Here is a 144179-nt window from a genome sequence, read left to right as displayed (position 1 = left end):
TGTTCATATCTACTTTACTGAGAGTAAAAAGGAGTGCAAAAGGCACACTACAGGGCGCTCAAACACAAGTTAATGCAATAGCGAAACCATAAAAAACACAAGCTGTCGGCGTTGTGCGAAAAACGTAGTGCGTCCCAGCTAAAGAAGGACAATGTGTAACGTCGCAAGTGAGAGATCAAATCCCGGAGGGCGGGGCCAAAAAGAGACAAGGCGGCAACAGGGAGGGACTAAGAAGCCTCCTTTACAATCAGAATCCAGCGTTTTGCATCCAAGATGACGCGAACCAATTAAAAAGATAGGCGGGGCTACAACTCCATCTCTGAGAGCTTTGGAATCTGTATTAATTCCAAGAAGCTCTCGTATGACGAGAGCAGCGCATGCACGCTGCTTTCGTCAGCCGAGACCTAAAAAGCGCAGGATGAACTGGTGTGAAGTGCTTTTCTGCAAACAGCGGAGAGATAAAAGACCTTTTTAAGCTTTTGTAGAATGTGCAAAACATAATAAAGTGCAGCGTGTCCCTGGCTGAGTGATTATTACAGCTTCATGGGCTCGAGGTATAACAGTAGGAGCTGCCACGACTCGCTGCTAATAAATGATGTATTAAATTTAAACGAAAACAGATCAAATGAAACCGATGATAATGAGACATGTTGTACATAACGTACGGGTCAAGTGAAAGCATGATCTGAAGAGGTAAATAAGCTCTCATTGTAACTCTATCCTTGGCCAATAAAGCTCCTTCGTTGGCCCTAAAGTCCTCAAAAGATTTCTCAGTACAGTGGTAGTCCTCTGCAATGAAAGTTTCAGGGTGATTATTCATCTCAGGGTGGCCTAAAGTGGTAAAATCAACCCTCACGTAACTCATCCAGGGGATACTGGCACCCCGATCAAGGGCCAGGCAGTCTTCTAAGATGTAGCGCTTCAAATGCCTGGCGGGACGAAACCCACACCCAGATCCAGAAGAGTAAGGGTCGAGCCATCAGTCTGTCCTCAAGGCACCCAATCCCTAGTTCCTCACAGAGGATGTAATCTGGGGAGGGAAAGTGGATTTCTTAAAAATGTATTTTCAAGGACTTGCTGCAAAGACAAAGTTTACTCCCAGATATCTCTGCCATATGGAGCTCTTGCAACACATTTGCTCTATAAATATCGATCAAAGCCTTGATGGACCGATGGCCCAGCCTAGGGGCAAAATCACAAACATACGCAATGCTTCCAGAGAGCAAATGTTCTTGAGCCGATACCAAGAGGGAGCAGGATACAGAGGAGTCAAAAAGACCTCCCAAATTGGGAAATACGTGCACTCGGCTAAGGTGATTGACTTTCACACAAGATGATGTAGTCCTGGTGGTCCGGGGGCCTAAGACCATAAAATGGTAGTTTCTAAAATTAGTGTTTAAATAAAGACTGTCTATAATTGTCCTGAACCAGTTGAATAAAACATCTAACCCCAAAGCAGTTTGTGAAATTAGGACAGCATTGTCTGCATATAGCAGTAATGGAATTGAGTAAGAACCAGCTTAGGGCAGGTCTTCAATCAGTGATTTTTTCCAGGCTAGGGATGTATAACGTGAACAAGAATGGAGTCAAGATACAACCATGGCGATCTCCCTGGTGCTGACAAATTATGCAGGAAACAAACTATCTGAGGGGCAGCCCCGACGTAGTACAGTACTAAAACTGTGCTTAATCAGAATTCAACAATATTCTCAGATGCTTTGAAAAAGCAATTTTACATGCTTAACAGCATATCACCAATTCACAATAATGAACTTTTACAAAGTAAACATTAGGCAATGAGAGAGCTGATGATTTTGGGGTCCCCTCTAACCTAGGGGGAGCACCAAGCAGATGCCTTGAACACAAAGAGCATAAACAAAAAGCACATTTTGTTGAACTTCAGTGGTGATCCCATCATTTTAGGACCACCCCAAGCACAGTTATTGGCAAAAATACAATCCCAACCAAAGGCCCTGCAAAGCATTATGGGACGAGATAAGCAGTGGGCAGTGAATATTATAGTATCCAATATCAAAATAATTCTACAAAGAGCTGCAGTTCATCTAGTTGTTACTAGATGTCCCTCACGAGTCAAATGCAAAGCATTGAAATTATTCTTACATCAAGCTGGAGTTCCACAAGTCATTACTAGATGTCCCTCACGAGTCAAATGCAAAACCATTAAAACCCTTTCATCAAGCATTTGCATTTGACTCGTGAGGGACATCTAGTAACCACCAGTTGAACTGCAACTCTTTGTAGAATTCTTTTGATATTGTATACTCTATATTGTTCACTGCCCACTGCTAATCTCATCCCATAATGCTTTGCAGGGCCTTTGGTTGGGAATGCTTTTTTGTCAATAACTGCGTTTGGGTTTGTCCTAAGAGGATGGGACCACAACTAAATCGTTCAATAAGATGTGCTTTTTTGTTTTCAAGGCATCTGTTTGGAACTCTCCCTAGGTTAGGGAGGATCTCAAAATCATCACATCTCCCACTGCGTGCTAATTTTTCAGTTTCACCATTGTGAAAGTATTATATGCACTTTAGCATATAAAGATAGAGATATTTATTTTATCATATCTGGCCCTGTACAGAAAGCTATTTGCTATTATTTTGCAAATTATTCACAGTACAGACAAGTACACTGTGTCATCAGCTATGCTATGTGGACCAAAGCTCCTCCCTATTAACCTTGTCAAAAGCTGTGCTAAGGTCCATAAATGCAACAGTCAAAGCCCTTTTTAGGTCGTGACTGGCGAAAGCACTGCAAGTACCTTTTGGAATCAATTCTGCAAGGGCTTACATGCATGCGTCTGAAATGGACAAAGATGGCTGCTCTCACCCTTTGTCCATTGCAAACAGCATGCGCGTGTCCGTAGGGACTGTGGACAGTCCCACGCCATCATAGCAACGAAAATGCCGATTTGCGTGTGCTCTTAATTAGGTTGGCCTTCGTAAGATCGCTGTCACGATCGCGTTCAATTTCACGGCCAGCTTGTGGGCATGTGCTTGTTGCTGGGGTGGTGGTGTCTCACCTGGCTTCTGTTTTTCTGCTGGGACCACCTCCGGGGGAGGGGGCCAGGCTGTGGCACTTCCTGGCGGGATTGGCAACGTCTGTATGCAGTCAGCTGCTGTTGACTGGTCTTTGGGCCCTGCGGTGCGCATGCTCATCAAGCGGCTGGTACCAGGGGAGGCGGCCAGTGCCTCCGAGCTCTTTAGATTGCTTTTCTGCCCTGAAGATACGCCCTAAGGTTGAGAACATAAGTTGGAGCTTCCATAAACCAGATCTATGAATGTGAGTCACTTTTCAACTTATTTGCCAAAGGCACTAAAACAGCGCACGAAAAAGAACTCAGCAGTATTCCCAAAACGTGCCTGTTGTATGAAGAACGCGGCCAATTTGAATGGTCGTGACCGTGCAAAGCTCTTGTGATGGCTGCCCACGGCACAACAGCAGTGGAAGGGTAACAGCAAATAAATGCCATACCGCACAATCCTTTAACAAAAACATAAAAGCCACGCTGAGCCCAAGGAATGGCAGGAATTTTATTAGCACATGTAATCTAGTTCTGTAACACACACGCCACGTTTTTGCGCGTGTCTTTGCATTCAAGGAGAACCTACCTCGGCAGCACCTGTGCTCCTTGCATTCTGCCCTATTGTTGAGTGATGATGCTTGCTTCTGCGAGGGAAGGGGTGATGGGTGCTTGGTTGACAGCTCGTAATAAAGGAATCCAACTTACAGACAGGTCGCGAAGAGAACGGGCCACAGCAGTACAAGGCTCTCCTGCTCCACGCTTACATCTGCCAAACCCTTGTTCCTTGATATTCCGGTGGGGCCAGGAAGGGCACTTCTCTCGAGCTTTCAGAAGAGACTAGGACCCCGGGGCCCCGGTAACTTGCTCCACTACACGAAGGTCTTAACGTCACCTACATAACAAACTGAAAACTGTGCAGGACCAGCCGTGCTTCATTTGTAAAAATGATAATTAGTGCACAAGATTTTTTTCTGAGGGAAACGTCACTAGCGAATGCTTGGGGGTTGCCAATATATTCTGATTCCATTTCATGCCTCTTTCTTCCACCACCTGAGGTTCCGTAAGAATCGTCATGATGTTTTAGGCATGATCGAATATGGGCAAGGTTGGTATCTATGAACCGTAAATGACGAGTTTAGTAAGTGTACGCGTTTTCGCTACACTACTTGGCAGGGTTCGCCTTATTTACGCGTTTCTTCATCTGAACCCTCGGGTTCCATTTTAGATACGGCATCCATTTTGTTTCTTGCCCTCATGTAGTTAACTAGCAGGCAACTGTCCGCGTCATGACCCTTAGTTCCCAAGCCTTACGGAAGACGCATATTCCTTTCATGCGTCTTTTATGACCAGGGGAATGACACTGCAAAGGCAGATGGCTCCGCTCGAGGGTAATCTTGCCGTGCCGGTCTATTGTTTCAGCCGTGCATGTGCTAGGATCGAATCCTTTGATCCTGTGATCATGCTTCCAATATTACCCTCACACTCTTTTTTCTACTGTCGTCTGGCTTCCTTGCAGCTGTTCTTGTCTCCTTTTTTCTCCTTTTTTCTTTGCTTGTTTACAACTAGAATGGAATGTGCCTAACGGTGAGAAGATGTGCTTTTACAGTTGGGAACCGGCAATGTTACTGTAATTACGTTCCGGGTTTCAAAAAGCCCTTTTTAAGTTTATTGTGGGAACTAAGTTGTAACCTTTTGTTCGTATGCTGTACACTGACGAAAATGTGTATAAAAGGAGCGATCCACATTTGCAATTTGAAGCAGACTCTCAGAACCTACACTCTGTTGTACTTCTTGTGACTTTTGCCTCAGTAATAAACGCTGATCTTTGACGCCGAAGGAAGTGTCCCGTGTCTCTGTCACTTGTGCGCCAGAACAGGTAACCCACGAAGGTTTCAGGTGTTGTTCCCTGGCACCGCTGGGCCTTAAATAGTCCAGTCCTTCAGTTGGCGCCCATTGTGGGGCGACATCAGCGGTACCGGTCCAAAGCCTGACGATTGTGAGGAACTTCGTGTGAAATCTCCGAGGGAAGGTGCACCCCGCTTCATCGATCCTGTTGTCTAAATAAGTGGTCCGAAGATTTTTCCCGCGAAGATTCCCGCCTCCTGACGGCTGCGACAGACCGATGCCCTGACTGTCGACCTGTTTTCGGCGCCTGGCGTAGTTCTTTCGTACGGCGAGACGATAGACGGGCCTTCCTGGTGACGCCATTGTACTCTCAGTTAAGTATTTGTGGGTCGCTCCCAGTATGCTTGGTTGTTGTTGAAGCTTAGTTGTCTGCATGGTTCCATTGCATTTGTGGTTCTTAGTGGTTGGTTCTTAGTTGTTATTTGACAGTTGCAATTGCCAAAAACCGAGGGTTTTGTCTTTCACGAAGATTTAGCGCTTCGATAACCCTTGAAGTTTGATACTTGGTTAGTGAGCAAGATGCCTAGCCGTAGTGGTTTCTTTGGCTTCTTTAAATGTTATAACATTGATTCCCGGTTGGAGGACTCGTGTCCGATACCTCCAGTTGGAACTCCAATTTATGAGCTCTATAGTCGACATGGTGTAGGCCCTATTATATATAATGAATATTGGGTTTGTTACACGAAAAACGATGGTGACTTTAGTTGGCCACCACATGGAAGTTTTGAAATTACAATTTTAGATAATCTTGAAGCTAAATTGTTTAAAAAGAAAGCTAGGCCCGCTATGTTTGATTCCTTTCAGTTATGGCCTAAAGAGGCCAAGCAGAAAGAAATCAAACAGCTTAAGAAAAATAAAAAAGAAGGTATCCTTACGATGATGCAAGGTGCAGAACAGTACCAGCGAGATAAAGCAGAAAAAGAAATAGAAGTTTCTACTAGACTGCATCACATGAGGATAGATAAATGTTACCCGGTTTTATCAACCAGTCTTGATAAGAAAGAAGAGGACTCGAAGGAGGATCCTCTGTTAGCGTATTTGATGAAATCGCCACCTCCTTATGCACAGGGTGCTACAGCCCCTGTAGTTCCTCCTGTAGTTCCTCCTGTCGTTCCAGCGGCTGCTGGTCAGCCTGTGGTTGGTCCTGCGTTTGTCCCACCACCTGGTCCTATTCCTACTGCTCCTTTGCCTATACCTCCTCAGTCCATTGTTCCTGTTACCTCAGCTGTCCCGGCTACCTCTGCTGTCCCTACGTTCACTTCTAATGTTGTTGCTCCTGTTCTTCTTTCTCCTTCTGTTCGTAATCGTATCCCTAATACTGTCGCTACTCTTTACTCCCCATATCTGGATCGTTATTTCGATCCAATGTCTCTGAAACTCCTCACAGGCGAAGTCAAATCCCTGGTGGAAGGGAGAGTGCCACGTTGGTAACTATGGCGCGTAGATGGATAAGACACCCTGCTAACTACCCTCCGCGCATGGTCTTTGATACATTCTCTCAGTTTAATGAGCCCACTCAGAGAATCGTGTTTGAAGAAATGTGTAACTTTTTGAGAGAAGAATGGTATAATGATGATTTAGATAATGTACCGCCCGATATGACTGAACTTCAGAGTCAATTTTCGAACGGTATGATTGTAGGTGGAGATGTACGACGTGCGCTAGAGCGATTGTTAGCCTTTAGATCCACAGTGCCTTCTCGTGTGTCATTTGATGATGACACCGATAATACGAAAACGAACTCTGGTCAGTATCCTATGAGAGAGGTTCCGCCAGTATGGATGCCAGGTGATGCTAATGCTAATCCTGTGATTCTTCCATACTTCCAAAGAGTTTGGATACACCTCCCATGGAAGCGATCAGAAGTTTTGCAGGTGAAACAATCCTTGCCTGATCCACGCAAGAATCCGGCAGGTTATTATAAGGAGTTATCCCAACTGGTGGATGCTTCTATTATGAACCTTGCTGACATCGACATGCTGTTTGGAAATGTCGTACCACAACCGCTTTGGGCAAAAATTCGCCAAGAGAATCATTTAGTTGAGTTAGGTGGTGACTGGGCTACACTAGTAGCGGCTGATGGACGACAAATTGGTGGGGCTAAGCCCGAGCAGTTAATTTTGGATCTACCTCAGAAAATCATTACACTTATGAAAACACTCATGCCGGCGATGAAGGTGAATTGGGATAAATTATCGGCTTGCAAGCAAAAGAAAGACGAGAGTGTCTCCGATTTCTTTACTAGATTCGAGGAGGCATTTGTCGATCATAGTGGTCAGGACATGAGCACCGAAGGAGGCCAACGGTTATTTGTTGACAAGTTTGTGTTAAATTTGTTGCCTGAGCTATGCAACAAATTGAAGAATTCGGAAAGTGCATGGGCTGTTTCAACCACTGCACAGATATTAGCTACGGCTCAATATTATGAGAATAGGGAAAAGGAAGAAAGTGATCGTTCAGACAAGAAAACGAAGGAGCTCAAAACAAAGGTTTTGTTGCAGCAGGCATATCCTCCACGTTCAAATCAAAATGATTTACAACAGCAGTATCGACCACGAGCCCAGTCCACTAGGATGCAGTCGCGCTCTGACTCCTCTGACTTTAGATCTACGCTTGGGTATAATCAGTGTGCATATTGTAGGAGAGAGGGCCATATAAAATTCGATTGTCCCGCTTTACGTGATCGTTATAATAATGTTTCGGCTCGGGGAGGTCGTGGTGGTCCTCAACTAGCCTCTCGAGGTAGAGGTCGAGGTTTCGTTCAAAATCATGAGCGCTCTACTGTTTCATCGGACACAAATAATTGTTTCGACCAGCGAAATGTGGGGTCCGATAAATCTGCACAGTACCATGTGGACGATTATTACGTTGAGCATGAGATTGTTGCAGACGACCGTTACTAGGACAGCCATTGACAAAGAGAGGGAGTAGTGTCAGTTCCGGTTGATCAGAGAGGGCCTTACATCGCGGTTGCCACATCTGGCGTAGTTGAGCCTTTTCTGTTGGACACTGGTGCAGCAAAAAGTTCCATCATGCATTCCAAACTCCCTGGCGCACCTTTGTCTGGCTTAACGAATGTTTCCATTGGATTCTCTGGCGCCCCTGTTAGCAATCCTGTCTCTAGTCCTTTGTCCCTTGCGATTGGTCCTCGTGAGCTGGAGGCTGCATTGATTCTATCCACCGGGTGTGGTGATAATCTTTTGGGTCTGGATTTGTTAAAACGGTTATATGCGACTTTGTATTGCTCTCCTGAAGGAGTGGAGCTTACGTTAGGTCAGAGGGTTATCTCTCCTATGTACCTATCAATGGATAAGTTCCCACCGGAATTGAGTTCTCTTCCTGCGTCTTTATGGGCAACAGGTCCCAATGATGTGGGCCTGTTAAACATTCCACCCTATGTGGTCCAGTTGAAAACGAATGTTCGATTACCGCGTGTACCTCAGTATCGTATCTCTCTTGATGGTGAGCGAGCGCTCTTAGCGATCGTTTATGACCTAATTAAGAAGGATGTCATTGAAGAAACTCGGGGAAATGTGTGTAATAGTCCTGTGTTACCCATTTTGAAACGAACAGATCCATCTAAGCCTCCTGTGTACCGTTTTATAATCGATTTGAGAGAAGTGAATAAAATCGTGATCCCACAGTTTCCTGTGGTGCCTGATATCACAGCCTTGCTGACCCTGATTCCAGCTTCTGCCTCCTGGTTCACGGTGATCGACCTAAAGAATGCTTTCTTTAGTATTCCGATCGCTGAGGAAAGCAGAGACCTATTCGGATTCTCATTAGGAGGTCGCAGTTTTAGATTTAAACGTGCACCACAGGGCTATTGTGAGAGTCCATCGATCTACAGTCAAGCCCTTAAAAGTCAACTTGACGCATTCGTGTTGCCGACGGGTGCGGCTTTGATTCAGTATGTTGACGACCTGTTGGTAGCTGCTGATACAGAAATTATTTGCAGAACTGCTACAGTATCGTTGTTGCAACATTTATGTGACTTACATCACAAAGTGTCACCTTCTAAGCTGCAATATTGTTGTCAAGAAGTAACCTACTTAGGTCACTTATTGTCAAAAGAAGGGAGAAGGTTGACCCCAGAAAGAATAGCAGCGATTGCTCGAATGACTGTGCCAAAAACTCAGAGAGATGTACGTGCCTTTCTAGGTATTACATCATACTGCAGACAATGGATTCCGAATTTTTCATTATTGGCGAAACCATTGTTAGCTCTTACGTGCAAGGATGTTCCGACTCCTTTGCCTTGGACTGAAGAGTGTCAGAAAGGTTTTTCTGAATTACGTGATGCGTTGTGTTCGGCTCCTGTGTTAGGCACTCCTGATTACAGTAAGCCGTTTACACTATACGTTCACGAGAGGGATGGTTGTGCGTTGAGTGTCTTGACGCAACAATTTGGCGACGAACAACGTCCATGTGCATATTTCTCTTCGACGTTAGACCCAGTGGCTAGAGCATTGCCAAGTTGTTTAAGAGCAACAGCGGCAGCTGCGGTGTCTATTCGACAGTCCACAGGTCTAGTCATGGATAATATGCTTACGGTGATGGTCCCACATGCAGTCGACACTCTTTTGAACCTGACAAAAACTCAGCACCTGACGAGTGCAAGGTTGTCTGGCTATGAGTTGACACTTTTGGCAAGTCATATTAGGATAAAACGTTGCAATGTGTTGAACCCAGCAACGTGGTTGCCGATCAGCATGGAATCAGGTGATGTAGCACCACATGATTGCTACTTAAGAACTGAAGAAGAGACGAAAGGTCGTATTGACCTGAAAAACACTCCATTGGTAGATCCCGATGGTACTTTGTATGTTGATGGTTCATGCTTTAAGTTGCCGAATGGTGATGTAACGACTGCGTATGCTGTAGTGACATTGAGTACGATTGTGGAAACTGCGAGATTGAGTCAGAATTCGGCTCAGGCAGCTGAATTGATTGCATTGACAAGAGCGTGTGTGTTATCTAGAGGAAAGCGGGTGAATGTGTTTACCGATAGTCAGTATGCATTTGGCGTAGCGCATAGTTTTGGTCGATTGTGGAGAGAAAGAGGATTCTTTACGTCGCATGGCAAGAAGATTCAGCATGGACAGCTTGTGAATGACCTTTTAGATGCACTTACATTGCCTAAGCAGGTGGCCATAATTAAATGTAGTGCGCATCGGAAAGTGACAGATGATGTGGGCCGTGGTAATGCGTTTGCGGATGAGACCGCTAAGGAGACAGCCAGAGATCTGACAAATCGAATGTATGTTACGAGCTCAGTGAGATGGCCAGCGGAGACTAGCATGTGTGAAGACACAGTTGAAAGTGTGAAGGAAATACAGAACGAGGCCACTGAGATGGAAAAGACTCAGTGGAAAGAAAGCACGGGGAAGTTAGACGGGAATGGATGTTGGGTTGACTTGTCAGAAAAACAGAGATGGATGTTACCGGATGCATATGTGCTTGCTGTTGTTACAATGGCTCATGGCACAGCACATATTAGCGCGAAAGGCATATGCAAGTTGTTGTCTCCTGTATGGAAGAATGATGGGATTACTAAGTGTGCGGAGAGAGTGGTTAAGAGCTGCATGTTATGTTTGATGTATAATCCTGGTAAGGGCACCCCCACTCCACCTGGCCACTTTGCTCCCCCTACATGTCCCTTTGAAGTTATCCAATTGGATTTCATCCATATGGAGAGATGCAATAATCTGAAATATGTTCTAGTTGTGGTTTGTGCGTTCTCTAGATGGATTGAAGCCTACCCTCTTAAGGATAATACTGACCTGTCAACAGCAAAAATCCTGCTCAAAGAATATTTCCCTTGGTATGGAATGCCACGGATTGTATGGTCAGATAACGGAAGTGAGTTTGTGGGAAGTGTGATGAAGAGTGTGTGTCGTGGCCTAGGCATAGTCCAAAAATTTCATAGCGCTAATCATCCTCAGTCGGCAGGTTTGGTGGAAGGATATAATGGCACCCTGAAACTGAAACTTGCCAAAATCCAGGCAACGACTGGCTTATCGTGGCCAGATGCTTTGCCTTTAGCTCTCTTATTGACCAGGGCAACCGTGCACTCTCGAGTAGGGCTTAGCCCATATGAGATTGTGTTCGGCCGTCCTGCGAATATTTGGGGAGTTCCGAGGCCTAAGGAGTTTAACAGAATTGAATATCCAATGTTGATTGACTATCTTTATGATCTGACTGCTAAATTGAGTTTGATTCATCAACAGGTCTCTGAAGCTTTACCGGCACAAACTGAGGGACCTGGTCATCGGCTCCAACCAGGTGACTGGGTATTTACCCGGAATTTCGGATGAAAATTAAATCTTGAGCCGAGGTTCGTGGGCCCCCACCAGGTGTTACTGGCAACAAGGACGGCGGTTCGACTGGAAGGTAGAAAGCATTGGGTGCATGCCACCCATACCAAGAAAGTTCCATTTCCTTTGCCAGCAGATGCATGGATCAAGAAAGGAGTTGCCTCGACAGAGACCAGTACGGTCCCGGGTTTTTTACCATTCAGTGATGCACAGCTTGTAGAGACCAATTTAGTGCAATCAGACATCCCTGTTGAATCGATCGAAACTTTACCTCCGTCACCACTAGTGGAGAGTTCAAGTCCTGGATTATTACCTGAGCAATCGAACACTGCTTTGCCATCTGAACCGTTGTTTGAAGAACAGACTCGACCCGGGAGATGTCGATATTTTCTTCGATCACGCAATAAATACTAATAAAATCCTTTTTATTATTTTTTGATTTTACATTACCCCCTCACAGTTGCCTTGAATATTGTGGACATTTTATATTGTGTGTACCCTTTTCTTTTCGTGCAGCTAAGAGACTTATATTAAATTGAATGCTCAATTCATTTAAAACCTATCATCTGGGTTGGCCGTAGGGCCGTGCGGGTACTTCCTTCTGTTTAGCAGGTTATTGACACTAGGTCGATTTCTTTTGTCGATTTCTGGGAACTCCTGGGAATTGATAATCGCTACTCAGAACGAAGTGCGTCAAGAACGTCACGGACGGTTTTTAGAGGATGGAATTTACTATGCTGTCGAAAAGAGAGGAAATGTCGGCGCAAAGATCTAAGTTGCATAAGGTGTTTCGTACAAAATGTTTTTTGTTTCAGATTTTTATGTTGTTCCTAACTGTTTCTATGCTACTGGTGGGTGGAGTATATTTTGGGATTCAATTATTATTGCCTTCCATTTCGCCTACTCCTCCTTCACATGATTTGAATTTTGCCTCCACTATTTCTCCACATTCTTTTCATCTTCTGCCTCAACATGAACAAGTCAGACGTGCGGAATTTATGAATAATTCCTTTGTTCAACTCCTGCATCAGCATCAGTTGGTGATGAATACTACCAACTGTTGGGTGTGTGGGTTAATGCCACATACCATGGATAAGGGTATTCCGTATTTGGTTCTTCCTTATAGCTCCCAAGGGTCGACTCGGGCATTCCAAACTATGTTCCGTAGTGCACTAGATTCCTACCCCCATCGAGAACCACGCTCAGTAAACCTTGGTCCTGGCCCGTACCATAAGTCTTTGGCGATAGCTATTGCTGATTTAGATAGAGACATTTTTGATGCATCGCTTATCCCAGAGGAGGAGGTGCGAGCATATAAGGATCTGAGTGAGATTGAGTATAGTATCGCAGTGGGTGATAGACAGCTTAAGAGCTCGTCTCCGATTTGGATCGTACCTCACCTTGGTCACTTCTGTCTGCAAGGTCTTGGTCATAATCCGAGAGCTCAGTTTGGGAAGAGTGCTTGTACTGAGACGTATGTCTTACCGATGCTCTCTTCCCCTGTCTTTCTGACTGCCAAGGGTACTTATTTTGTGTGTTACGATCGTGCTTATACATGGTTGCCTCGTGATTTCTCAGGCACCTGTTATATCGCGAATCTTCTACCACCGACTTTCACTGTCGCCTCAGACTATCACAAGACTAGAGTTGTGAGAGGCGTTATCAGTAGAGAGGATACTGCTGGTCAAGAGGCAGGAGACTTCTTTAAGGGTTTCCTACCATTTTGGGGTCCTATGGTTAATAGTAGGAACTTGAGACAGCTGACTCGTGTGGTTGAATCGACAGCTAATATCACTGCAAGCGCCCTTGGTAACCTGACAGCAGAGCTTCAAGCGGATAGACTTATGACGCTACAGAACCGTATGGTTCTAGGCGTTGTACTAGCAGATAGAGGTGGTGTGTGCAAGGTCATCCATTCGAGTTGTTGCATTTTTTATACCTGATAATGCTCCAACTGTCTATCAAGCCATCTCAAAGTTGCATGAAATCTCAGAGTCCATACACGTGGACGAGGGAGATTGGACGCTTCTAGGATGGTTGTGGGGCCTGATGTCGACCTGGGGTTGGAAGATTCTGATGATTATAGGGATTGTTGTGATGTTTCTGTTCACGTGTTGTCTTTGTGTGCAGTGTGGTCCTGCCTTATGTGGCCTTTGTGCTACTACGTGTATAAGAAGGCCATCTGTTACCAAAGAGGCATTGATGGATAGGATAATGTTCCAGCAACACCTGAATGATCTGATGAATATTGAAATCGATTCTGATTTCGACTAGTGCTTGCCTACATGAGGGCAAAAGGAGCGTCTGAGGTTCCGTAAGAATCGTCATGATGTTTTAGGCATGATCGAATATGGGCATGGTTGGTATCTATGAACCGTAAATGACGAGTTTAGTAAGTGTACGTGTTTTCGCTACACTACTTGGCAGGGTTCGCCTTATTTACGCGTTTCTTCATCTGAACCCTCAGGTTCCATTTTAGATACTGCATCCATTTTGTTTCTTGCCCTCACGTAGTTAACTAGCAGGCAAATGTCCGCGTCATGACCCTTAGTTCCCAAGCCTTACGGAAGACGCATATTCCTTTCATGCGTCTTTTATGACCAGGGGAAGGACACTGCAAAGGCAGATGGCTCCGCTCGAGGGTAATCTTGCCGTGCCGGTCTATTGTTTCAGCCGTGCATGTGCTAGGATCGAATCCTTTGATCCTGTGATCATGCTTCCAATATTACCCTCACACTCTTTTTTCTACTGTCGTCTGGCTTCCTTGCAGCTGTTCTTGTCTCCTTTTTTCTTTGCTCGTTTACAACTAGAATGGAATGTGCCTAACGGTGAGAAGATGTGCTTTTACAGTTGGGAACCGGCAATGTTACTGTAATTACGTTCCCGGGTTTCAAAAAGCCCTTTTTAAGTTTATTGTGGGAACTAAGTTGTAACCTTTTGTTCGTATGCTGTACACTGACGAAAATGTGTATAAAAGGAGCTATCCACATTTGCAATTTGAAGCAGACTCTCAGAACCTACACTCTGTTGTACTTCTTGTGACTTTTGCCTCCCTGCAGTAATAAACGCTGATCTTTGACGCCGAAGGAAGTGTCCCGTGTCTCTGTCACTTGTGCGCCAGAACAGGTAACCCACGAAGGTTTCAGGTGTTGTCCCCTGGCACCGCTGGGCCTTAAATAGTCCAGTCCTTCACACCTTCCACATCCTGTGATTGTCTTTCATCAAACCCTTGTAGGTCCAGCGATTCTGGCCAAATCAAACTCAAACCTGCTTCCCCAGGCCAAAGCGGGCAGCTCTGCCATTATGCCACATCTCCCTTAAAAACCCATACAACGTTCTAACTGGCGATTGGTACCTTAAACACCAAAGCAATCTTGTGTGCCCGTGTAAGTGAAAAAAAGAAAGTGCTTGTGAGAAACTTAATAAAAGGCGAGACCTATTGCATTTTTAATGCTTGTTTATAGTCTATTTGGCAGTAAGTGAATACAGATTAAGGCCCCAGTCGATGGCGCCTAAGCAAGCCCTGACGGAATCATACTGTGTATCCGATAAGGCGTTCTGTTCTATGGCCCAATGAACTAATCTGTTCATTAAGGTGTGACCCACAGTCTTGGCTGTGGAACTAATCGGGGATACGGGCCTGTAACCGGCCAGATGCGTTGAGGTGCCTGCCTTACAGGGGAGTAACTCCTCTACTCCAAGGGAGATTCTTCAGTTGTCCAGCAAAGCGTAGATCATCGAAGGATACCTGGTTTCTGTAGCAGAGTTTAGTCCAGGTAATATCCAAAGTCCTGTAGCCAAGGATTCCTACTTTATACCCAAGGAAGGGGTGGGAAAAAATCTGGGGACCCACCTATGGGAGAGTCAGGACAGTGGGGCGGCTACACCCAGGTACTTCGTCCAGTTTCGCACCATAGCAGGAACAAATGGCTCCTGCAACCGGTTTGAGCTGAATATATCAGCTCAAAATGTGCCCCCAGTGCAGACATCAAAGCACTCTCAGAGTGCATACACCCAGCCACAAAACACTAAAGCCTGTCTTGGAGGTGGTCACACTTCCCTGTGACTGGAAACCTATTGTCCAGGCCTCCCCTGCCGGAGTTTTATCCAGCAGCAGGAGGCCAGACTCGTGTCTGTGGCTGCAGCATCCATTTTGTGATGCCCAGGTCGAGAAAGCTTGTACCGGGTAGCCCGGTTGGTCGAATTTGTTCCTCTAGGAGGGTGGAATCATATCTCCCCTGCCAGTTACTGGTGTGGAGGTATGATTCCAAGGAGTTTGACACCAAACATATATATTTTTTTTATTCAATCAAAAATATGATCATTTACAAAATGTAAAAACAAACGTATTATAAAACCTTGAAAAAATGTAACATACAATTTTTCATAAGAATTATAAAAAGATCGAACATTAACAGCACCAGAAAAATATGTATGAAATACATGGTTCCATTCGCAGGAACTATGTTAATATGCATCAGCCAGACATATTTCCTAGAACACTTTTACGCAGTTTTGTCCTTCTCCGCCATGCATACAACAAGAATCTTGATATTGAAAAAACAAGCCATTTTGTGGTATCAGATCTAAAAATTTGCAATGCTTCGCTGGGGCATGTAAACAACAATAAACGACAGGCTGGAGCTATCCAGGTTTTCCTATAGTCAGCGTAGGTGGGACAGCAAAAAAGAAAGTGATCAAGGGACTCTAATTGAGTATAGCATGTCGTACAAAAGGGTGTTACAGCTGCTTTTCCCCAAGCGCTTTCTTCTCGAGTTTAGAGGTACAGCCCCACGTCTACATTTAATATACAGGGCTTTTGCCTGTGGGGGTTCAATGTCGTCCATGAATGGTTCAAAGCTATACCTACCTTTGAAATTTAGAAAACTTGGAGTTAGTTTGACACCAAACATGACATCGTTCTGTGCAGCCGTTTTAAAGTTAACATTTACCGCAAAGTTATGATGCACTTAAATATGTATGGTCCGGCTGCATCACAGAACAGCCTCAGAGAATAGATTCTGAAGGCTGCAGAAGGGCTCAGCTCATGCATGGGCACCCTCTCACACAAAACCAAGCACTCTGCCTTCAGGACTGATAAGACCCGCCATAGGAGTGACTGATAGGTTAATATGTGTCAGTGATTAAAGGTAGATATAGGTAACCTATATCTAAGTAAGGGGTGCACGCACCACCTTACCCAGGCTGCAGTATCAGTCCTGTGGTGTCATTTTGGAAGGCTTCCCAGGGGTGGCATAATACAAGCTTCAGCCCCTGGTAGGCCTCTGGGGTACCTATGCCCTTAGTACCTAAGGTTCCATATACTAGGGACTCACAAGGGTAACCCAGTAACCAATCTGGAGTGTACCTAGAGTAGATGGAATCAATTTAGAGATGAAGCAGCCAGGCTGGGGTCCCGGATAGCAGGGCCCCCGCCAGACTAAAGTCGAGAAACAGTGAAACACCAGCAAAAAGTGGGGGTAACCACAGGAAGCAGATCCTAGTCTCCTACAAAGGCTGGCACATGGCACTGTTTTGTGCCTCACCCGTGTAGTCTGGCACAGGGCACTGTATGCCCTTGTTTCACTGGCGTAGGTGTGGCACAGGGCCCTGTGTGCCCTTGTTTCACTCGCGTGGGTATGGCACAGGGCCCTGTGTGCCCTTGTTTCACCCGCATAGGTGTGGCACCGGGACCTGTGTGCCCTTGTTTCACCCGCGTAGGTGTGGCACAGAGCCCTGTGTGCCCTTGTTTCACCTGTGTAGGTGTGGCACAGGGCCCTGTGTGCCCTTGTCTCACCTGTGTAGGCTGGCACAGGGCCCTGTGTGCCCTTGTTTCACCCGCATAGGTGTGGCACAGGGCCCTGTGTGCCCTTGTTTCACCCGCGTAGGTGTGGCACAGGGCCCTGTGTGCCCTTGTTTCACCCGCGTAGGTGTGGCACAGGGCCCTGTGTGCCCTTGTCTCACCCGCGTAGGTGTGGCACAGGGCCCTGTGTGCCCTTGTTTCACCCGCGTAGGTGTGGCACAGGGCCCTGTGTGCCCTTGTCTCACCCGCGTAGGTGTGGCACAGGGCCCTGTGTGCCCTTGTTTCACTCGCGTGGGTATGGCACAGGGCCCTGTGTGCCCTTGTTTCACTTGCGTAGGTGTGGCACAGGGCCCTGTGTGCCCTTGTCTCACCTGTGTAGACTGGCACAGGGCCCTGTGTGCCCTTGTTTCACCCGCATAGGTGTGGCACAGGGCCCTGTGTGTCCTTGTCTCATATAGACGGGCAGGGCATGTGCCATCCACTAAGGTGAGATGAGAAGCCAGGGGCATGTTAAGAGTCTCAGATGATGACCAGGGGCCCTGGGGGCCCATAAGACACAGAGGGCCCCAGTAATATTGAGCTACAACTTGCCAGGGTGGGGCCCCTCACCCTCTGTGATAAACCTCTCAGGAATGAGGAAGCAAGTAGCGCGGAATTTCCAAAGAGCAGCGCTGTCTCGGGGCCCCCGGGCTTCGAAGCGCCCGAACCGGTCGAGCGGCTTCAGGGGGAGGGAGGGGCCCGTCCGACCGGTCACTGCGAGGCACTCTGAGGGGCCTCGAACCCCGCACTGCAGGCAGAGGGCGAGGGGAGGAGTGAGGGAGAGCTGCTGCTGCAGGGGGCGCTGGGCTTCGAGACGCTGAGCATAGAGGCGCTGGGCATCGAGGCGCATCGAAGCACAGACTGTGCTGCTGATAAGGTAAGGGGCCCTTCTTTCCTTCCTGCAGACAGAGGCGCTGAACTGGCTCCAGGCGCTTCGAGGCGCTGAGCTGGCTTCGAGGCACGGGGTCTAGTGCACAGGTGGATGTGGGAGTGGAGGGGGGTCGTGTGTGTGGGGGTCATGGGGTGGGGTGTTGGGGGGTCGAGGAGAGTAGTTCCCTGTAGCTCCTGCAGACAGAGGCGCTGCGCTGGCTTCGAGGCGCTTCGAGGCGCGGGGTTTACTGCTGACCAGGCCCCGCCCATCCAAACATGACCTTTGACCCTCGCAGTCGGTACAAACCGTGAGATATTCTTTCCTTTGCCAGGTCTTGCCTTGTCGCGGTTCCAACAGACCGAAGCCCCCATTTATTGCAGTTTTAAGAGAGTGAAAGGCCCGAACAAGACACTGAATAGAACTGTGAATAAAGTCAGTGTTTTCATTTATGATATTACTTTTCTGTCTGTATTTACTTTATTTACTGCTCAGGAATCCTTCGCATCTCTAGGAGACATTTATAAGCGTTTTCTATTTCTATTTGTTGTTTGAAGTTTATACTGATGAGGATGAATCTCCGGCTTCGGGTGAAAATTCCGGCTTCGGGTGGGTTTTGCTTAATATTGCCCAGGCTGGGGCATCAAAACACTGCTGGTGCCGGTGGACACTGGCCAGGAGGTGACCCCAGGCAGGGGTCATGAAGCAGCCTCGAGAGCACGCTTCAAAGTGCACTCTTTCATGGATATTGTTGTGAGTGTGCACTGAGGGGGGAGGCGAGGTGCTGGCTTTAGGTGACTGTCGCTATTTTTGTTCTGGCTGAGACATAAAAGAAATCAATGTCTGAAGAAAATGTCCCCCTGGCCCGGTTCATATCTGAGGTGGGCTGCAGGTGGCGAGGTGTGGCCAGGGTGCAGCAGGTGCAGTGGCACCGGAGCCCTGAGCGTCCTTCTGAACCCCGGTCTGTGGTGAGCTGCAGGTGGGTGGGGTGTGGCCAGGGTGCAGCAGGTGCAGTGGCACCGGAGCCCTGAGCGTCCTTCTGAACCCCGGTCTGAGGTGAGCTGCAGGTGGCGAGGTGTGGACAGGGCGTTACCTGCCAATGATGCAGCAGGTGCAGTAGCACCGGGGTCCTGAGCGTCCTTCTGAACCCCGGTCTGAGGTGAGCTGCAGGTGGCGGGGTGTGGCCAGGGTGTTTCCTGCCAATGATGCAGCAGGTGCAGTAGCACCGGGGTTCTGAGCGTCCTTCTGAACCCCGGTCTGAGGTGAGCTGCAGGTGGGTGGGGTGTGGCCAGGGTGCAGCAGGTGCAGTGGCACCAGGGCCCTGAGCGTCCTTCTGAACCCCGGTCTGAGGTGAGCTGCAGGTGGCGGGGTATGGCCAGGGTGTTTCCTGTCAGTGATGCAGCAGGTGCAGTGGCACCGGGGCCCTGAGCGTCCGTCTGAACCCCGGTCTGAGGTGAGCTGCAGGTGGCGGGGTGTGGCCAGGGTGCAGCAGGTGCAGTGGCACCGGGGCCCTGAGCTTCCTTCTGAACCCCGGTCTGAGGTGAGCTGCAGTGGGGCGGGTGTGGCCAGGGTGCAGCAGGTGCAGTGGCACCGGGGCCCTGAGCTTCCTTCTGAACCCCGTTCTGAGGTGAGCTGCAGGTGGGTGGGGTGTGGCCAGGGTGCAGCAGGTGCAGTGGCACCGGGGCCCTGAGCTTCCTTCTGAACCCCGGTCTGAGGTGAGCTGCAGTGGGGCGGGTGTGGCCAGGGTGTTACCTGCCAATGATGCAGCAGGTGCAGTGGCACCGGGGCCCTGAGCTTCCTTCTGAACCCCGGTCTGAGGTGAGCTGCAGGTGGGCAGGGTGTGGCCAGGGTGCAGCAGGTGCAGTGGCACCGGGGCCCTGAGCTTCCTTCTGAACCCCGGTCTGAGGTGAGCTGCAGGTGGGCGGGGTGTGGCCAGGGCGTTACCTGCCAATGATGCAGCAGGTGCAGTGGCACTGGGGCCCTGAGCGTCCTTCTGAACCCGGGTCTGAGGTGAGCTGCAGGTGGGTGGGGTGTGGCCAGGGTGCAGCAGGTGCAGTGGCATCGGGGCCCTGAGCTTCCTTCTGAACCCCGGTCTGAGGTGAGCTGCAGTGGGGCGGGTGTGGCCAGGGCGTTACCTGCCAATGATGCAGCAGGTGCAGTGGCACCGGGGCCCTGAGCTTCCTTCTGAACCCGGGTCTGAGGTGAGCTGCAGTTGGGCGGGGTGTGGCCAGGGCGTTACCTGCCAATGATGCAGCAGGTGCAGTGGCACCGGGGCCCTGAGCGTCCTTCTGAACCCCGGTCTGAGGTGAGCTGCAGGTGGCGGGGTGTGGCCAGGGTGCAGCAGGTGCAGTGGCACCGGAGCCCTGAGCGTCCTTCTGAACCCCGGTCTGAGGTGAGCTGCAGGTGGGTGGGGTATGGCCAGGGTGCAGCAGGTGCAGTGGCACCGGGGCCCTGAGCGTCCTTCTGAACCCTGGTCTGAGGTGAGCTACAGGTGGGCGGGGTGTGGCCAGGGTGTTACCTGCCAATGATGCAGCAGATGCAGTGGCTCCGGGGCCCTGAGCGTCCTTCTGAACCCTGGTCTGAGGTGAGCTACAGGTGGGCGGGGTGTGGCCAGGGTGCAGCAGGTGCAGTGGCACCGGGGCCCTGAGCTTCCTTCTGAACCCCGGTCTGAGGTGAGCTGCAGTGGGGCGGGTGTGGCCAGGGTGCAGCAGGTGCAGTGGCACCGGGGCCCTGAGCTTCCTTCTGAACCCCGGTCTGAGGTGAGCTGCAGGTGGGTGGGGTGTGGCCAGGGTGCAGCAGGTGCAGTGGCACCGGGGCCCTGAGCTTCCTTCTGAACCCCGGTCTGAGGTGAGCTGCAGTGGGGCGGGTGTGGCTAGGGTGTTACCTGCCAATGATGCAGCAGGTGCAGTGGCACCGGGGCCCTGAGCTTCCTTCTGAACCCCGGTCTGAGGTGAGCTGCAGGTGGGTGGGGTGTGGCCAGGGTGCAGCAGGTGCAGTGGCACCGGGGCCCTGAGCTTCCTTCTGAACCCCGGTCTGAGGTGAGCTGCAGGTGGGCGGGGTGTGGCCAGGGCGTTACCTGCCAATGATGCAGCAGGTGCAGTGGCACCGGGGCCCTGAGCGTCCTTCTGAACCCGGGTCTGAGGTGAGCTGCAGTTGGGCGGGGTGTGGCCAGGGCGTTACCTGCCAATGATGCAGCAGGTGCAGTGGCACCGGAGCCCTGAGCGTCCTTCTGAACCCCGGTCTGAGGTGAGCTGCAGGTGGGTGGGGTGTGGCCAGGGTGCAGCAGGTGCAGTGGCACCGGGGCACTGAGCGTCCTTCTGAACCCCGGTCTGAGGTGAGCTGCAGGTGGGCGGGGTGTGGCCAGGGCGTTACCTGCCAATGATGCAGCAGGTGCAGTGGCACCGGGGCCCTGAGCGTCCTTATGAACCCGGGTCTGAGGTGAGCTGCAGTTGGGCGGGGTGTGGCCAGGGTGTTTCCTGTCAATGATGCAGCAGGTGCAGTGGCACCGGAGCCCTGAGCGTCCTTCTGAACCCCGGTCTGAGGTGAGCTGCAGTTGGGCGGGGTGTGGCCAGGGTGTTTCCTGTCAATGATGCAGCAGGTGCAGTGGCACCGGAGCCCTGAGCGTCCGTCTGAACCCCGGTCTGAGGTGAGCTGCAGTGGGGCGGGTGTGGCCAGGGTGTTACCTGCCAATGATGCAGCAGGTGCAGTGGCACCGGGGCCCTGAGCTTCCTTCTGAACCCCGGTCTGAGGTGAGCTGCAGGTGGCGGGGTGTGGCCAGGGCGTTATCTGCCAGTAATGCAGCAGGTGCAGTGGCACCGGGGCCCTGAGCGTCCTTCTGAACCCCGGTCTGAGGTGAGCTGCAGGTGGCGGGGTGTGGCCAGGGCGTTATCTGCCAGTAATGCAGCAGGTGCAGTGGCACCGGGGCCCTGAGCTTCCTTCTGAACCCCGGTCTGAGGTGAGCTGCAGTTGGGCGGGGTGTGGCCAGGGCGTTACCTGCCAATGATGCAGCAGGTGCAGTGGCACCGGAGCCCTGAGCGTCCTTCTGAACCCCGGTCTGAGGTGAGCTGCAGGTGGGTGGGGTGTGGCCAGGGTGCAGCAGGTGCAGTGGCACCGGGGCCCTGAGCGTCCTTCTGAACCCCGGTCTGAGGTGAGCTGCAGGTGGGTGGGGTGTGGCCAGGGTGCAGCAGGTGCTGTGGCACCGGGGCCCTGAGCTTCCTTCTGAACCCCGGTCTGAGGTGAGCTGCAGGTGGATGGGGTGTGGACAGGGCGTTACCTGCCAATGATGCAGCAGGTGCAGTGGCACCGGAGCCCTGAGCGTCCTTCTGAACACAGGTCTGAGGTGAGCTGCAGGTGGGCGGGGTGTGGCCAGGGTGCAGCAGGTGCAGTGGCACCGGGGCCCTGAGCGTCCTTCTGAACCCCGGTCTGAGGTGAGCTGCAGGTGGATGGGGTGTGGACAGGGTGTTACCTGCCAGTGATGCAGCAGGTGCAGTGGCACCGGGGCCCTGAGCGTCCTTCTGAACCCCGGTCTGAGGTGAGCTGCAGGTGGATGGGGTGTGGACAGGGTGTTACCTGCCAGTGATGCAGCAGGTGCAGTGGCACCGGGGCCCTGAGCGTCCTTCTGAACCCCGGTCTGAGGTGAGCTGCAGGTGGGCGGGGTGTGGCCAGGGCGTTATCTGCCAGTGATGCAGCAGGTGCAGTGGCACCGGAGCCCTGAGCTTCCTTCTGAACCCTGGTCTGAGGTGAGCTGCAGGTGGCGAGGTGTGGCCAGGGTGTTACCTGCCAATGATGCAGCAGGTGCAGTGGCACCGGAGCCCTGAGCGTCCTTCTGAACACCGGTCTGAGGTGAGCTGCAGGTGGGCGGGGTGTGGCCAGGGCGTTACCTGCCAGTGATGCAGCAGGTGCAGTGGCACCAGGGCCTTGAGCTTCCTTCTGAACCCCGGTCTGAGGTGAGCTGCAGGTGGGCGGGGTGTGGCCAGGGCGTTACCTGCCAGTGATGCAGCAGGTGCAGTGGCACCAGGGCCCTGAGCGTCTTTCTGAACCCCGGTCTGAGGTGAGCTGCAGGTGGGCGGGGTGTGGCCAGGGTGTTTCCTGTCAATGATGCAGCAGGTGCAGTGGCACCAGGGCCTTGAGCTTCCTACTGAACCCCGGTCTGAGGTGAGCTGCAGGTGGATGGGGTGTGGACAGGGCGTTTCCTGTCAGTGATGCAGCAGGTGCAGTGGCACCGGGGCCCTGAGCGTCCTTCTGAACACCGGTCTGAGGTGGGCTGCAGGTGGGCGGGGTGTGGCCAGGGTGCAGCAGGTGCAGTGGCACCAGGGCCCTGAGCGTCCTTCTGAACCCCGGTCTGAGGTGAGCTGCAGGTGGGCGGGGTGTGGACAGGGTGTTACCTGTCAATGATGCAGCAGGTGCAGTGGCACCGGAGCCCTGAGCGTCCTTCTGAACCCCGGTCTGAGGTGAGCTGCAGGTGGGCGGGGTGTGGCCAGGGCGTTACCTGCCAATGGTGCAGCAGGTGCAGTGGCACCGGAGCCCTGAGCTTCCTTCTGAACCCCGGTCATGCCTCCTTCTGTGTGGGGTTCTGGGAGTGCTCATGTGTTTTAGTCTGTGTATGAGGCGCGCAGTGGTGTCCTGTAGGATGCGGCGTACATTGTACTATCCCGATAGTCTCCGTGCGTCCCTATTGGACGAGGAGCCACAGAGGCATGGCCATTATCTAAGAATAAATGTGGAATTACAAAGCCTGCTCGGGGGTGTGTGCCTGTCTGTTCTCTGTGGAACTACAATGCCTGCTCGAGGATGAGTGCCTGTCTGTTCTCTGTGGAATGACAATGCCTGCTCGAGGGTGTGTGCCTGTCTGTTCTCTGTGGAATGACAATGCCTGCTCAGAGGTGTGTGCCTGTCTGTTCTCTGTGGAATGACAATGCCTGCTCGGGGGTGGGTGCCTGTCTGTTCTCTGTGGAATGACAATGCCTGCTCAGAGGTGTGTGCCTGTCTGTTCTCTGTGGAATGACAATGCCTGCTCGGGGGTGGGTGCCTGTCTGTGTTCTGTGGAATGACAATGCCTGCTCAGAGGTGTGTGCCTGTCTGTTCTCTGTGGAATTACAATGCCGGCTCGAGGGTGTGCCTGTCTGTTCTCTGTGAAATGACAATGCCTGCTCGGGGGTGGGTGCCTGTCTGTGTTCTGTGGAATGACAATGCCTGCTCAGAGGTGTGTGCCTGTCTGTTCTCTGTGGAATTACAATGCCTGCTCGAGGGTGTGTGCCTGTCTGTTCTCTGTGGAATGACAATGCCGGCTCGAGGGTGTGCCTGTCTGTTCTCTGTGAAATGACAATGCCTGCTCGGGGGTGGGTGCCTGTCTGTGTTCTGAGGAATGACAATGCCTGCTCAGAGGTGTGTGCCTGTCTGTTCTCTGTGGAATGACAATGCCTGCTCGAGGGTGCATGCCTGTCTGTTCTCTGTGGATTAACAATGCCTGCTCGAGGGTGCGTGCCTGTCTGTTCTCTGTGGAATGACAATGCCTGCTCGAGGGTGTGTGCCTGTCTGTGTTCTGAGGAATGACAATGCCTGCTCAGAGGTGTGTGCCTGTCTGTTCTCTGTGGAATGACAATGCCTGCTCGAGGGTGCGTGCCTGTCTGTTCTCTGTGGAATAACAATGCCTGCTCGAGGGTGCGTGCCTGTCTGTTCTCTGTGGAATGACAATGCCTGCTCGAGGGTGTGTGCCTGTCTGTGTTCTGAGGAATGACAATGCCTGCTCAGAGGTGTGTGCCTGTCTGTTCTCTGTGGAATGACAATGCCTGCTCGAGGGTGCGTGCCTGTCTGTTCTCTGTGGAATAACAATGCCTGCTCGGGGGTGTGTGCCTGTCTGTTCTCTGTGGAACTACAATGCCTGCTCGAGGATGAGTACCTGTCTGTTCTCTGTGGAATGACAATGCCTGCTCGAGGGTGTGTGCCTGTCTGTTCTCTGTGGAATGACAATGCCTGCTCAGAGGTGTGTGCCTGTCTGTTCTCTGTGGAATGACAATGCCTGCTCGGGGGTGGGTGCCTGTCTGTTCTCTGTGGAATGACAATGCCTGCTCAGAGGTGTGTGCCTGTCTGTTCTCTGTGGAATGACAATGCCTGCTCGGGGGTGGGTGCCTGTCTGTGTTCTGTGGAATGACAATGCCTGCTCAGAGGTGTGTGCCTGTCTGTTCTCTGTGGAATTACAATGCCGGCTCGAGGGTGTGTGCCTGTCTGTTCTCTGTGGAATGACAATGCCGGCTCGAGGGTGTGCCTGTCTGTTCTCTGTGAAATGACAATGCCTGCTCGGGGGTGGGTGCCTGTCTGTGTTCTGAGGAATGACAATGCCTGCTCAGAGGTGTGTGCCTGTCTGTTCTCCGTGGAATGACAATGCCTGCTCGAGGGTGCGTGCCTGTCTGTTCTCTGTGGAATAACAATGCCTGCTCGAGGGTGCGTGCCTGTCTGTTCTCTGTGGAATGACAATGCCTGCTCGAGGGTGTGTGCCTGTCTGTGTTCTGAGGAATGACAATGCCTGCTCAGAGGTGTGTGCCTGTCTGTTCTCTGTGGAATGACAATGCCTGCTCGAGGGTGCGTGCCTGTCTGTTCTCTGTGGAATAACAATGCCTGCTCGAGGGTGCGTGCCTGTCTGTTCTCTGTGGAATGACAATGCCTGCTCGAGGGTGTGTGCCTATCTGCTCTCTGCCAGGGGCTGTGGTAACACAAATAACATGTTTATCTCATTATAGATATTGTTCTGGGCTGAATTTATTCTCCCCACTATTCAAATGTGTGCCTTATATATTCTGATTTCTCGTTGCAGTTCATTGCACCTTCATAGGTTACAGTCGTAGCCTTTGGAAGTATGTCATTTTTCTGCTGCGATATTTTCTACAAAATTATAGATTTGCGCATTTGCCACATAATCCATTCCTTGCTGCATAATCTGTAGTTTAAAAAGAAATTGTAACTCAAATGGTCACCTTACTGGCGCTTATTGCTATTCTTGGGTGGAAACGTGTAACATTTTTGAGACAATTTTCATCTGATCTTCTTGGTCACATTTCCTGAAGAGCGTTTGTTTTCTTTTTCATTGATTACACTTTATCCGTCCCGAACCGGAGAGTACAGCCCGACTGCGGACGTAAAGACGACACTCGTAAATTATCTCTGGGAATACCAAAAGTCATAAAGTTAAACTTGTCTCAGATTGCCTTTGTGAATCGGGCCCCCTGACTCCAAATGAAACAATAAAAATTAAATTTATTTCAGTAGAAATCATTCATTAATCCATTTCTGTTCCAGGGTGCTAAAATTGGAATGTAAACAAACTTTATTCCATACTCGAAGCAGAAGAGATAGGACGATTCGAGAGATGTCCTGCATCACTCATCCTTACGGTGCCCGCATTTTCAAATTATGAAGGGAAGATTGGCACATCCTAAAGGCTCCTCCTCTGCCGGTGGGCGCTGTACCAGACAAACTCCCAGTAGTTTATCGAAGGGGTGTGACCCTCAAGAACTCGTGATACTTTAGTTATGTGAAAGGCACAAGTTCACTCAATACTAAAGCTGTTAGATCCCGACAAATCCTGATGGGTTTTATGTACGGGAAACTGCAGTGTACGTCATATGGGACGTAATAGGATCAGGGAATTCTGTTACAACGCAAACAAGGGCTCTGCCATTAATACCGGCATAAACTGTAACAATAATTTTACTGCATGTGATTTAGGGTGTATCCTCAGAAGATTTATGCAGGAAACAGTAAACGTCCACTTAAAACTCAAATCCAAGACCATATAAGGGCGATAAAACATCGTGATGAGAGATATCCAGAGGCAATGAATATTTCGACTGTTCTTTCTGAAAGCTCCGAGAGTTGGTTTCTGCCTTGGAGCAGATCAAACACAATGAAAGAGAAGGTAATAGGGAAACTTTACTGAGACAAGCTGAGGCGAAATGGATCCGCCGACTCAGAACTGTGGCCGTGGGCCTCAATGCAAATGAAGAAACACAGCAATTCTTATAACATTCACCTGGGGAGATAAGCTGCAGAGGTTAGAAAAGTAACAGAAACATACACGGACACATTCATTGTCCGGATCCTTTTATTGGTCCGTTTGAACTGCAGTGTAGTTTATATTGCGTCAAATGTTTGGGTTATTCTGAGAAATTGCTCCTTCCCTATATGTGTTAATCCATTTGAGATAATTTAGCCTTCGTGTACTGATGATACTTATGCACATGAATCAGATAGGGAGCACATATTTTCTAAAACTATTGATATATTTTGTACTTTGCAACACAAAGTTTTCTCAGTGTTTTGTCTTTGAATCTGATAACTATGATTCAGGGCATTTGAGCTTTATTTAAATATCAGTTTTACGGCCTGTCAGTATTAAACATGTATATATATGGTAGATAGGTGATCAATTTGATAAATACATGGAAATATGAAATCATAGATGCACTCTCATGGACACAAACGGGTCTTTATCCTATGTGTTTGCATAAAGATTTTCTTCTTTCAAATATGGCAATGGGGGCTGAAAGGATAGTCCTAAACTTTTTTTTTAGATAATTTTCTGCTTGTGTACATAAAAAAATTCCATTCAATTATGGCAGAGAAAGTCAAGAGATACCCCCCTTTTAAATCTATATAATTTTCCGTACAGACGTCAGAGGATTTCCTGTTATCTGTTTATAAAAACACATTTTAAAGTGTTGGGGCGTTTATACATCATACGGATGCTACACAGAACGCTAAACAATTCAGTTTCATCAACTTTTATTCGATTATAAAAATGAATAATCATAAAAAGTACATTTGAAAAGTATTACACACAAAAAAGATTTAAGAAAAATGAAATCGTATAAAAATGAAATCACTGTACAGAGGAACGTTTTGAGAGAGTGGAATCAATTTGCAAGTTAACAAAAATACTTTTTTAACTAAGAATATTACGGCGTGCAATTATAACTGCTTTAAGAAAAGTCACTATGAGTTTGGCTTCATGTGGGGATGTTGGAGATTGTAAATAGGAAAGAGCTGGATAGGATTGTCTGAGACCACTGGACCGGAGAGTAGGAATGATCCACGTTTTCCTTGCTGATTTATAATAATTACAGAAAAGGACAACATGAATCGTGGATTGTAAGGAAACTCCGTCACAGGGGCATCTCATCAAATTGCAGGACCAGTTCTGTGTTTCCGGAAATGTAACCAAACGAAAAAAAACATCAAAACGTAGTCTCGTGAGTAAGAACTTTTCATAGTTCGATAAAAAGAATGTCAAGTAGGGCTGGATTACTTTTCCTGTCTGTAGTAAGCAGATCTTTTCGTTTCTTGGTTTGATAATCTCTGCCTGGTTTCGAAGGTCTCTCAGATGGGCCACGGCCATTTGCTTTAGTTGTTTTCTTGAGAGATCTTCGACTGAAGGTGGTTCGAGGAAATATTGTTCACAATCCAGATCTTTCAAGAAGTTGTGTATGTATTTTAGCCACGGGATCTTCCGCCAGTTTGTTAAACCTAGACAGTCAGTAATAAGGGAGCGGGTTAGGTGACTTTCAGGATTGCACCATATTCGATGCCACAGTAAGATGGGCTGGCATCGGATGGTATCAATGATGTATTCCATACCAAGCTCCCGGTGTGAGGCTAGTATCGGGGAACTTTGGGGAAGTGCAAGAATATACTTGATAAAGGCGTTTTCGGTGGTCTGGAGCTGGTCAATGCGACCATACCCCCAAATTCCAGCTCCATAGGTAGCCACACTGTGACATTTAGCGTAATATATGGCTAACAGTTCAGATGGGGCAGGTTTGCCCAGTTTCCTCGAGAAGGATGTTAATGCTGAGGTTGCTCGGCGGAAATGGAGGTTTCTCGCTTCCACTGCCTTATGCCAGTTCATTTTGTCATCCACTAGAATGCCCAGATATGGATACACCGGAGTTTTATCTAGTCTGTTGTTATTAATCAAAATGGGTTTAGAAACTTTTGTCCTAGGGCCAATATTCATTGTGAACGTCTTTTTGATATTGATTTTTAGGCCAAGAGAGTCCATGAATGTTACATACTTGTTAAGCTGCAGCTGAAGTTCGTTTAAGGTCCGTGCTAGGATAACTGAGTCATCAGCATATAAGAGGGTAGGTATCGGGCGATGGTTAATCTGTGGTAAGTCCTGGCTCCCTCCCAGCATCGCCTGTTCAAGCCCGTTTGTGTAGAGGTTGAACAGGAAGGGAGCCAGTACACAGCCCTGTCTTACTCCTCTCGTTATCTGGAACGGGCGTGACAATTCGCCACTAGTGCCAAATCGTACGCGGCCTTCTGCGTTGGTGTATAGTTCTCTTAAAAAGGTTAGTATTGGGGGATCCACGCCAAGATCAGCTAGGATTTGCCAGAGCTTCGCATGCTGGACACAGTCAAATGCCGCGCTTAGGTCTACGTAAACGAGGAAGATGTTACCTCCTTTAGCACGAACATATTTATCAACCAGGAGGACAAGGTTGAGGGCCTGTTCCACGGTCCCAAGCCCCTTCTGGAAACCATATTGCAGGTCAGTTATGATATTGTTCGCCTGGGCCCAAGATTGTAGTCGGTCCAGGAGTAAACGACCTGCAATTTTACCCGTGGAGTCCAGGAGGGAAATAGGTCTATAGCAAGTGGGATCGTTTCGGTCACCTTTTTTGAAAATAGGTAATAATGTTGAGGTTGACCATGAGTGGAGAAGGCCTGTGGATGCTACAGCTGACATGACCCGTGTAATTATTTTTGACCAATAGTCTACGTCGTATAAAAACAGATCCATTGGAATTCCGTCCGGGCCAGGGGCCTTGCCAGTTTTTGAGGCCTTAATTGCCTTTATGGTTTCATTAAGGGAGAAATGTATGTTGATAGGATAGATAGTGTTTTTCTCCAATTCAACTTCTTGAGTATAATTGTTTGGTGTGGCATCTGTTGGTGTTCCGAAGATTTTTGAGAAGTGGGAAACCCAGTCCTCCTCAGTTATTGCCACATCAAAATCGTCAGGATCGTTGCTGTTGGCCAAGAAGGGTGATCTTATGGTCTGCCAGAATGCGGTGCTATCTTTCCTTTGAGCACTGTCATGTAAACGTAGCCAGAGGTCTCGTTTGATCTGTTTTTTGCGGTCTTGTCGGACGGTGTTGTAGTGTTTCCTCAGTTGGGAAACTTCCTGGGGATCTCTCGGCTGCTTGCGTAGGGCTTCTTTGAGAGATGTGAGAGCCTTCCGGCAGGAGGTATCGAACCATCTCTCAGAAGGGAGCTTGGGCTTATTTCTTAATTTGACGAATAGCTCATCCCTGACTGCTTTTTGTATGTTTTGGAAGGAGGAAACTATTATTTCAGGTGGTGTCTCCAGAGACATACATTTAGATAACCAGTGGTGTGTTTTCTCGAGAATCCTCTGTGTCATCTCTTCTGGGTCTGTTTTTGCCCATTTAATTGTGTACCCATTCAGTTTATTCATAGAGATCAGGTGTTGATCGAGGGAACCGGACTTGGCGGGGTGTGGCCCTGCTTGTTTCATGTTGATTACCACACTGAGCGGATAGTGATCACTTATTGGATTTGATCCAATCTCATAGTTGGTTAGTTGCCCTTTATAAAAATTCGAGGCCATTATATAGTCAATGATTGTGGAACAGCCTCGCCCGTGAAAAGTGGGTGAATAGTCCTGCTGCGGATCAACTAGTTCATTGGCAAAATCCAAGTCTAGGGAGAAAAGGATTTCGTTTAATTTGTTGCCGCATGGCGAATGTGCAAAGTGTGGTATCGGATTCCCTAGATCATTTAGAAGCCCACAGATCCCATTTTTGTGTTTTGGGCACAGTGTGAGGTTGAAGTCTCCACCCCAGATAAAGTAAGTTGAGGTTTTGTTATTGTCACATTGAAGTGACGTTAGAAATGCGACTATTTCTTCTAGATATAGGCAGCATTCCAGGGTGCTTGAGTTATTGTAATAATTGATAATTATATGGTTGTTTCCTTTGGATGCTGTTGGTTGCGTAATTTGAATGATTTGGAAAGTGGGTGACTCCTTTAGTAGTTTCACTCTGAAAGGGAGGGTGTTGGCAATATAGGTCGTAAGCCCCCCCTTTGGTCTACCCATGTTTCCTGGTATTGCTTGGGTAAAAACAGTTTTATAGCCCGCCAGATGCAATGGAGTTGTGCACCAGGTTTCTTGCAGACACAGAATTTGGTGTTGCTTTGCTGTGTCAAGCCACGAAGAGGATGTTATTTTTGTGGTTAAGCCTGCAATGTTCCAGTATACGATGGAAACGCTCAAGTTTTCAGATTCCATCAAAGCATGGGGAGGATTAGACTGATTATTGTCAACTTCGACTACTGGTAATTGTCGTGAGCTGACCCGCGAGGGTCCAACTAGAACCTTAGGGGCTACAGTTGGTTGGTAACACAGTCCGGAAGTACTCTCATCTTCTGGTAGAAAGGTGGTATAGGTGGCTTTTTTAGGGATCTTAAAGGGAGTGTTTGACAATTCCTGGGATAGATTTTTGTGGTTGTCAGGAGGGGGCTCTGGGAGTACTAAATGTTGTGTGGAGTTGACTGGTTGCGATATAGTGACAGATCTTATGTGTCTGGGTTCGTCCCTGGGTGGTCAATCGACCATCTCAAGACAATCAAAACGGTTTTGCAATGGAAGTCCCTGCCAGCCTTCGTAGGTTTGACAGGGTCTTTCTTGCCAGTAATGCCTCGGCTGTTCTCTCAGCCGTTCTCTCGGCCCGTTCCTACCTGAATAATCGTGTGAATACTCCGTATGATTCCATGGCTCTTGATTCCATGGTTCTGTGGGGAACTGATGCCAGGACCAAGGTGGGGTATTGCGATTCTGTCTCACTGGAGGATAGAAATAGGAGAGATGCCGAGCATCAATCCCCCCTTTTTTTTCCAGTGAGGGCCAGGCGCAGATAAAGTCCACTACAGAGGGATCTTTGCATGTTACTACAATGCAATCTCCGCGGATTGATTTTGTAGTTTTGCCTACCCAGGCTACCCTACGGGCTGTGGAGATCCCTCCAGAAAGATGGGATTCGAGAGGTCTATTGATACTTAGCCACTGCATGACCTTATTTTTAAGTGACCATGCAGTTTCAAGAGTATCGCCAGTGAGTTCTGGTACGCCTGTCAGAACTATTGTGTAGGGAGTGGCCTCCGGCGGCAGGTGAGCAGGGCGTCTAATTGCTGATGTTTTTTTAACGATGTTCTTGGGAGACAGCTGGGAGGCCGCTGGTTTCGGTGGAGAAGATACTAGCTTTTTGTCCGGGTGGAATTTGCTGGTGTCTTTATTTATCACTGGACCTGGGGTAACTACAATGGTCGTTGCGGTGTTATCTAGTTGCTGGTTAGATACAGCAGAGGTTTTATTCCGCTGAGTTTGGGGCATTTTGGGTGGTGGGTTCTGAATTGGAACGTTTTGTTTGAGGCTTTTTTGGGCTAAGGATACTGTGTTAGAAAGTTCAACTACTTTGTGAGATTGTACTTGAGGTTGTTTTTTTGGTTGCTGCGGTGGGTTCCGTTGACCCCTTGTTTCAATGCGCGTATTAGTGTCAAGAAGAGTGGCAGAAATTATATTTAGCTGTGCTTCTATGTTCCTGATGCTAAGTTGAATGGGTTTCAAATATTGAAATAGGAGGTCTTTAGTCGTGGTAAGAACTTGCGAGGTGACTTTGCATGTTCTGCATAAGTTGTCAGAGGTCTCATTTGAGATTGCCAGGTGGGGTATGTTGGTTACGCAGGGGAGTAAAATGCTTTGCGGCGTTGTGATGCTCGAGTGGATTATAACATGGTCAGAAGCCTGAGTTGTGATTGCAGCTTTTTCGGCAGTTGATATATTTCGTTTGGGAATAGCTCCTTCTCTGTCACCTTGCTGGAGCAGGTTGGCGTTTGTCTGGGGGTCCTCCTGGATTTGACAAATCGCCAGGTCAGGGGTTGCTTCCAAATCGTCCGAGTTAAATGAAGGGTCTGACTCGGACTGTGTCACAGAGAGATTTACTATGGATGGTACTGTATTTATATCTGGTGTTAGTAGGGTCACGGGGAGGGAACAATTATGAGAATTGGGATGAATAGGAGAGGTGGCGTTTGCAATGGCGCCTAAAGAGGAACGTTTTGCATTCGCGTTCATGAGATCTAACGACACTCTCTTTTCCATCAGGGCAATACTCTGATTTATTACCTCGTGAGTCCGTGAGATGAACAGGTCAATAGGACCCGTTATTTGGGCTACCTCCTGCGCGTGTTTGGATTTGGTCTTAGTGGTGCTCCTGGTTTTTGGTGGCATGATGTTAACTTGCTGTAGGTTCGGTGGTGAAGGGGGGGTGGCCCGGTCCGGTCTCTATCGGGCACTAACGGGCAACAACGGGCCCGCCCTTTGCCCGGGCTTCGCCCGGGGCTTTGTCCCGCGCGCGTCCCGCGGTGCGCGGTCCAGGTAGCTCTTTTATGGTGTGTGGAGTTATGGGGGCGGGGCACTGTGAGGGGGCGCGGCTCTCACGGGAAGAGGACCAGCTGGAGATGGTGTTTGCTGGTCCTCGCAGTCCCTGGGCCGGCGCCTCTCCCTCCTCTGCGGCCTCGCGGTGGTCGGTGTTTCTCTGCAGCGCTGGGACACAGATCAGCTACTCCTGTAGCAGGGACAACAGGTACTTGGCTTCTGTCTTTGGCGATGGGAGTTCAATCCACGAGAACGCTAAACAAGAACAATGGTTGACAAAGGCCTCACAGAGCAGAGGGGATTTACAAATTAGAACAAGGACCGAATGTTTTAATATCCTTAGAGCCCTCTGAGGCGGGCTCTACTGGCCATTAAATGCCCACTTCGGCTCGGGCCTTTAACGCTGCAGCGGGACTTTAATGACCAGTAGATCCTGCTACGGTGGATTCTAAGGCTATCGAAAACATGGCGTTGTGATATTTGGTCGATTGCAAGCCATTTATTCTATATCGGTGTTTAGACTCTCGCCTGTGCTGCTTGGTACCAGTATCATTTCTAGGATGATGGGAGGCAGGTTGTCTGTCTTTTTTAACGATTAATTTTTTCTTTGGAAAAGTTAGAGGGTTTCTTCTTTATTGTGCGCAGGGGCACGTCTCGAGTAGGGAGGTGTGTGTGTAATATTTGCTCTGTGTGTGGCAGGTTGGGGGGACAGCATGGCTTGTTGTTGAGCACGTTGTACTGTTTTGAAACCATGCTGTGTATGTGCAATAGTGTACACTGTGCTTTTTTGGGAGCACCTGATTTTCGTGTTCTTTAATATCTGCTCATTTAAGAGCGAATTGCTCAAAAACTTACATTGGTTTTCGGGATATTGGGTTTATTGTCTGAGCGATGGGAGAAATGGTTTTTGATGGAATTCGAGTGCATGTTTTCTGTGGTTATAATATATGAGCGTTTCATATGGATCTAAAGGGACATGTTTAGTGTTGTGACTACGAAAGGGAATCACATCTAGTAAGGCATTGGGGCCGGATTGTGGTGTCATGATTATCTTCTATTCCATTTGTTTTAGGACCGTAAAGATCATTCCCTACATATTCCTGGAGGATCGCAACCGACAACAGACATTCGCAAATGGAATTGCATTAGGTAATTACCCTTTCTAATTAATTGCTTATTATACAGAAGTTTGGATATATTTAGCTTTTTGATCTGGAATGAGGGTTGATGGGGTGAGTTTAGAATGGGACAGAAATGAATTAATAAATGATTTCTACTGAAATAAATTACATTTTTATTGTTTGTTTAGCTGTCACTATTTTTAATATACATGGGTTGGCACATTAGAAATCTTTCATGCTCATGGGTTGGTAGTAGGAGAAGGTAACTTTAGTTGACCATTAGATAAGTCTAACCATGTTGATGATTTCACGTCGCTGTCACTAATATTGTATTCTGTAAATGTAAACTGCTGTCCATGTCTTTGGATGTTTTCAATTCAGTGTCATGTGTTTACACAATCATTGGACATCATCAAAAGTGATCTGTAAGGTCTGGTTTGTAAGATGTTTTTGTTTGCATGTTGGTTTTAATTGTAAATATTATATAATTTTGTAGCCCTGCAGCAGCCCCAAAAGGGACGAAACGTGGCGTGGCCGGGCAAGATGGCCGAGCAGACGTGACTTGCTTCGGCTCCCGGTCCGCGCGGCGCTCAGCGGGATTTTCCTGGCGTAAATCGGCATGACAAACATCGCTATGCAGAGACCCGGATTGCGGAACCCCTGAGACAGCTAGCGGTGGCGTTTGGGCGACCCTCGGGGCACCGGGCGCTCTGTTTTGCGCCTCTCCTGCTCGGCGCCGAGCTCTGGGCATAAGATGGCGGCTGACGCGTGATCTGGCGCGACTACCGGGAGCGCCTACCGCCGGCCGCAGCGGCACAGGAGGAGAACAGTGAGTCTGCGGGGCTGCCGGAGACCTGGGGGCTAATACTGACGGCCGTTCGACGGCCCAGCAACGACTGGCTGGCCTTGTGTTCCCCGGGGACGCCTCTCCTGATGCCTGACCTCAAGATGGCGGCGGTTGAGACACCCTGAACAGGCGCCGACCTCATTGAGCTCTACAGCTTCCCTGCAGTCCAGACCATGGCCCAAATGGACGAGTCTAGTGAAGGTATGCTGCTTCTGGTGACACCCGGGTTCCGGCAGCACTGATAGGTGGCAAGGCGGGTTATCGCGATTCTCGCTGGAGGTGCCTGTGCAGTACGTAGACTCAAGGGGGCCACTGCCGGCCTGAGTTGGGATTTGCACGCCTAGAGGCCTGGCCGCCTGGGACACTGGCGAGGTGGTGTGGCGATACCGTCTGGTGCCGAGGGTAGCGAGACTGCCGGAGAACGCTGCACCGCTGCTGAAGGACTATCTGCTACGGTCCTATATCCCTGGCACCACGCTGACGATTACGAGAGCTCTATCCGGCCAGCTTGGAAGAGACGGGGAGGTGTAGTTCTACTCCTTATGCCTCCGAAGAAGGGCACGAACAAAAGGACTGGCAGGGTATCGGACTTTTTCACTTCTGTTGATGCCAGACCGGCTCTCCTGAGCAGACAGCAATGGCTCTCTCCAAGGCGGACCTCCAGTCCATGTTTAAGGACTTTAAGTCGGAGCTGCGTAAAGACCTGAGCCAAAACATAAATTCTTCCATTGACCAACTGCGTTCGGATATCTCGGAGCGCATGGCCACGCTTCAAAACAATGTAGACTCTGTGGGTACGCGAGTGCTTGATTTAGAAACTCACCATCAAACACACAAGCATGCGTTGGTTGAATGCCAGGACGACATCCGATGCTTGAAGGAACAACTCCAGCAAATGCAACTGAAGACCGAGGACTTGGAAAACCGCGCTCGGCGGGAAAATATCCACCTCAAAGACCTGGAGGAGGGCGCGGAAGGGCCTGACCTTGAGGCGTTCATTGAGGGCCTTTTTGCGGAGATTCTGCATCCCACGGTGCTCAAAATTAAGCTCGACAGGGTACACAGAGTGGGCCCCCCTCCGAGAGGCGAACGACGGAAACCTCGGGATATCCTGGTGAAGTTCCACTCGTACAAAGTGAAAGAAAAAGTCTTGCAAGCGGCAAGGGCCAAGGACTCCGTCTCCTTCCAGAACTTCACATGTTCCGTGTTTCAAGACATCGCACCATCTACTCTGGCGAGAAGACAAACTTTGCGCCCTGTCACATCTAAGCTCCAGGAAGACGGAATTAAATATAGGTGGACCTACCCCTTTGGCCTGAGCTTTGAACTGCACAACAAACGTCATCACATCACCACCCTAGGAGAAGGCCTGCATCTACTGGGTTTACCAGTGGAGGAGGGAGACCCCTCATCGGGCGTATCAGAGACCCCTTTGGGAGGTACGGCCTCCACCTCGCCCTGGTCGCAGAACACAAACAAGAAAAACCGCTGAAGAAGAGGACGGGTGAGCACCTTTCCTAACTTGTGGGGAGGTCGCAAAGATCCTGGTTGGCCCCCTCTTGCTATGGGGGATGGTTCTACGCTGACCTGGCTAACCAAGGACACTACCGTTCGCATGGATGACTAACGCTGCGATGTCTGGGACGCACTGTGAGTGACTTTAAGTTCCATTGCCTCTTTTCTGATGCCGCTGAAGTGTTGCGCGGACTGGGTCCCAGGACCCGTAGTCCCCACCAGTCAATGCGTGGGGTGTTTTACCCCCCGCGGCGATCAAACGAGTACTCTAAATTCTTGGTTTGTTTGTTTACACTGTTAATAGGTTTGGGGGGTGGGGAGGGGGGGATGGTGGTGGCTGCCTACTTTTGTTGGATGATACTTCAGAGCGGATTGGTGGGAAGAGGACAGGGGTGGTGAGAAGCAGCGGAGATTTAAGCTGCGGCACGGGGGAGGATGCTAACATAGTAATGTGGTTGACACCTGGACGACTCCCATGGGGAGGATTGTGGGTGAACATTGAGGTGTATGTGAGTGGGCAATTGAATAGCCTGTCCCATATAGAAGCCCTAGGTTCTATACTGCAATGCCCATCACACTAGGTACCTGGAACGTCAAAGGGCTCAACTCTCCTCAGAAGCGGCAGAAGGTCTGGAAGTACATCCTAGACCATCACATAGATATAATAGCACTCCAAGAAACCCACCTAATGAAATCTGAGGACTTCCGGCTGAAACATAAACAGTACCCACTTATTTATAAATCCTCGGCCTCTATCAAACATAGGGGGGTGGCACTTCTATTTCGAACGTCCACTCAGTTCCAACCTCTGGGTATATTAAATGATAAAGATTAGCGATGGCTGATGGCCAAAGGGCGGTTGAAGGGGAAGTTATGCACCTTTGTGGCGCTTTATGCCCCCCAACAGCGGGCAGAAAGGCTTCCTACAAACACTCCTGGGCAAGGTGACGGATTTCGCTGAGGGCCCTCTATTTCTTTTGGGAGATTTTAACCTGGTCTGGCGCCTTTCACTTGACAGCACACATTCCCACCGCTCTGGCTTGGGCTCTTTCCCCACTGACATTCAGAGGCTAATACAAGACATGGGCCTTTTGGACACATGGCGCGCCCTTTACCCGCACACCAGGGACTATTCCTTCTTCTCCCACGTCCACCATTCTTACTCTCGGCTAGACTACATCTTCGCCAACCAGTCCTTGCAGGGCAGTCTTCAGGAAGCTAAGATGTTCCCCATCTCGGTATCCGATCACTGCTTATACTCAGCATGCCTGTCCTAGCTTGGCAATGCCCCTTCACCGGCCCGGTGGTACTTCCCGGCATCCCTGGCTCGGGACTCATGTACCCTCTTGCGGGAAACTATTAGGGACTTTTACGAGAATAATAATCCGGAGGATACCTCTGAATATATTACATGGGACACCTTTAAGGCTGTGATGCAGGGTAAGTGTATAGCGCTTAACTCAGCCCTGAATAAGCAGCGGGCAAAAGACAGGGAACTTTTGGAGGAGGAACTAGAAGCGGTTGAACGTGCTCACAAAACTTACACCCACCAGACAAACACTTCGCAACCTCACGGCAATCAGGGGCAAGCTGCGGGCTATCTATAATAATCGAGCTGAGTTCACTCTCCTTAAACTGCGTAACCTATCCTACACCCAAAGCAATAAAATAGGGAAACACCTGGCGAGGCAGCTGAGAGATAAAAGGGAGCGTGAGTACATAGGTGGTATTCAAAATCCCTCGGGGTGCTTATTCATAGGGACGAGGACAAAGCAGAACTGTTTGGGGACTTTTACAGGACCTTGTACTCAGCAGACGCTCTAGACCCTAGCACGCAGCAAGATTTCCTTAAAAATCTACCCATCCCACAGGTCTCCCCGGCCTGGAATGACAAACTAACAGCCCCGATCACATTAGAAGAGGTGCTCTCCGCTATTAAGGCTCTGAAAACCCACAAGGCGCCGGGCACTAAGTCATAAGTCATAAGTCAAAAGCTTTTGTATAGCGCGCAGTTCACCAAAAGGTCTCAAGGCGCTTGGCAAAAGAAAGAGGCAGCATCCTTGTTAGTACGGTAGAAGAGGGGGGGAATTAATTAGGGAAGAGCCATGTTTTCAGGCTCTTACGAAAAGCCAAGTGGTCAGATAGAGATAAGAGATGAGGGGGCAGCTTGTTCCAAAGTTGAGGGGCAATGAAGGAAAAGGACCGACATCCATTTCTCGAAGTCCGGACCCGGGGCTGGACTAGGAGGGATTTGGAGCTGGATCTCAAAGCTCTAGAAGGTTTATACCAGACCAGTTTCTTCGCCAAATAAGAGGGCCCGGTGCCGTGGAGGAGTTTGTGGGTTAAACTCAGAATTTTGAAATGGCTCCTAAGGCGTACAGACAGCCAGTGCAGCTTTTTAAGGTTGGGTAAGGTGGGAGACCTGGGAGGTAACCCTAACACCAGTCTTGCGGCGGCATTCTGGAGGGTTTGAAGTTTGGACAACAGAGACTCATTGATGGTGGCGAACATTGCATTGCATTGCATTGCACTGATGGTTACACCGCAATTTGTTATAAAACATTTGCAGCCGACCTCAGTCACCACTTAGTGCGGCTATTTAACCAGATGGCCGCCGACGGAGACACGACTGGCTCTATGGCTGAAGCTGTGATCTCCGTAATCCATAAGGCGGGGAAAGATCCCATGCGTTGCACCTCCTATAGGCCCATCGCCCTTCTAAATATCAACGCCAAGTTGTACTCCTCTATTCTAGCGAAACGACTGAACGGCCTCATGCCACTACTTAGCCATCCAGATGAATCAGGCTTCATTGTGGGACGCCAAACACAAGACAACACCCGGCGCATTATGCATTTAATTGAGAAGGCCAACAAATTTAAAATCCCTGCTATCCTGGTTGGACAAGACACGGAAAAAGCCTTCGATCGCGTTGACTGGAAGTTCCTTCTTGCTACACTCAGGGCATTTGGCTTTTCCCCTAAATTCATAAACATGCTTCAAGCTACTTATAGGCACCCACGGTCTAGGGTCTCGGTAAATGGCGCTCAGTCTGATCCCTTTTATCATTCCCGAGGTACTAGGCAGGGGTGCCCCTTGTCCCCCTTACTGTTTGCTCTCAGTATAGAACCTTTGGCCATAGCCATCAGAGAGCATCCAGGAATTGAGGGTCTCCCTTTCACAGGTGAGTCCCATAAGGTATCCCTCTTCGCGGACGATGTCCTCTTGTCCCTGTCCAACCCGACAGCATCTCTCCCGCACCTACACAAGGAGCTGGATCGCTATGAAACTGCGGCTGGCTTCAAAGTCAACCTGGATAAATCCTACATACTCAATCTCACTCTTTCCCCGGCAGAGGCCTGTCAACTTAAAGCACTGACACCCATGGCGTGGGCGCCCTCCTCTATCCAATACCTGGGAGTGCAGCTTACCCCGAAGGTGGAAAGGTTCTACGCAGGCAATTTTCCTTCTATTCTAGCTCGCATCCAAGCAGAGCTTACGAGATGGAAGCCGCTCTTTCTCTCCTGTCTGGGTCGTATTCATGCCATAAAGATGACCCTCCTTCCCAAATTATTGTACTTGTTCCAATCGCTGCCCATAGAGCTGGACAAGGATTTCTTTAGACGCGTGAAAGCAATGATCTTGCACTTTATATGGCAGGGAGGTCGTGCACGATTCTCCTTCCATATGCTTCGTCATCCTCAGAGAGAGGGGGGAGCTGGTCTCCCTGACATGCAACTCTATTACAAGGCAGCCCAACTCAGAATCCTTATCGAATGGTCACCGAAAGAATCTGAGAAACACTGGCTCCATATGGACCGCAGTGTAGCAGGAAGAACGATCTGGGACCTCATCTGGCGCGCGAAACAAGACAGACCTAAGAACGCCTATCTTAGTACCCCGACTCGTACCACCCTAAAAGTCTGGGACTCGGTGGCGACACTGGAGGACTGGTCTTCCTTTCCCTCGCCCTTCACTCCTATCCACTTTAATTTGGCCTTTCCCCCAGCGCTCCAAGAAGGACCCTTTGACGCCTGGAGGGAGGGGGGCTGTCTGGCTTTGACCCATTTGTTCCATAATTATGATCCCCTCACATTTGAAAACTGTAAAAGAGACTATGGGATAGGGGACTCTGAACGCTTCCACTATACTCAGATGCTACATTGGGCACTAGGTCCCCAGGTGCGACATGGGGCAACCCGACCCCTCACTAAGTTTGAGTCCTTCCTTGTTAAATCCTCGACCGTGAAGGGTGCCATTTCCTTCCTATATAAACTCCTACTATCCTCAACACCTTCTCCCGTCCATGATACATGACAATGTGGGAGGGGATGGCCCGGCGGGACATCACAGATGATGAGTGGGCACATCTATGGTCCGACATTTTTAAATTCAATCAATCCGCGGACCTGCGGGAGGCGCACTTGAAAACGATGATGGATTGGTATTTATATCCATCTAAGCTGGCTCGAATCTTCCCAGGGACATCGTATAGGTGCTGGCGAGGGTGCGGGTTTCTGGGAGACTTTCGGCAAATTTGGTGAGACTGTCCCTCTATCAGACCTTTTTGGGAAGAAATCCTAGCTCAGGTGAAAGATTTATTGGGGTACCCCATACCGACATCCATGGCTGAGACACTTTTGGGGATTCGAGATCCCATGCTAGAACACCAAACCAGGGCGGACAAGCGAATCATGTGGCTCGGCATAGGGGCAGCTAAGATCACTATAGCGGCGGCGTGGAAGAAGAGAGAGGCGCCGGCCATGTCCTTGTGGCATTCCCGTCTCTGGAGGCTACTCAGTTTGGAGCGCATGTCAGATATATTCCGAGAGGACTTTAAGAACTTTGAGCTCAGGTGGGGACCGTTGGTCTCCTTTCTCTCCCGGGGTTTGCCCTCGGCAGTATGTCCCCCCTCAGTACGGGCCCTACATCTTTTCCAACTCTAGGTAAACTCCACCTTAGCGACACTAGGCTGGGTGACAGCCACCACCAGGGGGGGGGGAGGGAGGAGGGTTTTGGGGGGCAGGGAAGGGAGGGAGTTCTGTTTAACTGTTTTACCTCATGGTTTGCTTCCAATGCTGACTTTTTTTCTCCGAGCCCCAGGGGGTGATCCCTACTTACCTACGAACAATAGTCTTTTTCCACTGACGGACTGGTATGGAGCACTGACTCTTCCTGAAGGACGCCAGAGCCAAGTGAGCACCCACTGACAATCTCGCTGAGAAGGGTTTGTTGGAGTACCCATCACATTCAGAATCTGTAACCTGTACATAGAGCTGTGCATTGGGACCGGGGTACGTAAACTTAGGTATTTGGGCTCCTCCTTCGTTCGTATCTTGGCTTTGACTAAGATCTCCCCTGCGAGGGAACATGGGCGGATTGTGCCATGAGATGTTTACAAAAAACCTAATAAAACCTTCTTTGACAAAAAGGGACGAAACACGTTGGCTATGGCCACCATCAAGAGTGTATTTATCAGAAAATCATCATTAAAGGAGCGAACAATAACGTGATTGACTTATTGTATAAAATGAAAGCATGGATGCTTGATCCATAGTAACGATACAGTCATATTATTTTGAAATGCTTCCTTCTTTCTCGGCCCTACTGCAGCATGAACATTCACCCCAGACTGGCAGGCCAGACCCTCTATGAACAGGGGCTCAAGCAAGGCCAGGCTGGTGGTGGGGGTCAGGGGGGGCAGCTTGAGTCTGAGCAGACCCATCCACTTATGCACTCACACCGATGAAACAACAACGCGATGGGGGATTACTAGAGCTGATCCCATCCTCTGATAATCACTCGTGCCCACAGATGACCCCCAAACCGAAACCAGCCAGATACAGCTCAGCCGTGATCTTCCTCCATGGGGAACAGTCCAAGCTACAACCACCAGGACACATCCCTATACACAGGGACACAAGCCCCCCAAACTGGCCTCCACCTATCGAGGCCTCAACAACGAGGTAAAGCTGGTTCTTGGGGTACAATGAGGCCGGTACCCTCTTCTGTTCATGCCCGCTGCACTCAGGGCATAGCTCTGAGGAAAACATAAAAGCGATGGCTGGATTTCTTGACTTAAAGTCACCCACTGGTACTTACTCTGGGCTGCAATTTAGCCTATAACATTTGACCCACTAGACCACCTCAGACAGGGACCAGACATATGCAAATCACCCGTGGTCCTGATCCAAAAGGAATAGTTGAGCCCGAACTGTCAGACCAGGGCCCCTCTGGCACAAGCAACCCCAGATCAGTTTTGCCATACTTAGGCCTTGTCAGTTGGGTACAGCCTGAGTCCCCCACTTTTGAGGGGTTATACCCATGTCTCGTATAGCGTGCTCACTCTTGTGCCCCAACATTTGAGAGGTTCACCCTGTGTCTTGCACAGCCAGTCCAGTGTGCTTCCCCCCCCTTCCAGCGGGTTTTTTTGTGTCTCAAAGGTACGTCCAGTCTTCTTCTGAAGAGCCCTCCAAGACGTCACTCTGTGTCTCGTACGTTCGATCAGTTACTTCTCCCCCATCTTTTGAGGGGTCTTGCAGTGTGTCCTATTACCCGTCTGCTCCTCTGCCTCTGCCTTTGAGGGGTCTCCCAGCGTGTGTCGTATAACCCGTCTGCTCCTCTGCCCCAGCCTTTGAGGGGTCTCTGCATGTGTCATATAACCCGTCTGCCCCTCTTCCCCCAGCCTTTGAGGGGTCTCTGTGTGTGTCGCATAACCCGTCTGCTCCTCTGCCTCCAGCCTTTGAGGGGTCTCTGTGTGTGTCGCATAACCCGTCTGCTCCTCTGCCTCCAGCCTTTGAGGGGTCTCTGTGTGTGTCGCATAACCCGTCTGCTCCTCTGCCCCAGCCTTTGAGGGGTCTCCCAGTGTGTCATATAACCCGTCTGCTCCTCTGCCCCAGCGTTTGAGGGGTCTCTGCGTGTGTCATATAACCCGTCTGCTCCTCTGCCCCAGCCTTTGAGGGGTCTCCCAGTGTGTCGCATAACCCGTCTGCTCCTCTGCCTCCAGCCTTTGAGGGGTCTCCCAGTGTGTCATATAACCCGTCTGCCCCTCTTCCCCCAGCCTTTGAGGGGTCTCTGCGTGTGTCATATAACCTGTCTGCCCCTCTTCCCCCAGCCTTTGAGGGGTCTCTGCGTGTGTCATATAACCTGTCTGCCCCTCTTCCCCCAGCCTTTGAGGGGTCTCTGCGTGTGTCATATAACCCGTCTGCTCCTCTGCCTCCAGCCTTTGAGGGGTCTCCCAGTGTGTCATATAACCCGTCTGCCCCTCTTCCCCCAGCCTTTGAGGGGTCTCTGCGTGTGTCATATAACCTGTCTGCCCCTCTTCCCCCAGCCTTTGAGGGGTCTCTGTGTGTGTCGTATAACCTGTCTGCCCCTCTTCCCCCAGCCTTTGAGGGGTCTCTGTGTGTGTCGTATAACCTGTCTGCTCCTCTGCCCCAGCCTTTGAGGGGTCTTCCAGTGTGTCGTATAATCCGTCTGCTCCTCTGCCCCAGCCTTTGAGGGGTCTCTGCGTGTGTTGTATAACCCGTCTGCTGCTCTGCTCGCAGCCTTTGAGGGGTCTTCGTGTGTGTCGTATAACCTGAGCTTCTCCTCTGCCCCCAGCCTTTGAGGGGTCTCCCAGTGTGTGTCACATAGCCTGTCTGCTCCTCTGCCCCAGCCTTTGAGGGGTCTCCCAGTGTGTGTCACATAGCCTGTCTGCTCCTCTGCCCCAGCCTTTGAGGGGTCTCTGCGTGTGTCATATAACCTGTCTGCCCCTCTTCCCCCAGCCTTTGAGGGGTCTCTGCGTGTGTCATATAACCCGTCTGCCCCTCTTCCCCCAGCCTTTGAGGGGTCTCTGTGTGTGTCGCATAACCCGTCTGCTCCTCTGCCTCCAGCCTTTGAGGGGTCTCTGTGTGTGTCGCATAACCCGTCTGCTCCTCTGCCCCAGCCTTTGAGGGGTCTCCCAGTGTGTCATATAACCCGTCTGCTCCTCTGCCCCAGCGTTTGAGGGGTCTCTGCGTGTGTCATATAACCCGTCTGCTCCTCTGCCCCAGCCTTTGAGGGGTCTCCCAGTGTGTGTCACATAGCCTGTCTGCTCCTCTGCCCCAGCCTTTGAGGGGTCTCTGTGTGTGTCGCATAACCCGTCTGCTCCTCTGCCTCCAGCCTTTGAGGGGTCTCCCAGTGTGTCATATAACCCGTCTGCCCCTCTTCCCCCAGCCTTTGAGGGGTCTCTGCGTGTGTCATATAACCTGTCTGCCCCTCTTCCCCCAGCCTTTGAGGGGTCTCTGCGTGTGTCATATAACCTGTCTGCCCCTCTTCCCCCAGCCTTTGAGGGGTCTCTGCGTGTGTCATATAACCCGTCTGCTCCTCTGCCCCAGCCTTTGAGGGGTCTCCCAGTGTGTCATATAACCCGTCTGCCCCTCTTCCCCCAGCCTTTGAGGGGTCTCTGTGTGTGTCGTATAACCTGTCTGCTCCTCTGCCCCAGCCTTTGAGGGGTCTCTGCGTGTGTTGTATAACCCGTCTGCTGCTCTGCTCGCAGCCTTTGAGGGGTCTTCCAGTGTGTCGTATAATCCGTCTGCTGCTCTGCCCCCACCTTTGAGGGGTCTTCGTGTGTGTCGTATAACCTGAGCTTCTCCTCTGCCCCCAGCCTTTGAGGGGTCTCCCAGTGTGTGTCACATAGCCTGTCTGCTCCTCTGCCCCAGCCTTTGAGGGGTCTCCCAGTGTGTGTCACATAGCCTGTCTGCTCCTCTGCCCCAGCCTTTGAGGGGTCTCCCAGTGTGTGTCACATAGCCTGTCTGCTCCTCTGCCTCTGCCTTTGAGGGGTCTCTGCGTGTGTCATATAACCTGTCTGCCCCTCTTCCCCCAGCCTTTGAGGGGTCTCTGCGTGTGTCATATAACCTGTCTGCCCCTCTTCCCCCAGCCTTTGAGGGGTCTCTGCGTGTGTCATATAACCTGTCTGCCCCTCTTCCCCCAGCCTTTGAGGGGTCTCTGTGTGTGTCGTATAACCTGTCTGCTCCTCTGCCCCAGCCTTTGAGGGGTCTCCCAGTGTGTCGCATAACCCGTCTGCTCCTCTGCCCCAGCCTTTGAGGGGTCTCCCAGTGTGTCATATAACCTGTCTGCTCCTCTGCCCCAGCCTTTGAGGGGTCTCTGCGTGTGTCATATAACCCGTCTGCTCCTCTGCCCCAGCCTTTGAGGGGTCTCTGTGTGTGTCGCATAACCCGTCTGCTCCTCTGCCTCCAGCCTTTGAGGGGTCTCCCAGTGTGTGTCACATAGCCTGTCTGCTCCTCTGCCCCAGCCTTTGAGGGGTCTCCCAGTGTGTCGTACAACCTGTCTGCTCCTCTGCCCCAGCCTTTGAGGGGTCTCTGCGTGTGTCGTATAATCCGTCTGCTCCTCTGCCCCAGCCTTTGAGGGGTCTCTGCGTGTGTTGTATAACCCGTCTGCTGCTCTGCTCGCAGCCTTTGAGGGGTCTTCCAGTGTGTCGTATAATCCGTCTGCTGCTCTGCCCCCACCTTTGAGGGGTCTTCGTGTGTGTCGTATTACCCGTCTGCCCCTCTTCCCCCAGCCTTTGAGGGGTCTCTGCGTGTGTCGTATAACCTGTCTGCTCCTCTGCCCCAGCCTTTGAGGGGTCTCTGTGTGTGTCGTATAACCTGAGCTTCTCCTCTGCCCCCAGCCTTTGAGGGGTCTCCCAGTGTGTGTCACATAGCCTGTCTGCTCCTCTGCCCCAGCCTTTGAGGGGTCTCCCAGTGTGTGTCACATAGCCTGTCTGCTCCTCTGCCCCAGCCTTTGAGGGGTCTCTGCGTGTGTCATATAACCTGTCTGCCCCTCTTCCCCCAGCCTTTGAGGGGTCTCTGTGTGTGTCATATAACCCGTCTGCCCCTCTTCCCCCAGCCTTTGAGGGGTCTCTGTGTGTGTCGTATAACCTGTCTGCTCCTCTGCCCCAGCCTTTGAGGGGTCTCTGTGTGTGTCATATAACCCGTCTGCCCCTCTTCCCCCAGCCTTTGAGGGGTCTCTGTGTGTGTCGTATAACCCGTCTGCCCCTCTTCCCCCAGCCTTTGAGGGGCCTCCCTGTGTGTCGTATAACCCGTCTGCTCCTCTGCCCCAGCCTTTGAGGGGTCTCTGCGTGTGTCGTATAACCCGTCTGCCCATCTTCCCCCAGCCTTTGAGGGGTCTCTGCGTGTGTCGTATAATCCGTCTGCTCCTCTGCCCCAGCCTTTGAGGGGTCTCTGCGTGTGTTGTATAACCCGTCTGCTGCTCTGCTCGCAGCCTTTGAGGGGTCTTCCAGTGTGTCGTATAATCCGTCTGCTGCTCTGCCCCCACCTTTGAGGGGTCTTCGTGTGTGTCGTATTACCCGTCTGCCCCTCTTCCCCCAGCCTTTGAGGGGTCTCTGCGTGTGTCGTATAACCCGTCTGCTCCTCTGCCTCTGCCTTTGAGGGGTCTCTGTGTGTGTCGTATAACCCGTCTGCCCCTCTTCCCCCAGCCTTTGAGGGGTCTCTGCGTGTGTCGTATAACCCGTCTGCTCCTCTGCCTCTGCCTTTGAGGGGTCTCCCAGTGTGTCATATAACCCGTCTGCCCCTCTTCCCCCAGCCTTTGAGGGGTCTCTGTGTGTGTCGTATAACCCGTCTGCTCCTCTGCCCCAGCCTTTGAGGGGTCTCTGCGTGTGTCGTATAATCCGTCTGCTCCTCTGCCCCAGCCTTTGAGGGGTCTCTGCGTGTGTTGTATAACCCGTCTGCCCCTCTTCCCCCAGCCTTTGAGGGGTCTCTGTGTGTGTCGTATAACCTGTCTGCCCCTCTTCCCCCAGCCTTTGAGGGGTCTCTGTGTGTGTCGTATAACCTGTCTGCTCCTCTGCCCCAGCCTTTGAGGGGTCTTCCAGTGTGTCGTATAATCCGTCTGCTCCTCTGCCCCAGCCTTTGAGGGGTCTCTGCGTGTGTTGTATAACCCGTCTGCTGCTCTGCTCGCAGCCTTTGAGGGGTCTTCGTGTGTGTCGTATAACCTGAGCTTCTCCTCTGCCCCCAGCCTTTGAGGGGTCTCCCAGTGTGTGTCACATAGCCTGTCTGCTCCTCTGCCCCAGCCTTTGAGGGGTCTCCCAGTGTGTGTCACATAGCCTGTCTGCTCCTCTGCCCCAGCCTTTGAGGGGTCTCTGCGTGTGTCATATAACCTGTCTGCCCCTCTTCCCCCAGCCTTTGAGGGGTCTCTGCGTGTGTCATATAACCCGTCTGCCCCTCTTCCCCCAGCCTTTGAGGGGTCTCTGTGTGTGTCGCATAACCCGTCTGCTCCTCTGCCTCCAGCCTTTGAGGGGTCTCTGTGTGTGTCGCATAACCCGTCTGCTCCTCTGCCCCAGCCTTTGAGGGGTCTCCCAGTGTGTCATATAACCCGTCTGCTCCTCTGCCCCAGCGTTTGAGGGGTCTCTGCGTGTGTCATATAACCCGTCTGCTCCTCTGCCCCAGCCTTTGAGGGGTCTCCCAGTGTGTGTCACATAGCCTGTCTGCTCCTCTGCCCCAGCCTTTGAGGGGTCTCTGTGTGTGTCGCATAACCCGTCTGCTCCTCTGCCTCCAGCCTTTGAGGGGTCTCCCAGTGTGTCATATAACCCGTCTGCCCCTCTTCCCCCAGCCTTTGAGGGGTCTCTGCGTGTGTCATATAACCTGTCTGCCCCTCTTCCCCCAGCCTTTGAGGGGTCTCTGCGTGTGTCATATAACCTGTCTGCCCCTCTTCCCCCAGCCTTTGAGGGGTCTCTGCGTGTGTCATATAACCCGTCTGCTCCTCTGCCCCAGCCTTTGAGGGGTCTCCCAGTGTGTCATATAACCCGTCTGCCCCTCTTCCCCCAGCCTTTGAGGGGTCTCTGTGTGTGTCGTATAACCTGTCTGCTCCTCTGCCCCAGCCTTTGAGGGGTCTCTGCGTGTGTTGTATAACCCGTCTGCTGCTCTGCTCGCAGCCTTTGAGGGGTCTTCCAGTGTGTCGTATAATCCGTCTGCTGCTCTGCCCCCACCTTTGAGGGGTCTTCGTGTGTGTCGTATAACCTGAGCTTCTCCTCTGCCCCCAGCCTTTGAGGGGTCTCCCAGTGTGTGTCACATAGCCTGTCTGCTCCTCTGCCCCAGCCTTTGAGGGGTCTCCCAGTGTGTGTCACATAGCCTGTCTGCTCCTCTGCCCCAGCCTTTGAGGGGTCTCCCAGTGTGTGTCACATAGCCTGTCTGCTCCTCTGCCTCTGCCTTTGAGGGGTCTCTGCGTGTGTCATATAACCTGTCTGCCCCTCTTCCCCCAGCCTTTGAGGGGTCTCTGCGTGTGTCATATAACCTGTCTGCCCCTCTTCCCCCAGCCTTTGAGGGGTCTCTGCGTGTGTCATATAACCTGTCTGCCCCTCTTCCCCCAGCCTTTGAGGGGTCTCTGTGTGTGTCGTATAACCTGTCTGCTCCTCTGCCCCAGCCTTTGAGGGGTCTCCCAGTGTGTCGCATAACCCGTCTGCTCCTCTGCCCCAGCCTTTGAGGGGTCTCCCAGTGTGTCATATAACCCGTCTGCTCCTCTGCCCCAGCCTTTGAGGGGTCTCTGCGTGTGTCATATAACCCGTCTGCTCCTCTGCCCCAGCCTTTGAGGGGTCTCTGTGTGTGTCGCATAACCCGTCTGCTCCTCTGCCTCCAGCCTTTGAGGGGTCTCCCAGTGTGTGTCACATAGCCTGTCTGCTCCTCTGCCCCAGCCTTTGAGGGGTCTCCCAGTGTGTCGTACAACCTGTCTGCTCCTCTGCCCCAGCCTTTGAGGGGTCTCTGCGTGTGTCGTATAATCCGTCTGCTCCTCTGCCCCAGCCTTTGAGGGGTCTCTGCGTGTGTTGTATAACCCGTCTGCTGCTCTGCTCGCAGCCTTTGAGGGGTCTTCCAGTGTGTCGTATAATCCGTCTGCTGCTCTGCCCCCACCTTTGAGGGGTCTTCGTGTGTGTCGTATTACCCGTCTGCCCCTCTTCCCCCAGCCTTTGAGGGGTCTCTGCGTGTGTCGTATAACCTGTCTGCTCCTCTGCCCCAGCCTTTGAGGGGTCTCTGTGTGTGTCGTATAACCTGAGCTTCTCCTCTGCCCCCAGCCTTTGAGGGGTCTCCCAGTGTGTGTCACATAGCCTGTCTGCTCCTCTGCCCCAGCCTTTGAGGGGTCTCCCAGTGTGTGTCACATAGCCTGTCTGCTCCTCTGCCCCAGCCTTTGAGGGGTCTCTGCGTGTGTCATATAACCTGTCTGCCCCTCTTCCCCCAGCCTTTGAGGGGTCTCTGTGTGTGTCATATAACCCGTCTGCCCCTCTTCCCCCAGCCTTTGAGGGGTCTCTGTGTGTGTCGTATAACCTGTCTGCTCCTCTGCCCCAGCCTTTGAGGGGTCTCTGTGTGTGTCATATAACCCGTCTGCCCCTCTTCCCCCAGCCTTTGAGGGGTCTCTGTGTGTGTCGTATAACCCGTCTGCCCCTCTTCCCCCAGCCTTTGAGGGGCCTCCCTGTGTGTCGTATAACCCGTCTGCTCCTCTGCCCCAGCCTTTGAGGGGTCTCTGCGTGTGTCGTATAACCCGTCTGCCCATCTTCCCCCAGCCTTTGAGGGGTCCCTGCGTGTGTCGTATAATCCGTCTGCTCCTCTGCCCCAGCCTTTGAGGGGTCTCTGCGTGTGTTGTATAACCCGTCTGCTGCTCTGCTCGCAGCCTTTGAGGGGTCTTCCAGTGTGTCGTATAATCCGTCTGCTGCTCTGCCCCCACCTTTGAGGGGTCTTCGTGTGTGTCGTATTACCCGTCTGCCCCTCTTCCCCCAGCCTTTGAGGGGTCTCTGCGTGTGTCGTATAACCCGTCTGCTCCTCTGCCTCTGCCTTTGAGGGGTCTCTGTGTGTGTCGTATAACCCGTCTGCCCATCTTCCCCCAGCCTTTGAGGGGTCTCTGCGTGTGTCGTATAACCCGTCTGCTCCTCTGCCTCTGCCTTTGAGGGGTCTCCCAGTGTGTCATATAACCCGTCTGCCCCTCTTCCCCCAGCCTTTGAGGGGTCTCTGTGTGTGTCGTATAACCCGTCTGCTCCTCTGCCCCAGCCTTTGAGGGGTCTCTGCGTGTGTCGTATAATCCGTCTGCTCCTCTGCCCCAGCCTTTGAGGGGTCTCTGCGTGTGTTGTATAACCCGTCTGCCCCTCTTCCCCCAGCCTTTGAGGGGTCTCTGTGTGTGTCGTATAATCCGTCTGCTCCTCTGCCCCAGCCTTTGAGGGGTCTCTGCGTGTGTTGTATAACCCGTCTGCTGCTCTGCTCGCAGCCTTTGAGGGGTCTTCCAGTGTGTCGTATAATCCGTCTGCTGCTCTGCCCCCACCTTTGAGGGGTCTTCGTGTGTGTCGTATAACCTGAGCTTCTCCTCTGCCCCCAGCCTTTGAGGGGTCTCCCAGTGTGTGTCATATAACCTGTCTGCCCCTCTGCCCCAGCCTTTGAGGGGTCTCTGCGTGTGTCATATAACCTGTCTGCCCCTCTTCCCCCAGCCTTTGAGGGGTCTCTGCGTGTGTCATATAACCTGTCTGCCCCTCTTCCCCCAGCCTTTGAGGTGTCTCCGTGTGTGTCGCATAACCTGTCTGCTCCTCTGCCCCCACCTTTGAGGGGTCTCTGCTTGTGTCATATAACCTGTCTGCCCCTCTTCCCCCAGCCTTTGAGGGGTCTCTGTGTGTGTCGTATAACCCGTCTGCCCCTCTTCCCCCAGCCTTTGAGGGGCCTCCCTGTGTGTCGTATAACCTGTCTGCTCCTCTGCCCCAGCCTTTGAGGGGTCCCCCAGTGTGTCGTATAACCCGTCTGCCCCTCTGCCCTAGCCTTTGAGGGGTCTCTGTGTGTGTCGTATAACCCGTCTGCCCCTCTTCCCCCAGCCTTTGAGGGGCCTCCCTGTGTGTCGTATAACCTGTCTGCTCCTCTGCCCCAGCCTTTGAGGGGTCCCCCAGTGTGTCGTATAACCCGTCTGCCCCTCTGCCCTAGCCTTTGAGGGGTCTCTGTGTGTGTCATATAACCCGTCTGCTGCTCTGCTCGCAGCCTTTGAGGGGTCTTCCAGTGTGTCGTACAACCTGTCTGCTTCTCTGCCCCCACCTTTGAGGGGTCTTCGTGTGTGTCGTATAACCTGAGCTTCTCCTCTGCCCCCAGCCTTTGAGCGTCTCCCAGTCCCTCATAGGGCAGTTTCACTCATCTGCTTCAATCCTTTTATCACTTCTCCTTGTCAGGGAGGGTCAGTCCATCTCAGGGCGCTGGTCCCCAGTGACACCTGTTGGGTTTCAAGGACAGTGTGATGCTCCCGCCTTTCTAATGTCAGATGTGTTCTCTCTCTTCACAGACAGATGAGTCCTCTCCAGAAGTGACGCCGAAGGAGATCAGACGCAAACCTCTGGAACCTCTGGAACGGAAGATGGCCACCATGAAGCGCGGAGTCCTCCTCTTCGTCCTCCTCTGGGGTAGGTCCTGGTTATGTGGAATGAACCTTTGTCACCATTTTTACAATCCAGACATAAAGAGTGGAATTAAAGAACAGCCAGAGACAGTTAGAGCATTGCAGAGTACAGTCACACCCTACTTTACATGGTATGACTCCCCAAATCTGTGCAGAACCATATGTCTAAAAAAAGCCCCAGCAGTTATATTTCACCTGCTGCACACGCTGGGCAATACTATCCAGGACAGGGATCCAAGGACCTCTTTACTTCAATATTTGACATGTCAGCCATGTGCCTGTGCTGACAGGTAGGTTTCATTTTGGGCCAAAATGTAGACATATCTTCAGAATTGTTTGCCCTCATTGAGCTGTCGAGCCAGTGCTGGAGCTCAGTCAGTGAACGCCTCAGCTGCAGTTGGTGGGATGTAAGTAGACTTCCTTGTAACGATGCATATGGGATTTGCAATGTGTGAATCTGGTCAAAGGCAGTGGAGGGCCGCACAGGGCCACAGGAAAAGTATATCATCCACAAAGACTTTGTGTAGTAGCTGCTTGTGGAGCATTATTGCATTGTCTGTAATGTTGAGGCTTCAGCTTTCCTAAGTTGGAGTGATGTTTGGGGGTCTTGGTGGATACAATGACTATTCCATACAATTCTCTAGAATTTCTGTATTAACCAATTGAGCTCGCTGATTCGCTTGACAAGTCATTTAGTGTACATAATTCTGAATATAGCTCTACATTTTGGAGACTCCTTGGGTCAAAGAGTCCAAACAAGAGCCAGGGTCTGCCTGACCATAGGTCGTCCTGTGCTGCTGATGCTGTCAGTCTGTCTGTCGGTCTCAGCAGAAGGTGGTCTGTCCTGCTGCTGTGCTTTGGGCTGTGGCCCTAAGCTGGGCTTCATCCCCTGGTGAAGTGTCAGATACACGGACACTTCTCGTCAACTCTAAGCAGGGATCAGCGGGGATCATCTTTTTTCTTTGAGCGTGGTACAGCTGCAGACTCATTATTTTTGCCACTATCTCAGCAGAGTCATGATTTCCAGGCACTGTCTCTGCAGGCTCATTATTTCCAAGCTGTCTCTTCAGACTGATTATTTTTGGCACTGTCTCTGTTAATTATTTACAGGCACAGTCTTCACTGGCTCATTATCACCCCCAGGTCCCTTCCGTCCTCGTCCCCTGAACAAGTGAGATAATCTATCTCACGACAGAAAAAATAAAAGAAGGAATGCTGGTACACCCCTCCCCACCCCTTACTGGGAGTACAAACTGTACTCTACCTAGCATTCCTCCTGTTCTTTTTTCTGTCTGCCAACAGTATGAAGTGGATCAGGAGCCGGGTGGCTCCTGGGGCTTACCTGTTGCCGGGCTTCGGGTTGCGGCTGGATTCCTCGCGGGTATGTAGTGCGCTTTACAAATGATTGATTGATTGATTGATTCCTGGTCTCCCCCTCTTACGGGTTTGGGGGGAGTCCTGTTGACGCCTACGGCAGTTCCCGTGGGTGTCGGACGATCTTCCTGCTGTTTGGCTTCGGTTTGGCTGCGCCTCCCGGGTTGCCGCGCACGTCGGGGCCCAGTGGATCCTGAGTTGGTCTCCGCGGATTGCGGCAGCCCCGTGTGGCTTGGACGCTTCCTTCTGGGACTTGCCTGACTTCCTTGGCTTGGAGCAGGAAGTCAGGTGTTTTTACTATGGCGGCTGGCGGCAGTGCTCTGATGTGTTTGCCGGCCCTCGTGTAAGTACCGCATAGCGTTTTTTGTCTATTTAATTCAGCACGCTTTTTCCTGTGAGGTGTGTGCTGTATCTGCAGCTGAGTCCGCTGTTGAGACATTTTGGTGCTGTGGTGGGCTGTTTAGTGGTGCCTGCTTTGGGTCGGTTCACTTCTTTCCGACCTCCTGTCGCGGTTGGGTCGCCTGATGTTGGTGTCCTGAGAGTTCCTGCACTGTGTCGTTCTGGTGGGTTGGTTTGGCTGGGGCCCTCTTACTCCAGTCTTTTTGATGTGATTCCTGCTTCAGACCAAAAGCCCCTGTTCGCCATGGGGAAACATGCCAAGAAGAGTAGGCATGTTGATGTTTTCTCCTCCTCTTCCTCAACTTCTTCTTCGCGTTCTCCCGTTCGTGACAGGCATCGTACACGGGGTGGCGTTGCCCAGATTAGGCACCTCATTAAGGAGACCTTTTCGGAGATGGGTGGTGCTCCTCGGTCCAAATCCTCTGGTCGGGCCCGCCGTCTTCTTCTTCTTCTGCTTCTGAGGATGAGTGATTGGGGAGTGTTGTACTGAAAGGCAAATATGTCGACAAGGACATGTTGCCGGACTTGTTGAAGCATGTGAAGGCGTGTATGGGGTTTACTGCCAATGATGCCCTGAGCACTTCTGGGATTTCGCCAGTTCCAGTGCGCTGCTGCTGTGGATATGTTGGTTCATCTGTCTGTCAGGGAGGTGCTTGACTGGGAATGGAAGGATCCGGATCTCATTCTGCTTCCTCATTTCATGGCAACAATTCTATCCTCTTCAGGAAATGGCCAAGGACTTGCCACACTCCGTTCCTATTGATTCTTTTGTGGCCAGTCTCATTGGGCGCACATCTTTGGCTGAGGATGCGGTTGTGCGGGATCCTGTGAACCAAAAAGTCGACGCTTACATGTGGAAGGTTTATTCTGGTTCCCATCTGGCTTTCCGGGCTGGTATTTATCGGACTTATGTGGCTCAGTCTCTGCTTTCAGACTTGAAGTCCCTGTATGGGTCTATGGATGATGCCACTGACTGTTCGGCCTTCTGGCTCATGTTGAGCAGCCGGTTGAATTTCTGTCTGATATTTCCTTCGACGTCGTGCATGCCACGGCCCTCTCTGGGGGTGCTTGTGTGGTTGCTCATCGTAACATGGTCCTGAAAGACTGGAAGACGGATTCGGCACAGAAGTCTGCTGCACCGTGGTTGCCCTTTCAGGGTTCCATGTTGTTTGGTGAGGAATTGGAGGGCAAGTTGCATCGTCTGTTTAAGGTGAAGAAGCATTCTTCTTATTTCAAGCAGCCTTCCTCAGTGCCGGCTTCTTTGAAGCCCAAAGCCTACTTCCATCCACCCTCTCGCAGGCAGTTTACCCGTGGCAGAGGCCGTTTCCAATAAGGGAAAAGTCGGGACAAGAAAGCGAAGTCCCCTCCTGAGAAGTCTCATTCCTGACTATCTGGCGGCCGATGCCGGATCCTTGGTCGGATGTCGGCTCCGGTTCTTTCATCCAGCCTGGATGTCCTCCTGTTCAGACTTGTGGGTGCTGGACATTGTGCGGTTGGGGTACCTCATAGAGTTTTTAGATCCTCTTCCGGACTCTGGGGTCCATCTGACTCCATGGCCGTGTTGTCTGTCCAAGAGGTTAGAACTGTGTCTGGTGGTCAAGGCTCTGCTGGACAAGGGGGCCGTGCAGGAGGTTCGTCCCGGGGAGAGGGGTCAGTGATTTTATTCCATAATTTTTCTGTTTCCCAAGGTTACAGGGGGGGTTTGGCTTGTCCTGTATCTGAAGGCTCTGAACAAGTTTGTGCTGCATATCCTGTTCAAAATGGAGACTCGTCAGCTGGTGATTCCCCTAGTTCTCCAGGGTCATTTCATGTGCACTCTGGACCTTCAGGACGCTTATTATCACGTTCCAGTTCACCCCCTCTCTTGTCGTTTCTTGAGGTTTTGTCTCTGGGCAGCCATTATCAGTTCCAGGTCCTCCCTTTTGGCCTGCAGTCGCCCCCAGGGTGTTTACCAAGGTGTTGGCGCCATTGGTGGCTCCTTGCATCTTCAGGTGGTGATGGCTTACCCTTATCTGGAAGATAGGCTCCATCATGCTCCCTCCAGGGTTCAGTTGTTGTGTTGGCCTTGGGAGCCCACAGGTTCCTGTTGAATCTCCCCGGGTCTTCCTGCCAGTGACTCGAGCAGTGACCTTGTGCTCCCAGTCTCGACGTTTTCTGGAGGGTCATTCCTTTCCGGTCCGTCTTTTGGTTACGGTAAAAACCTGGTTGTTCAAAGCAAGATAAATCTGAGCAAACCGAATCATGTGTCTTTGGAACAGAATCAGAGCTAAGACGCCCACGGGCAATCGCGCGCTTTATAAAATAAAAAATCAAATCAAATCAAATAAAATCATTCTGGGTCTGATGGCGACTACTAGGTTCACTGTGCCTTGGGCACGCTTCTATCTTTGGCCTCTTTGGTCCTTCCTGTTTGCTTGGTGGAATTCTCTGTCTCTGGATTTGATTCTTGGTGCGGGCATCTCTGTCGATCCTTCCTCCTCAGCGCTGTTGGACATTGTCGGAAATCTTGCCATGGGTCTGCAACTGCAGTTCCCTCCTCCGGTTGTCGTCACGACAGACGCCAGTGCGTTGGGGGGTAACTTTGGGGTCGGGCTTCCTTCAGGATCGATGGCCGCTGCTGGAGAGTCTGCGGTCTTCGAATTGGCGGGAGTTGTCTGCTGTGTTCTGAGCAGTCTTGGCGTTTCAGAATCTGCTGCTGCACCGCCATATGCTGGTTCGATCGGACACCACTGTGACAGTGGCCTACTTAAATCACCAGGGTATTATCCGGTCCCAGTCCCTGAACATGGCGGTGTCCCCGTTGTTTTGCTGGGCGGAGGGCCATCTCTTGTCTCTGGCAGCTGTTCATATCTGGAGGATGGACAATGGGGTGGCGGATGTCCTCAGTCGCTTCTTTCCCGCCTCCCTGGAGTTGGCATTGACTCCGGTGGCTTTTCGTCTGGTGTGCGTGAGGTTTGGTTGTCCTTATCCTAACCTCTTTGCTTCCCGTCTCAATGCTCAGCTTCCCCGCTTTTATTCCCGGGTCCCTCAGGAGGGGTCTTGGGGGGTGGATGCTCTCACCCTCCCATGGCCTTCTCGCCTGCCCTTGATATGATCACTCGGTTTCTGTCTCGTCTGGTGATGGTGCCCTTTTGGCCCCGCCGGTCGTGGTTTCCCACTCTGAACTTTTTGGCGGTTTAGTGTCCTTGGATCTTCCCCTTCCCTCTGTCTCCCTTGCGGTCCACTCCAATGTTATCCCTCCGGCGGCTTCATCTGTCGGTTTTGAGGTTTGAAAGGCTGGGGTGGAGGAATCGGGGTATCCCCAAGCATTTAGCTTTGGTTATTCAGCAGTCACGGAAGCCGTCTATTCTACGGTCCTATGGTCGTCACTGGGGGAACTTCGAGCATTGGTGTCTTGGTCTGGCGTTGTCTCCTTTCGTTTGTCCTTTGCCTGATGTTCTTCAGTTTCTCTGGGATGGGTTTGAGAAAGGTTTGTCTGTCTCCATTTTGCGGACCCAGTGGGCGGCTATTCAAGCTTTCCGTTCCCCTTGGGGGAATCTGCCTGATATGGATGACCTGGTTTCTCATTTGTTGCACAGTTTTCCCATTTTGCGTCCTGTGGTTTGGCCTTCTTTTCCTCTTTGGGAGCTGCCTTTTGTTTTGAGGGCTTTGGTGGCTGTGCCTTTTGAGCCTTTGGAGGACGTTGTTTTGAAGTTAGTCACTTTCAAGGTTGTTTTTGGTGGCTATTACTTCGGCTATACACCTTGGAAAGTTGGGGGCTTTGATGGCTCAGGAGCCTTTCCTTTCCTCTTCTGATGATGGCGTTGTTTTTTGTTTGGATTCCTCCTTTTTTCCAAAAGTTTTGTCCCAATTCTATTGCTCCCAGGAGCTGGTCTTGCCTACTCTGTGTTCGGTTCAGGTGGATGAGGACAACCTTCCCTGGTCTTTGCTGTATGTTTGCCGTGCGTTACGGGTCTATGTGGACCGTACTCGCTCCATTCGGTGGTCTGACTCCCTGTTTGTTTCCTTTGGGTTGGTCTCCAGGGGTTGCAGTGCATCCACTTCCTCCATTGGTCGTTGGCTGAAGCAAACCATCATGTTGGCCTATTCCCTTTCAGGCTCCCCTCCTCTGGCTGCGGTCAGGGGCGTTCTACACGGGTGGCGGCTTCTTGGGCGGAGGATCGTGGTATGTCCCTTTCTGAGACTTGTAGGGCCACTACTTGGGCTTTTTCTAATACCTTTGTTAGGCATTACCGGATTCAGAATGTTCTGGGGGATGACGCTAACTTTGGGGGTGCTTCGGGCTGTGTGCTCTTGATTCCCGCTTTTCTTTTCATTTGTGCTGTTTTCAATAAATTGCTGGGTTTGCTATGGCTCTGTGTCCTGGTGGCTTGTTGTGTGATGATGGTCAGTTGCTGCTTGGGTATTCTCAATTGTTTAGTATGAAGGGGAAGAGGACAGGAGGGACCTGGGGGGTAATGTCCTATTACTTACCGGTAATCTTCATTACTCCGGGTCCCGTTGTCCTCGTCCCCTTCATACCATCCTTCCCTCCCTCCCTCCTGGGCTTCCGGCCCTCATCTGGGGCTTGGTGGTTCAGGAGGAATGCTGGGTAGAGTACAGTTATGTACTCCCAGTAGGGGGGGAGGGTTGTACCAGCATTCCTTCTTTTTTTTTTTCTGCCATGAGATAGATTATCTCACATGTTCAGTATGAATGGGACGAGGACAACGGGACCCGGAGTAATGAAGGTTATCGGTAAGTAATTGGACATTTTCAGGCACTGTCTTCACAGGCTCATTGTGTTCAGGAACTGTCCCTGCAGAGTCCATCTTTCCAGGCACTGTCTCTACAGACTCATTAATACAAGGCACTGTCTCGGCAGGCTCATGATTTCCAGGCACTGTCTCAACAGACTCATTATTTCCAGGCACTGTCTCAACAGACTTATCCTTTCTAGGCACTGTCCCTGCAGAATCCTTTTTTCCAGGCACTGTCTCTGCAGACTTATCCTTTCCAGGCATTGTCTTTGCATACTCGTTATTTCTAGGCACTGTCTCGACAGGCTTGTGATTTCTAGGCACTGTCTCTGCAGAATCATTATTATTAGGCACTGTCTTCACAGGCTGATGGTTACCAGGCACTGTATCTGCAGACTTATTATTTTCAGGCACGGTCCCTGCAGAGTCCTTATTTCCAGGCACTGTCTCTGCAGACTCATCCTTTCCAGGCTCTGTCTCTGCAGACTCATCCTTTCCAGGCTCTGTCTCTGCATAGTCCTTTTTTTTAAGGCACTGTAGCTGCAGACTCATCCTTTCCAGGCTCTGTCTCTGCAGACTCATCCTTTCCAGGCTCTGTCTCTGCAGACTCATCCTTTCCAGGCTCTGTCTCTGCAGACTCATCCTTTCCAGGCTCAGTCTCTGCAGACTCATCCTTTCCAGGCTCAGTCTCTGCAGACTCATCCTTTCCAGGCTCTGTCTCTGCAGAGTCCTTTTTTTAAGGCACTGTAGCTGCAGACTCATCCTTTCCAGGCTCTGTCTCTGCAGACTCATCCTTTCCAGGCTCAGTCTCTGCAGACTCATCCTTTCCAGGCTCAGTCTCTGCAGACTCATCCTTTCCAGGCTCTGTCTCTGCAGAGTCCTTTTTTTAAGTCACTGTGTCAGCAGAGTCATTGTTTCCAGGCACCGTCTCTGCAGACGTATACTTTCCACTGTGTCTGTAGACTCATTATTTCCCGGTTCTGCCTTGAATCCAGTTTTGTAATTAAGTATCTCTGCTTTGCCCAAAATAGACATAATTCCAAAGATACAAATAATAGATATTTATAAAAATATTCAGAACTGCATTAGAGACATATAAAAGCTGTCAGTGTCTCCATGCTTTAGTGTTTTTTTTAGTGCTGATATTTTTGGTGTATGTGTGGATCATAACTTAAAACTTAAAACGTGGATATTTGACAAGTAATTCCCCACCCCTCCTTAAGCGCCTTGAGACCCTCTGGGTATGTAGTGCGCTATATAAATTCTCTGACTTGACTTGACTTGACTTGACTAACCGCTTGCTGGGACCCAGGGTGCTGTTTTTCCTTGATCTGAGCACCTCTACTTTGGATTACACCCCACAGCTTCATAGGTGGGGTTCCAGGAGTCTAGGCCTCTTTTTATCCATGCCCTTGTAAATCTGGTGCAGCCTTGCGTTTCTGATGTGGCGGAGTGAGGCGTTAAGCCAGGGATGGTAACGTCACGCGCTCTGCCGCTTCCTTGTACAGATGCCCCTCGCTGTACCTTAACGTGTGAAATCTCTGTGAAATGTAAAGTGCTCGCACGGTTCAAGGTGTAAATCCTGGACTGACGTAAAAGGTTTTGTGTCATTTCCCAGACCTCCATCGTTACCATCACGTCCCACTGCGATCGTTTGCAGATTACATGAAACTCAGAAATGGCGCTCATTACTTTCATGGTCTGTAGAAAAACATAGAATGTCATTATTGTATTCATTTCATTGTGTTTAAATTGGATGTGACTCAGGCTGATTTAAGATGTGGAAACACCATTTTCCTGCTAAATGGAAGAGCTGTTGGTTGGGGGAAGGTTTAGGGCAATCATGGCAGAACACTGGTGGTAAATCAGACCTGAGATCAAACTCTGTTCATGTGAACTGCACACGCGTGTCTTCCTCGGTGCAGCATGTACTCACCATCCTGTTCCATGTTCCTTCTCTCCCTAGCAACTGAAGCCTCCTCACTGGAACCTACTACCCTAACAGAACCCCCAGTGGTGGCAACAGGGGGGTCCACAGCAGCAACATGGACCCCAACCAAAGAACCAACTGGGAACTCATCAGTGGTGACGGAACCACCACCGACAACAGCCCCACCACCCGAAGAAAGCACCACTGCAGAAAAGAAGACCGTCGCAGTGATCATTGAGCAGCCAGCCTTGTACACGCCAGATGTGCAAACACCCAAAGCCACAACAGCTGCACCAGTGACCACAACACGAGTGACATCCGTTCCACTAGAGGTGCAAACCGTAGGAGAAGTGACAGATGGAGCAGCAGGACCGGTCACTCACTCCGAAACAACTGCTGTGACAAGGGTGGAAATGGCAACGACCATCCCATCACCCATGAACACCAGCACTGAGCAGACAGACTTGCCTCTGACCCCAGCCATGACCACCATCACATGGGAAGCTTTGGCATCACCCATGACCACACGAGCTGCAACCACCGGACCAGCCACGACAGTGGGACCAGCTTCAGCCGCGCACACTGGTGCTCAAGTCATAATGACAGCGACAACGACACCAACAACAACCACAGCGACTACAACAACTTCCACCCACTCTCAAATACTAACAGGTAGGGTGCACTGTGTGACTGGCAATGTGAGCTTGTTTTACAATCGATATGTCCTAAAAATTCAACAACTCTCAGTTTCTGCTGGTGATATCATTTTGGTTTTGCATTTTATAAAATTAGAATTACATGCAAAAATAAATGAAATGCTTGTTGCAACAGATTTTAAGTGGAAAGAGCTATCCATTGTTTATAACAAGAAAATACAAGGATTAGACTTTTGCCTCCCTTTACTATATTAAATTGAGCCCAAAACTTCCCGCATCTTCCATGTGGTGTAGAACTTCTGCTCTGTTGAACAGACATAATATCCAGTTTTTATTTTCGAACTACAATTATATTGAGTTTTAAATATCGGGGTACAAGAATATTGACAGGAAGAATATCGTAGACCAGAATATCGACAGTAAGGTAAGAAATATTGAGTTGTTTTATATCGAAGACAGTAATATAGTGTGTAAAAATATCGTTGTTAATAATATTGATGTTTATATTAGTGTTATGGATTTTAGAATGGGTTTTAAATGTATATATTCTATATTTGTGTTTAAGTATTGTATTTGTTTTTTAATATATGTATTACATTTTTTAAAGTTATTACATTTTTTAAAGAAAATTTTAAATTTTAGTTCCGTAGTGGATTGTGGATTAATCGGGGAATAGGGTGGGAAGTAATTTAAATATAATACATTTAATAATAAATAAAGTTATTAATTATTTTTATATGCATTTGTATTCCATAGTGGGTTGTGTGTTTATAAGGAAATAGGGTGGGAAGTAATTTAATTATAACTCATTGAGTAATTAATATTTTTATTGATTCATATTTATATATTTAATATTTTATATTGTTATTTTGGTAATTAATGTATTATTAATTAGCTATTAATTGGTTGTTAATTATTTATAATTAATTGGTAAATATATTAATTATGTTATTTTGTTTGGAGTGGGTTGTGGGTTTTTAGGGGAATAGGGTGGGAAGTAATTTAATTATAAGTAATTAATAAGTAATTTGTATTAATTAATAATTAGGTATTTATTATTTTACAATGTGAATTGTGGAAAATAATGTATTATTCGTTAGTTATTAATTGTTTGTTAAATATTAATTAATTAGTAAATAATGTGTAAATTACGTTATTTTTTTAGGAGTGGGTTGTGGGTTTATAGGGGAGTAGGGTGGAAAGTAATTTGATAATAAATAATTGATTTATATTATAATTATTTAATAGTTATGTATTTAAAATGTAATATTGTTAACCCCTTCAGCGCTAATGACAAGGGTAACTCGTCATGGACTTTCCATTGATTTCAATGGAAAGTCAATGGGAAGAAGAGGGAGTACCTTAGCAGCCAAGTGGTTAATTGTAGTAAATAATATATTGTCAATTATGTATTAATTGGTTATTAATAATTTTCAATTCATTATCAATTATGTTATTTGTGTAATTTTTTTAAGAGCGAGTTGTGTGTTGATAGGGGAGTAGGCTGGGAAGTAATTTATTTTCAATAATTGTTTTTAATTTTTTCATTATAACATTTGTTTTAAGTTGTTTATACTGTTAATTGTTAGAATTATTTTATTATTAATTGTATTTAAATTGCTTAATAATTTAGTAATTGAAAATAAATTATGTTAATAGTGTTATGTTTTAGAACATTGATGGTGTCATTTATAGGGGAATATGGTGGGAGGCAAATATTTTTTTTAATTAATGAATTGTTTGTCTAATATTTAAAATTATTTTGCTTGAATGGGAACAGTAAATTATTCCCCTCCTCTATCCAACACTTTCCCTACTGTTGCACTTGCTGGAGTGGGAATACTAATTTTATCCCCTCCACTATCCAATATTTTCTTTACTGTTTTAGTTATTGTAATGTAAAATGTATTTTAAAAAGATAATATATGTATATATATATATATATATATTTTAATTTGAAATATATATTTATTGTTTTAAAATGTATATTATTGGCTTATGTGTGTGTATATATATATATATATATATATATATATGCATTCATTATTTTTGTAAGCTGCGAGGGCTGGAGATCATTCTTACTAAAACCAAATATATGGTCTTCAACCCTCCTAGCACGTCCAGGCCAAACCTTTCGCTAAATGGTACTCCTTTAGAAAGAGTAAAGCTATTTGACTATTTGGGAATCACCCTGTCAGAGCATTTTGAATGCGGGCCCAGCTGGCCAAAGCAAGACTGCGGTTAAGCCAGACAGTGGGCGGCATAATGAAGATGTACAGAAGTTCAGTCTGTAAACCAGTAGCCCCTGTGGTGGAAATGTACAAAGCTCAAGCAAGGGGCGCCAGGTTATATGGGGTGAAGCTGTGGGGGCACTGCTCCACCTCTAATTTAGCGAAGGATAACACCAACTTTATGCGGCAGCTCGTGTGCCTACCCCGTAGTACTCCTCTCATTCCCCTCCGCATGGACGTGGGCATCAGGCCCCTTGAGCAAGAGATTGCCCTGAGACCACTGACATTTTGGTGGAGGCTATGGGTGACCCCAGAGTTGTCCGTCTACAGGGCCGAGCTAAAGGAGCTCCTGACCTCAAGTACTATCAAAAAGCTCCCGTGGCTCCGTCACATAAGGGACCGAGCCTCTAAGCTAGGTAAACCGAGCCTCTGGAGAACTCCCGAAGCATCATGTGTCACGACATCGAGGCTTGAAGTAGTCAAATGGTTTAGACAAAAAATCTAATGTCCCTAGAAGAAAGTGCCTCAAGTGGTCGCCTAACAGCAGAATCTTTGCTAGTTAAAAATACATACAGTAACGAACAGTTTCTGGACTTAATTCAAACCCCACTGGCTTTGAAACTTTACCTGCAATTTAGACTAGGGGCCCTCCTCTTAATAGCAATTACCAGCAAGTGGGTCAAAGAACAAAAGGGGGATTGCCCTGCATGTAATTATAAGGTGGAGTCCGAAATACACGTTCTGTTCCTCTCTCCAGTCTATCGGTTGCCGCGCAAGCGCTGGTTAATACAACTCTGCAAGAACCTGGGCTTTGCGCACTGCACAGAGGCCTACAGAGTTTTAAAGTATGACACCCATCCACCAATAGTCTTGCTGTATCCCAATTTTTAAATAGCATGTGGCACATTCGACGAGCTATTCTTAAGCAGAACCATTGGGCTGTAGAAATGCACTGAATTTAGACAAGGTTCATTAATTATATGCAAGCTCTGGGTTTAGTGCCGTAGTCTTTGAGTGCTGCCTTCCCCTAGTCGGCTGCATCTATCTTTTATTTTTTAATTGGCTGATGACTGTATCATGAGCTTTTTTACTTTTTGTGAGATTTTTAACTTGTGTAGGTCCACTGGATGACTTGTTTAATATATGAATATTAGAAATGTATAATTTTGTAACTACCAAATGTACTATACCTGTTTTACTCTGAACTGTACTTTGATGGCCCTAGTGGCCTAAATAAAGTCATTTGGATTCGATTGTATATTATTGGTTTATGTGTATATATATATATATATCAAGCCTACCATCACTTTTAGACGAGCTAGAAGCATGGGCTCAGCTTTAGACAAAGCAGCCCCTGAACTAAAAGCTAAAATTCCCTGGTTGAAACCTTCAAAAGGCTTCTTTAAATGTTCCAGCTGCCGCGCTTGTAGGTTCGGAGTAAATACTCTGCATTATGCAACTCCTTTCGATGCGGAACCTAAGACCATTTCTGGCAATTTTAATTGTAAAACAGACTTTGCCGTGTATGTCCTGACGTGTACCTGTGGGCTAAGATATGTGGGAAGTACCAAGCTCCAGGTACACGTCAGGATCCTACAACACCTACGCGCGATACTTCATAATGATCCGGCCTACCCCGTGGCTCGCCATTTCAAACGAGCACACAAGAATGATCTTGCTTGTTTGAAGTATTTTGTGATTGGAGCGATACCTCCACTCAAAAGAGGCGGGGATAGAGAGACATTATTAAGGCGGTTGGAAACCAGGATGATTTTGGAACTTGACACTCGTTGGCCCAATGGATTGAATAACATTGATGAGATGCATCATTTCTTATAAATTCTATTCTATCACTACTATGGCCTCTGATGGTTACGCTTGTCGGGTTCACTACACTTACTCCCTCTTAGTTAGGTTCCCTATTTCGAGGTTGAGAATGGAGATAACAATGTCCTTAAATGTAGTGCTACCTTATAACACGATTGTTTACATTATCAAGGTATATATTCTCTATGAAATTCTGTGACTATTTATTGGATTTATACATTTATATATATTTATATATTTATGTATACTTATATGAAATTGTCCGGTCTACGAATTGATCATTGTTGTATATATGGGGGTTTATATATATTTTTTTTTACAGATTGGAATACATGAAATCTTTCAGCTTGTATATATATAAATTTCTCTGCATTTCTATTTTTCTATTTTTCTATTTTTCAGCTTTTCTATGTTTCTACTTTTCCACTTTTCCATTCTTCTATTTTTCTAATTGTGTACTAGGCTTAGGGCAGTATTTTAAAGATTTGTAAATATTGTATCTTGGAAAAAGCTTCTTGCATTGTGTATATATACGTATGTATAGGTTTGTATATGTGTGTATATAGATAATGAAATGAAGTTTTATGGGAATTTTTTCAGGATTTTACACTTTTTTGATAACTATTGTATACAATTTCTGGTGGAACGATTAATTATATCCATATAAAATCATGTCTATTATATGATTTTGAGTGATCAGTAGAAATCTCAACATAGATATGACTTTTGGACGGCAGTATACATAGTTTGTTTAATATATTTCATGGTACTGTATTGAATATTAGCCTTTCTCGTTTCCATGTATTTTCTTTCTTTGCTATTTGCACTTTACTATTCACTCTCACTTAGCACTTTACTATCTGCCTCCCATTAATGATCAGATTTGTACTTCGTTCAGCTCACTGTATATGCCTATTACTAAAGATACTTATTCTGTATTTATACAGTTAGAAGTGGGTCTAGAGATAGACTTACATTTTGAATAAGGTTGAATGTATCTGCATTACAGGTTGTGAACATTAATTGTGGATTTATCCAGTAATACATTTAGAAGTCAAATCGTGATCCAAGGAATGAATAACGGCAGTATGTTTTTTCTTTTTTCTCTTTTCACTAAAAAATTATGTCACATGACACATTACGTCACTGTGAGGGGTGTTTCCTTGTGGATTTGCATTTAAAAATAGCTTTGTGTTATGCATTCATATTGCGGCGTGATCAAGGGCATAACTTGCCAGAAACGCGTAGCTGCTCTGTGCTTCAATTAAAATCTGCCGAAGCTGAATCATTGTGGTCCGTCTCCCTTTGTTTGCTGGTGTGTGCTAGGGGCCAGGCTGGGTCGGAGACGCCGAGAGAGATTCAAGGAGAGTCACGTGGTATATATATATATATATATATATATATATATATATATATATATATATATATATATATATATATATATATATATGCATTTATAATTTTTAATATGTTTTTTTAACAATTTATGTTATTAAAATAAATATTTATTATTTATAAATATTATCAAGTATATATATATTTTATATTTTATACGTACATATGTTTAATTTTTTTATATTATATGTATTACTTATAATTTTAAACTTCTAATAATCTTGACAATTTTGTATTATATGTCATTTATTTTTTTGAGTTCTTTTTTAACATGAAAAAATAACGATATTTTTAACAACGATATTTTTTTTACGGTATTTTTGTACTTACCATAATGTAGATAGGAAATCGCTATTTTTGCGTCGATATTTTTTGTACCTCAATATTCTGACTGTTGATATTTTTCAAAAACCGAGCACATTTTTTTTCTACTATTTTCTTTACATTGCGCCGAGGGGGCGTTACATGGGCATTCCCGTGCAAATACCCGTGCCTTTTGATGCAAAACCATATTTACAAATATTTGTAAACATGTTTTTGTTCAAAGGAGGCGCTCACAGGAGAAATGCTTTCATTTCTCTGTGCCTTTCCGATTTTCCATGCGTGCAGCACATACGGAAACTGGGAAAAGTTTTCCCTCGTGTCTAGCACAGTATTTTGTACAGGAAGAGTACTATCCTAGATCATGCACACACCCTAGCGCTGTTGCACTAAGGTGTGTGCATGGTGCACGGCTGCTGAAATCAGCACCAGCGCAAGGGAAAGGGGAGGAGAGAGCCATAGCTCTGAAGTCATGTCACTCTCTTGCTCCAAAGTACAGACCCTCTACACCTCTGGCCATGTAACTGCCCTTGCATAGACCCTCTGCACCTCTGGCGGTGTAACTGCCCATGCACATACCCTCAGCACCTCTGACAGTGTAACTGCCCTCGCACAGACCCTCTGCACCTCTGGCCGTGTAACTGCCCTCGCATAGACCCTCTGCACCTCTGGCGGTGTAACTGCCTATGCACATACCCTCAGCACCTCTGACAGTGTAACTGCCCTCGCACAGACCCTCTGCACCTCTGGCCGTGTAACTGCCCTCGCACAGACCCTCTGCACCTCTGGCCGTGTAACTGCCCTCGCACAGACCCTCTGCACCTCTGGCCGTGTAACTACCCTCGCACAGACCCTCTGCACCTCTGGCCGTGTAACTGCCCACGCACAGACCCTCTGCATCTCTGGCCGTGTAACTGCCCTCGCACAGACCCTCTGCACCTCTGGCCGTGTAACTGGACACGCACAGACCCTCTGCACCTCTGGCCGTGTAACTGCCCTCGCACAGACCCTCTGCACCTCTGGCAGTGTAACTTCCCTGCACAGACCCTCTGCACCTCTGACAGTGTAACTACCCTCGCACAGACCCTCTGCACCTCTGGCCGTGTAACTACCCTCGCACAGACCCTATGCACCTCTGACAGTGTAACTGCCCTCACGCAGACCCTCCGCCCCTCTGGCCATGTAACTGCCCTCGCACAGACCCTCTGCACCTCTAGCCGGGTAACTTGCCATGCACAGACCCTCAGCACCTCTGGCAGTGGAACTGCGCATGCACAGACCCTCTGCACCTCTGGCAGTGTAACTGCCCACACTCACACCCTCTGCACCTCTGGCAATGTAACTGCACAGCCCCTCTCTACCTCTGTCAGTGTAACTGCCCTCGCACAGACCCTCTGCACCTCTGGCAGTGTAACTTCCCGTGTATAGACCCTCTGCACCTCTGGAAGTTTAACTTCCCTCGCACAGACCCTCTTCACCTCCAGCTGTGTAACTGCCCATGCTCAGACCCTCTGCACCTCTGGCAGTGTAACTGCCCTCGCACAGACCCTTTGCAACTCTGGCAGTGTAACTGCCCTCGCACAGACCCTTTGCACCTCTGGCAGTGTAACTACCCTCGCACAGACCCTCTGCACCTCTGGTAGTGTAACTTCCCATGCATAGACCCTCTGCACCTCTGCTGGTGTAACTGCCCATGCATAGACCCTCTGCACCTCTGTCAGTATAACTTCTCATGCATAGACCCTCTGCACCTCTGGCAGTATAACTGCCCTCTCACAGACCCTCTGCACCTCTGGTAGTGTAACTGCCCATGCATAGACCCTCTGCACCTCTGGCCATGTAACTGCCCTGCACAGACCCTCTGCACCTCTGGAAGTTTAACTGCCCTCACGCAGACCCTCTGCCACTCTGGCCGTGTAACTGCCCTCGCACAGACCCTTTGCACCTCTAGCCGGGTAACTGCCCATGCACAGACCCTCAGCACCTCTGGCAGTGTAACTGCGCATGCACAGACCCTCTGCACCTCTGGCAGTGTAACTGCCCACACTCACACCCTCTGCACCTCTGGCAATGTAACTGCACAGACCCTCTCTACCTCTGTCAGTGTAACTGTCCTCGCACAGACCCTCTGCACCTCTAGCAGAAACTATAGTGACTCAACCACTGGACTTAGAGTGACTTGTCAGGCAGAGTGGTAGACATTAATGTAAGTATGCTAATTTAACATAAATATGTAAATCAATGAACTAAGGGCCTCTTTTATGGGGAACTGGCATAGGGCAGCACCACAAGCCTTCTTTCTGCGCTGCCCAACGCCAATGTGAAAGGGTGGGAATGCACTGTGTTTATGAGAAAAGGTGCATTGCTGTCCTTTCCCCGTGCACTGGCGCACAATTTCATTTGAATTGATTTTACATTGTAGGCACTCTGTGCCATTTGTCCCGATCTGAGGTATCATTTCCCTCTTGTCGCTGTAATTCATAGCATGTGGTGTGCCAGACTGAGGTGCCAGCAAGCAGTAGGGGCTGCTCGGATCATGCACTCCGTACACACTGGAGCTAAAACGATGCTTGTACCCGGCGCTCTTACTAGCTGGAGCTATCATTGCCTTTAAGGTACTCTGCACATACCCTTCCACCTGCAGTCACAGAAGCTTCAACACCAAAACCCTGCCCTTTCCCTTTGGTGTAGAGGCTGCCCTACGCCAAAACCCCGTAAATGAGGCCCTAAGTAGGCTTGTTTGTACTTTGTGAACATTCAGGAGAACATTAATAAATACAGTCGGGCTCATTTATGGGGATTTGGCATAGGGCCGTGCAGCAAGCCACCAAACTGTGCTGCCCTACGTCAACGTGAAAGGGCAGCACTGCACCATGCGTATCTAATACCCCTGCGCTGGCACCGTTTCGGCAGCCCCGCACCAACGTAGGCACCCTTGCACCATAGTGCACAGGTGCCGGTGTTGTAGGCAGGGTTGTTTTTGTGCGGAAATGGGCACCTTCCTGCGTGAAAACAATCCATGAAGGTGTTTTAGTAGTTTCACCTGTGCAGCTCTGTGCTAGCCATTGACTTCATCTGCTTCAGAATGTAGAGCGTGCGTAGTCTTGTTGCTATGGTTGGTTGCTGTGGGGTGTCCTGAGGATAGGACGTTGCTGCACCTGAAGCTTGAATAAAGAAGTTCATCTAAAGTCCCATCGGCCTCTGTTCTTCTTCACACTGGCGGTGAGCAAAGACCATCTCAAAGAAGACAAGAAGAAGTCTTGTCGTAATCAACAGCAAACGTCCTAACACGGCTAAGTGTTACTTCAATTCCTCCTACATGTGCTGCAGAATCCAGCACGCATGGAAAGAGGAAAAACGAGGAGGAATAAAGATGTTTCTCCTCGATACACCTGGTCTGTGGAGGCGTAAGATTTTGCTGCATTCCAGGCTTACAAGCCCTTGTAAATCTGGGAATGCCCCATAACCCTTGGGAATTCCATGGGAATACACATTCAGGCCTATAGAACACCTCCCTTACGCAGGGTAAGGCAACACAGTGACTAGCGCTGCGTTGCCTTATGCAAGAGTTATGAGGCCACTTGAAACCATGCAATTTAGCTCTGCGTGGCTTCATAAATCTGACTGAAGCCTTGCTTGAGTGATATATCATCTGCGCAGATTTTTATGCGGAAGATACATTTTTGTAGACATTTGAAAAACAGTTCAGTGTAACTGATGTGAAAAGTGGATCAGCTGTGCCCCGAGCCCCTGATGTCTTGTTAGTGGTGTTTAACTGAATTTAGCCTCTGCTTATGCCTTTGTGTAACCAATGCATAAGCACGAATGAATGCTGGGCCTGCTGCTTCGCTACAATGTTATGACTGTGTTGCCTCTCACTTCCTTTTACATGAATAACGCTTGCTCACTGCCTGCTTTTTTCAGGCATTACTTGTCCCGCCAACAGCCACTATGAGCTCTGTGGTGCAAGGTGCCAGGACTCCTGCAGTGCTTCTACAGAGCCTACGTGTCTCGCTCCATGCTCCGAAGGCTGCTTCTGCAACACAGGATTTCTCAGAAGCGGTAACGAGTGTGTCAGTGCCGGGCAGTGCGGGTGCAGCTACGAGGGCAGGTACTATAAGGTGAGTTGAGTCCAAAGCGGCTGCGTTCTAGTCCATAGGATATGTGAGGCTAAGTGTGAGTGCATGCTGTCTATCACAAATGCTAGCACAACTACCAGTAAAGTTTGCATCGTGTGTGATCTATAGATTTGGTTTTCTTTTGCAGTGTAAATGCAAACACTCCTTCCATGCTCTAATATCAGTGTGCAGCCAGTAATGAGCTCTGTAGCCATGAGCATCCAAGGGCCCCTTGTGATAGGCAGTGGCCGAACAAAATCAGACTCACCAGGTAATTACACCTTTAATGGAACTGGGCATGCCTCCATTCTAGATTACATTCTGATAGCTACCGAAGGTTCCGTATGTTCCTCTGATGATGCGACGGAGTTCAAAAGCCGCACTATAATAGCCAAGATGAGCCATAGGCCCTGTAATAGACAGGATTAGCCTGGAGCCCCTTGAAATAGACAGGATCAGCCAAGGGCCCTCTGTATAAGGCAGGGTCTTGTATGATGGACAATAAAATGTGGGGCACCCATCAACTCCTCTGTGACCGGCAGCGACCATGATCAGCCAGCTTGTGAGGGGGTAAAGGTCATGGGCCCAAGAGAGAAAATAGCATAAGTGAAATGCTGGGCCCTTGGCTGTATGTTTGAAACTGAAGAAGGACAACAATCTATGATGTGGGATCAGGAGATCTCGATGCGTGCGCCATGTTGTCCCTTCGTGTGGCACGGTCCAGTGTTGATTCATTTACATCTCTTGTGTCAGCAGAGCTTAGGCACATTTAAGTGACAGCTCAGGAAGAAGCCAGAATAAGGTATCCTTTGGCATGCAACAACACTCACATCCAGCAGCAGACACCTCTGTCCCACACCTGCACCTGACATTTCTCCACCCGTAGTTCTGCACCTAGTCAGGACTGTTGGACTGGTATCTAAAAGACGTCATAATGAAGCAATTACTGCCCTGTAATCTGAGTTCCTCTGAATACCCTAAAACTAAACACTAACCCTTCCCTTCCTCCCCTCAGCCTCTCTCCACTGAGGCGGCCCATCAATGGGTGGATCTTTTGCAGAACGTCCTACCATCCTCAAGCACCGCGGATCGAAGACGGGACAAGAGAAACAGAGGAAGGGACAGAAGTACTGGGGCACGGTAGAGTGACTGGAGGAATGAAGATTATTAGTGTGTCATTGGGCTATTTCCTGCTCAGCACTATTTCTTCACAACGTGAGGATATCCCAGCACAGTTAGTGGAAGGACCAATAAACAAGGTACACACACTTCAGAAGCAATGCAATTCATCAGTTTTATTAAAGAGAACATTATTATCAAAAGGGCGCTCAGTCAGGAAGAATGCCTGTTGTCACTCTAGTACCAGTGTCTGTGGACTTTTGGTGCCCCTAACCCCACCGGGCAATGAACACAAATGAGCCAACCAAGTGGTGGCTCTGCCAATGCCCTGGAGGAGGCACTACTGGCCTTTAAAGAAGTCACCCGCCTAGTTGTCCCCCGAACAGGTGGGCAGAGAAGAACCCTCGGAGGAGTCGGCCAGAGAGAGGACCTTCTTCATCCAACAATCGGGGTTTATAAAGTGTGGCAACTCACCTATGAGGCTCTCAAGGTGCTGTTGAGGAACAAACCAGGGAGAATCAGTGAAAAACAAGGATAGAGCACTCAGAAAACAGAGGAAAGGAAGGAGAAAGCAGTAAAAATAAGGCAGAAAGCAGGGGATACTGGTGCAGCAGCATGGGAGAGCTGGGCTTGGGGCCTGCGGTACTGGGAGGGCCGCTGGGAGAATGTGGGCGGGTCTAGGCGGGAGAAGGGAAAAAGGGCGGCAGACGGAGTAGCACGGAGACGAAACACAGAAAAAAACAGGCGGCAGCAAGGGGACACAACAAGGAAAAACCAGTTGAAACAAAAACAATGCAAGAGCTGGGGAAGGCACTCAGTAAGATGGAGAAAAGAAGGAGAAAGCAGTAAAACGAGGCAGAAAGCAGGAGATAGTGATGCAGCAGCACAGGATAGCAAGTCAGATAGAAGATGAGTCAATCTCGGGTGAAATCGTCTCTGATAATACCGACAAGAAATTCTGCTGCCTAGAGAAGACTCCATCAGTTTGGAGGACTCCTGAATATCTGGTCAAGCTTCTGAGTCTTGCACGGCTTGCTGACAAAGCTCCCTAATGTTGGTCCCCAGACAGATAAGATCTCAAGAAGGCACCATCAGGAGAACAGGCTGAGCTCCAGCTGGTTTCCAGTCAACGAGAGGAACCCACTGCTCAGTCTCTGCGGGATGCGGCATGCTACGACCTACGACTACACGGGAGCACTTATAATAGTAGACTATGTATGGTGCATGTGAGGGTATTTTACAGTGCAGTGAGTAATGGTAGGATGAGTGAGATTAAAATTAAAAAGTGCCTGGCTCGTGGGACACTAGAAAAAACTTTAATTCGGTCCCGGGCTGGTACTGGTAAAAAAAGTGAAGTACGAGGTAATATTGTCGTAATTATGGACAAAACCTCATGTGTGCGTCGACATGTTTCGGAGGCTAAGCTCCTTCTTCAGGACGGGGTGCACAACTTCCCCACCTTACTCACGTATTTCAATGTAAAAACAGTGGTATGTATTTACAAAATTATTTATGTGTCTGTAGTATAGGTTACAATGTACCTACAGCGGTATAACTCTTGAAAATGCCATTTGCATAATCTAGGAAAAATTGAGAAGAAAACAATGGTAAACCTCAAAGAAACACTTTTAACAGGTGCAATCACCTAGGAAAAATGTATAAGGGATTAAAATAATTAATGAAGATTTTATCCTGTAAAAAAGGAGACAAAGACCAGACATACACAACATGTAACAGAAAACACACACTCTAATGTGGCCGTGGTGTGATTAATGGAGGAGGGAAAAAAAGGTGCTTTTAGGCAAGGAATCATACTTGTCTTATTAGGTTTCTGATATCATGAGCCTTCTGAACGCCTCGGGCAGTAATTGCCAATCTGCAATCTGAAAGGAGATAGCTGCTGTAAACGTCATGGTTTACTTACTTCGGGTTGAAGACATTAAATTCTATCCTATACTCACAAACTCAATCGGAGTTCTCCTTCTTGTTTCCCCAACCGCAGGCTCCGCTGGAATGGTGAGCCTGTGTGATGTACTCGGTAGTTATACTGGTTCTTAATTGTTGGTTTTTGAGTAATTGCCAATTACTGAGGTACCGGAAATGGTGGTATGCCCAAACTTGGGTATTCCGGAGTTACGGGTCAAGAAATGGACGTATCCCTGTCCAAAATGTATTCGAGGGCGCATGCATGTGAACGAGCCCGTAACTGAATGTAGCGAGTGCGTTTGTGTTAGCAAGGAGACACTCGATTGTAGACTATTGCGCATGTGTCAAGAAGAGTCAGGGTAATCCAGGCTTTCGCGCATGCATGTACATCATTATCTAAAATTGGCAGTTTTGTTCGTTATTGTCTAAACGATGATTAAAGGCAGTGAGGTTATTCATTTGTCTGTGGCAAGTTTGCAATCACTTTTATATTTATTCAAGTAGATGGAATCTCCATTGCCGGGACCACTTGGGAGCAGAGGAAAATGACCAACTGCAACAGTAAAAACGTTGTTTACCTTATTACCTGCCCTTGCGGTTTAGAGTATGTGGGTATGACAATGAGAGCAATAAAAACCCGCATCACTGAGCATAAGAGCAATGTACGTTGCAAAAAAACGACAAGTGGTAGCTGTGGAGAGCAGCCTTCAGGCTAAGTCTTCAAAGGAATGTAAAGCAGCTTGTTTTACCAGATGTAATCTCTTGAATGATCAAATGAAAGTACACCACAAAAGGTATATATCAAATATATATGTATTCACCCCTATGGTCTCTTTATGAGGCTAGAAGTAAAAGAACAATACAAGAACTTTAAATAGCACAAAGTAAATAGCACAGTATACGTTTTGCCTAGGGGCCTCACAAACCATAAACTAAAATAATGGTATAAGAACCACGTGAGAGATAGAGAGCAGGTCTAGAGCCTGCAGAACCACTGGGGCAACCAGAAACCACCCAAGGTAGGGATGCAGGAGACCCACGGGGGACGCGTACAGTGTCTAAACACAGCCGCAAATCACCATTGACTTTCTATGGGAAACAAACAAGTTACAATTTTAAAGATTAAGGACTCTTAGAGGTAAACTACGATGGAACCCTTTTAAACTTAGACACTACGAGAGTCAAGACCCCTGAGAGCTGCGAAGAACTGCTGCAGGCGACCAGAGGAAAAGTGTCCGGGTGGATCCAAGGGTGGATCGGAGATCTGAAGAACCTGAAAGCAGAGGGGACAGAGTCTGGGTCACTTGCCAGTGACCAGGATGGCGATGGAAAGCTGCCAGCCGATGTCGGGTGCTTTAAGGGGAAAGAGGTGAAGCTTGACTCTTCAGCCACGAGGACCAGGAGGCGTCGATGATGACCAGGAGCTGGATTCGAACCGTCCCACGAAGGATGTCGAGTGCTGCAGCATTGGAATCTGGATTGGATCCAACAAGCCTTGGCAACAGCAACCCATGCAAGATGACACGATTGGCTTCGGTGCAGACCAGCAAGGTCTGAGGGACTCACTCTTTGGAGAGGAGTCAGAGAACATCTGGAGCAACTAGGAAAGCTCACGGAACAAAGTATTGTTCTTCGTGGGGACCCACTAGCCAACGGACAAGAGATCGCAAAGGAGCCTCAAGCGGAGATGCAAAGAGCGGGCCCACGAAACACTCGTGGAGTGTAGGCCTCTGAACTTCGGTGCAAAAGGTGCTTGGGTCAGGGGCTTCAAATACCCCAGTGCACAACTTCGGGAAACTTCAGGAAGTAGGTGTAGTTTAAAAAATGCAGGATGTCCAGGAGTTCCGGTCCCACGTCTCTCGTATCAGTTACAGGTCTCAGCTCTGCTTGGAACTCGAGTCAGCTTCAGAGATATCTGGAAGTCCATGTCCTGTGTCGCAGATTCTTCCGGATCCGGCGGGAGCCTCAAAAATGCAGACTGGCAAAGATGCTTCTTGGGCCTGTTTGAACAGGAAGGTCACTCCTTGACCTCAAGGGAGATTTCTTCTGTCTTTCAGTCGATATTGAATGTCGAAGGTCCAAGATTTATGTTTCAGAGTTTCGTCCAGGGTAATGTAAAGTCCTAGGGACTGGGTTCCTATACTTATACTAAGTTTAGGGGATGGACTAACTCTAGGGTCCCATCTATGGGATGACCTGGGTAGGGGGTGGTTACACCCCTTCCCCTTTGTCCAGTTTCGTGCCAGAGCTGGGGCTGAGTGCCCCTGCAACCGGTTTGAACTGGAAAATGCATGGAGCACCTTGTGTGTCCCAGGCAGTGTCTGAAAAGCATTCACTGAATGCATCCCACCCTGCCCCAATACACTAAAGTCTGTCTGTGGAGGTGCTGGCACCTCCCTGGACAGGAAACCTATTGTCCAGGCCTCCCCTGACAGAGCTTTGTCCAGCAGCAGGAGGGCAGACTCGTGTCTGCGGCAGTAGCATCCATTTTGTGATGCTGGTGCTCTGTTTAACTTTAACCGGGTAAAGCAGTAACTACATGTCTTTTCCCTCTAGAAGGGTGGAATGCTACCCCACCGCCAGAACTAGTGGCGGGGTAGTATTCCAAAGTGTTTGACACCAAATATGACATGTTTTGATAAAGCCAAATCAAAGTTAGCATTAAACGCGAGGATTATAATGCACTTACGAGTATATGGCACAGCTTTCCAAACTATGTGGCGCAACACATTACTGTGTCGCGACCCATATGTAGGTGTGTCTTATCGGCAGAGTCGAGCTGCAGGGGCTCTTAGAAGGGGCAAAGCAACAACATAGCCCTATTAACATGCACAAGGTCTTTAAAGACCTGTGAAGTGCTCGGGTGCGGCTGTGACCGGGCCCGGGAAGTGTCTCATCCCAGGCTGCCACACACGACGGCGGGGGGGGGGGGCTGAAGCCCTTTGAGGCCAATGGGTGTTGTGCGCCTGTCTACATCCCATCACACACCCATTCCACAAAGGAAAACATATGGACCAAATGGTGCTTTTTACAACAAGAATTGCCAGTGCAATTTTCAAATCTTCAAAAACAGCTTTCTTCAGTAGTTGAAATAATGTGTGTGTGCAGTGTGAAACTGCCAACACCCGGAAAACTTTGTGTTTGTTTTTAGCTCCTCTTGCATTCAGTTTTACCGCCTGCCTCTTTCGATAGATTATCTGCTATATTTGATGAAAGCATGAAACGTTACTGATTTCACACTTTTCAGCAGTTAGCGGAGATGTCTATCAGATTAGCTCAATCTTGCTGGTTGAGAGACAAGAGACAGAGAACACTGCTGGAAGAGAATCTGTTCTCAGGCAGCTGTTATGTGTGTTCTTAACAAGCTAGTAAAATCTACCTATATAGAACGGAGGGAGGGAGGGAGACAGAGGGAGGGAGACAGAGGGAGGGAGACAGTAGGAGGGAGGGAGGGAGTGAGACAGAGGGAGGGAGACAGTCGGGAGCGAGACAGAGAGGGAGTGAGACAGAGAGGGAGTGAGACAGAGAGGGAGTGAGACAGAGAGGGAGGGAGGGAGGGTGAGAGACAGAGGGAGGGAGACAGAGAGGGAGGGAGACAGAGAAGGAGTGAGACAGAGAGGGATTGAGAGAGAGAGGGAGGGAGGGCGACAGTCGGAGGGAGATAGATGGAGGGAAAGGCCACCTCCGCCACTGAGTCCCTCACTAGTACCCTTTAACAGTGCCCCTCAAGTCTCTGTGTGTGGGGTGTGTGTTGGGTATGTGGGGGTGTGGGGTGTGGGATGTGTGTGGTGGGGGTGTGTGTGTGTGTGGGGTGTGTGTTGGGTGTGTGGGGTTGTAAAGTGTGGGGGGGTTGTGTGTGTGTGTGGGATGTGTGTGTGTGGGGTAGTGTGTCTGTGGAGTGGTTCGGTAGGGTTGTGTGTGGGGTGGGGTGTGTGTGTGTGGGGTGTGGGGCCCGAACCCACCATAGGTGGTTCGGGCTCGCTCGCTGTGCTTCCTAGCATTACCGCGTCCCTGAAATTTTTTTCACAAAAGGATGTGTCACCAACATGAAAAGTTTGGAAAGCTGTGGTATATGGTATGGCTATATCATAGAACAGCTATAAGGAGATATTTACAAAAGCTGCAGAGGGGCTCAGCACATGCTAGGGCATCCTCTCACACAAAACCAAGCACTCTGCCTTCAGGATTGTCAAGGCCTGCCAAAGGAGTGACTTATAGGTTAGTATGTGTCTATATGTATAGGTAGATATATGTATACTATATCTTAGTAAGGGGTGCTTACACCACCTTGCCCAGGCTGCAAGTGCAGACCTGTGGTGTCAAATTGGAAGGCTGGACAGGGGTGGCACAATACATGCTTCAGCCCCTGGTAGGCCTCTTGGGTACCTATGCCCTGGGTTCCTAAGGTACCATATACAGAAACTCACAAGGGTTACCCAGTAACCAATCTGGTATGCACCTAAAGTACATGCAATCCATTGTTATAGAGAAAGCAGATAGACTGGGGCCCTGAATAGCAGGATTCTAGTCTAACTAAGTCGAAAGTCAGCAAAACACAAGGCAAAAAGTGGGGGTAACCATATAGTCAGATTCCACCTTCCTACACTCACCACTTCCATAAATGACCACCCGCCACTGCTTTGAACCTTCCCCTTCATGGACCCAGCCCATCCTGGGGTAAGAGGCATGACACCTCTGACCAGGATGGGCTTTGTTTCTGGACCTAAAGAGCGGAGGCCCTCTGCACAGGGGTCCAAAAACCTGTCTGGTGGTGGCAAATGGTGGGCAGCCATTCAGGAACCACACCAGGGCTGGTAGTTTTTCAGGGAGCATCTCTAAGATGCCCTATGAGTGCATTTTACAATAAATGCCACACTGGTATCAGTTTGGGTTTAATGTGCTGAGAAGTTTGATACCAAACGTTCCAGGTTTCAGTAAAGCCATTATGGACCTGTGGAGTTCGTACTGACAAACTCCCAGACCATATACTCCTTATGGTTTTACTGCACTAACAATGTCTAAGGATGGACTTAGTTTGTAAAGAAAACAATATCCCAACAGGTATTATTTCATAGGCTAGTAAATAAACATGACGAATATGTGATTAGCAAATCACGAAGGGCGCGCTTGCTTAACATGAAACCTAGGGGTTTCTTCACTCATTTATCCGTGATCTTTAATGTTCCGGATCACGGATAAATGAGTGAAGAAACCCCTAGGTTTCATGTTAAGCAAGCGCGCCCTTCGTGATTCGCTAATCACATATTCGTCTAATTTTGTAAGGCACTGACAGACACAGTGTGACAAGGTTTGCGCATTAAAACTTGTTAAAATAACTCAGATCAACACTTAATAGGAGCGCACTGAGATAACAACAACTATCATAGTAAATAAACATGCACATATAGTTGCAAGTTGTCCAGAATTCGGCAGCCCGTACCATCTTTGGACTCCCGAGGAGAGCTGGTGCCACTGCTTTACTGAACACCCTACACTGGCTACCTATCTCCAAGCGAATTCTTTTCAAATGCCTGACCGTGGCCTTTAAGGCCCTACATGGTATTGGCCCCAAGTATATTGGGAAACGTCTTTCCCGGTATGCACCGAGCAGGACCCTCAGGTCATCTGGTCTGTCTATGCTGACAGTCCCTGCAATTCATCGTGCAAGATTGGGAGGTCGGTCTTTCCGCTATTTAACACCTAAAGCCTGGAACGATTTACCACTGTCCTTGAGACAGGCTCCCTGTCTTCTTGCTTTTAGGAAGGATTTGAAAACATGGCTCTTCACGAAATAGATCCTTTTCCTTCTCTGCTCTTTTCTGTTGTGTGGCTGCTTTTTTATGCTGTTATTCTTCGCCAAAGCGCCGGGATGCTCCTTGGAGTAGCCGTGCGCTATAGAAGAAATAAAGTAACATAACATAACATAACATAACAAAAGAAACAAATGGGGATACTTAAGGATTTTGAAGCAGTGCCTCAGGCATAATGTATTAAGAAAACAGAAGGTGGAAACCATATATTTAGAACAAGCAAATTGGAAACAGTAGTCTCAGCACTGTTAAAAAAAGTGTGAAAGTAATCTGACGCAACTTTGTGCACATAAGTGCTCGTGACACACAGGGTGGGCGGCGCAAGTGACAAGTGGAACAGCGATAGGCGGAGCAAGGAGAAAAATGGTGACAGTATTTACAAGGTACTTGAGAGTTCACAGGTAGGTATTTACAAAGGATTGTACAGAGTTGGGCGTTTTAGTGAACCAAAGTTATGGCACCACAAGTTGCGCTGGAATCTCAATGGCGTTTCGACCCTTTACGAGTTAGGGCCATCATCAGGACCAGGTTACCAATTGGATAGTGCTGAAGGAGTGGACAATTGTAGGTAATACACTTGCAGGGGACTAAGGAGCCGGGGGTCAGTTGTCTCTAATGGGCCAACAAGAGGTGATTGACATTGGGCGCGGTGTGCTGCCCAGGAGAGCAACTGGCGCTGGAACCCCATCTTGAGAGAATCACGGGTTTGGTGTCTACTGGCACGGTATATCTGTAGACTGGATTTGATTCTGTGTCGGAATTGAGAAGTGCGACCGGAGGGGGAACAAATTGCGAGCAAATTCCAACATCGATGTGGGATGAGTCTGGGAGCTGGAACTGGAGTGCGGTTGAGGATGTAAGCAGAGGTCAGGGTAAGGATCCTCTGAGTGCCATCGGAAACGATCGGCTGCTATTCTAGTCGGACTTATACACTGTAGTGGTATAGTGTTCAAGCAGAGTACCTTAGTCTCACCTGGGGGCTAGGGTACTCTGCTAGAGGGGTGGTTATCTCTGCAAAAGGCAGACAGGTGTGTGTGCCATGGCGACTCTTCACTTTATCCGCACCCAAATACGCACTCTGCAATGACAGTGTGTTGGTGTTCAGGTGCAAGGTCCCTAAGGATGGCACAATAGGTGCAGCAGCATTTAAAGGCCTTCCCTCGGCACAGTGCCCTTGGTGCCATTTAGAAGGGGCTAATTGTGGGTGCAAAGGTACAGTTTTGGGAAAGAACACAGGCCTTGGAGGCCTGATGGGCAGGGACCCAGGGCACATAAAGTCAATGTCCATCAAGTTTGAGGCCAAAAGTGTGGTTTGTGGGTAACCATACAAAAAGGGGCCTTTCTTACACACCTGTGAAAGAAAAGTACAACTACACATGACTTGGACCTCTTGTGTACGTCTCATGACAATCCACCAACCTCACCATCCCTCATCGAATGCCTCTGCATCCTCCTCAACTGCGGATTTCCCACTATCGCAATCTGATGCTAGGTAACGCGTTTGTGTTCAAAGCACTCCGCTCAAATTATCGAAAATGAAGAAGATAAAAATGTATTGCGCTGTGTTGTGTGCTCCTACATCCATACGGTATTTTGGCCTAACACACACAAGGGCAGGAGCAGTGTAAGCTATTATGTTATGGCATTGATATGTGCTCAAACACCCATGGGGTTTCTTTGATAGACATTTCTAGCACAGGGCAGTGAAGACGGTTCTGTAATCCATCAATCAGGGGGTTTACATAGCAAGCAACTCACCCGTGAGGGTCTCAGGCGCTGGAATGTTATGGCATGTGCTCCTTCACCCAAACGGTTTCTTGAATAGACACTGCAAGCACAGGGCAATGAAGACTGGTATGTAATGTTATGGTATGTGATCAATCACCCGTAGGGTTTCTTGGATAGAGATTGCAAGCACAGGTGTGTGATGTGATGTAATTTGTGCTCCTACATCCATGGGGTTCTTAACCACACACCTACAGGGGGGATTGCAGTGTTGAATTAATAAAATGTAATGTTTTTAGTGTGGATTATAACAGGTGTGGATTATAACAAACCCTCACTCTCTCTCCACAGCTCGGCGACATGGCCTGGATGTCCAACTGCACAAAAAGGTGTACCTGTGTCGCGCATAGTGTTTTCAACTGCGTCGCTGCCAGCTGTACCTCCCCGCAGTACTGCGCCGTGAAGGGTGGTGGCCTTGGCTGCCAGGATAACACAACATCCTGCGTGGTATCTAGTGGCACCCACTATTTCACTTTTGACAGATCAGTTGCACATTTTCAGGGCACATGTGTCTATGAGATTACCTCCACCTGCAACTCGTCCTTTCCACATTCATTTCATGTCACTGCGGAAAATCAAGAAGATGCCAACGTGAGTTCCATATCTCAAGTCACTATCTCCTTCCAGACGAGCGGCCAGCAGGTCCGGCTGGTGGTGGGAAGAGACAAAGTAGTGCAGGTGAGGGTCAATTGTATTACACTTTTTGTATACTTCATATGAAATGACTACTGTATGACTAACAGCAAATGTACAAGGAAATTGTAATTATCCAGGATTGGATCTGTCATAGATTCACATGCTTGAATCATTCCCCGTCGTTGAAGTGGGAGTCCCATGGTATATAGAAAGCAGTATGCAATTGTACTAACGGCCATAATGTTGATGTACATTCACAATAATAGCCTATCTATGTCCTTCCTAAAAAAAGGACTAAAGTTGAACTACAACCAATCAGGCGACTGCGCCCGCTAGAACACTCCAAACAGAGGCTGAGTCCCTTGGATTTTACACCGCACGTAGTGTGAAAGGAGCCTCCCAGAACTCTGCTCAGTTTTTCTCTTCAGAATCCTCCTCAAGAGTCTATTTCTATATGTAAGGAGGCTGGGGTAGTATATGGTGCGCACGTATGTAAGTGTAGCACCCTGCACTAATCTAAATAACATTTATGTTGATTTTAGTGGTCTTAGGTAACAATAGAAAGCTTTCTAAATGATAGATGTGGAGAGCAGCCTTCAGGCTTAGTCCAGAAGGAGTGTAAAGCAGCTTGTTTTACCAACACTTAATCTTATGGTATAGGTTAAGTGAAAAGAACCACAGTGTAGTTACACATAATATGTATTTACTATTAACACTAACACAATGTAAGATCGACTACCCGGAGATATAAACACAATACACACAATACTTTGTCAATAGAATATGTAAATAGCACAGAATACACAGTGGTCTCCCGGGGAGACCCAACCAAATACTAAAATAAAGGAATGCCACCCATGACTCAAGTCAAGACTGGACCCAGAAGATGATGATCTGTCCAGGGTCCATCAAGTCTGGTATCACCATTGTAACACTGGCACCTGTGTCCCTGTATTTATTTATTTATTTATTTGTGAGTTTGTATAGCGCTTGAATCACTCCGGCAGGAGTATCTCTGCGCTTTTTGACCGGAAATCAGCAACATGATACGGGGATGAACTAGACTTCATTTTTAAAGAGAGTGGTTTTTAAAGGTTTACGGAATGTCAGGTGCTCTTTACATTGTCTTAAGGCCAAAGGTAGCTTGTTCCACAGCCTAGGGCCAGTGGTAGATAAGGCTCTGCCTCCGTGTCTTACTTTTTTAATATGAGGGACCACGAGAAGGAGATTGTTACTAGATCTGAGAGATCGTGCTGGAACATAAGGAATAAATTTCCGCTCTAGATAGATTGGTCCCTGTCTATTCAGACATTTGTGGATCAGGCAGCATATTTTAAATTTGACCCTCTGTCGGATTGGAAGCCAGTGTAGGCGATTCAGGAGGGGTTTGGAGGCAGTTCTCGGAGGGGCATTCAGAACAAGGCGAGCTGCCGTGTTCAGGATGGCTTGCAGTTTATCCAGCACTCCTTCATTGGCTGATAGTAACAGACCGTTACAATAATCAATCCGACTGAGGATCAACGCTTGAACAAGCGTTTTCCTTACTGAATCAGGTAGAAGTGGAAAGACCTTACGGAGGAGTCCGATGGTGTGGAAGCAGATCCCCGATATGTAGTTAGTATGTTGTTTAAGTGACAGGTCGTGATCAAGCCGGATTCCCAGATTCTTCACAACCTGTTTGGGTTCAGGGACCTACTGGGTAGGCTTGAGCCTCTTTCTCATTGAGTAAAGGAGTCTGTCTGTACTTGCCCAGATTACTGGGATTCACAGTAGAGGTCATATCCATGCCTCCATCACAGATCAAAACAGCTTGCGTTGGCACTCTGACTAGGCCAGAGTCCATCTCAGTTCCCAGGGTTAACCCTACTACACCCTTCTGTTGAGAACCACCACGTATACCTGTACTAGCGGAACAGTTGCCTTAGGGGCAATGGTGGCTGGAGCTGCCTCCTTCTTGGTGCAATCGCTGGTCCAGTGACTATTAACCTTACAAATCTTGCACCAAGGTTTCTTTGGACCTTCGTTCATTTTAGATTGGAGACCCCCACCATTAGAAGCTTTTGGGGTACCTTGTGAAGACTTCTGGTCTTTTGTTTCGTCCCACCCTTTTGGTCTTGCTTCTTCTGATCACCACCTTGGTTCTGTACCTTCTGCTTCACCCTGGTCCTGACCCATTTGTCTGCCTTCTTTCTCAATTCTTGGGGAGAGGTCAGATCAGAGTCAACCAAGTGCTGATGCAAAAACTGGTTCTGACAGGTATTAAGAATCTGTTCTCTCATGATTAGATTATACAATCCTGTATAGTCACACACTTTACTGCCCAGCAACCAGCAACCAGCCCTCCAGAGCCTTAGTAGCACAATCTAAAAAGTCAGTCCTGAGTATGTGTCTTCTGGGTATCTCTGAACTGCAAAGTATACTGTTCAGTGGTAAGGCTAAACCCATCTATTAGAGCACTCTTCAGGACTTTGTAATCATCAGCATCCTCTTCTCTGACAGTGAGGAGCTTGTCTCTGCCTTTGTCTGCAAAGGAGAGCCATACGATTGCTGCCCACTGACTTTGGGGTTCCTGCTGTACTTTGCAAGCCCTCTCCAGTGCATTAATCCATTTGTGGATGTCATCCCCAGTCTGATAGGGAGGGACAATCTTGTTTAGGTTTCTATGATCATAAGACCTATCCCTACCACTAGGGATATTGTTGGCACCAGGGGACTCTAGTCCCATCTTTTTTCTATCTCTCTCAAGAGCCAGGGTCTCCTTTTCTAAGGCAATTTCTTGCCTGCTTATCCTAAGCTTGACTTCTTTCATTCTAGCTTCATGTTCCCTCTTTCATGGAGAAGTTCTCCTCCTATTAGCTGAGGCAGAGGACCCTACTGATGAACTAGAATGGTCAGATTCCACTGAAGGTGATCTTCCCCTTCTATGTACACCACTAGGCCTATGTGGGGGGATGGAGTGAGGCCCATTCTGGCCCACTTCATCTCCAGGTAGTCCTGTGTCTCACAGGTTGGGCCTACTGACATCAACCTGGTATGCATCCTCATCATCACCAGAGTCCTGGTGGGCTAACCCACCAGGATCCTCTTCTGCTGATGGTTGCAGCCTATCCCCATTACCTAGTTTATCTGGATCTGATGCTTTTTCCAAGTCATCTGCCACTAAGATATCTATCAGGTGTTGGGTGGTGGGGCTTTGTCCTTGCTTTAATTTTCCTATGGCAAACAGACCCCTTAACTCTTGGAAGGAGAATGTGTCATACGTAGATGGCAGCACTGGGCTGTCATCTGGCAGAGACCCACTTGGTCCTGCCTTTAAAGCCATGACTAGTGAGGTGTGGTGTGTGCACCTACCTACACTACTTGGTTTCCTACTAAACCTCTCCAGGAGTTGTAGTCAGGGTGTGCTAAGCCCTTAACACCTACAACTTCTAAGTTCAGTAGAACTTATGTATTTTAAGCTTGAGTTATATGTGCCTACTGGTACCTTAATGTGATTTTTCAAATGATATTCTCAAGATTATCTGTTAAACAATGCAAGTTGCAATCCCACACGCAGCACACCAATGTGAGAAGTTGGCCTGGCATATGATGTCCACAATTCTAGTGGGCACCTTGCACCAGTCCAAACGAAACTTAATAATGGTCGGTTATTAAGTCAACCTTATAGTAAGCTATCCTAGTGGTAGCTCCGGAGAGCAGCCTTCAGGCTAAGACTTAGAGGCGAGTTAAGCAACTTGTTTTACCAGATATAGTCTCTTGAATAATCAAATGAAAGCACACACCACACAAGGTATATATCAAATATATATTTATTTAATCTAAACACAACCCCTCTGGACTCGTTATGAGGTCAGAGGTAAAAGTACAATGCAAGGAACTTAATTAGCATACGATAAGTTGCACAGTATACATTTTGCCCTTGGGGCCTCACAAACCATATACTAAAATAGTGGTATAAGCACCACGTGAGGGATAGAAAGCAGGCCTAGGGCCTGTAGAACCGCTGGGGTGACCAGGAACTACCCAAGGTAGGGACACAGGAGACCCACAGGGAACGCGTGCAGTTTCTAAACACAGCCGCGGATCACCATTGACTTTCTATGGAGAACGAACAAGTTACAATTTTAAAGATTAAGGGCACTTAGAGGTGAACTACGATGGAACCCTTTTAGACTAGGACACTTCGAGAGTCAAGACCCACGGGAGCACCAGAGTACTCGTGTTACCTCACCCAGGGAAGCCGGGTGCATAGGTGTCTTTTGGTGTCGGGTTTCGTCGTCGATTCCAATGGAGAGCTGAGAAGAAATGCTGCAGGCGACCAGAGGAAAAGTGTCCAAGGGTGGATCAGAGATGTGAAGAACCTGAAAGCAGAGGGGAAAGAGTCTGGGTCACTAGCCAGTGACCAGGATGGTGAGGAAAAGATGCCAGCCGATGTCGGGTGCTTTCAGGTATAGTGAAGCTTGACTATTCAGCCACAAGGATCAGGAGGTGTCGACGACAACCAGCAGCTGGATTCGAGCTGTCTCACAAAGGATGTCGAGTGCTGCAGTGTCAGAATCTGGATTGGACCTAACAAGCCTTGGCAACAGCAACCCATGCAAGATGTTGAGATTGGCTTCAGTTCAGACCAACAAGGTCAGAGGGACTCCTCCTTTGGAGAGGAGTGAGAACACGTCTGGAGCAACCAGGAAACTCAAGGAATCAAAGATTGTCCTTTGTGGGGACCCACTAGCCAATGGACTTGGGATCGCGAAGGAGCCTCAAGCGGAAATGCACAAAGCGGGACACTGATGGAGTGTAGGCCTCTAATCTTCAGTGCAAAAGGTGCTCGGAGCAGGGGATTCAAATACCCCAATGCACAACTTCGGTAGCCTTCGGGAGTAGATGCAGTAGCAAAAATGCAGGATGTCCTGGAGTTCCGGTCCCACATCTCTTGTGTCCGCTACAGGTCTCAGCTTTGCTGGAAGCACAGGTCAGCATCAGAGATGTCTGGAAGTCTTCAGGATCCGGCAGAAGCCTCGACAATGCAGACCGGCAAAGATGTTTTTGTTGCCTGTTTAAACAGGGTGGACACTCCTTGACCACAAGGGAGATTTATTCCATCTTTCTGTCGATATGGAATGTCGAAGGTCCAATATATATGTTGCAGAATTTCCTCCAGGGTCTAGGGACTGGGCTCCTATTCTTATAGTAAGTTTAGGGGTTGGACTAACTCTAGGGTCCCACCTATGGGAGGACCTGGGGAGGGGGTGGTTACACTTCTTCCCCTTTGTCCAGTTTCACGCCAGAGCTGGGGTTGAGTGCCCCAGCAACCGGTTTGAACCGGGAAATGCATGGAGCACCTTGTGTGCCCCTGGCAGTGTCTGAAAAGCATTCACTGAATGCAACCCACCCTGCCTCAATACACTAAAGCCTATCTGGGGAGGTGCTAGCACCTTCCTGGACAGGAAACCTATTGTCTAGGCCTTCCCTGCCAGAGTTTCGTCCAGCAGCAGGAGGGCATACTCGTGTCTGTGGCAGCAGCATCCATTTTGTGATGCTGAGGCTCTTTTAAACTTTAACCGGGTATACCAGTGTGTACATGTCTTCTCCCTCTAGAAGGGTGGAATGCTACCCCCGCTGCCAGAACTGCCGGGGGGTAGTATTCCAAAGTGTTTGACACCTTACATGACATGTTTTGATAAAGCTAAACCAAAGTTTGCATTAACCGCAGTATATGGTATGGCTATATCATAGAACAGCTATAAGGAGATGGTTCTGAAAGCTGCAGAGGGGCTCAGCCGATGCTAGGGCACCCTCTCATACAAAACCAAGCACTCTGCCTTCAGGATTGTCAAGGCCTGCCATAGGAGTGACTTATAGGTTACTATGTGTCTATATTTAAAAGTAGATATAGGTATACAATATCTAAGTAAGAGGTGCTTACACCACCTTACCCAGGCTGCAAGTGCAGACCTGTGGAGCCATTTTGGAAGGCTGTCCAGGGGTGGCACAATACATTCTGCAGCCCCTGGTAGGCCTATGGGGTACCTAGGGTACCATATACAGGGGCTCACAAGGGTGACCCAGTAACCAATCTGAGATGTACCTTAAGTACATGGTATCAATTTAGAGAGAGAACAGCAGGGCTGTGGTCCTGATCATCAGGCCCACAGCCAGACTAAAGTCGAAAAACCAGTGAAGCACAGCAAAAAGTGGGGGTAACCATAGGAAGCAGACCCTACTCTCCTACAGTCCCTACTCCATACCCGCCTCCACCTCACCCTGGAGATTCTCCTCCTGAGAACATTGGGGTCTTTTATAATTTAATGCATAGAGCTGCTGCAAGGCTCCAACGTCAGTTAAACTATCTGACAGCTTTCTACGTGACTTCAAGGACCAAGCAGGAAGTCTGGAAGGTCAATTCCTATCATAGATTACATCTGTAAGGCACGGACTAAAGATTATGAAGATTCCAGCAATGGTAACACCAGTTCCACCACGCCTCGACAAAAGGTACAAGGCCACTGATAATGCCTTACAAGCCATGTCAAGTAAAAAGCTACTCTTCCAAAGAGCAACCTCCGCCCTAGTTTCCTTTTCTAGGAAACTGGGTAAACCAGCCCCAGGAGAGTTGCTAAAAATTTACCATGCCAAATGTCACAGCGTGGCAACCTATGGAGCAGGGGTATGGGGCTACGCTGCTACAGCCACTCTCCAGACAGTCCAGAATGGGTTTTTTAAATATCTTTTGGCTCTACCACAAAGTGCGCCAACGTACGGTTGCCATGTCGAGCTAGGTATTGATTACCTGACAGATAACATCAAATGTCAGCCGATTCTGTTATGGCATCATATTTGGTCTAAAGACCAATGTCATCTTACCCGTTCTCTGATAACTGACTGCTTGTCCTTGGCAAACTGGAATAAAATCCCCTGGCTTTTTTATGTCTCTAACTTCCTTAAAGACTTGAATCGTACATCTTATTTCTCAGACCCTTGCTCACTGGTAGATATTACCAGGAAAGAAAAAACTGTGTTTAAGCCATCTGAGAGATCTACGCCTTACACATGAAGTTATGAAAACTTCAAATGTACACATTCTGTCTGTCCAGTCTGTTTCGGGAATTCAGCCATATTTATCTTACCACCTAACTAACCACGAAAAGTACGTTTTGACTAGGTTTCGCTTTGATTCCTTTTTCCGCCTAGTTATTTTTCCAACAGCAAAGGACTGGTCGCATACCCTCATGAAATGCCCTTGCGATGGTATATCATCTCAATCATCAATTCATGTAATACTGTTTTGCAGATATTATGAGATTCCTCGCAAGCGCTGGATCATCCCTTTACTTCGGAAACTGGGATTGAGAACTTGTCGGCCTGCTTATTTAGCTTTGCAGTTCCTGGACTCTCAATATTCTGCCAAATGCGTTGCCTGCTTCTTAAAATCATGTCTAAAAATTTGTTGTAATCTCTGAAGTATTTTAGTACATTTGTCTTGTATCCCAATGAACTGTTTTTAAAATATGGTTTTAACGTATTCTTACTGTTTTTAATGTAACATGCATTTGATTTTTAATATGTACTACAATATTTTATTCCTGTACTTTTTATGGTTACATGATTTGTTACCGAATAAAAGTTTATGAAACGAAACGAAGCCTTACAAGTCATCCAAAACATGACTTGGTCATTTCACCTGCTGCGCAAAGACGGTCCAAGAATCCTTCCATCCCTATCTCGGCACCTCAAGACAAGGAGGGTAGACGCCTGGACAATATAGGAAGATGGTTCTCCCTGATATCAGCCATCACAGAGCGCAGCCAATTCTTTAGCAATTCTGAGGTGCTATTACCGACAAATGCGGTTGAATATTACCAGTATACTCAGCATCATCCCAGAAGACAAGACGGCAAAGGCAAGGAAAATAGTAGAAGAGGCTGAGTGCATATCTTTCAAAATCATTGACTGTGCTCTTGGCATCACCTCAACAGTATTTAGGCCGTTGGCCGGAGCTGCAGTCTTGCAACGGTGATGTCTTTCAGACCAGGGGTCCAATCAAGATTTCTTGACATGGCCTATGATGGTGAGACGCTGTTGAGGCAACACGTTGATGATGCCTTGTTGGCGATAAAGACCAACATGAATATTGCGAGATCTGTTGGCACTCTGCAGTACTGGAAAGTTCCATTTCATGGTGCCAGAGGGAGAGGTTTTTTCACCTTTAAAGGAGGCTATCGATGACCTCAACAGTACCAACCTCAGTCGCAATACAGACCGGCTTAACAACAGCCCTATAGTCAAACGCCTTACGCGGCCTACAAAAAGCACGGGGCACACCGTAAACAAACCCCTCAAGGTCATGACATGGGTCGCAAGCAGTGATCAGGAACAGGTACTGGCTACAACTGTCCCCTCCTACCAAGCATGCAGAAACATTCCCACGTACCTCCCAAATGGAAGGAGATAACATTGGACAGATGGGTGTTGGACTTAGTAACCTACGGACACACCCTGGAGTTTGTGCAGAGGCCACCAACCAATCCTCCAAGAGGAGCGTATTACACTCACCTTCCTTACTGAGGAAGGGGCGATAGACTTAGTTCCTGCTTCTCAGAAGGCCATGGGTTTCTTCTCCTGTTTTTTCCTTATTTTGGAGACATTAGGAGAGTGGTGAGCCATGCTGGACCTCAGGAAGGTGAACAAATGTATGCACAAACAGTCTTTCCATAAGAATACTCTTTCAGATATCTTTTATCTCTTAAACAGCGGAGACTACATGACATCCCTGGATTTACAAGATGCTTACTTCCACATCCCCATCAATCCCAAGCATCGCAAGTATCTCGGCTTCCCCATGGCCAGTATCCAGTTCAAGGTCCTTCCCTTTGTCCCATGTCTGCTCTGAGAATCTTCATGAAATGTCTTGCCCCTGTAGCAGCCACACTTCGCAATCAAGGTCATCAGGTATCCCCCTACCTGGAAGACTAGCTGCTAAATGCTTTGACACAGCAGCAGGCTTCCAAGACTACCAGGAGCTGCCTTTCACTATTTCACAAACTTGGTTTCACAATCAAATACCAAACATCTTTAACCGTCCCAACACAGACAAGGATTCTTTTTAGGAACCAACCTGATACCATCAGCAACAAGGCCTATCTGTCTCTGGACAGACAACCACGATTGTCAGGCCTAACCTTAAAAGTTTCTTGCAGAAAGTCAGTTCCTGTGCCGATGTTCAAATCACTTCTGGGCAAGATGTCTTCTACCATAAATTTGGTTCCGCTTGCTCGTCTGAAAAGGAGACCTGTACAGAAAGAGCTCCTGTTGCAATGGGTCCAATCTACAGGCTCCTTCGATGATTTGATCCGCATTACCTCCAGAATGCAGGCAATGTTAACTTAGTGATCTCAAGTATTTAATCTTTCACAGGGTCTGACTTTTCTGACGCCAATACCAGATTACATCGTCAACACCGATGCCTCTCTGGAAGGCTGGGAGGGTCATTTAAAAGATCTCAAGATACAGGGGAAATAGCCACAGCCTAAAAAATCACTGCACATCAATAGTCTAGAGGTAAAGGCTATATTCCTCACTCTGCAAGCCTTCCTCCTGGGTATTGCAGGAGCCTCTGTGCTGGCCCGCACAGACAATACGGCTAGCATGAAGTACATCGCCAAGCAAAGAGGCACAAGGTCCCTATCTCTCTTTCAAGAATCTCAAAACCTGTGGAATTGGCTGGAAATTTCCAGAATCGCCCTGAAGGCAGTCCATGTGCCAGATGTGAACAACATCCTGCCAGACACTCTCAGCAAAACCATTGACAGTTGCTACGAGTGGGAACTGGATCAACAGGTGTTGGAAGGGATCTTCTCAAGTTGGGGCAATCAAACTCTGGATCTTTTCGCGACCAACATGAATGCCAAATGCCTATTTTACACTAGTCGATACCCACTTCCAGGGTCATCGGGGAATGCCCTTTCAATGAGATGGTCAGGGATATATGCATTTGGTTTTCCCCCTTCCCTCTCATTCCAAGGATTCTCACCAAAATGAAGATGGAAGGATGTCACCTCCTTCTGCTAGCTCCCAGATGGCCCAGGCAGCACAGGTTTACCGAGCTCCTGCTGCTATTGGAAACCAAACTCATCAGTCTGCCGAGGATCCACAACCTCCTCACGAGGAACAGCAGCCAGGTCCTGCATCCAGACCCAGTTTCTCTTCAGTTACATGCATGGCTCCTGGATTCCATGAGTGCAGTGATCTAAACCTCTCTTAAGAAAGTAGAGATATTCTGCCTAAGGGAGGGCCAACTCACCAAACAAGACATACAAATTGAAATGGAGACGGTGCAGGTTATGGTGTGAAGCTTCGAATCTCCCGTCCCTGGAAGCATCACCTGAGCAGATTTCACTATCGCCAAGTGAAAAGTCTCTCCACGCCTTGGGCGTTAAACGCTGTCTCAAATTCTATCCCCAGCGAACTAAACAATTAAGGAAATCTGATCAGCTTCTGTCCTCCTATGGACTCTCTTAAAGAGGTGAAGCAGTCACCAAGGCTGCCATTGCTGGATGAGTCTCTGATACTATCTCCCTCGACTCTAACAACTCGTCTGAGGGAGGTAGGGTTGCGGGGCCCAGTGCTGAGCCTGTTGTCTTCCTTTTTAGAACTCAGGGAGCAGAGGGTTAAGCTTGGAGAGTTCCTCTCCCCTGCTAAACCGTTGCAATGTGGGGTTCCTCAAGGGTCGGCGTTAAGTCCGACCCTGTTTAATATCTATGTGGCCCCACTTGCTAGGTTAGTTAAATCGCAGGGGATAGAGGTTGTATCATACGCAGATGATACACAGATTATGGTGTCCCTGGCCCACTCGGTCAGCACCACTGCATCCAGCTTCAGGAACTGCATGCAAGTAGTTGCAGAATGGATGATTCGAAATTCCCTGAAGCTGAATGGCGACAAAACTGAGGTGCTGATCTTTGGTAAGGACCAGGACGTTTGGTCCAGTGAGTGGTGGCCCTCATCATTGGGAGCTTGTCCTACACCATCGCTTTCTGCCAGGAATCTTGGTGTCATTTTTGACACCTCGTTGACCATGAACCATCAGGTAAATCGAACTGTGGCCACCTGTATGGGAGTCATCAGGATTCTGAGGAGAATCGTCCACTATCTCTCCCCTCAGGCACGTAAACAGACCATAGTCGCGTTGGTGTCTTCCCGACTAGATTACTGCAACGCTCTGTATGCAGATATCAATAAGGGCCTTATTCAACGCCTTCAGAGCATGCAGAACGCTGCGGCGAGATTTGTGCTGGACGTCCCCAAGTCTTTCTCTGCTACCTTAGCCAGGAAGAGTCTCCATTGGCTTCCGATCCAGCACAGAATTGTGTTTAAAATTCTGTGTCTGGTTTTTGGAGCGCTTCTGGCAGGACCTTCAGATGCCTTAGGCTCCCTCCTAACTTCCTATTCTCCTAGCAGGAGCCTTCGTTCCTCCCACATGAATCTTCTGTGCATCCCGCGTAGTAAGAAAGTCAGATGGGGAGGCAGGGCCTTTGCCACCGTGGCCCCCCGTCTGTGGAATGCCCTCCCCTCCGACTTTAAGGTGCAACCCTCGTTGTCTCTTTTCAGAAAGGCATTAAAAACGTGGTGCTTTATTAAGGCTTACCAATAAGCTCGCTCTGTGGATATTTTTGTACTAGGCGCCTTGACGCCCTTTGGGCTAAGTAGCGCAATATAAGTCGGATTTCATTCATTCATATTCATTGTTGTCATAACAAAGCTGGGAAACCACTCCCAGCTAGACCAGGAGCACATCCATGAGAGCAAAATCAACGGGCAGCTTCAACCTTGGCGGCCCTGTTTGCCGGTGTCCCGCTGAAAAAGATATGCCGTACTTCAACTTGGAAGAGCACTCACTCTTTCACATAGCACTGCTGCTTGGAGTCTGCACACAGAAGTGATGCTGCTGTGGGGTAGCCAGTGATGCTGCTGTGGGATAGGCAGTGATGCTGCTGTGGGATAGGCAGTGATGCTGCTGTGGGATAGGCAGTGATACTGCGCTGGGATAGGCAGTGATGCTGCGCTGGGTTAGGCAGCGATGCTGCGCTGGGTTAGGCAGCGATGCTGCGCTGGGATAGGCAGTGATGCTGCTGTGGGATAGGCAGTGATGCTGCTGTGGGATAGGCAGTGATGCTGCTGTGGGATAGGCAGTTTGACATCATTTGTTCCACTGAGGTGATTCTCTGGAAGTGAAAGTAATGTGAACATTTATCTATATTTATATATTGTTATTCTTTAAAACTGTACTCTGCTTACACACATTCTACTTTTATGCTTGTAGATGTTTATACATATATGTTATGCTGCTACTCACCATCCACAAGAGTACTTTAAACAACTTATGTAAGTATATTTACATATTACAGCCTGCTCGCTTTTCCAATTCAAGCATGTGAATCTATGAAAAATCCAACACTTGATAAGAAAAATAGTTACTTACCTGTAACTGTAGTTATCCAGTATTGGCATCTTTCATAGATTTACATGCGGCCCCCTCTCCTCCCCATAGAGGCTTCCCTCATAGATACTTGTTTTCCCACTCGAGCTCGAAAATCTGAGGGGCTCAGCCTCTGTTTGGAGTGTTCTAGAGGGCGCTGCTGCCCAATCGGTTGTAGTTTGTTTGAGCCTTTTTAAAAAAGGACATAGATAGGTTATTAATGTTACTGTACATTACCATTATGGCCCATAGTACAATTGCATACTGCTTTCGATATACCGTGGGACTCCCACTTCGACGAAGGGGAATAATTTAAGCATGCAAATTCATGAAAGATGCCAATACTGGAGACCTGCAGTTACAGGTAAATAACTATTTTCCATACACACCACAGGAACTAAAGACCCACCCTTGAATTCAATTAAAACACCTGAAATACGATGCATGCCCAAGGAATTGGTAAATGGTCTCTTAGGGTTAAATGTACAGCCCTGAAATGAAATACACACCCTATGAATTGAACTCACATCCCTGAAATTGGGAGATTCCCAAAAATCAAGTGTAAAATGTGGTGCTACATATAGGCTCGTAAATGAAAATACACATCCCTTGCATTTATTTTATGCTCTGGTGTTTAAATATGCACCTTTGAAATGAAATGCACAATAATGGAATTGAATACCAGCCACCGGGAATCAAAACACATGTGAGTAACTAAATATTCACCCCCTGAAAATCAGTACACCCTTCTGTGCTTAACAAAACACCACACAAAAATTATATAATTGTATTTATATAGTGCTTGCTACCCCTGATGAGGCATCGGAGCACTCTTCGGCGAGTATCGCTCTACTCTGAACCAAAAAAGGATTAGTGGTGAATTAGTATAGGGAAATATGAATTTGTTTGAGCAGTGGACATGTGAGTCTGTTACTGAAAGAGTACAGAAAGTGTTTATTTGGTGATGATAGAAGTAGGACGACGTTTGAGATGAGTAAAAAATAGATGGAGTGGGGATGAGTCTCGAGAAGTGAATTAGGGAAAAATAAATCTCAAATGAGTCTAAGGAGGTATACATGCTGGGAGGGTTCAGAAAGGGAAGTTTAGGAGATCTAAATAGTAAAATGAGGTTTAATGAGATGCAAGGAGGGATAAAGCAGGGATGATTCCAGAAAGAGGTATTTTAAGGATCACAGTAGTCGCATGAGGTTGGGGATGCCTCAGAGAGTGGAGGTAGAGAATATACTACGAGACGTTTATGAGTTTATAACTAGTACAGTACATTTTAGAGAGTAGTAAATTGAGTTTTGGGATCAATAGAGGATAGATTTAGAGCAGTTTAGAGTGAGATATAGGGTAGTACATTGGAGAGGGTCAATTATTTTTGTATTTTTTAGTTTTACAGTAGGAGAAAAGTAATAAAAATGATAGATACATCAATCGATCAAACTTGTAAAGCGCGCTACTTACCCGTGAGGGTCTCAAGGTGCTGGGGGGGGGGGGGGGGGGTGAGGGGGTTCTGCCACTGCTCGAAGAGCCACGTCTTGTGGAGTTTTCTGAAGGTGAGTAGGCCTTGGGTCTGCCGCAGTTGGGTGGGGAGGGTGTTCCAGGTCTTGGCGGCGAGGAAGGAGAAGGATCTGCAGCCGAAGGTTGTTCGTCGGATGTGTGGGATGGTGGCGAGGGCGAGGCTGGTGGAACGGAGCTGGTGGTTGGGGGTGTAGAAGTTGAGTCTGTTGTTCAGGTAGGCTGGTCCGGTGTTGTGTGCGTGGGTGAGGAGCTGGAAGGTGATCCTCTTGTTAACGTGAGCCAGTGCAGGTCTCTTAGGTGAGAAGTGATGTGGTTGCGGCGGGGAACGTTGAGGATCAGTCGGGCGGAGGTGTTATGGATGCATTGTAGTCGTTGTAGGTGCTTGGCCAGGATTCATGCGTAGAGTGCGTTGCCGTAGTCAAGCCTGCTACTGACGAGGGCTTGGGTCACCGTTCTTCTGGTTTCGGTCGGGATCCACTTGTAGATCCTGCGGAGCATGCGGAGGGTGGTGTAGCAGGAGGAGGAGATGGCGTTGACCTGTTTTGACATTGAGAGGGAGGAGTCGAGGATGAGTCCTAGGTTGCGTGCATGGTCCATGGGTGTTGGAGCTGTTCCCAGTGTGGTCGGCCACCAGAAGTCATCCCACGCGAAGGGGGTGAGGTCTAGGATGAGGACCTCAGTCTTGTCCGAGTTCAGTTTCAGACGGCTGCTCCTCATCCATTCGGCGACTGCCTTCATTCCCTCGTGGAGGTTGGTTTTGGCGGTGTGCAGGTCCTTGGGGAGGGAGAGGATGAGCTGGGTGTCGTCGGCGTATGAGATGATGGTCAGGTCGTGCTGGCGGGCCACTTGTGCGAGGGGTGCCATGTAGACGTTGAACTGGGTCGGGCTGAGGGATGAGCCCTGGGGTACGCTGTAGATGATCTTGGTGGCATCGGATCGGAAGGGTGGGAGGCGGACTCTCTAGGATCTGCCGGAGAGGAAGGATGTAGTCCAGTCCAGGGCCTTCCCCTGGATTCCGGATTCTTGGAGGCGTGTTCTTAGTGTGCGGTGACAGACTGTGTCGAAAGGCAGCAGACAGGTCCAGAAGGATGAGGGCTGAGGTTTCGCCGTTGTCTAGTTGGCGTCTGATGTCGTCTGTGGCGGCGATGAGGGCTGTCTCGGTTCAGTGGTTTCGTCTGAATCCGGACTGGGATGGGTCTAGGATGTTGTTGTCCTCGATACATAAGTACATAGAAGGTATATATTTATACCAAAGGCAATATTTCAGGATTTAAGTTGTATTTATTGAACTCAGACTTTCAACTTTTGCTGTACTTTAAGCAAATGTTGTTTCTTATCTTTCAACAGTGAAGCAATTGTAGCTACAAATTTGATTAATATATTGTGATAGATGAATAAATGGAGAACATAAGCATCTAATCAGATAATGTATATGCAGTGACCTATATACATGTTAGGTATAGAATAATATAACCATAAGTAATATGTACATTTGCTCAGCAGACCTAATGGATATCTATATATTTAAACACATAATTATAAATGTAAATGTCCAGTATTTATAAAGAGTAAACAATTACCCGAGGGTGTCAAGACGCTGGGGGCCCTTGGGAAGATTACGCGAGCTATTGCCCAGAGTCACGTGGTGCTGAGCTGATCTGCCGCCAGCACCGGGGATCGAACCGTGAGGCCCCGGGGTCCGGAGGCAGCTGCCCTGGCAGCTGCACCCCATCTCTTCCAATACAAAGGAATGCAAATCTAGATACATATATAAAGTCAAAATAAATGCTTATATTCACAGGGATATGCAGTATATTTACGTTTGAATATGTTGGTTATGGTGGGAAAATCCAACTCTTGAGAAGACTTCTTCAGATAAGGTGGTTATCCGTCAAACTTATGTTTGGGGGTAAAGTGTTCCATAGTTCGGCTGCTTCAACAGAGAACGATGTGCCAACTATAGTTTTTTTCTTGTATGGTGGGATTTTGAGGCGAGATGACAATCTGGAGCGAATCTATTCGGTGATTTGATGGAGCATTCCTGTTCCATATATTTGCTTTGTGGATGATACGAAGCAGTTTGACGGTGGATCTTTAAGCAACCAGTAATCAACGTAGAGCCCTCATTGTAGTCTTTTCATAGATGAGAAAGATGATCCATGGTAGAGGCCAGTGGTGTAATCAAGTTAAGTTAGTACAAGATACACCCCCGGAGATCAAATATACACTCCTGCATTAAAAAAACACAGATATTAAATGTAACTCCTGGAGTTACTTCAAGGTTTTTCAGAAGAACTGGTTGATAAAAGAAGCTATGGCACCAAAGAACCAGTTCTCAGCAGGTGGAAATCAACTTTTAATTTATCTGTTTAGGTTTGAATTAATATTAAGTCATTTTTGCTTTTGCTTTGTTGTAAAAGTCTATTCCACAATTTGTGACCTGCAAGTAACAATGAACTTCAGTTGGTATCAGTAGAAGGGGTCTTATGTATGAGTTATTGCTGTAGGGCAGCACCGCAAGTCTTCTTGCTGCGTTTCCCTGCGTCAAAATGAAAGGGCAGGAAAGTGCCATATTTACGGCAAGACAGCGCATTCCTGGCCTTTCCTTTATGCTGGAACACAATCAGCAGCCTATCGCTAACTAAGGCGCTGTTACGTCATTTTGCAGTGGCTCCTGTGTTGTTAGTAGTATTGCGTAAAATAATCCATGGAGGCGCTGTCCTCTTTCTAGGTGTACGCAGAATGCACAGAGGAGTGGGCGGGTAAAAGGGCAGAGTTACTATTAAAGGGAATGGAGCTAGGAAATAGTAAAAGGGTATTAGGAAGGGCTAGGGAGGGGGTTGGGAAGAACATCACTCACCCACACTAAGCCAATCGGATTACTTTGGGGATGGAGGCACTTTTGTTTTAAGTTTGCACTTGGAGGTTGTGAATACCGAAAGTAGTACCTGAATATGAAGTGGAAACTGACTCAAAAGTGTAACTTTCCATTGTGACTCAGGCCCTTACACTCCTGGAAATCAGTGCACTCTCCTTGGCTTGAGTAGATGGCCAGGGCTCGGGCACACTCCCTTGGATGGACGGCCATCAGTGGGTCATTTCTCCTTGTTTGCTCAGTGCAGAGCTCCATGGATCTTCGACTTAGCATCATTGCTGATCAGGGACATGATCACTCTTTGGGCACATATTTAATGTGTCTATGTCCCAGGTATGTGTATCTGCACCCTGGTCTGACCTCACCATCTGGAAGATGTGGCCAGTGGCCTGCATGTGCCCAGTGCTGCTGAGGGACATGGAGCAGCTCCAGGCATTTTTGTAAATGAAGCTGCGATACAGCCCTGGGGTCTGCCACCTGGACCACAATGATAGGAGCACAACAAGGAGGAGGGGCAAGGAATGGGACAGGAGGGGAGGGCAGGTAAATGAGACAAGGGGACAACAAGTCTAGGAGTTCAGTTTGAGGGGCAACAAGAGGGGGAGTTCAGGAAATGTGGCAGCAATAGGGTCAGGTAAATAGGGCAAATAGAGAGGTAGTTAAGATAACTGTAACAACAAGAGGGAGAGGTCAGGTAAATAGGATAACAAAAGGGGGAATTCAGGTAAATAGGGCAAAAAGAGAATGCTGGTAGATGAGACTACACGAGGGGGGGCAGGTGATAGCAGACGGTCTTTTAAACTAGAGAAGATTACAGATCATAACTGAACATTGTATCCTTATCTCTTTCAGGTGAATGGGACCGAGGTATCGCTGCCCGCGAGCATCCAATCCACAGCGCTAGTCACTTATGACGACGAGTGGCAGGATGTGCGAGTGACACTGTGGAATGATACTGAAATACGCTATGATGGGAGTAATACCCTGATCATTAGAGTTGGGCCGCAGTATGAGAACCAACTATGTGGCTTGTGTGGCAACTTCAATGGAAACGCCACTGATGATAAGGTGCAGCCAGATGGGACCGGTGCCACGAGCGATCAGGAGTTCGGTAACTCATGGGCGTCAAAGTCCAGCTCAGCAGAGTGAGTAGAAGATTCACGAGCTTTGATATATCGTATAATCCATTTGTTGAGTTGCATGTTGTCAGGTCAGTGACCCAACTTCCCCAGTGCCAGTGCAACATTGGGAATGGACTCTAAGTAGGGTGATAATGGGGAGAGAAGCAGTCGCCTTCCATCTCTTAGTCGCAGTGTTGTACTACTGGACATGGGGAATGTATGCAATATTGTGCCTTTATGTCGGCCTCTAGAATATTGTATCCATGATGTCTTGTAGATTTACGATTCTTAACTCCACATCTACTTACCTTGATGATACCTATGCTGCGAGGGAAGTATACCTTTTCTATTCTTTACTGCACATTGACTCTACTCTTATCTCCACATCTACTCACCATGAGGGTACCCATAGCTTGAAGGTAAGCAGACACAGGGACATATAGATTTACTATTCTTAACCCCACATCTACTCTACTCTGACAATCTGTTGGTAGTTATAGATACGGTATGTTGGCACGTCAGTATTAAAAGCATGACGCCATGGTATGGCACTGACACGGGCATCCCTCTGCATCGGTGTCGCCACACCCCATGGCTCCTGTAAACTTTCTTGTTCTCTGTGACACCTGGGGCAGGAAAGACTCTAAAGGATCCAACCACCAGGCCTCGGAGATCAGGGTGTCCCTACCCTGCCACCTTAAGTTGTTTTTTAACCTTTATTTAGAACTCAAGACTGACTCCCCAGTCTTAAGATGGCTGTCACTGGATCCTTGTTGTTGTGGTGGCAGCCAATCAGATCTCACCATGAGCTCTGTTGACCCATGGATCCTCTGGGGCATTACAATTATATTGAGCCTTAATTGCTTAAAAACTACAGAAATCCGTTCAGCCTTTTGGGCTGTAGCTGCCCGCAGCCCCTGGACCGCCACCTCCCCGGGGCTAATGTATGAACAAAGCAGGGGGTGGAGCAAACCCGCCAGCAGCCTCGGGCCGCACCTTTCCGGGACTTTAAATTTGAATAATGTGGGAGAGGAGTGCAGACCCTCCGCAGTCAGTCCTGGGGACGGCCACCTTCTTTAGCTAAAATAAATGCGGGGGCTGCAGCTTCCGGGGACCACAACCTTGCCGGGGCTTTTTCTTGTATTAATGGAGGACTGTGTGGGACTGCCACCTCCCTGCGGCAATTAACAGAGAAATACGGGGGCCTGTGCAGTCCCCCACCCCATAGCCACAGGGACCAGCACCTCCCCGGTGCTCAAACCATATAATGAAGGGGGTACATAGCAGACGTCGACCCAGGGTACCACCACCTCCTGGGGCTAAAGTGAAGGTTGGAGGGAGCCTCATGCCCCCCTCTGCCAAAGAGGGCCTTGGGGACCGCCACTCCCCTGGGATGGCTCCTGCCATGCCCCTTGGTGCCTACCCCCGGGACATCGCTGTTTGCTATGGCTTGGGAGGAGCAAACTGTGCTCACTTTCAGCAAGTGAGAGCGTTGAAAATGCCCACGCACGCAGTAAGCAGAGCACAATTGCTTTGACAGAGAGGGAGCTGCATGCTAGCATATGTGCTCACAAAAAAAATTAAAAAGTGGGTCCCGTGCTAAATGTAAACCGTGGTGCCCAAATACATACAAGTTTGGTTTGCGCATAAAAAATAAATAAATAAAAGCAGGTACATGCTAAATATAAAGGGCAGTGCTCAAATACATATAAGTTATGCATGCAGCCCTGTGGGCCGTGGTGAAAAAATAAACTGCGCAGGGAACAAACAGGGCAAAGAACTAGTGTGAACTTAAGTAGCCCCTAAAGAACACACACGACTTACACGTGTATGGACACTGTAGGTGGCCGGTGCTCTCGCCTAAAACCGAAAGTTATGTATTGGAGCACTAACCAATAAGGAGCCAGAAAACAAAAGGAATGCAAGAGTGAACCAATTGCAAACAACAGGTGAGATTATTCTCCGTAGAGTGATTACAGCAGGTCTTGTAGACAGTGCGTGCGCGCTGCTGCTCAACCTATAAAGGGCTCATCTCTGGGGTTCAAATGAGTCAACAGTAGAGGGGTTTAAAAAGCACGGGATCTAAAGGGGCTTCCCCCTAAAAAGAAAAGAAATACATTTAAAATGATTTTTTGATGAAGTACTCTTTTTTGCGAAATACACGTGAAATTTCCCTTTTTAACAGCGCTACTGCCAAGACAATTGAACTGAATCACATACAATTTGGCAAGAAGCTAGGCCTTGGTCCACAAAGCCTGCTTTTTGTGATTTGGTGTATATCCGTCGTTTTTGAGAAATTAAGGTTAAAATATATTTGTACATCTGCTCAGTTGTGTTCGAAGGACACTCAAAACAACATATCTCTGCCCCTTTAAACATTTTTCAGGCCTCGTAAAAAGAAAGGCTCACAGACATGTTTATTTTATTTTTGTATTAAAACTTTAATAAACATCTTCATAATATTCACTAAGATGAAACAGTGCATTGTTTGAATAACTTGTATGAATTGTCGGAAATATACATTAAAAATATTTTGGGGACTTGGGGACATCTGCTTTGTATATACTTATATCACCCCTTGATAAAACCAGTAAGCTCACTTTTAATATTTTGGTGTTGTGACTGTTTTGCAAAGTCAGGAAGTCTGTCTGAGTGCCGCCAGGACCTGCGAGACCAGCTGCATGCCGCGGATGGCAGAAGGTCCTGCGCCGCGTGCAGTTGGTGTTGCTTATGGTAATAAAATATTACTTTGCGTTAAAAAACTCTAGAAATTCCCTGAAAAAAACAAAGGTTCAAGCGATGTATAGTTAGGTCCAAATTTCAGTGATAAAGGAACCTTTTACACTGAACAGACTATTGAAATTCACCAGCTATCATTAGCTATCATTAGCTCTAGTAACTAATTCATCCCATAAAGTTAGTAATACCTTGCGCCCTCCTCTGGGTATAGCTTGTTCCGTTGGCATAGTAAGCCCGAGAACCATGTCTGGGATACCTCTCACCCTTAGGGCATCAAAAACAAAGTGATGGATGTCATCACATTCTCCAGTGGGAACAGTCCAGCCAGAACTGCCAGACCACACCCTCCCTGAAACGGAACACTGGCAACCCGGGATTGGTCATACCCTTATTAGGGCTCATCAGCCTGGTATAGCTTGCTTCCAGTGGCTATGGTCGCTGTGGAGACGTGTATTCCAAGCGGGGTCTCAGTTCTTCCCAATATCTAGCTTTGCATCCTTGACTCTAGTTAGAGTAGTACTTCATGGCTCCACAGATACTTGATTCAGACACAGATTTATTGGCACACTTTGAATGTGTGTGTCGCATTAGTGTTTGCAAGAGGTCTGCACAGGGTTGCCGGAGCTTGTCTTGAATAGTAAGGCTAGACGTTTGTTGATAGTTCACTTCTTCACTGACAGACTCAGCCTTGGTGTCACCTAGGAGGAGAGAGTGTATCTGTGGAGGTAGGAAGGTTTTTGACGATTGGAGAAGAATAAGGGGGTGTTACAATCCTTGATTCCAGATATGACAAGTCTGTTGATGCAGGCATTGCAAAGGTCGACATGGCTATATTGTATCCTAACTGCCCCCTGTGCGGCCTTCAAGAAAGCCAAGTTTAATGGACAAAGGGGTCATTTTTGGAGCACAAATCTAGGGATCTAATCATCTCCAGAGCCCAGAAGCCCTCCCAGAAGCATGGTGTTCTACAAATGCCTTTTAGTAGTATTTATATAGCGCAGCATTTCCTTGTGATTCACTGAAGTGCAATATCAGATGGTTACCATTGTACAACAAGGAGGAGTGCTTGATTGTAAGAGGGGTGTGCATTGCAGGGCGGCCTGCATGGGAAGTGTTTTGGCGTTGTCTGTGAGTGTCCTGAATGGCGCTTGCATGTTGTATTAGGTCACTGTGTCTAGACATGGGAGACGACAATGTGTTGGAGACAAAACCAATGACTCAATCACGAGTTTATTGTTGATTCTTCCTGACTATAGGAGTCTCTATCGGTCCACCCATGGATGAGCGAGAGCAGGAGAATGCATTGGCCACCGTCAATCATGGCAGAGGTTCATTTAAAGCCCCCCCTGAAAGGGTGCGGAGGTCGACCTGCAGCCAATCCTGGTGGATGATTTCAGACAGTCCACAGCTTTCATTGGGGGCAGGCGGATGGGTTACACCATCACAAAACTGACAGATATCCTGTCTGCCGTATTACAAGTGTCATTGGATATAACCGCTTGTAACACATTGGATGGGAGATCTTTCACGTTTTTGAAGGAGTGACCCGTCCACCGAACTCTAAATCAGGCCTTTAGCATCGGTGTAATCACCTGGCAATGGAGCATAGTGACCCACAGCCAAAGTATAGTTTCATGGGTCCCTCCTGCCCCAGGGAGGGAGAGGAGAGGAAGTCATGGGCACGAGTCAGTATATGTGACATACAAGGGACATCCATGGGGGATGCAGGAGCAGCCGTTGCCTGTACTTGATACAGGCAGCCTCTTAAAGCAATTAAAGAGACAGCTCAGGGTACAGACAGGAGCTGTGCAGCCATCCATAGAGGATGATGTGCAGTATCTACCCATGGCCACTGGGGGGCTCTCCATCAGCACAGAGACAGATCTGGAGACACACAGGAGCTGTGCAGCCATCCATAGAGGATGATCTGTAGCATCTACCCATGGCCACTAGAGGGCTCTCCATCAGCACAGAGACATCGCAGGGTACATACAGGAGCTGTGCAGCCATCCATAGAGCATGGTCTTAAGCATCTACCCATGGCCACTAGAGGGCCCTCCATCAGCACAGAGACAGATCTGGCTACACACAGGAGCTGCGCAGCCAACCGTAGAGCATGGTCTTAAGCATCTACCCATGAACACTGGGGGGCTCTCCATCAGCACAGAGACAGCTCAGGGTACATACAGGAGCTGTGCAGCCAACCATAGAGGATGATGTGCAGTATCTACCCATGAACACTGGGGGCTCTCCATCAGCACAGAGACAGATCTGGCTACACACAGGAGCTGTGCAGCCATCCATAGAGGATGATCTGTAGTATCTACCCATGAACACTGGGGGCTCTCCATCAGCACAGAGACAGCTCTGGGTACACACAGGAGCTGTGCAGCCATCCATACAGGATGGTCTGTAGTATCTACCCATGACCACTGGGGGGCTCTCCATCAGCACAGAGACAGATCTGGCTACACACAGGAGCTGTGCAGCCAACCGTAGAGCATGGTCTTAAGCATCTACCCATGAACACTGGGGGGCTCGCCATCAGCACAGAGACAGATCTGGGTACACACAGGAGCCGTGCAGCCATCCATAGAGGGTAATCTGTAGTATCTACCCATGACCACTGGGGGGCTCTCCATCAGCACAGATACAGCTCTGGCTACACACAGGAGCTGCGCAGCCAACCGTAGAGCATGGTCTTAAGCATCTACCCATGAACACTGGGGGGCTCTCCATCAGCACAGAGACAGATCTGGGTACACACAGGAGCTGTGCAGCCATCCATAGAGGATAATCTGTAGTATCTACCCATGACCACTAGAGGGCTCTCCATCAGCACAGAGACAGCTCTGGGAACACACAGGAGCTGTGCAGCCATCCATAGAGGATGATCTGTAGTATCTACCCATGAACACTGGGGGGCTCCATCAGCACAGAGACAGATCTGGGTACACACAGGAGCTGTGCAGCCATCCATAGAGGATGATCTGTAGTATCTACCCATGAACACTGGGGGGCTCTCCATCAGCACAGAGACAGATCTGGCTACACACAGGAGCTGTGCAGCCATCCATAGAGGATGATCTGTAGTATCTACCCATGGCCACTAGAGGGCTCTCCATCAGCACAGAGACAGATCTGGCTACACACAGGAGCTGTGCAGCCATCCATAGAGGATGATCTGTAATATCTACCCATGGCCACTAGAGGGCTCTCCATCAGCACAGAGACAGCTCTGGGGACACACAGGAGCTGTGCAGCCATCCATAGAGGATGATCTGTAGCATCTACCCATGAACACTGGGGGCTCTCCATCAGCACAGAGACAGATCTGGGTACACACAGGAGCTGTGCAGCCATCCATAGAGGATGATCTGTAGTATCTACCCATGAACACTGGGGGGCTCTCCATCAGCATAGAGTCAGATCTGGCTACACACAGGAGCTGTGCAGCCATCCATAGAGGATGATCTGTAGTATCTACCCATGAACACTGGGGGGCCCTCCGTCAGCACAGAGACAGATCTGGGGACACACAGGAGCTGTGCAGCCATCCATAGAGGATGATCTGTAGTATCTACCCATGAACACTGGGGGGGCTCCATCAGCATAGAGTCAGATCTGGCTACACACAGGAGCTGTGCAGCCATCCATAGAGGATGATCTGTAGTATCTACCCATGAACACTGGGGGGCCCTCCGTCAGCACAGAGACAGATCTGGGGACACACAGGAGCTGTGCAGCCATCCATAGAGGATGATCTGTAGTATCTACCCATGAACACTGGGGGGGCTCCATCAGCATAGAGTCAGATCTGGCTACACACAGGAGCTGTGCAGCCATCCATAGAGGATGATCTGTAGTATCTACCCATGAACACTGGGGGGCCCTCCGTCAGCACAGAGACAGATCTGGGGACACACAGGAGCTGTGCAGCCATCCATAGAGGATGATCTGTAGTATCTACCCATGAACACTGGGGGGCTCTCCATCAGCACAGCTACATCTCAGGGTACATACAGGAGCTGTACAGCCTTCTATAGAGGATGATCTGTAGTATCTACCCATGAACACTGGGGGGCTCTCCATCAGCACAGAGACAGATCTGGCTACATACAGGAGCTGTGCAGCCTTCTATAGAGGATGATCTGTAGTATCTACCCATGAACACTGGGGGGCTCTCCATCAGCACAGAGACAGATCTGGCTGCACACAGGAGCTGTGCAGCCATCTATAGAGGATGATCTGCAGCATCTCCCCCTGGTTATTAGAGGGCCCTGCATCAGCACATACTGGTTGCAGGCAGCCACGGTCCCTTGTCCTCAAACAGACTCTGAACAACACAGGATGGACAAGCATACATGGTACGTCACAAATCATTAGACTACACATTCACTGCATCGATAAGATTCTGCAGAACCAGATTACATTTTGCACATTACTGTGAAATTTAAGGTCATCTGTCTTCAACAGAGAGTTTGGTTAGGCACAGCCCATGTTTTATATGGGTTCCTGGAGCACAAGAAAGTGGCCCATGTGCCACATAGATCACCTATGCCACCTATACTTTGGGTACTAATTGTCCATTGCTGCATCACATTCCACATCCCTATGCATGCACTTTTGCCAAACATATGAGTTACATCCTCAGTAAAGTGTGCAGTAGTCCCCGCTCAAGACCTGAACCAATGCTGCTTATTATAGGGGTACCCCCCTCATCCAACTGTCCACTGACCCTCTGTAATGTCTCCATCTTTGCTTGACCCAGGTGCAGCAACCAGACGGAAGGACCAGACTGGTCATCGAGCAATAGCTCCCAAGAAGCGAGGGATCTCTGCGGGGTCCTCACCAATACTTCTGGACCCTTTGCTGATTGCCGCTGGTATGAGAGTCCAGTCCCATTCTATGTTTCCTGCCTCTACGATGTCAGCCTTTATGGACAGAGCACGTACACGCGCTGTCGAGCCATCCGATCCTACGAGAAAATCTGCAGCGTCCATGGAGCAGCAATTTCAACATGGTGGCCATCACTAAACTGCTGTAAGATGCAACATGTGTTAATATTACAAGTTAAAGTAGGTGTGTGTATGTTTATGAAATGGTGAAGAACAGGACAGGATCTTATCACCTTGGAGGAGTCTCTTGGCAGGCTGGTATCATCCAGAGATACCTGTGTAAGTTCTGAATTGAGGTGAAGTAGACACATGATTTGAACTGCGGGCTTCGTGCTTCAGAAGTAAGCTGATGCCTCATCCCAATAGCCAGGCTCACTTCCGAACCACGAACCCCTAAGGTGCAACCGACTGTGATGTCACTTTAAAGTTTTAGAAATGTAGATATAGAGTTTTGGATAGTGTGAGGCTCTGCAGGCGAGAATCAAGCAAAGCTCGCTGAGGGCAATGCAGACCCTAAGGTTGTTATTCCTTGTATGCTTAAGACTTCTCATGGATTAGTGACTTCTTTGGTCATGTCCTCTATGGGAAGAAACCAAGAGGAGAATGTTTGAATGTACTAATAATGTTCATTGTTACTGCATGGATCGGAGTAGGACATCAGCCTTCCGGGTCTCCCAACGAGCTGGAGTTGCATCTCATGAGATCATCAGGTAAGACATAGATGCTGGACATAGAGGCGTCTGTTTGAGGTAATATTTACCAATATTATTGAGAACATGAGATGAAACGTTTGCTTTTTACAGTCATATAATGTTGCATAGCTGAGTTCAGGTGACAACTCTCCATCTTCACTACTCCTTTAGTCACAGACCTCTGATCATTTCTACTCCAGACACTTCTGCCCCCAAGGTCCAGCCCCCAAACACCTTTGATGGTGAATTGATTCGCTCCCTTTCTCACTACACTGAAGCAGACCTGAATCAGTGACACCTGGCATAGGTGCACCCAGGAAAAGTCCTGCAGTTGTCCTGGTCTGTGCTGGTCCCCTCTGCAGTCACTCATAAGCACCCAGCGTAGTCATTCCTTCATTTATATAGAACGTTCTTACAGGCGATGATAAGGTCCTCCTGTGCAGAAGACTCGTTCCGCCTAAAGTAAATACTTGATGTTTGATTATTCAATCAGAAACAGCACAATATACCCTGTGCTTTGTTCTAGAGCCCATCATTGTAGGCATTACCTGGTAGTGAATGCACCTAACACCTGTGGGGCACGCAGCGCTTTCTTTAGCGATGATCATCTACCTGTAAGTGTCCTCTAAACTTGACTCTCTTCCAGGAGGCAGTCGCCTGCAGCTCATCCCCTGGGCAGGAGGTAGGATCCCTTTTCTGGTTACTTTGCTTTATTTGTGTTAGGTTCAGATATAATGTTCTTGTTTGTGTTTCTTTTGTCTCCTCTAGAGCCTGATTCCTGTAAGGATGGGACATTTGTCACATCCCTTGTGTTGCCCTGAGAGGCAAGGAGCGGGTGCTCCAAAACATTTTTTCAACAGACTCAGGAAGGACCTTGTCGTGGTTCTGTTGCCCGGACCCTTTAGTCGGAAGTGCACCCTGATGGGATATTACATGACTCCAGGGACCATCTCCACACAATGCTCCCACAGCACTATCACTGTCAACAATTTAATTTCTGGGTGGGCCTGATAGCTGCAAGCTAGTTTGGAAATATATGCCAGCGTTACTGTAATTCCAAACCCTGAGTATAAATCCAATGGCTCACACTCGCTCTTTCAATGAACCATTCCTTCAGAGCCCCACCACAGAGGTCAAGTAGGCTCCACGTCTAGGTGTGACTTTCTTGGCAGTGGAAGTAGATACTCAGACATGCACTGGAGTTCTCTTCCCTGAGTCGCACTGAGCACTGCTGTTCAATCATGTTTGCCAGTCTAAGACTCATAAAGAAACCAAACGTTTATTCTTTGTGTGGACTTTGTTTGATGATTTCAGTTCACTCTGTCTCTATTTTCCCCTCTCAAATTTAAAAGTGATTGTTTACAAACATCTTTTTCTAGGATAAATCCTCATTCACTTCAATGCATTCGAACATCACTTGTCAGGAGATAGTTATGCTATTTTTAAATGAAATGTTCACAAAACAAGCAGGGTGCATGATTACAATTGTCTATACACCATGAAAATAATAATCATTTTGACCTTTACTTCAACTTTCTTGTTTCTAATGTCAAACTCTGAATAGAGTCTGAGCAATGAGATTACTATTATCTGGACTCTTACTTACAAGTCTGTGTATCCCGTGATCTGAATTGCTCAGATCCTGCTATTTGCTGCCATTTGAGCTGATCTGTTGCATTACTGTCTAGCTAGTTCTTACAAATATCCTGTAAACAAAATTGCTTGTAAAAATCCTACATGAAAATACAATTCAAATCTAGTTCTTCATTTACCCTTCTTGCTTGTAAGGTGTTCACCATGTACAGCCCCACCATTACTCCTTGTAGTAATGTTGTGCTTTGCTTTCAGTACTGACCCTTCAGCAGGGCGGTGGTAATTCTGGCCTAGAGGGCGTTCCCGTAGTCAAGTCAACTGGTGATGAGGGCTTGTGTGGGTCAGATTTCTTTGTGCCAAGGTTGAAGGCATAGTGTGGGCAGGGGTCAGTTGGAGCTCCGGAATGGATGGAGGACATGATGGAAGTTGTGGTTTCGGCGCAGAGAGGTGTCCAGTCAGTCAGGAAGTAGGGCTGGATGATGGTGGGAGGAGCAAAAAGGTCCAGCCGTTGCAGTTGGGATGCAAAGTTCTTGTAGATTTTTGAAATCTTGGGGTGGACGAAGTCGGCAAGTGACTTGCAGAGGGACTCGGAAGACTGGATGTTGTTTTAGACAGTGTCTATGGGAATTCTCTGACAAAGCTACCAGAAGTGCTTGTTGAAGAGATGGGGAATTAGCACGTTTCTGAGGTCCAGGGGGACATGAAGAGGGGAGTTAGTGCAGATTTAGGGTGCGTACACCCAGAAAGCTTCCCTCCTACTACTTTTCTTTCATTTCAAGTACAGAGGTAGCTTATCTTCCTGTTGAGAGGGCATGTGGCCTGGCCATAAATTTATGAAGTCCTTGAAACCGGAAAATAATTTTTTTAACTTCAGAAAGTGGGTGCAACTGTAAGTGTGCTAGCGTCTCAGACCTCTAATTTGTAACCTACAAACCCCCATTCTAATCCCAGGTTCTGCATTGTTCTCCATTACAAAGCAATTCATGTAATCCAGTTTTTAAACCCCACAGATTATATTGTCCTATGAACTTTCTATTTTCCACCTATGTCACCCATGATTGTTATATGTAGCATACACCTATGAGCTACCTCCTATTTCTTCATTTGTAACTTGACCACCCTTTTATTGTTATTCTATGCTTGGGAATTCACCTTGCATGTATGTAGATATGAGGTAAGAATAATTGTTCCATACTCACATACTCAATGGTTCACGATATTGTGAGTGTCGATATTCTGGATAAACTATTATGGCAGGAAGATATTTTGTCACTTGATATTGTGACATTCATTCTTTGTCTTTAAATACAACATTCAAATCCTAACCTTCGCTCTTTTGGTGACTGACTGGAAGATTCTCACACTCTCTATTCCATGGGATAATATCTATTCAAACTTCATATCTACCCCACAGTGCACATCTGCATCAGTCTTCTAACATGTCCACCATTGCTTCACATCTCAATTTCCCTTGAGTGTGCTGTTGGGAGCACCTGTTCTCACCTATATCCTACCCATCACGACACTCAGGACTAATTTACTAATACTTTGTTCTCGTTTTGCATTAGATAAGTGACGCAAACCTAGTGCAAAATTCTGTAGAGGCATCTACATTCCGAGACAGATCATGATTTGCATTGGGGAGTTGCCTACAATAATGTGAAGTAGTGCTAAGTGCTACCTTGTGCTACTTTGTGTTAAAGGGACATAGCATGAGTGGTACACAAAGGTTTCCATGCAGTCGCCTATGTATTTTGTATGTATATAAGTCCTTGTATGTATATAGTATTTTCAGAGCACAAACCTAGCCAGAAGGCAGCAGAGCACAGTATGTGGTCAAAGATGATGTCCAGGTCTTTTTTTGCACAAATCCCTATCTACTAAGATTGGTAGACTGAGATCTTCACCAAAAAATTAAACCCCTTAAAGGGAGGCTAAAAGTGGAGCAATTTCGTAACACTCATATATATTTGCATCCACACATTGAAAAGTATTTTTTAGAACATGAGTTGGCTCTTAAAAGAACCTTTTTATTTACAGTTGACATACAGTGAGTGCTTCGTACAGAAATGTGCCTCAGGTTAAATGGATCTTTGATGGCTCAAGAATTTACTCTTATAACAGTTATCTTTACATTTATGTTGAAAGTTAAATGTCTGAATTGTGAAATCAGTAACACTGAATCACATTTTTTTCTAGAAGTAAATGCAAAACTGTGACTACAAAATATCTGTAACCTCATCTAGTAGGTTTTCACTGTAATGTCTTGTCCCAGAGTCCTTGCAGCTAAATTGGGACTATGGCTTTCAGGGTACACTTCTGCCTAAAGGATCTGCTAACGCTTCCTGCAACTGGTGCTTGAGAATTTCTGGACTCAATGAGAAAATGTTTCTATGGTTAATTTTAAAATTGGTTTAAATACTGGAAGTTAATGTTTAAAAACAAAGGCATTACTAACAGCATTGTAGCCATCAAGTTGCCTGTAAACTAATTTTAATTGGTCAAACTGTGTATGTATCTCTGGAACTAACACTAGTTTGTTTTATTTTTTAGGTTTCCTTAAAGTCACATGGCCCCAGTAGTGAATTTTGAAGGATCATCTATGTCCTGTGAACCTGTACAACATCTTTGCCTAGATGCTGTTCCCTCAATTCATCTTCAGTATAGAAAAAAGGGAAGGATGGAATGTTTAATTAATCTCAGCCACTGGTAATTACTCAGGGCTACATCCGAATCCACTATTTTTCATCCCACCATGCCACCTCAGTTTGGACACAGCCACTTGCAAATACGTTTTCACCATACTCCACTGGGACATCTGTGCTTTGAGCCTCTGGGAAGTAAGGAATTTAACTAAGACTGATGCATGACTGCTCTGCTGTTACTGTATCTGCAAGTCTGTGATGTGGGCACTGGTGGTGCCACAGGCAGCTTTTAGACTCCCATGTTATGTGCTGCTGGGCAGTAAGAGATGCATGACTGCTTTGCTGTCACTTTAACTGCAGGTCTACACTTTCAGCACTTGTCAGGAGGCAGGCGGCTTACCTACATTAAGCCACTCGTAGGGTCAGGAAAGGGTGGCAAGTTTTGAAAGCATGCCTGTGGGAACTGGGAGCACAAACACTAGACCGCGCAATTCAGATTCTCTGCACGTTAACCCTTCCTGCATTATTTGAAACTTCCGGGGAGCTAGTGGGAGAGTCAGAGTGTAGGCTCCTTTCGAATGTGTAAATATCAAATCCCGAATATCTACAGCTCACAAATATCCTGACCAGAATATCAAGCAACATAATATTGAAGAGGTGAGTAAACAAAGGGAGGTATACATTTATTATTCTAAACTCACTTTTACGTATCTTGAGGATTTATACATCACCAACACATGAATATGTGGCGCAAGATATAGAAAAACTGTAGAAACTTACCTTTCCACATTTTATCCCTCAAAATTCTGGCTACAATATTGTGACCCATCAACCTGTAGAACTTTTACTCAACAGCTTAGAGGGAGGTACAAAGACATACAATGCTATAGAGCAGTGGTTCCCAATCTGTGCGCCGCGGCACCCTGGTGCGCCATCAAATCTACCCAGGGGCGCCGTGAACACAGTTTAGGAACCACTGTCAAGGCCTTTGACCTCTTCTTCAGAACTGCACAGCTCTGCTGGGAGAGATAATGACTTAACTGATAAGATAAGAGAAACAACAGAAACACCCAACAAATAACTTTTCCATGCAATGCCAAAATGCACACCACAAGCTGCAAAGAGTTATTACTACAAGGGAAAACAATCAAAGCTGAGCACACAAAGGCAGATGATGAGTCCTAACACTGCCCCCTTCATCCCTGCATCAGATCTGAGAAGGTAGAAACATTTGGAAACCCTCTGTTCATCTTTCTGCATTCTTTTTCTCTCTCTCCACGAACAAGAGGCTGAATAGGTCGAACTGCCTGAGACGTGCATCTTGCAGCCAAAAAAGTGTTACGATGCAGACTTTTTCCCCCCCAATTCTTTTAATAACTTCTTGGGTGCAACAATAGTTTTGAACCAATATTTGCACTATTTCGTCCCAAAAGGTACGTTGTTTTTCACCTCACAGTACAGGCCTGTCATCAACACAATATTTAAAGAAACAATACCAGTTTGTAGGTATGTTTTTGGCAGCGCCCTCGCTTTCTGTTACAATCCTGATACCAGGTATATCAAGTGGCTGCTGCAGCCAAGCAATTTAGCGAGTCAGAAACACGACCTTGCAGGCCAATCAGGAAATGTTCCACGTCGGACTCAAAAACGACTTTATTATAACTTAAAATCAGTCTAAACTTTCTCAATTTACCACATTTACAGGGAGCAGTTTAAATATAGGATATCAGAGGAAGCAGAAATACTTTTGCACTTATAATGGCATGATTCATATCTGTTTAAAAACAAACAAAAATTCTGATAGTTAGGCCGGTGGTTCCCAAACTTAAATTTTAGGCAATTATTCCTATTTTCGTGCAAATTCTGATTCAGTCGTAAACTCCAGAGCACTCAAATCTGGTGTAAAAATCGTGTGGTATAAGTGCATGAGGGGGATACTTCTCTGCACAGTTTTCATCAGTTAACCAGTCCCATTCCACAATTGTGCAGAGAGTAGCTTTACACGGCACGTTCTTATTCCTGGAGGCATTTGGGGAAGCCCTTTATTTTAAATTACAGGTCTGCGCATTTTTTGAATATAGCTCAGTTTAGGTTAATTGCCTGCTACCCATGAACAGTCAGGGTCCTACACTGTTTTTTATTGAGCCCCCTGTTGGGGCATTCATCACAATACATTGCCTGCACTGGCCTGTAGGGTTAACTTTGCTTTGAATGCACTGTGACCAAACCAATAAAAGTATTTGATTAAAACACTTTTTCATATTTATTTAGTTGCATCTATGATACCTTCATCAGCTTCATAGCAATTATTTTCAGGGAGAAAAATTGAAGTTCTCCCGAGCGAGGCCTTACATTCTCTCACCTACTAAAACAAAGTAACGTAATGGGGAGCCACGGCTTATGGCAAATAGGTCAAGGGAGCCGTGGGTCAAACAAGTTTGGGAACCACTGCTATAGAGGGATGGCATAATTCCTTCAACAAATCAATTGGCAGACCTCACCCTAACCATTATCATTTCTTGGAAATTTCAAAGAAGGTACAAAAATCCAAGAAAAGAGAATAGCAAAATCATTGTCAGGTAGCCTAAACCCTCGTGTTTCCAAAAAAAGTAAACAGATATCTTTGAGACTTTTGACTAAAATCCATGAATTTAAATTGATGACAGCTTTAGACTACCAGGACAATCGTGCATACATTTTACACTTCTAACACACATTAAACCCTTTAAAATTATTTGCCTGTTTTGACAACTTTGTCTAATTAAATTGGCATTTATGAAAATATTTTTTACAAAATAAAGGAATGTTGTGGTTCCTACCTGTAGTTCTCTCCTTCCTTCAACTCTAGGTGACTTTTTCAGACCATCTGTCACCAAGAGTCCTCAGTATTCCAATAATATAGGCAGTAAAACCAACATCCAAAGAACAACTTCCGAAACAAATTGTTGTGAAATAAAAACCATCTGCTACAGGTCAATAATTAGAAATCTAAAACATTATTTTTCAAAAACAGCAATCCCAGAAAGGAAAAGCACTAAAAACATGAAAGTTGTTTATATATATATATTTTTTATTCCCAACTAGAAAATCCATTCTTCACAAAAATTCCCTGAAAAAAATCGAGTAGCGGGAATTGACTTAGAAAATCAGAAAACTGAAAAAAAAAAAAACTTGTAGGAAATGTTTGTTTCTAACAAATACCTCAAAAAATGCAATCCACAAAAAATCGCTATTCCCAGAAAACAATCCTGTAGTAATCCAGCCACAAATTCAGAGTGACTTCAGCAACCACATAGTTTTTGTCCAGAGAAATCCCCAAATCAGTTTAAAAGACACATCACCAAAAGTTTTAAATGTTGCTTTTATTTCAAACAAGTTGAAAAAAGTAATGAAGTAACAACCATTTCTTTTGGAACTATTTTTTAATACATCTTTGAAAAACAAAAAAACAACTGTCCTGTGTGGGCATTTGAATACATACATTTCTATACTATCTAACATCTAACTACCTCCCCCTCTCTCCTTACAATAAAAATGTATACCTATATATTTAGAAATGTAAAGTAAATTGTTCTTACCTGACCGGAGCTCTTCCCTGCTCCACGGTCTTGATTGTGACACTTCAGCAACTGTAGAAATAGATGCACAACCACATACGTAGTCCAGTCTGCTGGTTATGAGTGCTTAGGTGACGGTCTTCCTTGATTTGAGGGGATCCATTTGAAGGTTTTACGGAGGATAAGGAGGGTGTTGAAGCAGCTGGAGGTGACAGCATTTATCAGTTGGGTCATGGAGAGGAAGGAGTCGAGTATGATGCTGAGGTTTTGGGCATTGTCCGTGGGGGTGGGAGGGCTGCAGAGAGCAGTGGGCCACCAGGTGTTGTCCCATGCAGAGGAGGAGGGTCCGAGGACAAGGACATATCTCATCTCCTAGTTGTGCTTCAGGCAGCTGCTGTTCATCCAGGATGCGCCTTCCTTCATTCCTTCCTGTATGTTGAGTTTGGTGGTGATGTGGTCATTGGTGAGGGAGAGGATGAACTGAGTGTCGTTGGCCTAGGATACTATGCTGCGTCTGTGCTGTCTGACGATGTCGGTGAAGGGGGCCATGTAGATGTTGAAGAGTGTGGGGGAGAGCGACGATCCTTGGGGTACTCTGCAGTTGATTTCCGTAGGTTCGGAGAGGGAGGGTGGCAGTCTGATTCTTTGGGTTCTGCTAGTGAGGAAGGAGCGGAGCCAGTCGAGGGCGGTTCCCTGCATGCAGCATCGTGGAGTCTGGGGGTGGATGTGCGATGGTAGACTGTGTCGAAGGCTGCAGAGGGGTCGAGTAGAATCGACCTATGTCGGATGTCATCTATGGCGGCAAGTAGATCGATCTTGGTGCTGGCGCTGTGTTTGCTTTGGAATCCGGAATCCAGATTGGGAGGGGTGTTTTGATTTGAATACCTGATAATAATGCTATAATTAATATTAACTATTAATTAATATTCTCAAAATAAAAATGATATATACTTACCCAGTAATGCATGGTAAAGGCATGTGTGGTAAGTGTACGTACCTATAATGCGTGGTAATGATGTCTGGTAATGACATGCGTGGTAAAGACATATACTTGCTGGTGACATGTGTGGTAAGGATTTATGCGTGGCAATGACTGAGTGGTAATGACTACATTAGGATAGTTCTATCTCCTTTCACCATGGAGTGGACGCCTTGTACTGTGTTGGGTACTTGCTGTGGTTTTCCATTTTGCTTTAGTTGTACCCTTTTCCATCCCACTGCATCTTTGAATTTGAATTTTAAAATATTTGTAGAGCGCTCTTTTACCGAAACGGTTTCATGGCGCTAGATAGCCGAGGGTCGGTGGGTAGCGGATTAAGCTGCAGTGGATCTGGAGAACAAGCAGGTCTTCAATTGTTTGCGAAACTCCAAGTAAGAAGGGGACATCCTGAGGGCGAGAGGAAGAGAGTTCCAAAAGGATGGAGCCAGCACTGCAAATCTGGCCCCCCCGGCCTTCTGTTTCCTAAAACGAGGAACTGACAGGAGGGCCTGGTAAGTGGATCGAAGTTCTCTAGACGGAAGATAAGGGGAGATGGCTTCGCACAAGAAGGCGGGGGCGGTCCCAGATCTAGCCTGGTAGGTGATACATCCCAGCTTGAAGAGCGCCCTCTCCCTCACAGGGAGCCAGTGGAGGGACTGAAGCAAGGGGGTCGTGTGGTTGAACCTAGGAAGACCAAAAATCAGGCGGGCCGCCTGGTTTTGGATCAATTGAAGTCGGCGGATAAGGTAAGCTGGGGCCCCGTTGAAGATAACATTCCCGTAGTCAAGGCGCGACAGCACCATGGCCATGAGAATGAGTTTAAGTGCGGCAACCGAGAAAAAACGTGAAACCCTCCGGATGATCCGGAGGGAGAAAAAGCAAGCAGACACCACAGAGCTGATCTGAGTGTGAAGGGTGAGCAGTGGGTTAATGAAAATACCCAGAGTTTTGACTTTGGGGGCTGGGAGGGAGGGAGAACCGAGTGAGGGGGGCCAGAAGGAGGGGGACCACGGACTGCAACCACCCCCCGTCAAGACCAGTTCGGTCTTGTCCGGGTTTAGTTTGAGGTGGTTGCAGTTCATCCACCCTTGGATGAAAAGCATAACCTTCTGGAAATTGGCAGACGAGGAAGGGGAAGATGAAAGGTTGAAGATAAGTTGGAGGTCATCGGCGTAATTAAACACCGAGACCTCCATTTGCTGTAAAGAAAAAATGAGGGGAGAGATATATAAATTAAACAATAAAGGGGAGAGAGAGGAGCTTTGTGGAACTCCACAGGTCACCCTCCTAGGAGGGGCCGTGAAGTTGGCAAGTTGAACGGCCTGCTCCCTATCGGTCAAAAATGAACGGAGCCAGGCAGAGGCCGTGCCCCCAATGCCCGCCGCTTGGACACGGTTTAACAAGATGTCATGGTCCACCGTGTCGAACGCGGCGGACAGGTCTAACAGGACTAGGGCCTGCGGTCGGCCGGTGTCGATCCCCTCCCTCAGTTGATCCATCACCGACACCACTACCTTCTCAGTCGAATGCAGTGGGCGGAAGCCCGCCTGTCGGGAGGAAAGAGCGCCCGTGGATTCCACAAAGGAACTGAGAGACCTGATGACATGGGCCTCTGAGACCTTCGCAAGGAAAGGGAGGAGGGAAATAGGGCGGTAGTTAGAGGGCAGGGAGGGGTCCGCCCCTGCCTTCTTGAGAATAGGGATGATAACTGCCGACTTATGAGCGGCGGGGACAGTGCCAATGCTGAGGGAGTGGTTGATAAGGGTAAGAGGAGGAGAGTGACAGTTGGAGAAGAGCTCTTTAAGAGCAAATGCCGGACCTATGTCCCGGGGGGATCCCGATTTGATCCGGGCCAAAAGGGGGAGCAGAGAATCTCGGGTGAGGAGGGGGAACTCAGTGAGGACGGGGATAGGGGGGATAGGGGGAGTAGGGGAGGGTGTAGGAGGTGAGAGGGGAATATTGGCCTTGATAAGGACAATCTTCTCGATAAAATAAGAATTAAGGGAATTACAAAGGGTCTGAGAAGGAGGGATCTTAGGGGTCGCCCTGTCAGAAGCAGCGAGCTCATGAACCGTGGCAAAGATCTCTTTTGGCTGGTTGTCAGCAGTCAGAATTCTACCTGAGAAATACTCCGTCTTGGCTTGGAGTATATCGCATTTGTACTCTTTCAAAGACTGACAGTAGGTGGTTTTTAGAAGGGGACAGTAGGAGCGGCGCCAAGCACGTTCGGCTCTGCGGGTGGCTAGCTTTTTGTCCTTTAAGGCCGGGGTAAACCAGCGATTGGCCGCATGAGCACGTTTGATGGTCACTCTCTTAAGGGGGATGGTGGAGTTGCACGCCTTAAGCAGCCAGGTGTTAATGGCCGAGAGCTGAATGGAAAGGGGGTGGCCTTCAAGCTCCGGACTGGTAGCCGCTAGAGAAGAGCACACAGCAGGGAGGACCGCCTTGTCCCACTTTCTGGCCCAGGTGTTTTTGGGCAGAGGGGGTTTGGGCGGATGTCCGAGAAAGGCCGTAAAGGAAATAAGGGAGTGGTCTGACCAAGAGCACGGCGAGATCATTGGAGAATCCATGGGGATGTTAAAAGACCAAATTTGGTCGAGTTGGTGACCTTTGGTGTGGGTGGCCGTGCGGAGCTGAGGAAGGAAGTTTAGGCTGGTGAGCAGGGCCGTAAACTCCTTAGATCTAGTATCTTCAGCAAGATCATTTGGCCAATAGTTCAGGTCTCCGAGTAAAAGAATAGCGGAGTTATTCACCACAAGAGTGGCCAAAAGCTCCTCAATAGCTGGTAAAAAGGCAGGGGTGGGCTGAGGCGGGCGATAAAGTAGTACACAGGTTAAAGGTACCCCAAATGAAATGGAGCGGACTACAAGGCAGTCCACAGCCAGAATCACGGGGGACGGTAGGGTTTGAAAGAGAAAGTCCGTGCGAGAGATTAAGGCCACACCCCCCCCCGGTCTTCCCCCCTGGGCGATCCCTCCTGATAGCCGAGTAAGAGGGAGGCAGTATGGACAACAGGCTGGGTAACGAATCGTCCCTGAACCATGTTTCCGTTAGAAAAAGCAGGTCAGGCTGACGTGAGTCAAGTAGGTGGAAAAGCTCTAGGTGGTGCCCGACCGCCGACCTGGTATTAAGGAGGATCGCCGATGTCCCGGGATGGGGCTTGCCGGGGGTGCGTGGGGGAGTGTTATCAGGACTAAGAGGTGACCTAGTAGAGGTAGGAAGGGTATGGTGGGGCTGTAGGACTGGAGTGAGGGGACACGGGAAGGCAGGATTGGCTATTTTCATCCTTCATGGTTCCTCTGTTGTTAGGGTTTCCCTTTAGTCTTTTCCTTGGCCCTCCTGTTGTCTGTCTCCTTGTTTCTCTTGCTGAGTGATATATTATTCATCTGTTAATCAGCTGCCCGAGGTTCCAGCTTCGTATATTGGTCCGTCAGGCGCTTGTTACACTTGTTTCCGCATTTAAGACAGGTACACTTATCTCTCTCCACATACCTGTTTTTGTTGGTTTACTTAAATCAATCTTATTCCAAATCCTGTCACAGTTTCCTTAACCACATCTCATCTCCAATCCCATGAATTCCTCGAGGTTGTTTGGTAGAAAGCTCCATATAGCATCACCATCTGATACACATCTGCCCAGAGGGGGATACTGCCCTGGTTTTCTCTTGCCCCTTTTCCATGTTTTCCATAGGTTGCAGAGACATCAGGGCTTCTCTGCATTTCTGATCCTGCCTGCAGTAAGCAGAGATGAATAGAGACGTCTGTGCAATATGCTACTGATGCAGCCTTGTTGTCCCACCAATAAACTATCACCCCTAATAAAAAGCACTTCCAGTCTGGGGTTCAGCACACAGAGTAAAGGTATGTATTTAAATCCAACATTTGGATACATGTATAATGTGTGTGATTTGACATGGCAGTACAATGTTTCATGCTCTTTGCTTAACCTCTTCAGTTGCAAATGGAAAGTGTATGAACAAACAGCAACAGTTAAAGCAGGAAGTATACCTATAGCCAGTCCGAGAGCGCAGCCGTGCAGCCTTCAGTAAGCAACCTCTACGTTGTGTTGATTTGTGCCACTTTTTAGTTGCTTCTATGCACTAGGTGCCTGGTTTGAGTGTTGCCTTGCACCTGTTTCTTGCATGGCTGCCATCTTATGTGAACGGTCGGCATTTAAATGCCAATTTAAATATGTTTATTTTTTATTAATTCACTCACTGCTGTGTTCATTTGTTTTTTCTCCCTATTTTAATTCCACCAGTAGTTGCACTCTGCAAGGGAGCTTGTGAAGGGCAACAGGAGTTGCTGAACCCTTGTTTGTCTGCATTTGGCCAGAACTGCCTCTGTTTTTCATCGTGCTGAGCAGCGCTCCCCTAACCACACCCCCAGGACACGCCCCAGATGTCGGGCTTCAAAGCTGTTCTGAGACCGTGGCTGAGCAGCGAATGCGCTGTTGGTACGCCAAAGGCAAGCCTGTCTACGCCCATCCGCCCTTGGACCACGCTTAGCGCCAGCCCCCCTGCCAGTATGTCTACCCATGGGATGGCCCGCATCTGGGAGTGCCTGGGTGCGGTGTTTGAGTGGTTTAGAGATCATGGCTTAAAATGCAACTCTGATAAGTCAGAGTTGCTCTTCTTCGGCTGCGCACCGGAACAAGACTGGAAATCCTGGTGGCCACAGGATATGTTTCCTCCTGATAAGGTTGCTGTCAAGGCCAAGAATTTGGGAGTGATAGTAGATTGTGACTTATCCTTTGGACCTCACATCTCGTCCATTGTTGGGAAATGCTTCGGCATCTTACGGATGCTGAGGAAATTTCTTCCTCTACTGTCACTCAACCACAGGAAGACAGTCGTTCAGGCACTAATCGGGTCGCGGCTGGACTACGCAAACGCTCTTTTTTTGGGTCTACCGAAATATCTCATGACCCGTTTGCAAGTGGTCCAAAATTCGGCAGCCCGTGCCATCTTTGGACTCCCGAGGAGAGCTGGCGCCACTGCCTTATTGAACACCCTTCATTGGCTACCTATCTCCAAGCGAGTCCTTTTTAAATGCTTGACTGTGGCCTTTAAGGCCATACATGGTATGGGCCCCAAATATCTTGGGAAACGATTTTCCCGGTATGTGCCAAGCAGGACTCTCAGATCATCGGGTCTGTCTTTGCTGACTGTCCCTGCAATTCGTCGTGCACGTTTGGGAGGTCGATCTTTCCGCTATTTGACACCTAAGGCATGGAACGAACTACCATTGTCCCTGAGGCCGGCCCCCTGTCTTCTTGCTTTTAGAAAGGACTTGAAGACATGGCTTTTTTAGGAAATAGTCCTTTTATTTCTTTTACTGTTGTGTGGTTGCTTTTTATGCTGTTCCTTTCTTTGCCAAAGCGCCGGGATGCTCCTCTGGAGTTGCCGTGCGCTATAAAAGAAATAATTAAAAAAAAAAATTTTTTAAAAAATCTGCTGCTCGCGCAGCCCCCTGCCACTGTGTCCACCCATGGGATGGCCCGCATCTGCTGCACGAGCATCTCCGCTGCCACTGTGCCCACCCATGGGATGGCCCGCATCTGCTGCTCACGCAGCCCCCCTGCCACTGTGCCCACCCATGGGATGGCCTGCATCTGCTGCACGAGCAGCCCCGCTGCCACTGTGCCCACCCATGGGATGGCCCACATCTGCTAATTGCGGGACGAGTTGCTTGCACTTGTGCCTCAAGCTAAGGAATGTCTTGTCCTAATGATAGAACCTCACTATTTAGGAGAGTGGGAGACATGCTCCCTCTGCAGGCTCACTCTTACCAATAATAAAGTTCAGGCCTTAACTTCCCACATTAGGAAACACAGCAGAAACACTTGGTTGGTCAGACAGCTGCTATTGTGCCCCCATCAACACCAGGTCCCGATTGAAAACGCCCGTCCTTGTGCTGACTTATCGAGTCCAAAGCCCTTGATCTTATTTTCATCACTGAAACCTGGGCTGGTGAAACCTCTGATCCGGGTTAATTCCAGCGCTTCTCCCGAGCTTTATGATCTCCAGGCTCGACCAGGTTGGCATAAGGGAAGAAGGTTTGGTGATTATCCATCATGAGTCTTTTAAAATTCAAACCCAAGCGCTCTCAGCAACACAGAAATGCGAGACACAATCTTTTAAAATTGGGATCAGCAAACAGTACTCCTGCAATGGCATATTGGTTTACTGACCCCCTCCACCCCCCACCCCCGGTCCATGAGCAGCGTTTATTGACAAGGTAAGCCAAATGCTAAAAATTAAAGCTGATCAATCGGATATTATGATTCTGGGGGATTTTAACTTCCAACCTCCACTGAGGACACCATCCGCCTGATGAACTCTATCCACTCAGGATCCCCCACAGACCCATGCCCTCACCACATCTTCAACAAGGCAGACGCCATCATAGCACCACACCTCCGAGACGTCATCAACTGCTCCCTCAAATCCGCCACCTTCCCGGAAAGCTGGAAACACGCAGAACTCAGCGCCCTTCTGAAAAAACCCACAGCTGACCCCACCGAACTCAAAAACTACCGCCCCATCTCGCTCCTTCCATTCCCGGCCAAAGTCATCGAGAAAGCTGTCAACAACCAGCTCGTCGCCTTCCTCGAAACCAACAAATCCCTCGACTCCTCACAGTCCGGCTTCCGAGCCAAACACAGCACTGAGACCACCCTCATCGCAGCAACAGACGACATTCGAACTCTACTGGACAATGGAGACACAGTCGCCCTCATCCTCCTCGACCTCTCCTCAGCCTTCGACACAGTCTGCCATAGCAACCTATTACAGCGCCTCAGAAACATCGGAATCCAAGGAAAAGCACTGGAATGGATCACCTCGTTCCTCACCGGAAGAACCCAGAGAGTCCGCCTCCCACCATTCAAGTCAGAAGCCACTGAAGTCATCTGCGGCGTACCACAAGGATCTTCACTCAGCCCCACCCTCTTCAACGTATACATGAGCCCCCTCGCGACCATCGCACGCCAACACAACCTCAACATCATCTCCTACGCTGATGACACTCAACTGATCCTATCACTCACCAGAGATCCTAACACTGCCAAAACCAACTTACACGAAGGAATGAAAGAAGTAGCCGAGTGGATGAAGCACAGCCGTCTGAAACTGAACTCAGACAAAACAGAAGTCCTTATCTTAGGTACCTCCCCCTCCGCCTGGGATGACTCTTGGTGGCCAGAGGCCCTTGGGAAAGCACCCATCCCGACGGACCACGCACGGAACCTGGGCGTCATCCTGGACTCCTCACTCTCTATGAACAGACAAGTCAACGCCGTTTCATCATCCTGCTTCAACATTCTCCGCAAAAAACATTTCGCTGGATCCCCACCGAAACTAGAAAAACGGTCACCCACGCACTGGTCACGAGCCGCCTGGACTACGGAAACACCCTATACGCCGGTACCATCGCAAAACTCCAGAAAAAACTCCAAAGCATCCAGAACGCTTCAGCCAGACTCATACTAGACATCCCACGTAAAGACCATATCTCTGGTCACCTGAAAAACCTCCACTGGCTCCCCGTCAATAAGAGGATTACTTTCCGCCTCCTAACCCACGCACACAAAGCACTTTACGAACTTGGACCCGAATGCCTCAACACACGACTTTCCTTCTACACCCCCTCCCGCCAGCTTCGATCCTCCAACCAAGCCCTTGCTACTGTACCTCACATCAACAAAACCACCATGGGAGGTAGATCCTTCTCCTACCTGGCAGCTAAAACCTGGAACTCACTTCCCACTCACCTTCGCCTCACTCAGAACCACCTAGCATTCAGAAAGCTACTTAAAACTTGGATATTCGACAAGTAATTCCCCACCCTTCTTCAAGCGCCTTGAGACCCTCTGGGTATGTAGCGCGCTATATAAATCATTTGACTTGACTTGACTTGACTCTGGTTCACCACTGCCACCCTCTGGTTCATCACTGTCACCCTCTGGTTCACCACTGCCACCCTCTGGTTCATCACTGCCACCCTCTGGTTCTTCACTGTCACCCTCTGGTTCATCACTGCCACCCTCTGGTTCATCACAGCACCCTCTGGTTCACCACTGCAACCCTCTGGTTCACCACTGCCACCCTCTGGTTCACCCCTGCCACCATCTGGTTCATCACAGCACCCTCTGGTTCACCACTGTCACCCTCTGGTTCACCACTGCCACCCTCTGGTTCACCATTGCCACCCTCTGGTTCATCACTGCCACCCTCTGGTTCACCACTGACACCCTCTGGTTCACCCCTGCCACCCTCTGGTACATCACTGCCACCCTCTGGTTCATCACTGCCACCCTCTGGTTCACCACTACCACCCTCTGGTTCATCACTGCCACCCTCTGGTTCACCACTGCCACCCTCTGGTTCATCACTGTAGCCCGCTGGTTCACCACTGCCACCCTCTGGTTCACCACTTTCACCCTCTGGTTCATCACAGCACCCTCTGGTTCACCACTGCCACCCTCTGGTTCACCACTGCCACCCTCTGGTTCACCACTTCCACCATCTGGTTCATCACAGCACCCTCTGGTTCACCACTGTCACCCTCTGGTTCACCACTGCCACCCTCTGGCTCACCACTGCCACCCTCTGGTTCACCACTGCCACCCTCTGGTTCATCACTGCCACCATCTGGTTCATCATTGCCACCCTCTGGTTCATCACTGCCATCCTCTGGTTCACCACTGCCACCCTCCGGTTCATCACTGCCACCCTCTGGTTCACCACTGCCACCCCCTGGTTCACCACTGCCACCCTCTGGTTCACCACTGCCCCCCTCTGGTTCACCACTGCCACCCTCTGGTTCACCACTGCCACCCTCTGGTTCATCACTGCCACCCTCTGGTTCATCACTGCCACCCTCTGGTTCACCACTGCCACCCTCTGGTTCATCACTGCCACCCTCTGGTTCATCACTGTCACCCTCTGGTTCATCACTGTCACCCTCTGGTTCATTGCTGCCACCCTCTGGTTCACCACTGCCACCCTCTGTTTCATCACTGCCACCCTCTGGTTCACCACTGCCACCCTCTGATTCATCACTGCCACCCTCTGGTTCATCACCGCCACCCTCTGATTCATCACTGTCACCCTCTGATCCATCACTGCCACCCTCTGGTTCATCACTGCCACCCTCTGGTTCATCACAGCCACCCTCTGGTTCACCACTGCCACCCTCTGGTTCACCCCTGCCACCATCTGGTTCATCACAGCACCCTCTGGTTCACCACTGCCACCCTCTGGTTCACCCCTGCCACCCTCTGGTTCACCCCTGCCACCATCTGGTTCATCACAGCACCCTCTGGTTCACCACTGTCACCCTCTGGTTCACCACTGCCACCCTCTGGTTCACCACTGCCACCCTCTGGTTCATCACTGCCACCCTCTGGTTCATCACTGCCACCCTCTGGTTCACCACTGCCACCCTCTGGTTCACCCCTGCCACCATCTGGTTCATCACTGCCACCCTCTGGTTCATCCCTGCCACCCTCTGGTTCATCACTGCCATCCTCTGGTTCACCACTGCCACCCTCCGGTTCATCACTGCCACCCTCTGGTTCACCACTGCCACCCTCTGGTTCACCACTGCCACTCTCTGGTTCACCACTGCCCCCCTCTGGTTCACCACTGCCACCCTCTGGTTCACCACTGCCACCCTCTGGTTCATCACTGCCACCCTCTGGTTCATCACTGCCACCCTCTGGTTCACCACTGCCACCCTCTGGTTCATCACTGCCACCCTCTGGTTCATCACTGTCACCCTCTGGTTCATCACTGTCACCCTCTGGTTCATTGCTGCCACCCTCTGGTTCACCACTGCCACCCTCTGTTTCATCACTGCCACCCTCTGGTTCACCACTGCCACCCTCTGATTCATCACTGCCACCCTCTGGTTCATCACCGCCACCCTCTGATTCATCACTGTCACCCTCTGATCCATCACTGCCACCCTCTGGTTCATCACTGCCACCCTCTGGTTCATCACAGCCACCCTCTGGTTCACCACTGCCACCCTCTGGTTCACCCCTGCCACCATCTGGTTCATCACAGCACCCTCTGGTTCACCACTGCCACCCTCTGGTTCACCCCTGCCACCCTCTGGTTCAACCCTGCCACCATCTGGTTCATCACAGCACCCTCTGGTTCACCACTGTCACCCTCTGGTTCACCACTGCCACCCTCTGGTTCACCACTGCCACCCTCTGGTTCATCACTGCCACCCTCTGGTTCATCACTGCCACCCTCTGGTTCACCACTGCTACCCTCTGGTTCACCCCTGCCACCATCTGGTTCATCACTGCCTCCCTCTGGTTCATCCCTGCCACCCTCTGGTTCATCACTGCCACCCTCTGGTTCACCACTGCCACCCTCTGGTTCACCACTGCCACACTCTGGTTCATCACTGTCACCCTCTGGTTCGCCACTACCACCCTCTGGTTCATCACTGCCACCCTCTGGTTCTTCACTGTCACCCTCTGGTTCATCACTGCCACCCTCTGGTTCATCACAGCACCCTCTGGTTCATCACTGCCACCCTCTGGTTCACCACTGCCGCCCTCTGGTTCATCACTGCCACCCTCTGGATCACGACTGCCGCACTCTGGTTCATCACTGTCACCCTCTGGTTCATCACTGCCACCCTCTGGTTCATCACTGCCACCCTCTGGTTCATCACAGCACCCTCTGGTTCACAACTGCACCTTCTGGTTCATCACAGCACCCTCTGGTTCACCGCTGTATATTATGGGGAGAAAGCACACCTGCCCAGCCTCAACCGGGGGCTGGTTAATGTGTTACTGAATTTGAGCTTCAAGTCCGGCACCTGCTTCCTTATCTGTAAGTGCTTCCTGTTGTGGTTTAATTTTTGTGACCGCCTGGAGCATTGTGCCATACTTGTAACTATTCTCTGACCCTGCTTCGAGGGTCAGAGCAGGGTCAGAGAATAGTTGCAAGTAGGCAACAACTCTGGAAGCGCCGCTCAGGAAGCACTTACAGGGTTACAGCAGGTGCCCAAGTTGAAGTTAATTACTTTGTAACCATTTTGTAAATGGTTACAAAGAAATTAGCTTCAACTTGGGCACCTGCTGTAACCCTGTAAGTGCTTCATGTACTTCAGTTTTTGAAAATCCGTCCCGAACGCGATTTCGCAGATTTTTCTGCAATTTTGCGAGATTCGCGGACCGCGAAATTGCAGAAAATCCGCAAATTCCACGAACGGAACGGATTTTACGCCCATGCTTATTCTGAACAAGTGTTGTCTTTTTTTGGGATCGCACCTAGACACTTTCGGCTATTAGGAGCACTTTAAAAATCCTTTTGTCATTTCATTTCATTTTTCATATATAAGGTGTGTATAGTCTGCAAAAACCTGGCCTTTAAGCATGAAAAATGTATTTTCTTTGATCCTCTGGAATTCATGTTAGGATAATGAAGTTAGATCAAAGTTGCTATAATGTATGACTTTTGGATTTCAGCAACACGAAAGCAGAATCTGACACTTTAAAGTAAAAAAAGATGTTCACCCGGGCATTTCCTGGAAGGTTCAGATGGGTCATCTCTGTCCTTTCAGATTTACCTATTGTTTGCTCTGGACTTCATTTCACACCTAATTAAAAGCTAATCAGTGGCTTGGAGAAGTGTGAGATCAAATGCAAATTAGCTACCAGGAACTTCAGACAAGGAAAATGTAATTTTCTAAAAGTTACTTTTTCTTAATGGCTAGTAAAAAAGTGACTTTGCCATTTAATGGAATAAATCGGTTTTTTTATTATTTTGCTAGTGAATCCTATTTCTGAGATACAGTATTAGGATTTTTAATCTGTACACTTTTTTTCTACATAGGAAGCTATGCCTGCCACTAAAAAATTGCTTTTGGGTGCCATTCACTGTAATGTCATGTTAACATTATGGACCTTATTTATGAGCCTTGCAACAGTTTTGCGCTTCCGTTGCGTGACATTTAGTGACGCATCGGCGGTGAAAACATGCCTCCTGGTGCGCCCCATTTACAAAGTGATGCATCTAAGCAGATGCATCACTTTGTAAACCCCTATGGAGCACCACATTATACCTGCATCAGGTATAATGTATGCAGGGTGGGCGTCCCCACGTAAGTAAGCCTCGTAGAAGTGATGCAGTGAAACCTACGAGATTTCACTGCGCCACTTCTAGGTTGCAAATGAGTCAATATCTTATGCCTGCCGCACAGCAGGTGTAAGACTGATGCAGGCCCTTTCACATGGGGCTTGCCCCAATTGACAGGACACATTGCTGGAGATGCATCACTTTTGTGACACACTCCAGCAATGTGTCACTTTTGCTCCTACAGATACGCCAGAAATACTGACGTATCTGTAACTCCTTGTGACAGGATGCATCAAACAGTATATATGACGCATCATGTCGCAAGGAGGGCGCACTGAGTAGTGCCGCATCACTGCTTTCATGCAGCGATGCGTCACTTCTCATAAATGAGGCCCTCTGGGGCGTGGCCAGCAGCATGGCCGGCTAGACGTGCCTTGCCGGAGCTCCTGCCGAGCTGCGACTGAATCTGACGTAATACTTTCCCCACGAGGCACAAACTACAACCGACGGAAGATAAGGCACCCTGGAACCCGGGGGTGTGCCGAGGCGGCAATTCCGAGCCAGGGTATACAGTAAAAAAGTGACTTAAATCCGACCCGGTGAATCCCTGAGTGGCCAAGATGGCGGCCGCGACGCCCGACTGACTCCGATGAACCTAGGAGTCCATCTGTAGCCCTACGGAGAAGAGGCGAACCAGCGGAGGCACTGAGACTCAAAGGCCGCCCCAGAGGTACCGTGAAAATCCTGCCAGGTACCCGGAGGAGAGACAGGGGAATCGCCGGCGGCCGGCGGTACCGGTAACTGGTGGTGAGGAGCGGCAGTCCTCCAGTGCTGTCCCCGCTTGGAAGTGAGGCTGGGGGGGCGCCGCAGGCTGCGACCGGAGGAGAAGCGGTGCGGCCGAGTGAGTGAGCGGCGATTGGCTGAGACCGCTAACTGAGGGACTCCAGGGCACACACGGAGAGCGCGGAAGACTGCACCAACATGGCGGCGGCGGTTCGGGGATGCCCGGGGGGGCGACCAACAGCAAAGACGACCAGACGGTGAGGGCTTTGTGTCTGCATATCTGCGACACCCGCCCCCCCCCCTGCCCCGCCCCGCCCCCCCCCCCCCCCTGAGGCGCCCCGTGCTCGTAGCGCTGACGAACTGGACACATATAGAGGGGAACGTCTACCAATCGAGGCATGGTCAGTTTTGTACACTCTGGGCGTGCGGGGGCATAATACTGCGCCTCCGACGGTCCGTGGAGACGCCCCTCCCCTGCCAGCTATAGTAAAGGGAGAGCCTCAGGGCCGAGAACGAAAGGTAGAGGGGAGCCACTCAGCAGAGGCGACGCGGATAGGAAGTACCGTGGGACGTTACATTGCTCGACCCAACCGCCTACGGTGCTGCACTACGGATAGCCAACAACTCTTGCTCAGACCTGCACACTCCTCTGGCGCGTCCTGTGGCAGGAGCCCCCACTCGAGGAACGAAGGGCCATGGGGAAAAGAGACCCGGTCCCTAAATCCACGAAGCAGGGCCCCATGGATAACTTTGCGGCGCCAAGGCATGTCGCGGAGCAGCAGTCCGTGCCGCCAGGAGCACGGACTGATACAGCAATGTTGATGAAGCCATCCAGGCGTCCAGGACTGATATACAGGAATCTCGGGCGACACTGGAGGTGAAAATTGGGGAAGTGGGCTCCGAGGTGACGCTGCTGCGGCAAGATTTTCGGAACTTGATAGAGAGAGTGGCGGCGACGGAAACCAGAATAACCGAAAGTGATGTAGCGATAGCTGCACTGAAGAAAGATATGGCGGAGCTGCAGTCCTCACACCGTCAGCTGCTGTGGAAGGTGGACGATGCCGAAAATAGATCAAGACGCAATAACCTTCGCTTTGTGGGCTTTAGGGAAGGAATCGAGGGGAGGAACATGTCCTCCTTCCTCCACGCCTGGTTGAAAACTACATTCCCGACGGCACAGTTTTCCCCATGCTTCATCATTGAGAGGGCGCACAGGGCCCTTCTGGCCAAACCGCCGGAGGGGGCGAGACCGAGACCAGTTATAGCACGCTTCTTGAACTATGCGGACAGGGATTTAATCCTACGAGAAGCCAGAAAACTGGGGGAGATCCGTTTGGAGAATACCACCATAATGATTTTCCCGGATTACAGCCAGGAAGTCGCGAAACAGCGCCGCTCATTCGACGCAGTGAAGGCACAACTGAGGTCCTTAAACATAACGTACATGCTCCTCTTCCCCGCAAAACTCAAAGTGCTCTACAAAGACAAGTCCATCTTTTTCTCGCACCCAGAGGACGCATGGCAATGGCTTGAGGAACGCCCTATCCTAAATAGTAGAGAGGCGGCTGGTCGGGAAGCGCTGGACAGATCACTACGGGACAGGCCGCGCTGGGAGCTGCCGAAGCAACAGACTCCGGCGACACCGTACCGAACCCGGGGTACTGACGACAGGAGAGGAGGCAGATCGACATCGCCAGGAAATGACTCGGTGGCGGGCTCCAGGTTCAGTTGCCTGCGGAATGGAACCCGTTCGGAGGGAGACGAAGTAGAGGACTCGGAGGGCCGCGCATCCGGAGGAGAGGAGGAAGATACAGTGGGTGACTCGGTGCACCCGCTGGTCACAGAAATCCAACATATGGAACAGGACTCCTCGGGGCAGGTGCCCACCATGGACACACAGGGCTCACACTCATGAACAATGGTGTCCGGGGATCAGGGAGATCGCAGCTCGACGACAGGGAGCACGCAAGTTGACACGCCCTTCGTTGTTTCTTGAGTTTCTCATACTGTTTTTTGGTTTGTGATGGGAGGGATGTGTGGGAGGGCGACAGGCCTTCTCCCGTGGATAGTGTGGTCCCACGTTGGGGGGAAGGTTTTCCATGTCTCTCGAGTTGGGGCCAGAGAGGGACGAGGGGGGGAGGGGAGGGTCAGTTAGCGGGCAGCAGCAGCACACCATGATACACCACACCACTCTTCTACCACGGGAACACACCGTTACAGAAAGTCGTTTTCAGCAATGGCAAGTACATTAAATACCTCACACCGGGGTGATCAGGGGGTCACTGTTGGACAGGCCACATGAAGGGCCGCTCTCCCCCGGCCCAACCAGGCCCGAACCAGCCACGCAAGTACCACACACCACCATTGCACGTCCACCGTCCCCGCAGGGACCCCTACACTCGAACCTGTTGACCCCGTAGGCCGACCCACTACCGGCCTGCGCGCCCATCCTGGGCGCCATCTTGGACACTCCACCACGAGGCCGCCTGGCCCCCGATCGACCTCAACCCTGGGCCTGGCCAGGCCTCAGACATTCCGGCACCAACATCCACCCAGGAGGTGAGCGGGCTACTTGGTCAGTCAATGGGAGCAGGAGGTGTCGATGGCTCTCACCCGCCAAGTGCCGCTCGCCCATCGCCTCCCCGGACGCTGGCTCCACCCCCCTGCTGGGTGTCTGAACCCCCTCATCCCGGACCTCCCGACCTCCAAGTGCGAGGGTCCGGACATCAAAGCACACCAGCCCTATAACTGGGGCAGCTCCAGAGCAGGACGGGAGTTGTATCTTGGAGTCGAGAGACGCAAAGAAGAACTCATCCTTGACGGACTACTGGCGCTGCCGTAGCTCTGTCTTGTGCACCCTCGTCTTGCCTGCTGGCGCTGCCGCGGCTTTGGGAACCACCCTATCCTTCATCATCGTCGGGACCTGCTGGCGTAGCCGCGGACCGTTTGTAACCACCACCTTCATCGGGACCTGCTGGCTCTGCCGCGGACCGTCGTCTGCCTTCATCCATCTCGGGACCTGCTGGCTCCGCCGCGGCCCGTTCATCTACACCACCGAGCTCGAGGATTGAGAGCTATTTTCCATCGTTTTGGTAACAAGACTGTCCCGCTACCCTCTTCCCGAACAGAGACCAGAATAGAGGGGACCCCTGAGTCCAGACCTCCTTGTACCATTCTACCGTACTTGAAGAATTGTCTATAAAGTATCGTTGAACTTTATCATTGTGTGGTGTCCGTCTGTGGGGGGGAAGTTACTTGTCTGTACGATTCACTGGAGACGGCTCTCCCCGGAGACCTCTCCCCGTATCCTCGGCCGACCCTCCCGGTCCGTCTAACATTGGTGGCCAGCGACGGGATCCGAATCACCGCATAAACCGTACAGAGAGTAGCTCACCCCACGGCGAATCACGATGTCAACTAAAGAAAGCGGATCAACGGAGAAATTCCAGATGGAGAAATTGGGCGAGTACAGCCATCGTGAACTTAAACAGTTCTGTATCGAATTAGGTATCGCTACCACCGGACTAAATACCAAAGATGACTTTAAGCAGGCCCTGGAATCTTGGGCAGAAACCGGGGCTGCCGGAACCCCCGATCAAGACATCACAGCACAAACCCCCATGGGCCCTGAAGAGCGAAGAACGGGTCTCTCGCCAGGCGAGATCCAGGAACGAGAAAGAACCCGACTACACGAGCTGGAAATGGCCCGGCTCAAAATGGACGTTGAACTAAAGTTGGCCGAACAGAAAATCAACTTAGAGCACCTGCGTCTCCGAGAAGAAAGAGAGGAGAAACAGAGACAAAGGGAGCTCGAGGAAAAGAAACTGGCATATGAACATGAACGGAAATTAGCTGAAATCGACCTACGCAAACAGAATAAAGAAACAGGGGTGCCCGAGCAACCCCACACTCCAGGGGCAACAGAGAAGAAGGTACACATCCCCAAGGATGTCGTTCGAGAATACTTCCGAGAGGACGACATCCAGCAATGGTTTAAGGCCTATGAAATCGCTATGACTGCACACCGGATCGATAGAAGCGATTGGGGGGCCGGTCTGTGGGGGAGATTCCTCAATGAGGGCCGCGACGCCCTGCTGCAACTCCCGGACCAGCAGATGACCTCCTATGACCATATGAAAGCGGCACTCCTCACCCGCTATGGCCTCACACCCGAGATGTACCGTCAGAGGTTCCGAGACTGCACCCGCATCCCAGGTACAACTTGGGTGGACTATGTCAATTACTTTAGCCGAGCCTTCGAGGGCTGGATCAAAGGAAGCAAGGTCACAACCTACGAACAACTGTTCAATCTTATGGTATGGGAGCATCTGTCGAACAATTGCTTCATTGAACTTCGCCAGCACCTCCTCGACAGCAAGTTAACGGATCCCCGGCAGCTCGCAGCCGAAGCTGACCGGTGGGAGATCACCAGAGTGAGTCGAAATGGGTCCTCCGAACAGAACCGGAACAACAATGGTCAGCACCGTCCCCGAGGAGGTGGAGGCCAAGGACGCGGAAGAAGCAACGCTCCGGTCACCCCCACTATCAGCCCCACCCCCCCGTCCAACCGGGGCAGCACCCCAGCGCGACCGGGACCTCGAGCCAATGTTACCTGCCATCGATGTCAACGAGTCGGACACTATGCAAACGACCCAAACTGCCCCCAGTACCAGAGCCCAAGACCCCGCCAAGTAGCCGCTGCTGCTCTGGGGGAGGAACGGATCTCAGAGGAACAAGAAGAATATGAACAGGAACACCCAGAATGGGAGCCAGCCGCCATGGCTCTCGCCTGCCTAGGGGGGAGAGACATGGTCCCGCGGGTCCCCCTACCCGCTAATACCCAGAAGTACAGCCAATGGGTGGGCATCAATGGACGCCGGGCGGAAGCCCTTCGTGACACTGGGGCCAGTGTAACAGCCGTCCGCTGTCACCTGGTGACCCCCGAACAATACTTACCAAACGTTCTCTGCCCTGTACGTTCAGCCGATAACTCAGAAAGTCTGTGTCGGATGGCCTGCGTCCCCTTCGAATGGGGAGGGGTCTCCGGCATGTTGAAGGTGACGGTCCGAGATGATGCCCCCGTAGACTGCCTCCTGGGTAATGACCTGGAAAGCTCTCCATGGGCAGCAGTCGAACGAAAAGAGCACCTGGGGATGCTGGGCGTCCCGGACTGGGCGTGCGTCACCACCCGGTCCATGACCGCCCGTGCCAACACCCGCCCAGAGGAACTCGAATGGCCGGCGCCACCGCCTCCGGTCGCCACCGCCGAAACCACCGACCGTGACGTCCCCCCCGAACCAGCTCAACCTCCAGACCTCGCTAACCTCGACCAGTGGCCTCAAGAGGGGGGGCCCACGCAAGAACAATTTCGCCAAGAACAAAGGACCTGTCAGTCCCTCGAGGGACTCCGCCAGCAAGCGCTAGCCCAAAGCGCAGGGGATACCTCCGGAACTCACTGGGTCTACTGGGACAATGATCTGCTGTACAGTGAGCAAAGAATCGCGGAGCTGGGGGCCAGCCGAGTCCTAGTGGTACCCCTCCGTTTTAGAGACTTTCTGCTAAACCTGGCCCACGATGTCCCCCTGGCAGGACACTTGGGTCAAGACAAAACCTATAGCCGCCTGGTGACCCACTTCTTCTGGCCCAAAATGAGGGACAATGTACACCAGCATTGCCGATCTTGCCCCACGTGCCAAGCCAGTGGGAAGAGCGGCCGCAAACTGAAAGCCCCCCTGCAACCTTTTCCCGTGGTCACCACCCCGTTCGAGAGGGTCGGAATCGATATCGTAGGGCCCCTGGACCCGCGCACAAAACAAGGCCATCGATTCATCCTGGTGCTAGTGGACCACGCCACCCGCTACCCGGAGGCTGTTCCCCTGCGGACTGTGACAGCCCCGGTAGTCGGCCGGGCTCTGATGGGGATCTTCTCCCGGGTGGGCTTCCCCCGGGAGGTCGTCAGTGACAGGGGCACGAACTTTATTTCGAAATACATGAAATCTCTCTGGCAACAGTGCGGGGTTACCTACCGGTTCACGACCCCCTATCACCCTCAAGGAAACGGACTCGTTGAGCGGTTCAACCGCACGCTCAAAGGGATGATCGGGGGGTTGGAAGAGCCCCTCCGTCGCCAGTGGGATGTACTGTTGCCGTGCCTTCTCTTCGCATATCGAGAGGTTCCCCAGAAGTCCCTGGGCTTCAGCCCATTTGAACTGCTGTATGGACACCCCGTGCGCGGGCCGCTCAGCCTAGTTAAGGAAGGCTGGGAGATGCCCCCTCTAAAGAACCCACCAGATGTGTTCCGCTACCTCCTAACACTCCGCAACCAGACCCGGCGATTCCGAGAACTAGCAAAAGCCAACCTAGAGGCCAGTCAGGAGGACATGAAAAGGTGGTATGACCGGAATGCCTCCTCCATCGAGTTTGAACCTGGGCAACAGGTATGGGTGATGTCCCCCACCGAACCCTGCGCCCTACAAGACAAGTGGACAGCGCCCTTCAAGGTGGTCGAGCGCAAGGGTCCGGCTACCTATCTCATCGACTTGGAATCTTCCCGGAACCCCCTCCGGGTCCTCCACGCTAACAGACTGAAACCGCACTTTGTACGGACAGAACTCAGCCTCCTGATGGCCACAGACAATGGGGCTGAAGAGGACTCCGAGCCCCTCCCGGACCTCCTACGAACGCGGGAGAAAGACGGTTCCGTAGATGGGGTCCGACTCTCAGAGACCCTCACCCGAGAGCAACACCAGGAGTGCCAAGTTCTCCTATCACAATTCGCCAGCCTGTTCTCCCTCACCCCAGGTGTCACTTCCTGGTGTACGCACGATGTGGACACGGGGGACAGCCCCCCTATCCGCCACCGGGCCTACCGCGTGCCAGATCGGGTACGGGCCTGCATCCAGGAGGAAGTAGCCAAAATGCTCACGCTCGGGGTCATCGAGCCCTCAGACAGCCCCTGGGCCAGCCCTGTAGTACTGGTCCCCAAGGCAGCTGCCCCCGGCACCACACCAGAACTCCGGTTCTGCGTCGACTACCGGGGCTTGAATGCGGTCACCAGGACAGACGCACATCCCATCCCCCGGGCAGATGAACTAATCGACCGCATGGGAGCTGCCCGCTACCTCAGTATCTTCGACCTGACGGCGGGCTACTGGCAAATCGGCCTCACACCCCGGGCACAAGAACGTTCTGCCTTTTCCACGCCCGATGGCCATTACCATTTCACAGTCATGCCCTTCGGCATGAAGAATGCCCCAGCAACATTCCAACGGCTCGTCAATCAGGTCCTGGCGGGGCTCGAAGGCTTCAGCGCCGCCTACTTAGACGACATCGCTGTATACAGCAACCAGTGGTCCGAGCACCTCCACCACCTCCGAGCAGTACTGCACGCCCTTCAGCAAGCTGGCCTCACGATCAAGGCCAGCAAATGTCAAATTGGGCAAGGGTCTGTAACCTACCTCGGGCACCAGGTGGGAAGCGGCCTGGTGGCCCCTCTGCAGCTAAAAATTGCCGCCATCCAGTCCTGGCAGCCCCCCACTACCCAGACCGAGGTACGAGCCTTCCTGGGCCTCACGGGCTATTACCGAAGGTTCGTGAAAGACTATGGTACTATCGTGAGGCCCCTCACAGAGCTCACGTCAAAAAATCAGCCCCAGAAAGTCAACTGGACCCCAGAGTGTCAAGCTGCATTTGAACAATTGAAAGCCGCCATGTGCTCCGCCCCTGTGCTCCAGGCCCCCGACTACAGCCGGGAGTTCATCGTCCAGACGGATGCCTCCGACCATGGCATTGGGGCAGTCCTGTCCCAAGTGAACACCGAAGGCCATGACCAGCCGGTGGCCTTCATCAGCCGGCGACTCCTACCACGGGAACAACGCTGGAGCACCATAGAGAGGGAGGCCTTCGCGGTGGTATGGGCCCTCAAGAAGCTCCGGCCCTACCTTTTTGGCACACCCTTTCGGGTACAGACCGACCACCGACCCCTGCAGTGGCTGATGCAGATGCGGGGGGAAAACCCGAAGTTACTACGCTGGTCCATCTCCCTACAAGGGATGGACTTCACAGTTGAACATCGGCCTGGGCCCGATCACGCCAACGCAGATGGCCTGTCCCGGTTCTTCCGCCTCGACGCGAAGAGTCCCCAAGAGAACGGGTAACTCTCCCCGCCTTCAGCTGGGGGGGACGCATGTTGGACAGGCCACATGAAGGGCCGCTCTCCCCCGGCCCAACCAGGCCCGAACCAGCCACGCAAGTACCACACACCACCATTGCACGTCCACCGTCCCCGCAGGGACCCCTACACTCGAACCTGTTGACCCCGTAGGCCGACCCACTACCGGCCTGCGCGCCCATCCTGGGCGCCATCTTGGACACTCCACCACGAGGCCGCCTGGCCCCCGATCGACCTCAACCCTGGGCCTGGCCAGGCCTCAGACATTCCGGCACCAACATCCACCCAGGAGGTGAGCGGGCTACTTGGTCAGTCAATGGGAGCAGGAGGTGTCGATGGCTCTCACCCGCCAAGTGCCGCTCGCCCATCGCCTCCCCGGACGCTGGCTCCACCCCCCTGCTGGGTGTCTGAACCCCCTCATCCCGGACCTCCCGACCTCCAAGTGCGAGGGTCCGGACATCAAAGCACACCAGCCCTATAACTGGGGCAGCTCCAGAGCAGGACGGGAGTTGTATCTTGGAGTCGAGAGACGCAAAGAAGAACTCATCCTTGACGGACTACTGGCGCTGCCGTAGCTCTGTCTTGTGCACCCTCGTCTTGCCTGCTGGCGCTGCCGCGGCTTTGGGAACCACCCTATCCTTCATCATCGTCGGGACCTGCTGGCGTAGCCGCGGACCGTTTGTAACCACCACCTTCATCGGGACCTGCTGGCTCTGCCGCGGACCGTCGTCTGCCTTCATCCATCTCGGGACCTGCTGGCTCCGCCGCGGCCCGTTCATCTACACCACCGAGCTCGAGGATTGAGAGCTATTTTCCATCGTTTTGGTAACAAGACTGTCCCGCTACCCTCTTCCCGAACAGAGACCAGAATAGAGGGGACCCCTGAGTCCAGACCTCCTTGTACCATTCTACCGTACTTGAAGAATTGTCTATAAAGTATCGTTGAACTTTATCATTGTGTGGTGTCCGTCTGTGGGGGGGAAGTTACTTGTCTGTACGATTCACTGGAGACGGCTCTCCCCGGAGACCTCTCCCCGTATCCTCGGCCGACCCTCCCGGTCCGTCTAACAGTCACCATCTTGACGTGGAATGTCAATGGCCTAGGGTCGAAGATCAAGAGAGGGCTGGTGAATGCCTACATCAAGAGGGTAGCACCAGATATCGTCCTACTGCAGGAGACACACCTCAGGGGCGATAAGTGTGCGTTTATAGCGAGGGGGCGCCATGTGGCGCTGGCACATGCAGGTTACACATCAGACTCCAGGGGGGTGGCGATTCTGATTAAAAAAACGGCACCATTCAGCATCACCCGCACATGGCTGGATCCATAGGAGACCTATGCGGGGGTGCAGGGGACATGGAAAAGACGTAGGTACACTATCATTTCGGTATATGCGCCGCCGAAACTCCAGGCGCGTACCCTCACGGCCATCACCTCCATTCCCATCGATACAGCGGATACCATACAGATAGTGGGTGGCGACTTTAATGATGTCATGTGTGAAGCGCAGGATCGTACAGGGATTACGCGTAATGGGGGGACGTGCTCGGCACTAGCACGACAAATGAATGTCATAGGACTAACTGATGTTTGGAGGTGGCTCCACCCTACACAAGCGGCTTACTCTTTCTACTCAGGGGCACATAGGGTCTTTTCAAGAATAGACTACATATTCACATCCAGGCAAACCCTAACCTCAGGCGACGTGGCAGAATATAAGGCGAGGGGAATCTCGGATCACTCTCCACTATATGCACAGTTGGGACGGGAGTGGGGAAGGGGGTGGCTGAATGGCGCCTAGCGGCATGGGACCTCCAAACACCAGAAATACTACGTGGCATCAGAGCGGACATTAAAGTATACGTAGCCGAAAATGAGGGGACGGTCGACTCAGGGGTCACCTTATGGGAGGCAATGAAGCCGGTACTAAGGGATCGGATACAGTGCAGACTGGGGGAGGCACGACGGGCATGACAGGCCGAGGTGTCTAGCCTGGAAGCGTCTATCTTGGCCCTCGAGGAAGACTACCAACAGCGGAAGGTACCAGAGACACTCAGACAACTGCTTGATACACAAAGACACTACAGGGAGATGGCCTCCAATGAGGCACGAACTCTGTCATTGGCAACTCTCCACCGGTTGTACGATGTGGGGGACAAGTCCGGCAAACTCCTTGCATGGCTTAGCAGGAAGGAAAGGGCGGCAAGATGGGTGGAACAGGTCACAGCGGTAGATGGTAGGCGGATGCACACAGATGAGGCTATAGCAGAAGTATTTGCATCTTACTTTGAACGTTTCTATGAGACCAGGGACCTGGGCACGGGCGCAGATGCACAACATTATATAGGTGACATAGAGGTACCGGTACTGTGCACCAAGGCTAGCGCGGCGCTGGAGGCTGAGGGAACTCTGGATGAAGTGGCCGACGCCATAGCCTCCCTGAAGCCGGGTAAAACACCCGGGCCGAATGGCTTTCCGGCGGAATTTTTCAAGAGGACGGCTGATCTATTGACACGACATTTAAGAAACCTCTTCTGGGAAGCGTATCAGGAGGGGTGCCTACCGCCTGACCTCGCCTTGGCCACGATAGTCCCGGTTTATAAAGAGGGCAAGCCGAAAGAGGAGTGTGCCTCATACCGCCCCATATCTCTCCTCAATATGGAGGTAAAGGTCTTGGCCATTATTCTGGCTAAACGTCTGCGGTCAGTCATAGTAGACCTCATCCATATGGATCAGTCGGGGTTCCTGCCGGATAGGGCGACCAAGTTGAACCTCCGCCGCACACATAATTGGTTGCAGGAAGTTAAAGGGAGGAGTGAGCCCCATTGGTTCCTCTCCCTCGACGCAGAGAAGGCATTCGACGCAGTACATTGGCCGTTTCTAATGGCGGCGCTACAGAGGTTTGGGTTCGGCCCCAAGTTCCAAAAATGGGTCCAACTCCTGTACACAGCCCCGAGGGCACGGGTTCGGGTCAACGGGAGGCTATCCCGCGAATTCCAGATTGGCAGAGGCACACACCAGGGGTGCCCGCTATCCCCCCTTCTGTTCACGCTCACCATAGAAATTCTAGCGGTAAAGATCAGGCAGAATCCGGGGATCCGGGGATTTTCAGGGGGAGACTCCAACTCCGCACAGGAAAAAATATCCCTATATGCAGACGACGTGTTATTGTACGTCACTGAGCCTGAAACTACAACTCCGGAGTTATTCAGGGAACTGGATGGCTTTGGTGCTAGAGCGGGACATACCATAAACTGCCACAAATCAGTACTCTATGACCCACAGGGTCTGGGGCGAGGGGAGTGCCTCCCTGAACAATTGGTACATACCCCAGAGGGATTCCAGTACCTGGGTATCTACATCACCCTGGATAGGGAACTCTCCTTTAGTAATAATATAAAACGAATCATGGATAGCGCAACAACAGAGATGACTAGGTGGCGACAACTGCCGCTCACCCTATTAGGCCGAGCGGCGATATACAAAATGGTTATCCTGCCGAAGTTTCTGTATGCGCTCCAAAACGAGTATTACCAGCTCCCAGCCAAAACAATAACCAAAATCCATGCAGACCTTCGGGCGTTCCTGTGGCTGGGGAAACAACCGCGAGTGGCCCTGTCGACTTTACAGCGCCATCAATACAGCGGAGGGATCTCACTTCCCAACCTAGAGACATACTACTGGGCGGAACACCTCGCCCCGATCAATGATTGGCTGCACGCATCGGCGGACCACCCGACCTATGCGTTGGAAAGACTTAAAATATCCAACAGAAATCTATTGTACTACATTTACGGGGGGCGGCGCGGGCATCGCTCCTACCGGCCACGGTGATCACCCTGAACGCCTGGTCCAAGGCTACAAAACGTATGGGGTGGGACAAGAAGCCTACCCGACAGACGCCGCTGTGGCACTGCCAATGGTTGAGCGAACTCATTAAGATCCGCGGCTTCAGGAAATGGGATGATATAGGAATCTTCACAATTGGGGATGTGATTGCAAGGGGTGAGCTGAAGTCCTTTCAGGCGCTTAGAGACGAGTTTGGGCTGCATAACACTCAACTCTACAAATACGTACAATTAAGACATGCATGGAGGGCACAAAACATCACACTCGCGGATATTCCGGAATATGCACCGTTGGAGGGTAGGCTGCTTCAGGAGCGAGTCATGGAAAGGGTGGTGTCCCTCACATATAAAACACTGACAAACCACATGTTGGGCGACTTGGCAGGGCTGAGGAGAGTATGGGAGGCTGACGTGGGAGTAATGGAAGACCTGGACTGGGAGATTGTCTTAATGCATCCTCGTGAGGTGGCAATAAAATCAAGGCTACGCCTCATCCAACTGAACGTGCTACACAGAACCTATTTTGACAGGGTACGCCTCCTGAGAATGGGGAGAATAACAGACCCAATATGCCTTAGATGCCACCGCCAACGAGGAGATTTTTTTCACACGATATGGGCATGCGACATTATACAAACATATTGGGGGCACATATTCATAGAACTAGACGAGGTCCTGGGAGTGACCTTGACGCGCGACCCTAAATTAGCGTTATTGGGCATGACAACCGAGGTAGACCTCCCACGCCCTCAGCTTATCTTCTTGGTACTCGCATTGGTGGTGGCGAAAAGGGACATTGCAAAATATTGGGGTGCGGCGGAAAGGCCAGACATTGAGGAGTGGAGAAGGGGCCTAGACCTCTATATGGCAGCAGAAAGAATGACCTATAAAGCTAGGGGCTGCCCCAAAAAGTTTCGCAGAGTGTGGGCAAAATGGAGGCAATACCATGGATTGGAAGGGGGCCTCTGAGGGGGACCACTGAAGGTCGGTAGGATCGGGGACACAACTGCTTTGTCAGAAGTTACAGCGTGGGCCATGTGAAGATCGACTGACCGAGCTATTGTGAGGGGGATAATAGAAATCCTTGATCTGTGGAAGTGAGGTGGGTCCTGGGGAGTGGGAGGGGGGTTGGGGGTGTATGCTGCTTTTTGCTGTATAGTTACTATGTTCATGTTGTGGATATTTTTGACAAACTGAGACTTGTGGAACCAAAAAGTTGCGCAAACAGCGGACAGAGGCGGAATGTTGACACCCTGCCGGCTGCTGACTATCTCGTTGACTGCTCTTTTTGATGCAACAATAAAAATAAATTTAAAAAAATAAAAAAATAAATGAGGCCCTCTGTTTTTAAATATCCTACTTCTAAATGCCATTGTCCCTGCACTGTGGGTGACAAGGCCTATATATAGATGATTTAATATTATTTAAAAGCGAGATACCTGTTTAAGGGTTTGGCAGGTTGAGTTGCATTTTTTACAGTGCTACCTTCGGTCTACTCTGGTAGGCCTGAAGCCAAGAGTTGGACTTGGCCCTCTCTGTAGGGTCACTCAAATATTTTGCCTTCACCCCTCCTGTTTTCTAAACCTGTTTCGTTCCCTGTGCTTGTGCTCTCC

This window comes from Lissotriton helveticus, chromosome 1_1 (assembly GCF_964261635.1).
Source record: "Lissotriton helveticus chromosome 1_1, aLisHel1.1, whole genome shotgun sequence".
Classification (NCBI taxonomy): Eukaryota; Metazoa; Chordata; class Amphibia; order Caudata; family Salamandridae; genus Lissotriton; species Lissotriton helveticus.
Note: the sequence above shows the minus strand (reverse complement) of the source record.